The 144,179-nt window shown below is 43.3% G+C and overlaps 4 protein-coding genes and 1 pseudogene across 4 annotated transcripts; 3 read left to right on the forward strand and 2 right to left on the reverse strand.

Annotated features, from left to right (window-relative positions):
* Positions 1-35,287: 35,287 nt before the first annotated feature.
* Positions 35,288-55,182, reverse strand: cd109 (CD109 molecule). The gene is made up of 33 exons (XM_064990363.1): positions 55,169-55,182; positions 54,834-55,009; positions 54,598-54,626; positions 54,045-54,284; positions 53,772-53,897; positions 53,295-53,334; positions 51,811-51,892; positions 51,508-51,601; positions 51,221-51,359; positions 50,977-51,086; positions 50,315-50,593; positions 50,052-50,153; positions 49,743-49,805; positions 49,445-49,621; positions 49,099-49,251; positions 47,586-47,663; positions 47,391-47,460; positions 47,175-47,292; positions 46,874-47,006; positions 45,956-46,069; positions 44,468-44,686; positions 44,098-44,239; positions 43,210-43,386; positions 43,041-43,122; positions 42,723-42,951; positions 42,446-42,617; positions 40,471-40,661; positions 39,422-39,577; positions 39,220-39,285; positions 38,367-38,500; positions 38,009-38,165; positions 35,925-36,027; positions 35,288-35,819 (listed from the first exon to the last, which is right to left on the reverse strand). The coding sequence occupies exons 1-33, from the start codon at positions 55,180-55,182 to the stop codon at positions 35,626-35,628; spliced, it is 4,359 nt and encodes a 1,452-aa protein (XP_064846435.1). The 3' UTR covers positions 35,288-35,625.
* A 649-nt stretch (positions 55,183-55,831) lies between these two features.
* Positions 55,832-57,560, forward strand: LOC135557423 (N-alpha-acetyltransferase 20-like). Its single transcript, XM_064990677.1, has 6 exons — positions 55,832-55,925; positions 56,296-56,320; positions 56,459-56,549; positions 56,663-56,798; positions 57,006-57,151; positions 57,230-57,560. Exons 1-6 carry the CDS (start codon positions 55,873-55,875, stop codon positions 57,313-57,315), a joined length of 537 nt encoding a protein of 178 aa, XP_064846749.1. The 5' UTR covers positions 55,832-55,872; the 3' UTR covers positions 57,316-57,560.
* A 63-nt stretch (positions 57,561-57,623) lies between these two features.
* LOC135557422 (crooked neck-like protein 1) lies at positions 57,624-63,670 on the reverse strand. The gene is made up of 14 exons (XM_064990676.1): positions 63,472-63,670; positions 62,933-63,085; positions 62,652-62,743; positions 62,368-62,526; positions 62,004-62,170; positions 61,026-61,204; positions 60,753-60,923; positions 60,432-60,623; positions 60,259-60,318; positions 60,075-60,155; positions 59,751-59,990; positions 59,478-59,579; positions 59,082-59,330; positions 57,624-58,351 (listed from the first exon to the last, which is right to left on the reverse strand). The coding sequence occupies exons 1-14, from the start codon at positions 63,517-63,519 to the stop codon at positions 57,800-57,802; spliced, it is 2,445 nt and encodes an 814-aa protein (XP_064846748.1). The 5' UTR covers positions 63,520-63,670; the 3' UTR covers positions 57,624-57,799.
* Positions 63,671-64,425: 755 nt separating this feature from the next.
* Positions 64,426-104,398, forward strand: LOC135557154 (cilia- and flagella-associated protein 61-like; annotated as a pseudogene).
* A 7,517-nt stretch (positions 104,399-111,915) lies between these two features.
* LOC135557424 (insulinoma-associated protein 1a-like) lies at positions 111,916-114,405 on the forward strand. The gene has a single exon (XM_064990678.1). The coding sequence runs from the start codon at positions 112,108-112,110 to the stop codon at positions 113,518-113,520; it is 1,413 nt and encodes a 470-aa protein (XP_064846750.1). The 5' UTR covers positions 111,916-112,107; the 3' UTR covers positions 113,521-114,405.
* The last annotated feature ends 29,774 nt before the right edge of the window (positions 114,406-144,179 follow it).

Here is a 144,179-nt window from a genome sequence, read left to right on the forward strand (position 1 = left end):
CTAGGTTTTGGCCTTTCTAGGGAGTTTTTCCTAGCCACCGTGCTTCTACACCTGCATTGCTTGCTGTTTGGGTTTTAGGCTGGGTTTCTGTACAGCACTTTGAGATATCAGCTGATGTACAAAGGGCTATATAAATACATTTGATTTGATTTGAAATCAAGCAACTTTTTAAGCTCTCTCTGACACTGCTGGTGATCCTTCAAAAACAGTAAATGCACTAAAGCGTACATATTCCTCTTCTTCCCTGCCTAAGCAAGTTCTGTCTGACTCTGGCATCATAAGAGAAGAATGGGACAAGTGATGCTTTAAATCATAATTTTTTCTCTGTGGGCTTTTTATTTGAGAGAAACAGTGCTTTAATTGACCTTGGTCAGTCCATCGACTGCTCTTCCCTCTGTCAGCCTCTAGCTGTCTCAACATTTTTTTTCTTCTTTTCAACAATTTACTATCTGTGATGTGCGAGATGCCTTGCTAAAGATTGTGGTAAAAAAAATAATAATATGCTTGTTCCAATTTTTCTGCAGCTCTCTGCCCCCCTGATTGCTAAATAATTAACCAACATGTCTAACCTGACAATTATATCTGGTACTATACCCAAGGTTTGTAATGTGTCCACGTACTCCCCCTTCACAAAGGTGGTGACCCTTGTGACCTAAATAATTATCGCACCATTTTATTCGAATCCTTGATTCATTCTAAATGTACATCAGTCGGGTTTTAGACCAAGTCATATAACTATCTCTGCTGCATCCCTAGTTATACATTGTGGTTAACTGTATGGATTAAAGGCAACATTGTGCTGTCCTCGTCATTGACCTGTCAAAGGCTTTCAATCCTGTTGATCACAATGCAAATTCAGAGGCCTTCCTCAATTGGCTTAGACCAGGCTGCATGTAACTGCATAAAAAAATGACTTGACATATATAACTGAATGTGTAACTACTGATGGTGTTAAATCAGGTTTCCTGGATATTACGAAAGGTGTCCTGCAAGGGTTGGTTCTTTGTCCTGTACTTTTTACTGTTTATATTAACAATATCGACTGGTCTGTAAAAAACTGAAACTTGCACTTTTATGCCGATGATACTGTTGTGTATGCTATAGCCCCCACAGTTGTCCAGGCTGCCTTCATTGTATTACAAACCTTATTGAATGCAGGTAAAACTAAGTATATGCACAAAAATGACTGATGATTTCAGCATATGTACTTTGGATGGTGTCCATATTGATCATGCTTACAAATTCCTGGGCAACTGGATAGATGGAAAGCTGTGTTTAAAAGGCATATTGATGAGTTAATTAAGAAGCTGAGAATAAAAGTGGGCTTCTTCTATAGAAATAGGTCCTGCTTCCCGCTAAATAGTAGAAAGCAGATTATTAAGTTGACGTTCCTATTGGTCCTACACTATGGCGACATCATCTACTATATGAACGCAGCTGCCATTGTATTAAAGCCGTTAGTTGCAGTTTATCATAGCGCACTGTGCTTTATTGCGGGCAACAATTTTTGTACTCACTGCATTCTCACTGCATCTCTGCATTCTCTATCAGAAAGTTGGTTGGCCGTCTTTGATGTCCCGTAGGTTTATACATTGCTATGTTTTCATTTATAATGCCCTTTTTACAAAAAAATCCCCCACTACCTAACATTTTTACAAAACTTTAGACATAGGAGTTACCACACCCGGTTTCAGGGATGGTTCAATCTAAAAGTTCCTTTGGTCTCTACTGAGTTAGGTAAATCAGCTTTTAGTTTTCTTGCACCTTATTTGTGAAACAATCTCCAAAATGTTCTTGAATGTGTTGTTCTGGTGCCTCGAGGTCCATTTAGAAAGCTGATTCAGGAACTTATTACTGATGAACGCGTTTGTGTTTCATGGCCGTGTTTTTCTTTCTGCTTGACATTTAAATTTATATTTTGATGTGTGTATTATCTGTCATTTACGTTATTCAGGGCTCATCTGTAAAAGAGACCTTGGTCTCAGCATGACTCCTTATTAAAACAAAGGTTCGTAAAAAAAAAAAAGAAGGTTTTAGTTGTGGTCAATTTGCAGTGTACAAATTATTATAATTATGTTCTGGCCCTGCAACCATCCGCTCCGACAAAAAACCCTGCATTACAATATGTGTCCCATTGGTAGACACTGCTATAAAACAGACAATGAGGATGCCCTTCATCACAGAGATGTGTTTGTTATTGTTACCTCAGAACGCTCCAGGTATGAATTGTGGGTAAGCCTCACTTACATATAGATAGATTGGCACGGTCTGATTTAAATAACACAGATGTTTTGAAAACCACAGACTCCCATTTTGGCAAACAAGTTCCTAAAGCTCCAAAAGTATCAGTGGGGTAACGCTCCGCTTTGGGCATCTGACAACTGTGTTTGATCGCACTGATGTTGTTACATCAGAGCAGATGGTGTGTGTGTGTGTGTGTGTGTGTGTGTGTGTGTGTGTGTGTGTGTGTGTGTGTGTGTGTGTGTGTGTGTGTGTGTGTGTGTGTGTGTGTGTGTGTGTGTGTGTGTGTGTGTGTGTGTGTGTGTGTGTGTGTGTGTGTGTGTGTGTGTGTGTGTGTGTGCGCGCGCGTCGGCCAGCAGGCGGGAGGTGTGTTTGGCTGAGATTCTCAGGGGCAGAGAGCAGTGACGCATTTGGAGCTTTAATTTTAAATACCAAAGGAAGCATTTCCCCATTAAGGGAAATAGTGAAAATTTTTAGACATCTGCATATCCCTGAAAGTATGTCAATGATTAACAATTTCCCTTTATATGACCACCACAACCCATCCATCCAAAATGCTTTTTCCATGAGGTTTCACATTGTGTGAAGTATTCCATCTTTCACACCCCCCCACCTTTTTCCAGTGACACTCTTTTCCATACAGGAAATTATCAAACAAAACAGGAGTTATTTTCACTAGGACAATCCTAGTTTATTTCTAGACCATTATAATAGAAAGGTATGGAACATGTCTGTAATTTCAAATATACAGCTATCCTCTGAAACCGATTGGAAAGAGATTTAGAATTACACACACACGTGCGCGCGCACGCACACACAAGACACTCAGATACATGTGACACTACGTTACAGACACACAGACAGCCTGGTGCCCAAGTTAAATCTGACGTCACTTCAGTAAATGTGCTTGCGCCAGGTTTTTAGCAGCATAGGTTCACTTCAGACTGCGATCACTGGCACTACAGGGGTATTGGGTGCATGTTGCTTGTTCTGATGGATGACCTCTTTGGAGATATTGTGTTTCCAGACGCGGTCGCCCTGAGGTGAAATGCGGTAGTGGAAAAAATGTCCTCCTCTCGTCTGTGTGCCTGTCAAAATGTTCTGCACTGTGGACCAAGAGAGTGGGGAGTAGTGTGGTCTAGGAAGTAAGACCGAGAGGGGAACAAAAACCCTTGAAGTTATATCATGTGAAAAAGCAATATTTAGCGGCTCGTTCGGACCCCCTTATCGGGACTGGAGCCTCAGCAGAGCTATACTGACACCTAGTGGTAGCTCTGGATGAGGGTCAGTAGATTGACAGAGACACAACTCAATCAGCCACCATGATGAGACGGTTCAAGCACATAAATCATCTCAGACACACTGCATGCTACTAGAGGGTTCGTGCATGTAGTATGACTGAGCTAAACTAAGAAAAAGGAATACGATCAGGTTTCATCTCACACTAGTCTTACGGCTTATACAGTGAGTGTACAAAACATTTGGAACACTTTCCATGACATAGACTGGCCAGGTGAATCCAGGTGAAAGCTATAATCCCTTATTGTTGTCACTTGTTAAATCCACTTCAAATCAGTGTAGCTGAAGGGGAGGAGACAGAAGGATTTTTAAGCCTTGAGACAATTGAGACATGGATTGTTCAAATCCCCGAGCTGACAAGGTACAAATCTGTCGTTCTGCCTCTGAATAGGCAGTTAACCCACTGTTCCTAGGCCGCCATTGAAAATAAGAATTTGTTCTTAACTAATTTGCCTAGTTAAAAAAAGGTCAAATTTAAAAAATGTTTAAAAAAAATGTGTATGTGTTCCATTCAGAGGGTGAATGGGCAAGACAAAAGATTTAAGTGGGGTAAAGTAGGACATGCCAGGCTTACCGATAAGAGTGGGTCAAGAACTGCAACTCTGCTAGGCTTTTCACCCTCAACAGTTTTCCATATGTGTCATGAATGGTCCACCACCTAAAGGACATACAACCAACTTGACACAACTGTGGGAAGCATTGGAGTAAAAACGTGCCAGCATCCCTGTGGAATCCTATCGGACTCCTGGAGAGTCCGTGACCTGACAAATTGAGGCTTTTCTGAGAGCAAAAGGGGGTACAACTCAATATTAGGAAGGTGTTCCTAATGTTTTGTACACTCAGTGTACATCTGTAATATGAATGGTTTAACAGAACAACTAACCAATTGTACTGTAATTCCAGCATACACACTGGGGGGGGGGGGGGGGGAAATGGTTTAATGGTCATTTTGTTGTTCTTTAATGACTAGTGTAATAAAGTTCATGAACTTTACTTCCAAACTTTCCCGGGTTCCTGATAAGACTTTGGGACACTAAAAATCAGTAGCCAATGAGATGTCTGACAGAGAAAATCCCAAATGCAATCAAACCCCGTGGAGAAATATTTTGCCCGGCAGATCACTGAAAGAGAGACACTGTGTGCTAAATGAAAAATTGGATATCTGATAACAATGGCAACCGAAATCCTTTCACAACAGTAGCAGGATAATTTCATTTGGATCTCCCAGTAACATTTTGAAGTCCAGTAACAATATACATCATTAGGTTATACTCATTAACTGGTCTCTGTCTACTTTTGCCACGTCTAGGAATAAAAATAACCACTTTTCTCATAGTTAAACGCACACTGTGTCCAACAGAAAAGTATATCAAATTCAAAGTATTTCTAGAGAAGTAAACAAATGATCCTTGGCAGATACGTTTTTTTTGTAGTTCATTTGACATATCCAGTCCCCATCCATTTGTGTGTGACCAAGCAGAACCGGTGACCTTTCTGACCTCTGAACTTAACAAAGAATTTCAGGCGTCAGGGTACAAATGAAACCATCAACTCTAATGGCTGAAGTTACACTCCTCTCTGGCATGTGTCTGTCTCTAATGACACCATTATCCGCAAGTTCATTCAAAGTGGACCATGTTTCAGTCTAGTCACCACTGTCTGTTTTCCCCCAGCATACTCCACATTCCTCAGGGTTTATCCACCAGCCCTGGTTCTCCTTCCTCTGTGTGTTCTGTTCTGCCACGTAGCTGAATCAGATAGTAGCTCTCTCCCAATAATCCCAACATATCATTTCGCTCACAATAATGCAGTTTCTGGAATTGCTCAAATAATTTCCCATATTTATTCATTCACTTTGTATGAATCATTTTCCACCACGAGTACAACACTTGCCTTATAAAATATACTGAACAAAAATATAAATACAAAATGAAACATTTTCTAAGATATTACTGAGTTACAGTTCAAATAAGGAAATCAGGCAATTTAAATTCATTCATTAGGCTCTAATCTATGGATTTCACATGACTGGTATTACAGATATGCATCTGTTGGTCACAGATACCTTAAAAAAAAGGTAAGGTCGTGGATCAGAAAACCAGTCAGTATCTGGTGTGACACCATTTGCCTCATGTAGTGCGACACATCTCCCTCGCATAGAGTTGATCAGGCTGTTGATTGTGGCCTGTGGAATGTTGTCCCACTCCTCTTCAATGGCTGTGCGAAGTTGCTGGATATTGGCTTGAACTGGAACACGCTGTCGTACACATCGATCCAGAGCATCCCAAATATGCTCAATATCTGGGGAGTGTGCAGGCTAAGGAAGAACTGGGACATTTTCAGCTTCCAGGAATTGTGTACAGATCCTTGCGACATGGGCATTATCATGCTGAAACATGAGGTGATGGCAGCGGATGAATGGCACCACAATGAGCATCATGATCTCGTCACGGTGTCTCTGTGCATTTAAATTGCCATTGATAAAATGCATTTGTTTGTTTTCCGTAGCTTATGTCTGCCCATACCATAACCCTACCGCCTCCATGGGGCACTCTGTTCACAACGTTGACATCAGCAAACCGCTTGCCCACACTACGTCATTACATGTGGTCTGCGGTTGTGAGGTCGGTTGGACGTACTGCCAAATTCTCTAAAACAGCTTTGGTGGACATTCCTGCAATCAGCATGCCAATTTCTCCCTCCAAACTTGAGACATCTGTGGCATTGTGTTGTGTCACAAAACTGCACATTTTAGAGTGGCTTTGTATTGTCCCCGGCACAAGGTGCAGCTGTGTAATGATCATGCTGTTTAAGCAGCTTCTCGATATGCCACACCTGTCAGGTGGATGGATTATGTTGGCCAAGGAAAAATCCTCACTAACAGGGATGTAAAGAAATTTGTGTAACAAATTTGAGAGAAATAAGCTTTTTGTGAGTACGGGCAATTTCTGGGATCTTTCTTTCAGCTCATGAAACATGGGACCAAAACATGTTGCGTTTATATTTTTGTTCAGTGTAGTTGGCCCTCTCATAATTGGGTCTTCTTTTGGGGGTTTTGAGAAACAGAACATCTGTGAGCCGGTCATGAATTGTGCTGAATTGTTAAACTCTTCCAAGCAGTCTCCTCCTCTGGTTTGACCCGAGCCTCAGGGTTCCCCACCTCCCGATGAGACTGCAGAACTGAGCCGATAGTTCTTGAAGGCTGTAGTACTTCAAACAGTTGCAGTTATGCATACCAGTATGCAATGATATGAACTGACAGACAAAGTATGTAAGTCTCTGTCAAGACACACACACACTCAGTCCTGTTGCTGACCAGAAGCACACATATTTCAACATGAAAAACTGTTTCTCATAAATTACAAAACATTCCGGGAGGACCTGTCTTCCCCTCTCAATCTTTCCTTTACATTGTATAATCTGTACAGTAAGACTGCAGGGCAAGAATTCCTCAGGTACAGACCTGACATACCCCTTAATCTACTCAGTCAGGCACACTTGAATCAAACCTTAACCTATACACAAACCTTAACCTATACATACTTTCAAACCTATACTTTCAAACCTTAACCTATACATGTCTTCTTTAACATCTGTCCAGACCACTGTTCAAATGCTATTTGAAATCATTTCAAATGCTTTAGCTGGGCTTGATTGATTGATTCATTGATGAACCAATAGAATAACCACACAACTATAAACCCTGCCCATCTGGCACAAGCGAACGTTTAAAGTACTTGAGAGATTTAACTTAGTATTTGAACCCAACTCTATTCCTTCCATGACACAAAATTAATCTGGCCCTCGAGGGGCGCGTTCACACTAACATTAGCCACTATAAAGATATAGCCTACTCATCATATAGATTTATTTTACGTTTTCCTAGCTGTGGGATGTGAAGTTATGTTTGTCAGAGACTTAAAAAAAATAGACATAGGAGCACATGGGTAACCATCATATTTGAGTTCTGTTTGGTTTCATACGTTCTGCATCCTTCCATTTGTTGTCCAGTCTCCCCATAGCCCCTCCCATTCCTGCCATAAAGCAGCCGTCATTGTCTGGAATTGAATGACTTCTGCACACTCAATGGGAATACTGAGTCTGGGATGAGGGATACATCTCCAGGCCAAGTTTCAGGAAAAAGACGCAATAAATGTATGAGCCTTTTCCGTGGATAAAGTTGTGCATGCTGAATAGGAAAGAGAAAGTAGAGACACTTCCATGGTCATAGACCACCTGCAGTCTCAGTCATTCCAGACCTCGTTGGAGAAAGCTTTACGCACTCTCACCGTGCCCCGCCTCTCACTGTGAAGGGGCTACGGCTGCTATCTGCCAGCACTATCAATCTTCTTTAATGTGCACAACGACAACAATGAGCTAACATGCTATATCCACGGCCATGTGAGCAGGCTTTAATTTGCCTCTGAAGTTTTAGCACACATCTGGGAGACATTTTGTTATGGTTTACATTTTGAAAAAACAAAATAGTTTGTTGCTAGCGCTAGAGCTAGGCTAATGATCCCAGTCTAGTCTAGATTCAGCCGAGGTGTATATACATTTCCCGGGTCGTTTACAGTCCAAAAGTTGTGGGAGTATATGGCAATGTAACCATGGTGATGTAGAATTGTAGGTATGCAAAAAAAAGAAAATCAGGACAGCTGGACACAACATGGTTGAACAGTTATACCAAGTTTGTGAACTTGCCTCGTATCCTTCTGTGTATCAGCCCACTACCAGTTGAGTTTAATACACTAAACGTGAGAAACTGTTACTGCTCAAACACGTAAATCAATCACAGCACGAAATAGGATTCCCTGTTTGCAAGACACTAGGTCCACTGAAGGCGTTTTATTAAACCCCAAAGAACCCATTCACCTAATTATCAAACACAAGGATGGGCAAGTTCACGGTAGTTAACCATCTAACATCCCTGGGGGAACTTGATCGCTAGTGTATCATGTGTAGATCTGTGATGACACTAAAGTTATAATGCGTGAGCTTTTAATGAGTGGAAAAGAGAATTGAGCAAAGTTTACTTCACTGGGTTGGAAAGTATTCCAAGCCCTCTGGCAATTGGTAAACCCGAAATGTACATGTAGTGATTAATACAGCTGGCATCCAACACTACAAGGCCCTCGGGTGATAAAAAGCCTACTTGTCGAGGGTTTGTGTGTACATGCATTTCACGTTTGTCTACCTGTCTAATCATATGATTGTGGGAGTATCGTTCTCATGTCATTTAAGTGTTTGGAACTCATTTGTTTACCAGTTATGTGGGAGGCATAACAAGCTGAATGAAAAAGGCTTTCCTGTATGCTGTAGGGAAAGGGAAGGCAGACTCCCATTACTGATTGTTTTATTCCATGAACACCCGAGTATCCTTTGAGCTGATGTCACGGCTGCATTTCACACGTAATAGAAACCCTTGGCATCCAGAGTGTGGTATGATATTATGGCAGATCTTTGGATACCAGAGATAAATACTCTGGGGTCATGAGTAGAGTAAGGAAACTAATTGTTTTTGCATGAATGTTGTAATATTACTCACTTTAAAAAATACTTTAATTTTACAACCTATGCCACTTAAAATGTTCATGAAAAGCAGATTTTGGAAGTGAATCATTTGAAGTCCTTCCAGACGAGGGATTTTAACAGCATCTTAGAAGGGCCTTATCAGTCCCATTCATTCATCGGATATTACCTCATCCCTTCCAAAGCTTCTCTAATAGGTCACTGTTCATTTACGAAGCGTTGCATTACATCAGGGCATGTAATGGCCTTGATCTAAAGGGGCAAGTATGACATTTAAACTGGAGCTTATGCTAAAATGAAATATTTGTACTGGATTACCAGCTGCTGAGGCTGCAAAAAGTGTCTGAAGGAATGACCACACTAGCTGTTTCCCCATCATGCCAGACACGAGGTCACATGTGTTGGCCCCTGCTGCTTCCATCTCTGATCATTTAATTTCATTGGACTACCCATTTAACTTAGTAGCTGTGTAGTTTTGTTGGTGATGACCAAAGAAAGAAGCATGATGGCACCGTAAACAAATGCTTATGCTGAGGTCACACACACACACACACACACACACACACACACACACCCTTCACCACCAAAAGCTGTTAGTGTCTCTCCCTTCTCCCAGACAAAAACACAAAGTATTTGCGACATCCGAACAGAACAGTGTGACTTTAAATCAAATCACAGATGAATCACTTCAGAATCACTGCCTCTTTTAATGTTCTGGTCAGTGTGTGGTGCTCACTCAGACAGCGTGGGAACACTATGTCTGCATCCCAAATGGCACCATTCCACTGACTAAAAACAATTATCCCACTCCCTGATCAGTGACAAGGCATGCTACTGCTGACAGCAGACATGAGGGATGACAGGCCGGGCCAGTGTTACAAGGGAATGATACAATGGGAATGATACAATTCCCTCCTTTTCCATTGTTTTGAAGGTCATTATGTGACAGGTCCTTCTGTCATCTTCTTCTTCTTTTTCTTTCACTTGACCTCCATGTTTCAAGTTCGACCTTGCTGTCCAGACTGTCCGAGCGTTGGATAGGTCAGCTGTAAAACCATGCTAGGTCACCACATCAGAGGACAGAGAGGAGTCCTTCACAGTGACAACATGATGTGTCGGCACACAAGTACAAGACATCATAGAGCATCCCATCTAGAGAAGAGTGCAAGGGAGGTCAGAGGTCAGGGACATCTGGTTAACGCTTTACATTTAACATTTTCATCATTTCGCAGATGCTCTTATACGGTTAGTACATTCATTTTAAGATAGCTAGGTGAGACAACCACATCTCAGCACCCTGTCAGTCAGTCAACTTCGGTACAACATACTTGAAGGATTTACAATCACACCTGTAAAGGGCAATGAAATCCGCGCCTTACTGGAAGCCCCGCCTTCCACAAGTGATAAGCGTGAGGCTCGGATTCATTCCTTCAATTATACTCTCTTCACCTCGGTGTGACCAGGAACGATTCACGCTACTAAAAACAAACAATTGGAACACGAGAATGTCTTACATTGCAACAGCTAAACTGTCCCTTAGTGCTTGAGTATGCTCAACCCCTGGACGCTGTGTGCTAAAGTTGAATGGTTCTCATGAGTTATTATTCAAATTGCTTGACTATAGCAATAAGTAAGATGGCTAATGCGACTGACACGACGAAGACTTACAAGCCAGGTTTGGGTTCACGACCATACCCCAATTAATTCAAATATACTCATGTTGTTCGCCCAGCATCGTTCTGGGTTAGGGTTTGGCCAGGGTAGTCCGTCATTGTAAATAAGAATTTGATCTTAAGAGAATTAACCAATAGTAAATAGTAACAATAATAGATAGTATTAATATAAATAATAACAGCACAATCTTATAAATGCATCCACATATTTAGAAAGTTCTAGCAAGGCTAGAAAATTTTGGGAAAAATGAAGAGAAAACAACCTAAATATATCACAAGACCAGTCCCATATCACAAGACATATTTCATGTAGTCCTTATTATATCCTGTTGTATTCCGACGAAAAAAAGAAGAAGGAAAAAGGAACATAGATTCTAATGGCCGCTAATGGCTGCAAGTAAACAAAGGAATACCTAAGTTTAACTTATAATCGACTCTGACACAACCATGGCACGATAGCCAAGAATACATGCAGTACTGACAATCCAGAGCATGTAAACCTGTAAAACAAACCCTCTCTCCAACCACACATTTTTAGTGTTTTATTCCAGGGTCTATCACCTTGGCTATTTTACACCTACAGGCGAATATCATTAGGATCAAGAATATAAAAGGTATCATAAATAGCTTATATAGAAATATACAGTTGAAGTCATAGGTTTAAATGCACTTAGGTTGGAGTCATAAAAACTTGTTTTTCAACCACTCCACAAATTTCTTGCTAACAAACTATAGTTTTGGCAAGTTGGTTAGGACATCTATTTTGTGCATGACACAAGTCATTTTTCCAACAATTGTTTCCAGACAGATTATTTCACTTGTAATTCACTGTATCACAATTCCAGTGGGTCAGAAGTTTACATACACTAAGTTGACTGTGCTTTTAAACAGCTTGGAAAATTCCAGAAAATGATGTCATGGCTTTAGAAGCTTCTGATAGGCTAATTAACGTAATTTGAGTCAATTGGGGGTGTACCTGTGGATGTATTTCAAGGCCTACCTTCAAGCTAAGTGCCTCTTTGCTTGACATCATGGGAAAATTAAAAGAAATCTGCCAAGACCTCAGAAAAAAAATTGTGGACCTCCACAAGTCTGGTTCATCCTTGGGAGCAATTTCCAAACGCCTGAATGTACCATGTTCATCTGTACAAACAATAGTAAACAAATATAAACTTCATGGGATCACGCAGCCATCATACCGCTCAGGAAGGAGACGCGTTCTGTCTCTTAGAGATGAACGTACTTTGATGAGAAAAGTGCAAATCAATTCCACAACAGCAAAGGACCTTGTGAAGATGCTGGAGGAAACAGGTACAAAAGTATCTATATCCACAGTAAAGGGAGTCTTATGTCGGCATAACCTGAAAGGCCGCTCAGCAAGGAGAAAGCCACTGATAAAAAAAAGTCCATAAAAAAGGCCAGACTATGGTTTGCAACTTCACATTTTGGGACAAAGATCGTACTTTTTGGAGAAATGTCCTTTGGTCTGATGAAACACAAATAGAACTGTTTGGCCACAATGACCATCTTTATGTTTGGAGGAAAAATGGGGAGGCTTGCAACCCGAGGTGACCATCCCAACCGTGAATCATGGGGGGGGCAGCATCATTTTGTGGGGGTGTTTTGCTGCATGAAGGACTGGTGCACTTCACAAAATAGATGGCATCATGAGGGAGGAAAATTATGTGGATATATTGAAGCAACCAGAGGTGTGGACTCGAGTCACATGACTTGGACTTAAATGTATTTGGCTAAGGTGTATGTAAACTTCCGACTTCAACTGTATAATATACCTCTCTGGCTTAGAGAAGTGCTTTCATAAGCCAGTTGTTGTGTTAGTTCTACCGTTAACTTTAATCAGTTTATCCCAGTGTTAACCAGGCCACCACACACTAATAGAGACAACAGCCCTGTTGACAATACCTAATCCATTTGCCGGTATGTATTGGAACAATAATCATTCTTTAATTTGTTTTATATTTAGATGTATTTGTTAAATGTAAAAGGGTAATGACACCAATAATTTTGGGATCGTGTAGGCCTATTCCAATAGAGAACCTAGCAGGTTCTTAATTCTAAAATCCTTTATCCTTACAATGAATCTATTCATATTTATTCAGTTTATCTTAAAAGCTAATCGTTCCGATTCACATCAGCGAAAAAGGGCCACACTATCTAACAGCTTTTAAGTCATAATATACCCGACCTCTACAATTAGGCCATATCATATCAAACAAAACAAAAACCAATTTTGGTATTTTCAATCTTCAAATTAAATAAATAAACAATCATGTTGGTCCATATAGTCCAACATTCCATTTTGCCTAAATAGAAAAAGGATAAGTTCATCATACCCTTTCTGCATTACCATGAGTCCAACCTTATTTTAAGTCCACATAGTCCACGGTTCAGTACTGCATGATTTTTGAATCCATATTTGTACTGTGTAATGCCGTGCAAATACGTATCGGGGACTACTTCAACAGGATGTAGTTATTACTCACAGCCACGTTGTAATCTTTGAGTCCTTGAACATTTGGTGGTTTACGTATTATTTATGGACCACTAGATGAGCATTCTGCTTCTCTGCTCGGAGCCTTTTGAAAGTGGGGTACAGGGCACGTCGTCTCTACACTATTTCATGGTGAAATTGTTCACTAATAGAGAATGGGGTGTTCTGCAAATAAGCACTTAGTTAGTGCCTCAAATTTTGCAACAATGAGATTGTACAACCAAAATTATATAATAAGCTGTTTTAGATGTGATCAATGTTCCCTCAAAACATGTCAGGTCTGCACAGTGCAAACTTTAATGTTTTGAAAATTCTGTGCAGCTTCCAGTGCGTTTACTGTAAACACTGAGGCTGTATCCGCTTTAAGTTACAGTTTTCACAGCGCCAAGTAAGCTACTATGGCTATTTGATCACAATGTAGGCCTACCAGGGTGGCCTCCCATTAAAAACAATGGAGAACTCACTAACTCGCAAAGGATATGAACAAATGTGCACACGTGGCTACATGCAGCTCTCGCTTTGATCTCAAAACAAAAGCATATTCTCAGGACCGCCTATGTTGTAAACACAGTCCAGTTCAAAGTGAATGGCACAAATCCATATTTGGCAATGGTCTATTTGCATATAGGCCTACTGGAGCTCTGATTTTTTCTGCCACACAGGTGTGTGTAGAGTACAGGCTGAGTCGTGCCTGTCAATGCAATAGAATCCTATTCCGATGTGTTTTGTCTACAACAAAATCTCTTGCATAGTTTGTTTTGTTTGGGTATGTTGCATTGAAAGTGGCTAATATTGTATTAATTCAATCCCAATTCCCACAGTAAGGGGAAACGTTGATAGTGTTAACTAAAGGGAAAAACTCTAAAAAGTTGAGTGATGTTCAATCTCGTACTTCTCTGCACTGTCTGAAATTTCTCCTGCCCGACAGTCCCAGGGGAGCTGCGTGCCCGCACATGCACGCACATTGGATGGGATCCTTGTGGAATGAAATATGATATAGCAGAATTCCAAAGTAAACACTGAACTCTGACAACTAGATCCTCACTCTGAAGACAAATCCCCTAAAAACATTGTTAGTGTAGATTTATGTTTCATCACCCTTTCAACATACTCAATCTATTCCTCTTGAATGAATGGTTGTTTTGTCACTATGCTAAAAGCCTACAGTAACTAAACCCCAAGCATTTACTTTCCAAAGGAAAGCAGAAACCCAGCCCCAAAGTTCGAATTGTGGTCTGTTATCTACAAGGTTCCCAAACTCTTTTCCCCATGGCCACCTTTTTCACATTTGAAATGGTTTATTTTGAGGAGGCTTGGAAAATGTTGTTGTTCTGAAGCTCATTTCCTGAAATTCCACGTAGTTTAACAAGACACATGACATCTTATAGACAGGCTATTTAATGTTGATAATAATACAATAAAGTCTCGACCTGATTTCACCCAATGTTATTCCGCTACCAAATATGTTAATTATTATAATAATTTCTATGAACCCTCAATTTAATTACACATATTCTCTTTTACAGAAGGTGAATAGATCAATTGATAGTGACATTGTATAAGATTCCCTCCCAGGTGTGGTGCCTCGCTTCCCTCTCTTGGCCCTCTCACCTCTGTGGATGGCCAGCTCCCGCTCAGCCCAATCAAAGCTCTTCTTTGTCCTGGTACCCCAATGGTGGAACAAGCTCCCTTAAATTTGTTTTGGACTCTGTGGGTGGCAAGAATTGTATATAATAATTTAAATGGAAAAACTCTAAGTGTTGAATCAAGTGTAGTTTTTTGTACCAGTTCATAAACCATGTGCCATGGAATTGGTACATCGAAAATCTCTTCCATTTATTTTGCAACTTGTATGGCGGAGCTGTCAACATATTTGTCCTCAAATGAAACTGGTATATTTTTCTATTTATGCCTTTTTGTATCTTTAATATACGGCAGGCAACAGGTGTTGTGCCTCGCTTCCATCCCAGGTGTTGTACCTCGCTTCCCTCCCAGGTGTTGTGCCTCGCTTCCCTCCCAGGTGTTGTACCTCGCTTCCCTCCCAGGTGTTGTGCCTCGCTTCCCTCCCAGGTGTTGTACCTCGCTTCCCTCCCAGGTGTTGTGCCTCACTTCCCTCCCAGGTGTTGTACCTCGCTTCCCTCCCAGGTGTTGTACCTCGCTTCGCTCCCAGGTGTTGTGCCTCGCTTCCCTCCCAGGTGTTGTGCCTCGCTTCCCTCCCAGGTGTTGTACCTCGCTTCCCTCCCAGGTGTTGTGCCTCGCTTCCCTCCCAGGTGTTGTACCTCGCTTCCCTCCCAGGTGTTGTGCCTCGCTTCCCTCCCAGGTGTTGTACCTTGTCTCCCCCGCTTCTCTGCACACTCCACTGGCTTCCAGCCAAATGTTTCATTCTGCTTCAAGACCATGGTTCTTGCCTACAGAGCAGCAACAGGAACTTCCCCACCCTACCTTCAGGCTATGCTCAAACCCTACACCCAAACTCGAGCACTCAGTTCTGCTACCTCTGGTCTCTTGGCCCTCTCACTTCTGTGGATGGCCAGCTCCCGCTCAGCCCAATCAAAGCTCTTCTTTGTCCTGGTACCCCAATGGTACTCCTGTGGACAGCAGAGTCCCTGCCAATCTTTACGTTCCCTTTCAGTCAGTCAACTTGGGTAAAACATATTATGGGGAAATATAATCACGCCCAAACCCAGCCCCAATGGATACTAAATGAAATGGCCGATGGCAGACCCCCCAGACCTGTCCCCGCCAGATGCGTCAGTTCATAAAAAAAACAATTTTTACATGGCTAAAATAGAAAGAATATAATATCTATTGTTTAAAGGAAACTCATTCTACAAATACAGATGAGGTTGGGTGGAAAAGGACTGGGGAGAGAAATATATTTTTGTCATGGGCAAAGAAACTCAAAGGGGGTGGTTATAATAATTTAAACCAATTTTGATCCGATTCTGCAAACTGTGCAAACAGATCCACAAGGAAGATGGATTATTTTAAATACGCTATTTGATAAAAACAGATATGGCTAATTTATCTATTTGGGCCAAATAACGATGATACACTCTTCTTTGAAAATATATATAATAATCTATTGAGCTCACAAGCAACAAATGATTCTATTATTATGGTGGGAGATGATAATACGGTTTTAAGTACCTCAATGGATCGTAAAGGAAATCACTCTACAAACTATCAACCCCAAGCACTAAAGGATATCTTGAAGATCATGGATACATTAGAACTAGAATCTTCAACATAGAAATAATACCGAAAATAATTGAATGTCAGTACAAATGATGGCGTCATCTATGATTCAACAAATTATATTTTGGAAGAGGAAGCTAAATATTTTAAGCATATGTTTTCTTTTCAGTCTCCTAAATTTCCACTGAATGATGTTAACTGTAACAATTTCTTTCCTAATAATAATGTAAAGTTAACAAATTTCCATAAAGACCCGTGTGAAGGCCAACTAACAGAAGAGAAACTTTTTGAGTCTGGAAAAATACCAGGGCTTGACGGTATACCAGTAGAGGTACAGTGGGGAGAACAAGTATTTGATATACTGCCGATTTTGCAGGTTTTCCTACTTACAAAGCATCAATTGTGAGAGACAGAATCTAAAACAAAAATCCAGAAAATCACATTGTATGATTTTTGTAATTAATTGGCATTTTCTTGATGACCATCTGGATGATCCAGAGGAGGAATGGGAGAAGGTCATGTGGTCTGATGAGACAAAAATAGAGCTTTTTGGTCTAAACCCCACTCGCCGTGTTTGGAGGAAGAAGAAGGATGAGTACAACCCCAAGAACACCCTCCCAACCGTGAAGCATGGAGGTGGAAACATCATTCTTTGGGGATACCTTTCTGCAAAGGGGACAGGACGACTGCACCGTATTGATGGGAGGATCTTGGCCAACAACCTCCTTCCCTCATTAAGAGCATTTAAAAAAAACTTTATTTAACTAGGCAAGTCAGTTAAGAACAAATTCTTATTTTCAATGACGGCCTAGGAACTGCCTGTTCAGGGGCAGAACAACAGATTTGTACCTCATCAGCTCGGTAATTTGAATTTGCAACCTTCTGGTTACTAGTCCAACGCTCTAACCACTAGGCTACCCTGCCACCCCATTGAGGATGGGTCGTGGCTGGGTCTTCCAGCATGACAACGACCCAAAATACACAGCCAGGGCAACTAAGGAGTTGCTCCGTAAGAAGCATCTCAAGGTCCTGGAGTGGCCTAGCCAGTCTCCAGACCTGAACCCAATAGAAAATCTTTGGAAGGAGCTGAAAGTCCATGAAAGTCCGTATTGCCCAGCGACAGCGACGAAACCTGAAGGATCTGGAGAAGGTCTGTATGGAGGAGTGGGCCAAAATCCCTGCTGCAGTGTGTGCAAGAACTACAGGAAACGTATGATCTCTGTAATTGCAAACAAAGGTTTCTGTACCAAATATTAAGTTCTGCTTTTCTAATGTATCAAATACTTATGTCATACAATAAAATGCAAATTAATTACTTAAAATTAATACAATGTGATTATCTGGATTGTTGTTTTCGATTCCGTCTCTCACAGTTGAAGTTTGCCTATGATAAAAATTACAGACCTCTACATGCTTTGTAAGTTGGAAAACCTGCAAAATCGGCAGTGTATCAAACACTTGTTCTCCCCACTGTATATCAGACCTATAGATCCATTATTAGCATGTTTTAATGGTTTTATTTACCTTTATTTAACAAGGCTCCTCAGTTAAGTACAAATTCCTATTTACAATGACAGCCTACCCTGGCCAAACCCGGACGGCACTGGGCCAATTGTGCACCGCCCTATGGGACTCGCAAATGGATTAATTACTCCTATACAAATGGTAGACTTTCAGGTACTCAACAAGAAGGCCTGATTTTATTACTACTACAACAGGACTCAGGATTTAAGTATAAAGATCCAGTCCATTTAAAAAACTGGAGGTCTCTAACACTTATCCAGGCGAAATGCATAGCACATAAAATTTAAAAGTTTTTGCCAGATATTGATCATCCTGATCAGACAGGTTTTTTACATGGATGATATATTGGAGATAATATATGACAATTACTTGAAACAATTGAACATTATGAAACATCAAAGATACCAGGCCTGGTATTCATAGCAGATTTTGAAAAGGTGTTTGATTAAGTATGACTAGAATCGATATATAAATGCCTGGATTACTTTAATTTTGGTGAATCTCTTATACAATGGGTTAAAGTTATGTACAGCAACCCCAGATGTAAAATAGTAGATAATGGCTACTTTTCAGAAAGTCTTGAGCTTTTAAGAGGAGTAAAACAAGGTTGTCCGTTGTCTCCATATCTATTTATTATGGTCATTGAAATGTTAGTTATTAAAATTAGATCCAACAAGAACATGAAGGAGTTCGAAATCCAGGGGATAAAAAAAAGTGTCAATGTATGCCAATGACTCTATTTTTGTCAGACAATATTACGTATTGGATCATTAAAAAAACACAGTGTTTACACAACCTTGTAGTTTACCAATCAAATGGGCAGAAGTAGGCATACTTGGTATTCACATCTAAAAATACATAAATTAACTTACCACAATCAATTTCAATAGAAAGTTGGCAAAAATAGACAATATTCAACAATCATGGAAAGGTAAATACTTGTCTATTTATGGAAAAATCACGTTGATCAACTCTTTGGTCCTATCACAGTTCACTTACACTGCTTACTAATGGCACTACCTAATCCAGTCAACTCGTTTTTTAAATCATATTTATTTATTTCACCTTTATTTAACCGGGTAGGCTAGTTGAGAACAAGTTCTCATTTACAACTGTGACCTGGCCAAGATAAAACATAGCAGTGTGAACAGACAACAACACAGAGTTACACATGGAGTAAACAATAAACAAGTCAATAATACCGTAAAAAAAACGAGTCTATATACATTGTGTGCAAAAGGCATGAGGAGGTAGGTGAATAATTACAATTTTGCAGATTAACACTGGAGTGATAAATGATCAGATGGTCATGTGCAGGTAGAGATAGTGTGCAAAAGAGCAGAAAAGTAAATAAATAAAAACAGTTTGGGGATGAGGTAGGTAAATTCGGTGGGCTATTTAGCGATGGACTATGTACAGCTGCAGCGATCAGTTAGCTGCTCAGATAGCAGATTTTTAAAGTTGGTGAGGGTGATAAAAGTTTTTGCAATTTGTTCCAGTCACAGGCAGCAGAGAACTGGAAGGAAAGGCGGCCAAATGGGGTGTTGGCTTTAGGGATGATCAGTGAGATACACTTGCTGGAGCGCGTGTTGCCATCGTGTTGCCATATGCGCAAACACTTATTTTATTTAGAATGCTAAGCCAGACACAATTAAACGTGCCTATTTATATAATGAATGTGAGTTTAGGGGGCTAAAATGATAAAATATTAAAGCTTTAAACCTCTCACTAAAAGCTTCACTCATACATAAGATATACTTAAACCCAAAATGGCTCTCCGGTAGATTATTAAGAAAGGCTCATCCTTTGTTCAAAAATGGCATATACAGATTACAACTTCTCATTTCCGACTAATTGAAAATTAAATTTTGTTTAAAGTATCGCCCTTACTTAAACAAGCCATACAAAGCTGGTTACAATTTCAGATTTATCCTTCAGAAAAGATAGAACAAATATTACAACAAATGTTGTGGTTATACTCAAATATACTGATTGATAAAAAAAACATACTTTAAGATTTAAAAAAAGGTATTATATTTATTAATGATATTATGAATAGAAACACAGTAGTTATGTCACGTTTGCAGCTAGCGAAAATATATGGGAATATCTGCTCAATCCAAATTTACAACCAACTGAGTGCAGCATTACCACAAAAAAATGGAGAAGGCAAGTAGAAAGGGGAAACGGTAGGGAACTTGTTTGCCTGCCGTATACAAAAAGGCATAAAAGGCATAAATAGAAAAATATACCAGTTTCATTTGAGGATAAAAATGTTGACAGCTCCGCCATACAGGTTGCAAAATAAATGTAAGAGATTTTCGATGTACCAATTCCATGGCACATGGTTTATGAACTGGTACAGAAAACCACACTTGATTCAACACTTAGAGTTTTTCCATTTAAATTATTCTATACAATTCTTGCCACCCACAGAATGCTATATATGTATGGGGCATAAACAATCTCAGCTCTAAATTTCGCTGCGAATAGACAGAATCAATAGAAAATGTATTCAGGTATTGCCCATGTAGCTTGTTTCTGGTCACAGGTTCAGGAATGGTTAAAAAATTATAAACTTAAAGTTAAGACATACACATAAAGTTAAGACGTCATTACAAAGTGTATTTTTTATTTGCATTTGGTTGCTGTCAACTAACGTGAATTGAACGTGAAATCAAAAAACATTTCACCATGTCATTAGATTTAGGTTCAAAGGTGAAAATAAATACTAAATTCCCTTTGATGACTTTTTACAAATCCAGTTAGTTTTCCACGTTGACTTAACGTTGTCATGTTTTTAGGTTTTGTTGAATTGATGAGGAAACGACATTGATTCAACCAGTTTTTACGTTAAAAAAAGATGTATAAGACCAGTGAGGGCCATTCAAGTTTCAGTCAAGATGAGTTACATTTGGTGAATTAAGATCTTGTGTTAATTTCTTCCAGGGATCATAATTCTATATGTCATCATCATTCTATGTGTCATCATGCATGGGAATTTATGTGTTCTTTTAGCCGAAACAGATGTATCATAGAGTTTGTCTGACTAGCATGTGGGATTGTTTAAACACATAACAATTCACAACGTAGCTTAATTGTACCATCCTTTCTCTGGTGTTGACCAAAAGATAATGGTCTATAAAATGGTTTGGATGGAGGATCCGTATCACCAGACAGATCGCTTCATGTGGAGCTCAGATGTTCGAAGTGAGCCATCAAACGGAAATTCCTCAGAGCACATAATTCTACAGGATCTGGCAACACCATGGTATGAGGCACCTTACGGACAGACGGACGGAGGGGAATCAAATGCTCAAATCTCCCTGGAAAAACATTCTGTCTGTATATGTGAGGATTCCAAACGCAACCCCATGTTAAAGTGGGCATTGGATGGCCAGAGCCCATGAAGTCATCACAAATCATACCCCACAAGAAAATGTGAATAGTAGCACTCACCGATCAGCTCTCACAGACACAGTGCATGCATGGATTAGTGTTAAGGACATATCATGATATGTAATACAGTAGTTATACCATGTACAGTGCATTCGGAAAGTATTCAGACCCCTTTACTTTTTCTACATTTTGTTAGGTTACAGCCTTATTCTAAAATGGATTAAATTGTTATTGTTCCTCATCAAGCTACACGCAATACCCCAATAATGACAATGCAAAAACAGGTTTTTAGACATTTTTGCGAATTTATTAAAAATAAAAAACAGAAATATCACATTTACATAAATATTCAGACCCTTTACTTAGTACTTTGTTAAAGCACCTTTGGCAGAAATGACTTGAATCTTCTTGGGTATGAAGCTACAAGCGTATCATACTAATTTCGGGGTCACAGATTTACTATGTTACGTGTACCCCACGTAACATTTCCATATGGTGTAAAGTACTTGGGGTTTTTGGGGTATTTGTACTTTACTATTTAGATTTTGGACTACTTTTACTTCACTACATTCCTTTAGAGAATATTGTAGTTTTTACTCCATACATTTTTCTTGACACCAAAAAGTACTCGTTACATTTGGAATGCTTAGCAGGGCTGGAATATGGTCCAATTCACACACTTATCAACAAAACATCCATGGTCATCCCTACTGCCCCTGATCTGGAGGACTCACTAAACACACACGCTTCATTTGTAAATTATGTCTGTATGTTTGAGCATGCCCCTGGCTATGTGTATATTAAAAAAAATGGTGCTGTCTGGTTTGGTTAATATATGGAATTTGAAATTATTTATACTTTGACTTTTACTTTTGATACTTAAGTATATTTCAAACCAAATACTTTTAGAGGTTTCCTGGGTGACTTTCCTGGGTGACTTTTACTTGAGACAGTTACTTGAGACCATTAAAAAAATGGTGCTGTCTGGTTTGGTTAATATATGGAATTTGAAATTATTTATACTTTGACTTTTACTTTTGATACTTAAGTATATTTCAAACCAAATACTTTTAGAGGTTTCCTGGGTGACTTTTACTTGAGACAGTTTCTATAAAGGTATCTTTACTTTTACTCAAGTATAACAATTGGGTACTTTTTCCACTATTGTCCATATCACAGTCTGGTTTACTATATGTTTTTATAAACTCAGCAAGAAAAGAAATGTCCTCTCGCTGTGTTTATTTTCTGCTGCTGTGTTTATTTTCAGCAAACTTAACATGTGTAAATATTTATATGAACATAATAAGATTCAACAACTGAGACATAAACTGAACAAGTCCCACAGACATGTGACAAACAGAAATGGAATAATGTGTCCCTGAACAAAGGGGGGGGGTCAAAATCAAAAGTAACAGTCAGTATCTGGTGTGGCCACCAGCTGCATTAAGTAATGCAGTGCATCTCCTCCTCATGGACTGCACAGGATTTGCCAGTTATTGCTGTGAGATGTTACCCCACTCTTCCACCAAGGCACCTGCAAGTTCCCAGACCTCTCTGGGGGGATTGGCCCTAGCCCTCACCCTCCGATCCAAAAGGCCCCAGACGTGCTCAATGGTATTGAGATACTGGCTCTTTGCTGGCCATGGCAGAACACTGAAATTCTTGTCTTGCAGGAAATCACACACAGAATGAGCAGTATGGGTGGTGGCATTGTCATGCTGGAGGGTCATGTCAGGATGAGCCTGCAGGAAGGGTACCACATGAGGGAGGAGGATGTCTTCCCTGTAATGTACAGCATTGAGATTGCCTGCAATGACAACAAGCTCAGTCTGATGATGCTGTGACACACTGCCCCAGACCATGACAGACCCTCCAGCTCCAAATTGATCCTGCTCCAGAGTACAGGCCTTGGTGTAATGCTCATTCCTTCAACGATAAACGCAAATCCGACCATCACCCCTTGTGAGACAAAACTGCGACTCATCAGTGAAGAGCACTTTTTGCCAGTCCTGTCTGGTCCAGCGATGGTGGGTTTGTGCCCATTGTTGCCAGTGATGTTTGGTGAGGACCTGCCTTACAACAGGCCTACAAGCCCTCAGTCCTACAAGCCCTTGTGCGTTCCTGGTGTAACTCGGGCAATTGTTGTTGCCATCTTGTACCTGTCCAGCAGGTGTGATGTTCGGATGTACCGATCCTGTGCAGGTGATGATACACGTGGTCTGCCACTGTCTCACTTTAGGGCTGTTTTTGGCGTCTCACAGTACGAACATTGCAATTTATTGCCCTGGCCACATCTGCAGTCCTCATGCCTCCTTGCAGCATGCCTAAGGCACGTTCACGCAGATGAGCAGGGACCTTGGGCATCTTTCTTTTGTTATTTTTTCAGAGTCAGCAGAAAGGCCTCTTTAGTGTCCTAAGTTTTCATAACTGTGACCTTAATTGTGTCTTAACGACAGTTCTACAGGTGCATGTTCATTAATTGTTTATGGTTCATTGAAAAAGCATGGGAAACAGTGTTTAAACCCTTTACAATGAAGATCTGTCAAGTTATTTGGCGTTTTACGAATTATCTTTGAAAGACAGGGTCCTGGAAAAGGGACGTTTCTTTTTTTGCTGAGTTTATAAAGCAGTTGCAGTATAACTGTGCCAATACAGGACCGTTAGAAAACTACATTGACTTCAGAAAGTATTCATACCCGTAGACTTATTCCACATTTTGATGTGTTACAGCCTGAATTCAAAATTGATTAAATATGTTTTTTTCTCACCCGTCTACACACAATACCCCATAATGACAAAGTGAAAACCCTTTTTAAGAAATGCAAGAAATTTCTTTAAAAGGAAAGACAGAAATATCTAATTTACATAAGTATTCACACTTCTGAGTAAATGCATGTTAGAATCATCTTTGGCAGTGGTTACACCTGTGAGTATTTCTGGATAAGTCTCTCAGATCTTTGCACACCTGGATTGTTCAATATTTTCCCATAATTATTTTCAAAATTATTCAAGCTCTGTCTAATAGTTTGTTGATCAATGCTGGACAACCATTTTCAAGTCTTGCCATAGAATTTCAAGGAGATTTAAGTCAAAGCTGTAAGTTGGCTACTCAGTAACATTCACTGTCTTCTTGGTCAGAGTAGATTTGATCTGCTGAAAGGTGAATTAATCTCTCAGTGTCTGGTGGAAAGCAGACTGAACCAGATTTTCCTCTTGGATTTTGTCTGTGCTTAGCTTCATTACATTTTTTTTATCTTGAAAATCTCCCCAGTCCTTAATAACGATTACAAGCATACCCATAACATGATGCAGCCACCACTATGCTTGAAAATGGTACTCATACAATAACACTTTGTATTCAGGATAAAAGTGAATTGCTTTGCCACATGTTTTGCAGTATTACTTCAGTGCCTTATTGCAAACAGGATGCACGTTTTGGAATATTTGCATTCTATACATGCTTTCTTCTTTTCACTCTGTCATTTAGGTTAGTATTGTGGAGTAACTACAATGTTGTTGATCCATTCTCAGTTTTCTCCAATCAGAGCCATTAAACTCTGTAACTGTTTTAAAGTCACCATTGGCCTCATGGTAAAATCCCTGATTGGTTTCCTTCCTCTCCGGCAACTGAGTTAGAAACGATGCCTGTATTTTTTTATTGACTGGGTGTATTGATTCACATACAGACTGACTTAAAAAGGTCAGTAGACTTTACACATAAATCTCACTTGAAAGGTTGATTTATTTAAATAAATGCAAAACATGTCTGAAATATCCTTGTTGCTGACATGGAGCCTTGCATTTTATCCTCTCTATCCATATTCATGTCATCAGCAACATTTACATCAGTCGGTGCTGGCTGCAAAGCCAAACTGTATGGAGCTTGAGTGTGCTTTTAATTTCGGATAGCTCTTTACTATGTCCCTGGAAAAAGGGAGGATTCTAATCTATGTGCTTTCAAGGATTACATATTTGTTGAATCCTCGACAGTATCAAGCAATGGGGAAAGAATGCATATGGTGAGGAGCAAAGGCGGCAATACTTGACCACTGACTGAGGGGTATGTTCTCCACATACATATATATACATACATGTAATATTAGTTTGTCTCCCTCGCTCACATTTTTATTATATTTTTCCGTCTTTAAAGTTGAGGATATGCCAAACAGTTTGAGCCAGAAACTGGGGAAATTTACAACAGTGTGATTGATACCACATTGTGGAAGAAGGGCCCATATTCATCGGGATTTGGAGCCATATATCCCTTCAGAACTGTTCGTCAAGCTTACATTGTTCAAATGCGACTATTCTAGATTTGAGGGTAAAGACACGGTGGCTAAACCATTAAATTAATGTCATTAGATGATACAGAGTTCTGACATAAAGCAGTTTTTAATTACAATTATAAACAACATGGACTTACCTATACTCCTTATACTGTCTCCTATGACTTAAACATGAACATAAGCACTTATCAATTTAATAGCAGTTTAATAACAGTTCATCATCATATTGACCTTATAAAGCTACCCTAGCAGCTTTCTTAATGAAAATATCTGCATCAAAGAGGAAGAGGATTTGTACATTCACACAAAAAACATTTTCCCCTATAGTGCAGCAGATCTGCCTGTTCGTCGGTAACCTTCTTTATGGCTTACAATGTAAAAGTATGGGCAGTCCACGTGTCTTCTGGGCCAGAGAATGGCGTCGTCCCAAATAGCACCCTATTCCCTATGTGGTGAACTCCTTTTGACCAGGGCCCATGAGGATCTGGGCAAAAGCAGTGCACTATGTAGGGGGTAGGGTGACATTTGGGACCGAGCCTATATGATACTACCCACCCTGCACGAATGGGGCATCCGGAAAAATCTCTTCCCTGGGGTCCTGCTCTCCACCCTAAGCCCTAGCTTCCAGCCAGCTCTGCAGCAGTGGAAAATGTTGCTTCTGGAAGTCTACATAATCTGGCATCATACCACTGAGGCGTTAAATAAGTGATTCTATCCAGCTCTGCAGCTTTAAAGTGAGAGCCCTCCACAAGGACAAATGTGTTGCCATTACAGTTTTAGGAAATTGTTGAGATGTCTTTATTCGAATGTTGGATGAAGATTTGATGTTATGATGCATTCACCCAGAAAGACTGAAGACTGATACTTTTGAGTATGGCTATTGTTTTTGTCATGCACAAGGTGAAGGAAGCAACGCTGTGTGAATCAGGCATGACCACAACCGTCATGTTTTCCATACATTAGTCCCATTCACATGTGCAGTGGCGACACGTGCCACCGAAGATTAATGCAGTGGCCTGTTTCTCATTATCCTAAATTGGTGATTGTGTTAAGGAAAATGTAGGGCAGCTGTCTAAATTTGTACGAGTAAGCTCATGTTGGGCTTGGGCAAAATAAATGAAAGCTCTTCTGCTAATAAGAGAGCCGGGCTGAAGCGGCAACTTCCCAGCAGCTTCCCTTGCCTGGCAGCATCTAAGAACCTAACAGTTAGCTAAGGCTTTTGAAAGCTCTAAAGCCGTTTTCAATGACTTTAAGCTGGAGCCTCTCGTTTTACCTTTGGTCATCTTTGGCCAACCCATGAAGAATTGCCCCCCACCACCACCAACACTACTACTACCACCCAGCCCCTAGCAACATAGCTAAGCTCCTTTCCCAAATCTCTCCTTTGAACTCAGTTTTCCCCAAATGAGAAACACTCACACTCCAAGGGACCATAAACGGGCCTCTCCTCCTAGCATGTCGGAGAATGATTTACAACAGACGGCCTGCGGACACTGCCAATCATCCATTCCTTTGGCGTGTATGTAGAGAGAGGGCCATAGGCACTCCTGGGCCTGCCCTTTTGCCCTTTCGGTGGAGACAGGCAGGTTTTTTCCACAATATGTGGGTTTTTGACCCTGTTAAAGGTTTTCCATTCATAAATCATGACTCCAATACATACTTGCATCACTGACAGCCATAGTAGTTATCAATGAACTGTATTATTTCATGGGCATCTAAGGAATGGAATGGATATCTAGTTGTAGTACACAATAGTTACTCAGTTATATACTATATGCTATAAGTAGTCAGTAACTTGTGGCGGTAAAAAGTGATAGTGTTGTGCCGCGTTTACCAACAGTGCTCATTATCTTCAGAATGACCATTATCCCATATTTTCAAAGAGCAAAGGTTCCATGGTAATCACAGTGAATAAGTGTAACTGCCTACTAATGGTACTAAATTAACCCAATTTACTTAAATTGACTAAACTGAGAAAACCATCAGATCAGTTCTGGGCATGCCAAGTGAATCGCTGTCTTGACAGGTACTGTGATCCCCGTTGTAATCATAGCTGTTTCAAGCCTAGCGGCAGAAGAAAATAGACATTAGTTCCATCAACGCTTTAAGTAAAACGTGTTGTATAACTCCCACAACCTTGTCTCACATCACAACGTTCTCTTTGATCTCTCAGTGGTGTTCCCAGTAGTGTGGCTAGCCTAGTTGACTTGGTGTGCTTGGCCTGCGAAACCCTAGACTGAATTATGAGTTCGCTGGTGGGAAGAGGACCAGAGGACTTTCCATGACTCCCCGGGATGAGATGAGCGAGTCCTGCCAGATGCATGCATCATCATCACCACGTCTGGCGAGCCACACTAAGGTCATGTTTGGTTCTTTGTCAGAAACAAATGAGAGCTCCCCCATGGGCTTTTCCAAGGGATGGGATGACATAATGAGTTGGCTCTGGGCCAAATCAGGGTTATGTGGGGAGGGCATGTTTGCTTTTGATTCTTATGTAGACAGCAGTGGGACTTTGTGTTTGGGGGCTATCAGCTTAATCTAAAGATAATCATTACACAGCTGCAATTTTGGGCTCACAAGATGAAAGGAGGTATGTGAAGGGGATGAGTAGGCTTTTATAGTTTAAGGGAGTTTTAGAGAAATGTAATCAAAGTTCCATCACTTGTCCTGTGAAGCAATTTTGGAATATTAAGATAATGAGTCTTGGGTTATTACAGTAAAACATGTATGGCATTGATACTGTAAGGGTTACAGCGCCCCGAAAGCGATTTAGTGATACCTTTTTATAAATATCTATGAAAGCTAGCGCTCAACCTTTGCATTTATTTCCATGGCAACGGTTACATATGTGGTGGTGTTGCCTTTTATGATTAAGGGCAGGCAAAACAACTGAAAATATTTGTGACTCCAAGGTTGACTTAGTTGCAATTACATTCACCGTTTTAAGTAGCCTACCCACAATTGATCATGCATTAAAGCTCCCTCCAATTCAAATCTGTCAGAGCATTTCTGTATTAAGTGATTCTTGGTAGGTGTTGAATTTTTATTTATTTATGTCATCTGCATCCTCATGGTAACCCTTTTTTATAGGTGTTCTTTGAGGTCTTTCTTCATTCCTGGATATCATTAAATGGATGTGCCTCTAGTGAAGTTATTTGATTGTGACACATGCTCTTACCTAGACCTCCTATTGTGTTCTGTTGAACTGCGGTGTGTTACACATCGAGCCAAATACAACTAGCCAATTACAAACTGAATCCAAATGCCTTGGGTAGTGAGCTGTTTTACATACCCCCCAAAATCTGTTAGCTAATAGCATTTTCAAAGTTTAGTGTTCTTGGACCCTGGAACCTTGGAACCACATCCCATAAGCAATGTTTAGACGGGAACATTTTTGTAATGTTTCCCTTCCCTGATTTCATCAATGTAAACAGCACAAACACATGTCGACATGTGGTTGAGTAAATAGCTGCATCCACGACCACTCATGCTTGTTTCCATAAACGGCAACCTCAGCTTGATGCAGTAAGTGTCACTAGGGTAATGGTAATGTATTATTGGGAGACGCAACACAATTATGAAGAGCATGGCCATGGAAACCAATAATTGGAGGCTGGGGTCTCCCATAGTGACTGTAAGTTGTGTGTGGGATAATCAGGGGCCCCAGTGTTGGAACATGTCATCACAACAACAGTAGCTCAAACCTCTGGACAACCAAATCCACCTGGACATACCGGACAGTTTAATAATGATCCTCTAAGGATCAATTTGGATTTTCCTTTCCCTGACCTGCCTCTGCGGATGACCTCGAAGAGGCAGCTTGGGGTGTGCCGAGGGGCCACAGTGGCTTAGTGCTGTAACAGGATCCTGAGAGTCAATAGTCCTTGGAAGCCCCTGGGGTTATGGATTGACTTCTATGACCTGGGCCCCTGAGTCGAGCTGAGCTCAATACTAATGAATGTTATACATCACCTCCAGCCAGGACTGCTCTGCTCTCTCCAATGGTGGGAGGGACTTGTGTTGTAACGATGCTTTCACTCCGCAACCCAAATGGTACCCTACCCCTTATATAGTGCACTACTTTTGACCAGAGCCCTGGTTAAAAGCAGTGCCCTGTATTAGGAACAGGTTGCCATTTGGGACGCATCCTGTGTGTTACGTTACCAAACTGCCTCACTCCCATCCCCGGGGAAACCTTAATGATACATTTGTCTTTTATGGCTTCCATTATCCTAGTCAGCAAAATGAATGCTACATTCATACAATCACACTTGAGTCGTCGGCCATGTACGTATACATCCAGGCCTGGATCTCATCTGCTAGGCTCTGGGGTTTATGGAAAGCTGCGCTGCATATCTGCCTGGCCCAGTTCACTCCAGATTCCTGTAAACTGGGGCATGAAGAAGAAGCATCCCTTGTTCTGAGGAGCGCCTAGCTGACCAAGATTCACATGACAGTTTAGTATGAATAAAAGAATGGAACGAATTGAACGATAACACTTGCTGTTGCCAGGCAGTCGTTAAGTAGAATGAGAAAATAACTTCCTTGGTGCATTAACGAGCCTACCACATTTCCCCTGACCTTTAGTGAATCTAATTACTAGTATGTTTTAGTTGTGAGAATGATTTCAAACAGAGCAAGAGCAGTGTTTAATTGTCATGGTTACCCTTAGCCTGGTCCCAGATCTGCTTGTGCTGTTATGGCTGCTTTTACAAAGGCAGCCCAATTCTGATATTTTTTCCATTCATTGGTCTTTTGACCAATCACATCAGAGATTTTCACAGCAGATCTTTTTCAGAGCTAATCTGATTGGTCAAATGACCAATTACTGACAAAAGATGTTGTGTCAATGCATCCATGTCAACGTCGTCTCATCATGGCATGCCAAGGAGTGGCAAGGAGTAGCATGATGGCACAAACTGATAGCCAAGATCCTCTCACCCAAGGTCAGTCGTGTCACTTTTCACTGTAGATAGACATTATATGAATACACTTGTAATGTAAAATGGCCTGAGGATATCCACCCCAAGAGAACCTTAGCACACTGTGGATTTGTTGCTAGACATCATAGGTGTTTCTGTGTTATGTGCTACACTTCCACTGATTCCATATTTTCTTAATTATTGTGTTGCATGTGGTCTATGAGTCTCTGGCAGTGATCTCGGCCCATCTGCCTTCGATTAACAGGGACAGTCAAAAAGGCTCTCTTCTCACACAGTTTGACTTACACAGGCGATGTGTAAGCATCTATAAAAAGGTTCCTGTTGTTACCTTTTTTGACATGGAAAGTCATTTACTTTTTTCTTTCTCTCAAAACTTTGCCTTGAGCAAGTTTGCCATCTAGTGGTCAAATGGATGACTGTGATGGTCAGCACAGAGGGAAGAACATCCAGGATCCACAATGTATGAATGAAATCTGAGGGAGGGTTATTTGAACTCGTTTTCTCGTTGCCCCAGAAGAAGAGGTGTTGTGATTCTTGTCTCCCTCATCCATCACTAGTAAGACCAATCTTTCCCAATCTTTAGTCCCAGAGTAGCCCAATTGACACTGGTTTTGATTGCAACAACTGCTCTGACGATCAGTTATGTCGGATTGCCTACGAGATCAACTCAAATGGGATGGGTGTCCTTGGTAAATGAATTAGTGTGGCTTGAGCGAAAATGCTGGATGTCTTGTTGCAACCTTTGTCCTTTACCAACAAATGATCGTAACTGGATCTTGTTGGACAATTGGAGCCAGGTGGTTGCTGACAGTATCACATTATTTTCTTCTCTGAAATAACACTGAACCACAGAGTCATTTTGACATTCCTGCCTGTGTGTTGTTTGATGACCAAGGGAATGACCAATGTGGTCTGTGCTACATGTGTCGGTGGGGGTGGATAGATGTAGGCTATACAAGAGGGTCTGTTCTATTTAGAATGACTAACGATGAACCAGAACTTTGTGTTTGTGTAGAGTAAGATTCTCCACTGAGGAAATATTCAGCCTTTATTGTGTTTATATTCCCACAAGGTCTAGACACACGGTTTTCTGGCTGGGCGTGTTTATTTACAGGGACGTAACTTCCCTTGTTTTGGACCTCGTTGGAACCAGAGGTCAGTCTCTCATGACCAGATACACTAACAAGTAAACAACCCTTCCTCTTGTGTCCTTATTGCAGACATAAACCTCACTGTGTTATTCCATACTGAACAGTATTGCAATGTGTGCATGATAAAGCTGGAAAAAACAGGCAAGTTGTTATCAAAGCCAATGTAATTACTATGGTTACGTCCCAAATGATACCTTATTCACCATATAGTGCACTACTTTTCCCTGGTCAAAAGTAATGCACTAAATAGGTAATAGGGTGTCATTTGGAACAGAGCCTATGAAATAAAGTGCTGCATGCTCTAGTCAGTAACATATGGCCCAAAGTCCACAACACACCTCTGTAATTCACAGCTGCATTGAATATCCCTCTAACTGCCCTGCTTCCTGGTTTGGCTGCTCAGGACTCCCTGGTTGCCTTGGTCATTTCTGAAGGCATATCTCCTGAGCATGACATCCATCTCCGGTATCTCCGACTGAGTCCAATGTTGTTCTGTTAACAGTGGGAGATGACATTCAGACCTATTTCTACTGTTGATATACCCTGAAGCACCTCCTAACTACAGTGCATTCTGAAAGTATTCAGACTCATTCACTTTTCCCACATTTTGTTACCTGACAGCCTTATTCTGAAACGGATTAAATAAACATGTTGATCAATTTTAGAATACGGCTGTAACCTAACAAATTGTGGAAAAAATGAAGGGGTCGGAATACTTTCCGAAGGCACAGTATATAGGAAATAGGGTGCTATTTGGGACGCCCCCCTATCTGAGATCAGAGGCAGGCTGAGTGGCAGGAAGTGATTTTTGGACGGACCTAGTTGAGAGACGCACCCAAAGTAAAGCCCTGTCTGTGCCATTTGTTGCTGATCAGAGCCCAGGATATGTCCAGTTCAGACCCAGGCCTGCAAGGCCTCAGGTACCGGTAAGCAAAGACAGGGTTCCCCTCCTCTGGAAGAAGCAACACTTCGGCTCATTGACATTTACACATATACAGAACCTTGTGGCTTATTTGATTGTATAGTAGTTTGATGGTTCTTTAGATGATGGATGGATTACTCTCCATAGACAAACACTGGATGGACACCGATCTTTCTTTTGAGCTGACCATATTCATACCCATGCATCAACTCAACTACTTCTTGTTCTGTCCCAACGATTAGCCTACATCTGACCAATCAGAATAGAGTAAGTAAGGTAGAGCTAAGTAGTAACTAGGTAGATAATCCACAGAGATAAAAAAAAAGTAGCTAGACATATATTAAATTACCCTTACTATTCCAAAACAACAGATTCACCATATTTGAGAACTACAAACAGTGACTTAAAATAATCCTACATAATCAACAGGGTAGATGTATGTAAACTCTGCAGAGCTATGGGAATTAACAACATCCATCACACTTTCTGATTAATCAGCGTTACAATGCTGGTACTGAGTACAATATTGAAGAATCGTAACAAAATTATTCTACCAATATCTGCCATGGAAGTACACTACCAGCAAAGGAGTAGTATGTAGTGATAGAAGTGTTTCCCCTGCTGTCAGAAGGAATGCCAATAAATTAAAAACAGCAGTGTGAAACAGCATGCCAAGGACCAGAGGGCATCCATCGACCCAGAAAAAACTCAAAGGAACTACGAATATTACAAAGGATCCAGAACATGAGGTAAAAAATGACCTAATAGACTAACGTCATACACTACACTGGGCACAGGCGTCAATTCAACGTCTATTCCACGTTAATTAAAGCGTAATTTCCTAACAATGAGGTGGAAACAACGTTGATTCAACCAGTGTGTGCCCGGTGGGTTGGTTCCTTGACTTTGTTCGGTCAGGGCCAGCTCTCCAACCCCACTCATATTATTTTGTGCCGATGGAGAAAAAAAAATGTTATCACGTAACTCTCTTCTTCTCATTCTGCGTCCAGTGAGGGCAGTGTGATTGTTGTAATTCATCGTCATGGAGACAGCTTGTTGTATTCAAGAAAATATTTACCCGTTTTGAATGATATATTGTTTTCGTGCATTTGTGAGCGATGTTCTATCGATTTCCATTGTCATGTCATGTTTTCATGTGTATCTGAGCTATTCAAGCAGGCAGAAGTACAGTGAGCAAAACTTGTCATACCAGCTGTATTTCTGTCTGCTTAAACGGCTAGCTCAGATACACATGAAATGACGCCAGGAATCGACAGAACATCGCTCAGAGATGCACAAAACAATATAAAATGGGTCAATATTTTCTTTAAAGTGCAGTCAAAAGCGCGATTTCCTGTGTTTTATGTATATTTCCATACTATGAGATTGGAATAATTCTGTAACGATCCTGAGTTTATAAGTGCGGATATTGACTGCCTCACGAGCATGCTTTTGCGGCACAGTCGATAGTGCGCCAGATCTCGGGCTAGAAGGCCGAGGTGTTCGAGACCTGCTCCCTGCTGTTTCATTACAATACTGTGAAATTACGATAATGATGATAACGCCCTTTTTTAATGTAAGAGCTGTTTGAAGAGACTGCCTGAAATTTCAGCTTGTTTTGAATGTGTCGGGTTCTGGACCACCTGGCTACATCAACAGGTGGTATAAGTTAATAGGCCAATAACAAAGAGAGTTCACCCTCCTCTCTGCCAATAACAGCTAGTTTTCTGGTTACATATCCCTCCAATTAGGCTCCTCAAATTAGGCCCCTCGGTCACTCAGACCACTCCCAGACAGTCCGAGCAAAATTCTTGCTTGATAAATAGCTTTTTGCTGAAAAGCATTTTTTAAACTATTTTAATTTAAAACAATCACAGTAAGTGAGTAAAAAAAAGTGTTACCCAGAAATTATTTGATATTGAGATCAAAACAGCTGCATTGGATCATTAAACCTCCACTCTTTCTGCAATGGGTAATTCCCAGAGAGTAGGTCTGCATGAGAGGCTGGAGGTGTTGTGAACTATTTGTTGTCTGATCTGTTCTGCCGTTTCCAGTTGCCAGCCACTTGAGTATATACAGGTGTAGGATCTTAAATTGACCAGTTTGTCACAGCAGGAAAATAATCCTGCAGCAACAGGAAATGCGAATTATTGTGTGGATTATAATGAATGGATATTTTTGTAGGGGTTGATACATTTTTAGTTAGGGCAAATCAAGTCTGACATGTTTAAGTGGAAATTACAAACTTTAGAAGACTTTTTTAAACCTTGAACATACTAAACATTTTCATTTCCTACTGTGCAGGACATTTGCTGCAACAACAGGTTGATACAATTAAGATCCTACACCTGTATTACTAAAGTGCTCTCAGGTCAGTCAGTCTACTCTCAGAGAAGTGTGTCTTTCTCTTTATTCAACAGACTTGATATTACATTGTACACTTTCATACTCAACATATGAAGACATATCAGATTGTGACAGTCAGTCATTATATTAATTGTGAAATATTATATTGTACTTTTCATTAATGCCTTAAAAGTGATGAAGAATGAATTAAAATAAAGAAGAATTCAAATAGAAGAACAAGAAGAATTAAAATAACTGCATAATATGCCTGTAATTTTTATTTATCTGTTATTTTTACCAGGTAAGTCGACTGAGAACACATTCTTATTCACAGCAACGACCTGGGTAATGTTCTGTGCTCTGGTACCTCTATTTATATTTCACTTAAAAGTCCAATAAAAAATTCTAAACAGTATTTACAAACATTCCAGTGCATGACTTTGAGATGCCTAAGACAAAATATACTGCAGAGCGAGATTTAATAAAACCCTGATTGAAAAGAAAATACCTTGCACTTCCCCAACCTATTCAATAAAATCAGTTTCCACTTATTTATTATTAAACAACCTAAATGGTATAAAAGTCTATACAGATCTCTTTTACAAGCTGCAGGCCAGGAGGACAAGGAGAGAACAGGCAAGACTGGCCACATGGTGGCAATGGTGGGAGACAGATACACTGTTAGACACATAGGCCATCTGTCCTTTACACTGGCTGCAGTCTTCCCCACAGAATGAGCAGGCGTCCATGTCATGCCTCCAATAGGACTGGTATGTCCTCACCGTCTTCCTCCCTTGGTATGAGACAAGAAAGGAAACAATTAGTTTACAGGCACAAGTCCACCAAGTAATCTCATGCCTCATTTTGAATGTTTGTCGAAACTTAAGTCTTTTTTTACTGGGCTCGTAGTAATCATAGATGAGAACCGCTGCATCCTGGACGTTGGCAACCTTGAAGTCCATGACTAGAGGGATTTTCACACACATCTCCTCTGTCGTCACCTGAGAAATAAAACGAGAGTTGGTTTCCCTGCTGAACAGTGAACTTGAGGTCATGTAACGCAAGTTTTGACTTCTGACTAATGTTTCCAAGGCCTCCATTTCTATAATGAGTACCTATGACGACAATTGTGTACTCAAGAGTTTCAAGATCTATCTCAATGAGGGATATGTTTCCTCCTCGCCATTGTCTGAACGAGAGTGCCACAGGGTATATCCTATTGACGGTCTTGTTACATGAACCAGTAGACATGCCACACAGTACAGTAGTAGAAGACACACCTCACACCACACATAGACAAACAGTACCACACGGAGGGGAAGAGGTGGGGATATATACAGGGCATTTGGAAAGTACTCAGACCACTTCCCTTTTCCCACATTTTGTTACGTTACAGCTTTATTATAAAAATTGATTTTCTTTGTATTCCCCTCATCAATCTACACAGAGTACCTCATAATGACAAAGCAAAAAACAGTTTTTAGAAATTCTTCCAAATGTAGTAAAAATAAAAAATAAACAGAAATGCCTTATTTATGTATGTATTTCAGTATTCAGACCCTTTGCTGTGAGACTCTAAACTGAGATCAGGTGCATCCTGTTTCCATTGATCATCCTTGAGATGTTTCTACAACTTGATTGGAATCCACTTGTTGTAAATTCAATTGATTGGACATGATTTGGAAAGGCACACACCTGTCTATATAACGTCCCACAGTTGACAGTGCACGTCAGAGAAAAAACCATGCCAAGAGGTCGAAGAGCTCCGAGACAGGAGCTGTAGAGCTCCGAGACAGGATTGTAGAGCTCCGAGACAGGATTGTGTCGAGGCACAGATCTTGGGAAGGGTACCAAAAATTCTGCAACATTGAAGGTCCCCAAGAACACAGTGGCCTCCATCAATATTAAATGGAAGAAGTTTGGAACCACCAAGACTCTTCCTGGACTTGACGGCCCAGCCAAACTGAGCAATTGGGGGAGGTGACCAAAAACCCAATGGTCACTCTGACAGAGCTCCAGAGTTCCTCTGTGGAGATGGGAGAACCTTCCAGAAGGACAACCATCTCTGCAGCACTCCACCAATCAGGCCTTAATGTGGACAGACGGAAGCCACTCCTCAGTAAAAGGCACATGACAGCCCGATTGGAGTTTGCTAAAAGGCACCTAAAGGACTCTCAAACCATGAGAAACAAGATTCTCTGGTCTGATGAAACCAAGATTGAACTTTTCAGCCTGAATGCCAAGCACCACATCGGGAGGAAACCTGGCACCATCCCTACGGTGAAGCATGGTGGTGGCAGCATCATGCTGTGGGGATGTTTTTCAATGGCAGGGATTGGGAGACTAGTCATGATCGAGGGAAAGATGAACGGAGCAATGTACAGAGAGATTTTTGATGAAAACCTGCTCCAGAGCACTCAGGACCTCAGACTGGGGTGAAGGTTCACCTTCCAACAGTACAACGACCCTAAGTACACAGCCAAGGCAACGCAAGAGGGCCTTTGGGACAAGTCTCTGAATGTCCTTGAGTAGCCCAGCCAGAGCCCGGACTTGAACCCGATCGAACATGACTGGAGAGACCTGAAAATAGCTGTGCGGCGACACTCCCCATCCAACCTGACAGAGCTTGAGAGGATCTGCAGAGAAGAATGGGAGAATCTCCCCAAATACAGGTGTGCCAAGCTTGTAGCATCATACCAAAGAAGACAAGGCTGTAATCACTGCCAAATGTGCTTGAACAAAGTACTGAGTAAGGGTCAGAATACTTATGTTAACGTGATATTTATTTTTTATTTATTTAGCAAAAATGTATTTTTTTTTAAACAGCTTTTTTTTTGTCATTATGGGGTATTGGGTGTATGAGGGAGGAAAAAACAATTTAATACATTTTAGAATAAGGCGGTAGGTAACGTAACAAAATGTGGAAAAAGTAAAGGGGTCTGAATACTTTCCGAATTATATATATATAATAGTAACACTTACAGAGTCCAGGTAGAGGATGACTTTCCCCGGAGGCGTTTCCACTCTCCGAACCAGATCGTTGGTCTCGATGCCATCCTGAGCCAAGATGAAGCCACTGAGAAGGCCCACGTCTAGAATGGCCATGCCAGTCTGGTTAATGCCTTGGCCCTCCAACAGACTGGAAGAGAAAAATACATAAATAGCTGTCTCAAACGTGGCAGGTATTAAACCTTTAGTAGCGTACTGGCACGCCAGACCATGTGGTCCTTTCCAATATCTGTCTTATTTAACAGCAGGCGATTGAAAAACAGAGTTGTCTCTCTTGTTTTTCATTTTTAAGTTGTAAATGTGTGTTACCAAGCCAGACCCTAACCCTTACCTTGTGCAAATGTAAAGATGGATGTAGTACATGTTAGTGTCAAACAACTCTATGTGCAAATCAAAAGCCTCCTGTGCAGTGTCTCTCCATTTCCGTGACAACCCTCTGCTCTCTAAATTGTAAAACACATTAATCTAGAGCGAGAGAGAGAGAGAGAGAGAGAGAGAGAGAGAGACAGAAAGCGCGAGAGAGAGAGAGAGAGACAGAGAGAAACAAATCATTTGAGAGATATAAATAAAGGACAGGAAAAGCAAAACAATTTACAGGCAAGTTTCATTTCCATTGTTTAACTGACAGAGAGATTGTTTTCTTCAAAATGACTACGGGCTGATCTATTGCAGCCCGGTCACAGGGATGAAAACAGGTCAAGAAGACTGAGACGACAGGCCACTTTCCAGCAGGAGGCTCCACCATAAACTCCCTGGGACACAATCAGACAGTGTCAGCATGAAATAGTTGTACTCAATAACACGGCAAAGTGGACATTTTTACTATATATTTTGGTTATTTCTTATCCTTTTGATATGAGTTTAGTCATTGGTATGATGCAGGAGGCTGTGTAATCATTCACAGCAGATGAACGTTTTGTTTTCATGTGTTGTACCTTGATAATTATAATGTTCTAAGCACTGGCAACCTCTATGTCATGGGGTTCATGTGAATACTACAATAGCCCAGCAAGGGTGGCTTAGCTTTTGCCTGTAATGTCATGTAATCTCTTACTGACGCAACATTGCTCGGCATGGTGGGGTTACTATTATGATCATAAAACCAGGGTGACAGGTTTTCATTATTGAGATTGATGGAAATTGCTGGCAGACATGACATCAAGTACATTTAGGATTATCGGTACCTGAAACAGAGCGAATCCTTGGCCCTTGGCAGAAACCTTTAAGCGTACCTCTCTGCCTGTCTCGATCTGAAATGTAAATCACAGCAATCAGTTGCAACATCATCACTAAGGTGTCAGCAACCTGGAGAATCATGCGCTGCTTTGTTCTTTATCGGTAGACAGTTTTTAGATATTTATTTGAATGGGGATATTTTTATTTCACCTCTTGGCTTTGGTATAGCAAATAGTTGGTGTAGTTGATGTGGAAGCTGGCCACTGTGGTTGAGGGTGCTGTGTTGACTGTAATGTGGAGATTGATGAGTTGAGACCCACTGTAGGCTGCATACTCAGACAAGGCCTGCAGGGCTATCACTGTATCCTGAGGAGAGAAAGGGACAATAAAGCAGCTAGACTCCGGTTGAGTCCCAAATGGTACACTATTCCCTATATAGGGCACTACGTTTGAACAGGGCCCGAGAGCCCTGGTCAAAAATAGTGCATTATGAAGGGGAATAGGGTACCATTTTGGACAGCCCTAGACTTAATTTCCAAATGTGGAGGCAAGAAGAGGCCATTTTCAGAAATACCCTTTCAATAAATGAATGCCAATTCCCACAGAATGAAACCAATATCTGGTTTTTGCTTTGGATGTTGTTTGAGTGTCTGAGCACGAACTAGGCTGCTTACAATAACTTTTCTTTTAGCCCAGCCAGCCAAAGACAGTCTCCCTAACGATTTGACACAGACAGAGCAGCTGTTCCCTCTTCCCCATTGGTTATTATTATCCTCTCTCCAGCTCTACGGGTAGCTGCATGCCAGCTCAATATAGCCTGTTGATCCTTACTCCTATCTTCACTGTGTATCTCTTGTAAGCCCTTGGGCCCCTAATACCTTGTTATACCCTAACTCTGTCCGTGGTGGGACTTTGGGTAAAGTGGTCCATTTTATCACAACGTGCCTCACAGTACTTGAGGGACTTCATTTCAATCCCTGTGACTGACACAGAACAGGCTCCATAGACACTAAACTAGAGGATTGTTCTTTTGGGTTTTGTGAATGTTCCTTTTGGTTATATTCAGTGAAACTGGAATGCAGTATGTTCTGAGCCAACTTAACTGATCTGGACTCAGAGATTGACTCTTTAAATGTTTCTATTCTGACCAAGTCTAACAGATCTGGGTTTCGTCACTGACCCACAGTGACCCTTGAAATGCATATGTTCTGAACCAGCCTTGCTGATATGGGATCAGAGACTGACCCTTCCTTCCTTACCTGTGTGGAGCTGTATCCTCCCAAGTAATTCCTCTGCTGGCTGAGCCACTTCATGAGGCTGAAGCCCTCCTCCAGCCTGGATAGCTTGTGGAGGGAGAGCAGCAGGTAGGCAGCCATTTCGATGTCTGCGGAGCGCGGCTGCCATGACTCAGAAAGCCCTATGCCTGATGAACCCCAGGATGGAACACTGTCTGCAAACAGAGGAAGTAATGGTTGGAAACACAAATGAACTACATCAACATTTAGAAGACAAGGCTTGTACAGTTGAAGTCGGAAGTTTACAGACACTTAGGTTGGAGTCATTAAAACTCATTTTTCAACCACTCCACAAATTTCTTGTTAAGAAACTATAGTTTTGGCAAGTCGGTTAGGACATCTACTTTGTGCATGACACAATTCATTTTTCCAACAATTGTTTACAGACATATTATTTCACTTATAATTCACTGTATCACAATTCTAGTGGGTCAGAAGATTACATGCATAAAGTTGACTGTGCCTTTAAACAGCTTGGAAAATTCCAAAAAATGACGTCATGGCTTTAGAAGCTTCTGATAGGCTAATTGACATCATTTGAGTCAATTGGAGGTGTACCTGTGGATGTATTTCAAGGCCTACCTTCAAACTAAGTGCCTCTTTGCTTGACATCATGGGAAAATCAAAAGAAATCAGCCAAGACCTCATCCTTGGGAGCAATTTCCAAACGTCTGAAGTTACCACGTTCATCTGTACAAACAATAGTACTCAAGTATAAACCCCATGGGACCACGCAGCCATCATACCGCTCAGTAAGGAGACGCGTTCTATCTTCTAATCCCAGAACAACAGCAAAGGACCTTGTGAAGATGCTGAAGGAAACAGGTACAAAAGTATCTATATCCACAGTAAAACAAGTCCTATATCGGCATAACCTGAAACGCTGCACAGCAAGGAAGAAGCCACTGCTCCAAAACCGCAATAAAAAAGCCAGACAACGGTTTGCAACTGCACATGGGGACAAGGATCGTACTTTTTGGAGAAATGTCCTCTGGTCTGATGAGACAAAAATAGAACTGCTTGGCCATAATGACCATCGTTATGTTTGGAGGCAAAAGGGGGAGGCTTGCAAGCCGAAGAACACCATCCCAACCGTGAAGCACGGGGGTGACAGCATCATGTTGTGAGGGTGATTCGCTGCAGGAGTGACTGGTGCACTTCACAAAATAGATGGCATCATGAGGCAGGAAAATTATGTGGATATATTGAAGCAACGTTTCAAGACATCAGTCAAGAAGTTAAAGCTTGGTCACAAATGGGTCTTCCAAATGGACAATGACCCCAAGCATACTTCCAAAATTGTGGCAAAATGGCTTAAGGACAACAAAGTCAAGGTATTGGAGTGGCCATCACAAAGCCCTGACATCAATTCCACACAAAATCTGTGGACAGACCTGAAAAAGTGTGTGCGAGCAAGGAAGCCTACAAACCTGACTCAGTTACATCAGCTCTGCCAGGAGGAATGGGCCAAAGTTCACCCACCTTCTTGTTGGACGCTTGTGGGAGGCTATCCGAAATGTTTGACCCAAGTTAAACAATTTAAAGGCAATGCTACCAAATACTAATTGAGTGTATGTAAACTTCTGACCCACTGGGAATGGAAATAAAACCTGAAGTAAATCATTCTCTCTACTATTATTCTGACATTTCACATTCTTAAAATAAAGTGGTGATCCTAACTGACCAAAGACAGGGAATTTTTACTCTGATTAAATGTCAAAAACCGAGTTTAAATGTATTTGGCTAAGGTGTATGTAAACTTTCGAATTCAACTGTATATAGAATAACATACTATTAAACATGCAGAAATCAAGAAAGTTTCATCAAGAAATAACAATTGTGTGTTGTCTAAATTCCTCTTGATATGTTTTTAGATGTAACCAGCAGCTTAGTAAAAGAGGTGTCTCATCCATCCCCATCCAACTCCCCAAGTGTTTACCCTTCATCTCTGCTCGTCCCATCAACTGTGCCAGCGCTCGTTCTGCACTCTCGCTGTTGGCCAGGGTCAGAGCGTAGGTGGTCAGACACAGGCTGTAGTTACTGGAGATGCCTAACGCAAGCCTGGTCTCCAAAAACACCAGGGCCCCGGAAACCTGGCTCGCATACATGTTCTGAATAATAGAAACAGAGACAACGTCAACCACAGAGATTTATCAGGCTCAGATTTAACAAACCAAATAGTGTAGCACAGAATCTAATGGTAGCATGACTCCCACCTTGTAGATGTCATCCTCCAGTAGAGCCATGAGAACGTAGGCTGTGAGAGATACAGGGCCATCCAAACCTCCCTGGAGCTCAGTGTGAATGACCCGGCCGGGCTCCAAGAAGGCCCCATCATTCCCCTGCTGGGCCCCCAACCAGGCAGCAGTCCTGACCAGCACTCTGCCATCAATGGAGATGAAGGGCCTCGCCTGCAGGAAACACTTCAGTACGAACGCAGAGAGCCTTCAGAGAGAAAACATGGATACAGGGTTACTTGCAGGCAGGGAGGCAGGGCAGGGCAGGGCAGGCAACCACAAGCCATGTTTTCTCACCATGTGCTTCCAGAGTAGTCACTATCCCCAAAAGCACTGAAGGAACCGTCATCTCTCTGGTAGGACAGTTCACGTTCATAACCTACATGGATAAGGGACAAAAAGGTGTAACTATTCATCTTCATCATACAAATTTCCGCACTATGGCATGAGTTGGTATTATTAGCACCTTTCATCATGTAAGACGTGGCTTTAATCAAGGTATCGTGGTCAGCTTGTCCAGACGCGGTCAGATACTGGATGACATAGATGTTGGGAGCAAAGTGGATCATGTTCTGCTCCCCGCAACCAGAAGGCATCTGGATGAGGGACTCCAGGCCCGTGATGGACGGTCCAAGGATGTCACCTTCTCCACCAAGAAGGAAAATGAAGAAAAGATGACAGAAACCAGAGAGAAATCATGAGAAATTACATCTTGGTCTAACTCTCACAATGCATCCCCAGACTGAGACTGCTCATCCCAAAGAATTAGAACACTAATAATTGAATAAGATCTCTATGGCCTGTCAACATCCAAAGGAGCCCACGTGGTGACAACTTAACAAGTAAAAAAAAAAGGGCTTTCTTTTAATATGGTGACAAACAATTAGTCAAACAAGTAACAACCAGACTTGCTCTTCCCTGACATATTTACAAGATTTGCCACTTAAAACAGCAAGTATGTTTACCGGACAACAAACACAAGCATCCAAAGTAGGCTGCTAGACAGACAGGTTGACTAGAGTGACAGATGCAGCACTCTTTAGGATTCCATTCTCCGAAGGGTAAGAAAACACTCACACAGCTGCTGACCATAAAAAGAGAACGAAACGTTGCCAAACATGTCCTTATTTTCCACGGAAATCTATGATTCAACATGTTCAAGGCTTTGTCTTCGCTTGACATTCTTTCTCTGTGTTTTCAAAGAGTGTTTGCTTCAACGTTTTATAGGGGTAAAGTGGTGATAAAAAGGTCTAATATATTGTGACCGTGCTCGTTATAAGACCATCGAAAATGAGTTTTTGGTCACTAGCTTGTGACCGGAGTGGAAGAGGCCAAGCTGGATGTGTTTACGTACCGACTGCAGTCACTTGTGCTCGCTGACTGCCCTCCACAACATCTGCAGGGAAGGTAAACGCCACTTCCCTGGAAAGCCTTTTCTCTGACCCCACCAGCTCCAGAAACATGGTCTTCGAAAAAGACTGCTCAAGTCCTTCAGGCTACCAAAACAACATGGACGAAAGATTATTACGCACAAAGGAACAATAATATGCAATACAACCTGGGTGAGACTGAAAAGTCCTTTGAAGAAGTTTAACAAGAACGAGATTTGTGTGTTTGAGCTGAAATAACTAACACATTCATTTGATACTCCAATTAGGAGAAAAATGAATTGCTTTCGCTGACTTGTACGTTCATCAAAGTAAAGTGAAACTTGTGACCCGTACCTTGACCAGAACCATCCGGCGGACGGCGTCAGAGGCCACAGACGATTTGGCTTCGACTGAGATTGGGATCTCCCCCAGGGCCAGTAGCCTGATGGGAAATAGAACAGAGGTTCCATTCTGACTCCCCACAGACACAGTACGTGTACTGGCCATAGAGAGCTCCTCATTGTCCGGGAAGACAAACTCGAACGAGTCACTCTGGGAAACAATCACCATCACCTGGAAGTGGAGAATAAGAGCAAACAAAGAGAGAAAGGGAAGAAATGGAAGTCGCCCAGACCACATTACACGCTTCTCAAAAGACATGGAATGTATTTAGAGGTAAAACAAAACCCCCCAGATGTTTGTCCCGTAACAATATTACAGATTAGAACTATGATAAATGAATTGTCTTGGGTCCTGCTCCACATAGAGGGGAGTGATATTCCTGGGATAGGTTCCTGTTGGATTAACAGGTACAATGCTTTGTTACCTCTAGCATATAAACATCCAAACTGGTTCATTCTTGTTCTGGCTGCAACTCCATTACAGGATTCTATTTGTAATTGTAAACTGGGTTGTTCGAGCCCTGAATGTTGATTGGCTGAAAGCCGTGGTATAGCAGACCTTATACAACGGGTATGATAAAACCTTTATTTTTACTGCTCTAATTACATTGGTAACCAGTTCTAACAGCTATATGGCACCTTGGGTGTTTGTGGTATATTTCCAATAAACCATAGCTAAGGGCTGTATCCAGGCACTCCGTGTTGTGTCGTGCTTAAGAACAGCCCTTAGCCGTGGTATATTGGCCATATAACCACACCCCCTCGGGCCTTACTGCTTAAATATGTTATGATGAATGTGTCAAAAAAGGAAATAAATACTGTTCGATGTACTATAGTCAGTGGTGGGAAAAGTACCTAATTATCATACTTGAGTAAAAGTAAAGATACCTTAAAAGAAAATGACTCAAGTAAAAGTGAAAGTCACCCAGTAAAATACTACTTGAGTAAAAGTCTAAAAGTATTTGCTTTGAAATGTACTTAAGTATCAAAAGTAAAAGTCTAAATCATAAAATATTTGTTAAACCAGACAACTTTTTAATTTACGGATAGACAGGGGCACAGTTCAACACATAATTTACAAACGAAGCATTTGTGTTTAGTGAGTCTGACAGATCAGAGACAGCACGGATGACCAGGGATGTTCTCGTGATAAGTGCGTGAATTAGACCTTCAAAACGTTACTTTTGGGTGTCAGGGAAAATGTAAGGAATAAGGAAAGTACATTATTTTCTTTAGGAATGCAGTGGAGTAAAAGTAAAAGTTGTCAAAAATATAAATAGTAAAGTAAGGCACAGATACCCCAAAAACGACTTAAGTAGTTCTTTGAAGTATTTGTACTTAAGTACTTTACACCACTGACTGTAGTGAGAGATTCTCAATATCAAAGTGGCTATGCCAGAGACATCTGACAGGCACATTGATGCCAGACAGTGCAGCTCACCTCGAGATCCTGTTCGAGGTAGTTGAAGAGAGTGACCTCCACGACCAGCAGCTCTCCTCGGATGATGAAAGCAGGTAGATTCAAGGACAGAAAGAAGTCCTGGAACACTGTGAGCTGAAAACACAAGAGGGAGGGAGGGAGGGAGGGAGGGAGGGAGGGAGGAGGGAGGGAGGGAGGGAGGGAGGGAGGGAGGGAGGGAGGGAGGGAGGGAGGGAGGGAGGGAGAGGAGAGGAGAGGAGAGGAGAGGCAGAGGAGAGGAGAGGAGAGGAGAGGAGAGGAGAGGAGAGGAGAGAAAAGTATAGTAGAGTAGAGTAAAGTAGAGTAGAGTATTGCAGATGAAAGTAGAGAAGGGTAGAGTAAAGTATTGTAGATTTAAGTTGAGTAGAGAAGGGTATAGTAGAGTAACGTAGATGAAAGTAGAGTACAGTACAGTACAGTAGAGTATTGTAGATGAAAGTAGAGTAGAAAAGGGTAGAGTAAAGTAGAGTAAAGTAGAGTAGAATAGAGTAGATGAAGGTAGAGTAAAGTAGAGTAGAGTATTGTAGATTAAAGTAGAGTAGAGAAGGGTATATAGAAGAGTAGAGTGGATGAAAGTAGAGTAGAGTATCATAGATGAAAGTTGAGTAGAGAAGAGTAGAGTAGACAAAAGTAGAGTAGAGTAGAGTACCGGAGATGAAAGTAGAGTAGTGTAGTGTAGAGTAGAGTATTGTATAAGAAAGTAGAGTATCATAGAGTAAAGTAGAGTAGAGTAAAGTAGAGTAAGTCTATCTGGGAATGAACAATGACTTGTACGGCGCCAACAATGCAGATCAGGGCGTGTGTGAGGATATAGTACGGAAAAGTTGGTAAATAAATATTGCATCGGAGCTATTAGAGTGTACAGCTTTTCCTTTTCTTCTAAAGGGTATAGTACAGTACCTTTGCAGGGATCTCAATGATGCCTATGCCCAGATCAGCAGACATGACAAAGGCAGTGGCTACCCAGGTAGTAATGCTGTCTGGTAAAGTCAGAGGAAACTCAACTGTGGTAGAATCCCTGTGACCAAGATAATGAAATGCATGTCAGTAAAAGTAGGATTAATGCACATTTAATTCAAGTGTGTGTGTCTGTGAGTGTTTGTTTGTGAGTGTTTGTTTGTGTCTGTCTGGGTGTGTGTGGGTGTGTGTGTGTGTGTGTGTGTGTGCCAGCGTATTATGGACCATGGTTCCTGTCCATCACCCTGTGTTGGTGTCCAGCCACAGCCAGGTCTCAGGGAAGTCCCTGCGTTCCCGAGGCTCCTGCTCCTCCTGTTCCATATCATCCCCCTCATCTCCAAACAATTGGATTCCCTCCCCTGCTGTAGGGAACACGGGGGTCAATACAGCCAAGACAAATACTGCACACAGGCCTACTGGAATCACAATGTGCTTTGTGGGTCGTTATATCTGAGCTTACGAAATTGAGGTCTCAATTGCTCCCCCATCTTCTCCAACTTGGCATCTGTCAAAACCATGATGCCAGATGTCTGGGGATGTAGCAAACAATCACAAAGAGCATAAGAAACATGCACATTTTCCTAGGAATGTGATATACAGTATGTGTGATGGTGTTATGGCATCTGATATGCCTGTCAAGGTCACAGCTAGCCACCGTAAAGATGGAGTAGGGATCTCCCATTCTCATGTCGCCTGTCGTCTTTCTGCCGTACTCTGCCATCTCCTCCAGCACCTGAGAAAAAACACAATCATTCACTAAAGCCTCCTACTGTTACAACCTACACAGCACAACAAAACAGCCAAAGACAAAAATATAATGCATTGTTAAAACCTGTTTGGTCAGGTTCAAAACAGACAGTTCATAGTGACTTCGTTTACACTTTGATACTTGGGTGGGGGCAATAGAAAGTGATTCATAGGTGTACTTGCACGGGATATTATATCATGTAAAATGGCCTACCTGGATTAAATAAAGATGAAATAAATCAAATAAAAAAATATGTGTGGTGCACATTAAAGTCAGACGATGAAAAGCTGTAGGGAATCACAAAACAACGAAAAGCTCCCCCCTTTAGTACGCCCGCGGATCAATTTCAAAGTATTACCTGATCCATGAACTGTTGACAGGGGGGTGAGGGAGGACAGGAAATGAAAGGAGGGGAGGATAGAAGAGGGTTGAAACAACAATAAAAAAACTAAACAATATGGGTCTCAACTTACTGTTGAGAGTTAGAATAGTAGAATAAACCGGGTGCAATTTAGAAATGTGGTTGTGCATCACTAGCTTCTCTCATGTTCTGTCAGTTACTGACAGTCACTCAATTAACCATGTCAGCTAACAATATTTTGATTGGTGTGTTAGTCTATCCAGCTATCTAAACTTGTATTAAAGTTGGCCGAATACCAACCGTGCATGTGCCCAAGGCACCTGACCTCCAGTGGGCCCCCATTGATTTGGTTTGTCCTTCTCACTCAGATGTAATATTAACAGGCATAAGTCATGGCAAAGTGTGTAGAATTGCAAGACATTAGCTTAAAAACTGCAAAAATGTCTGTACCCCATGTCAAAATGAGTAGAATTGCATTAAATGTGTTATACAGTTGCAAAATGTGTAGATTTGCAGTAAACTGACTTTAAAACTGCAACATTTTCTCTCTGCCCCATGGCAAAATGTGTAGGATTGCAGGAAATTTGCAGGAAAAATATATCTCCACCTTCAAGGCGGCAGGTAGCCTAGTGGTTAGAGCGTTGGGCCAGTAACTGAAAGGTCGCTAGATCGAATCCCCGAGCTGACAAGGTAAAAATCCACTGTTCCTAGGCCGTCATTGTAAATAATAATTTGTTCTTAACTGATTTACCAAGTTAAATAAAAAGATGGGGGCCAGTAAAATGTTTTGACGAGATGTGTGGGTAAATTCAGATTTTTTTGTGACCCCCACCCCCAACAAAGTTGCCCATCCCTGTGTCATCACTGGTACTATCTAGTCCAAGGTCACAGAATGGATCGCACTCTTTTGTGAAACAAACAATGTCTTTCAAAAAACAAGAAGAACATACAGTATCTGCTTACATGCATTTTCCTTATATTACTGAAAATCTGTGGCAGTCAAGTTTACGCATGTTTTTAGGCAGTTCTTTTTCCTTTTACAACATTGGTCTTCCTCACCATGTCCTTGGTGATGTCATTGTGTGAGTCGGGCCAGCGTGTTGCCTTATCCACCACCAGGATCCCCACCAGTGAACCGGGCTCAGCAACAGACACCTTGAGAGACACCTCATCAGCAGGCCTGGCCCTGTCCTCACTCCAGCTCAGAGACACCTGCCAGAGAGAGGTCACACCACGATATACAGGGGCAGAATATCACAGTCAGGATCATGAATGACTACACTGCTAGGTTAACTGCTACTTATTCAGTTGAGAGATTTGATGAAGGGCGGCGGGGGTCTCAATCTGCACCTTGAACTGGCGCAGCACTACAAATGTTCAAAGTTAAACAGCGGGTGGCAACTACCTTGTTTTTTAGATTTTGGGCGATGGGAACATGCAGTGCATCGTTGAAGATCTCGCCATCTGAATGTACACAGTACACGACAATGCAGGCCAAGGGAGCCCAGGACTCCTGTGGGGTCAGGGTGAGGGAAGAAGAGCTGCCTCTTCCAGAAGACAGCACCTGTCCCCTGGACATCACCTGAAAACATGGGAAACAAGAGAAGAATGCTGGACCTTTGGATACTAACTGATGAGATTAACATGAATATCAATCTTTTAAGGTATCATTATATGACAGGTAAACTGCTTGAGGTACTTACCAGGTAGTGAAACTCTTTCAATGGGAAATTGCTCTGCAGTGTCAACTGGAGCGGGACATCAACCTTCAGAAAATCAAAGTTTGGTTTATCACTTAGAGTAAATATATCACGATGATCTCGCCATGTTGCTAGCATTTATGAAATGGTCCATTTTTAGCACAAGGTGCCCAAGCCTAAAGCATCTCACACATCTATGACATCTAGGGCCTCAGTCTCAGCATTACTTCCTTCAATCTCCTAGGAGGGACAAAGTCATTTGCTAACATGTATTTAATCACTAGATGTCTTAACCATCCCTGTGAGATTTACCTGTGGAGTTGAACGGGACTTCTGGATCTGCAGGTACGATTTACTGGGGGACTTGTAGCTGCTATAGACCTGTAGCATCTTATAGCCGTCCTTGAATGAAGCCTAAAAAATATGAAATATTATCACAAATGATCATATCTTTATTTTGACCACGTACTGCGGTACCTAACCCAGGTACATACAGTTCAATACAAAGAGAGATACTGTACATCGTTGGAAGTTGGCAGTGATTTTGAAACAGTCACTTTGAAATTGCCACTTACATCTACAGTGAGTGTTGCCACCTTATCTGAGAGCTGTATGTGAATGGGGATGACCCCATCTGCGGGTACAGGTAAAACCATCGTCTGGACTGGTATCTCATCTGGCATTGGAGGGAGGCCAGGACCAGTAGAGTTCAGCAGCACACGAGGCAGCATTAACCCCAAGTCGTCCAACTTCCAGCTCCATGGACTGTGCCTGTGCTGTGTTACGGAGATTGTAACAGTCTTCCCCTGATCCTCTCGAGTCAGGGGCCACTTGTTGTACGTGGATATTTTCAGCTGCAAGAACAAGGGGTTTGTAACTAAACGTGTTTCAGGACATGACATCCATACTCCAAAGATCATAATGACTTCTGATGTTTTCTGTGATGAGAATTGGAGTCGTACAGCATTCTGTAGGTCCTGGGTATGGCACCAACACTTATAGTAGTACGTTTGTTTCCACGGCATTGATATGAGGTAGTCTGAAACCATGATATGCCCTACTCATGCATCACTGATCGCTCTGCATGAAAACAGGTGCAATAATACAAAACGTGAAAAAGCTTATTTAACCTACTTTTGTCAGAGCTGCGCCGATATATTTGGTCATGGAAAGATGAACATTTATTTCCACACCCACGCAACTGAACAATACTCTATAGACTTGTAATTTTGCTTACCTCAGCGGTAAAGTTCAAAGAGGGCTTTATATAGCTGGGGTATCCACGGAAGGCAAGGTCATATCTACATTTAACCACACCCACCTCCATAGTGCTGTGATAGGTCAGTCCTTAAAAATCAACAGACAACAGATTCTATAGATCAGTAACAGTCGACTCTGAATGAGAGCGTCATTCTTCATTCTCAATAAGAAATGAGTGTACAGAATCTAACTTATATGGTTTGAAATAACTGTATGATTACCTGTCAAGGACTCTGTGACATAAACTATGATGGTAAGAAACTCATCGTTCTCATAATCCTCATACATGTTGTCTGCAGATCGTTTATACATGACCTGGTAGTCAGGCACATCAAAAGAGAACTCTGTCGAGCCGTAAATCTGTATAAAAATGACAAACAATTAATCATCTTTTAGAGATCTCCACTTCAGGTTTCATGAATGTCATTCAAATGCCAACAGGATCCCTTATGTGATTCATAAGACTAAAACTACAAATTACATTTGGGAGGGGGGGGGGCAAACTTACCTCTTTATAATCATCAGAACTTACACCGATGCCATGAAAACGATGCAAGTAGGTTATGTTCATGTGACCTCGTACAGGCTTCCCATACATGTATCTGTGAGAGAGAGTAGATTACAATCCCTCTTGCTGCAGTGGGACCTTCAAATGATCGGAACCAAATAGTTTTGATTGAATTTTCAGTGTTATACACCATTTCGTGCCCAGCCCATATGGGCTTATAAGACACTATTTCTTCAAGTATGTGTGCACAAAACACATAGCCTTGTTCAAACCATAAGGTAAAACGTTATCAAACTGATTTACTTAGCAGTGACCATGCCCCAGAGAGTATCATCACGATGAAGGACACTGGGAGCCTCTATCCACACCTCAAACCTGGGCAGCACTGAAACAAACACAAAGAACATTCATTGAAATCGATTACAATCACACACAAACCTCAGCAAAACCTTTCCAAATGTTTATTTTTATTCAAGATACACTACATGACCAAAAGTATGTGGAAACCTGCTCGTCGAAAATCTCATTCCAAAATCATGGGCATTGGTCCCCCCTTTGCTGCTATAACAGCCTCCACTCTTCTGGGAAGGCTTTCCACTAGATGTTGGAACATTGCTGGGGGGACTTGCTTCCATTCAGCCATAAGATCATTAGTGAGGTCGGGTACTGATGTTGGCCATTTAGGCCTGGCCCGCAGTTGGTATTCCAAATCATCCCAAGGGTGTTTGATTGGGTTAAGGTCAGGGCTCTGTGCAGGCCAGTCAAGTTCTTCCACACCAATTTCGACAAACCATTTCCGTATGGACCTAGCTTTGTGCATGAGGGCATTTTCATGCTGAAACAGGAAAGGGCCTTCCCCAAGGTAGGCATCCGCCAAACCCAGAATCATCTGTCGGACTGCCAGATGGTGAAGCGTGATTCATCACTCCCGAGAACGCATTTCCACTGCTCGAGTCCAATGTTGCTGAGCTTTAGTCCACTCCCGCCAACGCTTGGCATTGCGCATGGTGATCTTAGGCTTGTGTGCAGCTGCTTGGCCATGGTAACCCCTTTCATGAAGCTCCCGATGAATAGTTATTGTGCTGATGTTGCTTCCAGAGGCAGTTTGGAACTCGGTAGTGAGTCTTGCAACTGAGGACAGGCGATTTGTACACGTTAAGCGCTTCAGTACTCGGCGGTCCCGTTCTGTTAGCTTGTGTGGCCTACCACTTCACGGCAGCCGTTGTTGCACCTAACCATTTCCACTTCACAATTACAGCACTTACAGTTGACTGGGGCAGCTCTAGCAGGGCAGAAACTTGATGAACTGACTTGTTGGAAAGGTGGCATCCTATGACAGTGCCAGGTTGAAAGTCACTGAGCTCTTCAGTAAGGCCATTCTAATGCGAATGCTTGTCTATTGAGATGGCATGGCTGTGGGCTCGAATCAGCAACGGGTGTGGCTGAATTAGCCAAATCCACTAATTTGATGGGGTGACCACATACTTTTGTATATGTAGTGTATATTGAAGTACACAATAAGTAAATGCTATGTACCAATCTAAATGTACCTTATTGAATGTGTTTGGCTTATATAAATGGAAAATGTATAGCTTATTAGCTCTAGTTGAATGTCTGAGTAAATAGTTCAGCTTTAGTCATGTTCAAAATGAGAGAGCATCAGTGAGTATCCCCTGGTGGGTCATCTACCTTTGTTCTGAACAATATAGGGAGGAACCAGAATGTATGGAAAAGGTACAGGAGCCCTAAGTTTAACAATGATGTAACGTTGATGAAAGCGATCTTACCATAATGTTCCACGTTGAATTGGTTTTCACTCACAACTTCCTGCAAGACAGAGAGAAAATGTGAGAGGTGACCACATTTCAGCACAATGAACTATGTACTGCTCGTTTCTAGCCCTCCTACAGGAAGACTTTTAAAATGTCTGGACAGTTTCGTTGTAGTTATCTACTCTCCCTTGATTAAAACAACATGAGGGGGGCTGTCTTTGTGTAATAGTTCGCAGAAGACACGTTTCAGTGAAGACACATTTTTTAAATAACACTCATTTATTATGAGTATTTAGTGTCAATTATTCCTGAAGATTTGCAGACAAAAAACACATTCAAGCCCCAAGGCCATCTGTTAACGAGATGAAATATCGCCAAGATGAAATATATAGCCTGCATAACTCTGAAAAGCCTTAATAAAGCTATAATAACCACTCAATGTTTTGAGCAGCAAAACGTTAGCATAGTCCTTCAAATTTTAAGAGGACTTACATTGACAGAAGTCACAATGGTCCACTTGCCAAGGGATGGATTCTTAGACAGCTGAAACTCTTTGGACAGAACACCCAGAACACTGTCCAATGACAACCACTGCCGGATCATGTTTGCCTTAGGATCCTGGCTCACAGCGTCATAAAAGGGAATGAGAATGATCAACTGGCCATCATAGTTTCATATCTCAAGTTTCCATTCCATCCACCTGCTATCACTTCCACACTGAATGTTCATACAATACCCACTTGACATGGTAACAGTAACACACACCTTAATGATAATATCTATCTTGCCCTTATATGGCTTGCCATCTGGGTAAATGGACACTGCCCGGATCTTCACAACCTGCCCAGGCCTGTAGTTGGCCTTGTCTGTCTGAATAAACGTGGATGAGCTTTTGGGGTTAAAACGCAGGACCGTAGAGTTGGTGAACACCATATTGCCCATCCCGACATAGCCCTTGACCACCAACGTGTAGAGGTGGCGATAGCTCAGTTCACTGTTGGGGATCTGTAGGGGGGTAGCAGAATAGGTCAAAGGTCAAAGAGGGTCAGGAAGAAGAAGTATTCAAGTATTCTGACAGACACGAGTCAAAGCTAAGGTGTACTGTTATCTCAGACAATGGTGGACGGTGATATTTCGAACACGACTTACTTTGTCATGTTTGTGGTGGTTTATAATAACCCATCACTGCCACTATAACATGTAAATGTGTATCTTCATTCATACCATGTATAGATGATAGTTTTGGCATCTAATTGCTACTTTTATTTCATGAATTGTTTTTATATTGTATAAGCATTTCAGAAAAATACATTCTTACCGGTGAAAGAACCAGCAGCTCAGTCGAACCTGTATGAAGAAAATGGCATAAAGAAACAGGGATGTTTATCATCGACTGAGTCATAATCAATTGAGTTAAAGCACTGATAATCATACAACATAATTTTAGCGAAATGTCAAGTTTGCTGCTTGGCGTGTGAAACAAAATTCAAGCAAACATTTAGCGTATAAACAGTTATAGAGATATTAAAAGTTGAGTTTAAAATAATGTCTTACCTCCTTGAATTGTGGTTGTTTCTGTGACAACAGTATTATTACCATTAACAATCTCAGTAACGACTTGGACTTCCACCGCCTTGGTGAGGATAGTGACTGATAGTGTGAAGGGGACACCAGGTCCTAGGAACCTCGGAACAGAGATCAGGTATGAAGGGCTGGGGGCCATGCTGGGCCTGAAAGAAAAGAGGATAGAGAACTTTGAAAATAAGGGAGGCAATTTATTTATTTTTATCCTCTATAACAACAAATATAGAGGATCTTCGAAAACGAGCTTCGATAATGGTAAAAGTATAGGATTGCAAATACATTTGTCTAGAATACTTTTGAAGTACCATTTTTTCCCCATACCTTGGTGTGTTCTGGGCTCCACTGAAAACAACAAATAATCCAAGAAATCCCAACACTTGAAACCACTCCATTTGCATTAACAACACACCAAAGTGCATCACTGATCAATGGAACCAAGTCCTTTCAGTGACAGTCTTCACACATGTTCAAAAGTAACTCCACCTTCTCTGTCCCCAGAGAATACATATTATGCTCTCCACCAACCATATCAAAGGGAAAAAAACACATCACTTATAACCTTTCTTTCCTAAAACATGTTCTTGTTCAATCAATATTTTTATGTTTGGAAATTTGTAGTTCAGTTACTGCAATTAGATGCATGTCTTTTTTTCCTCGTAGGCTACTTACCCAGGTATTCGTTATTCATGGAGGAACAGCTAGCTACTGGTTTTTATATTGCCACCTAATGAATGCATTTTAATTGGATCGGACACTACTACAGTACCAAGCATAAGTCAGCCATCCATTTGCTTGTGAATTCACTATTGCAAAGTAATGTATTAATATCTCAACTTTCCCATACAAAACTTGATTAGATAGGTCACACACATCATCAAAATATCTTGTGTATTCTAGCCTGCTATTCCTCAGTCAAACGGAAGATGGCAGTAAATCAGTCAATGACACCTCCCTAACGATAGAGGGCATCGACGTTTTGGTCGACGCTAAAGTTGAATGGTCAGCGAAAATGACAACGTTACGAGCTTTTACGTGCGATGATTTGTTCAAGTTCAACAACATGTGAGTTCATTTCGATTTGTTTTTAATACTGTTGATAGGCTAACCTTCTAGCTACACAATACCTATGTTTTAGTGGACCATACCAATAGCATTTTGCTTGTTGGCTAGTTGCAAGTGTAGCTAGCTAGCCAGAAGCTAATTCTTTGGCCATACAGAGAGATGCATAGACGCTATCTTAATAAACGAGTCAACTCTGTTGCTATAAGATACAGTATTTGGAATGTATGGACAATAGCTCACTAGCTGGCTCTCTCTTTCAAAGGTGGCTAGCTAGGCATAAATACAGTAAACTGAAGTCTGCTGCCCCTCGTCGTCAGGGTCATTGCATTGAATGTATGAAACATCTCAAACTTTGTTTCTACCTTCACAGCAATCTGGATCCATTAACAGAGACTGTATCCTTTCACACGTACAAATTGAACCCCGGCATTGTAATAATATACCACCTGTCTATCTATGCATGGAAACCCCAGATAATGTAGGCTTTGTCTTGTTATATTAGAAGACAAGCAGTCCTTAACTTCCTTTTACAGTATGGAATCCCATTTTACCTACAGTACCTGGCCCACTGGCCTGAGTACTTCATTGTTGCAGAGGCCCCTGGTGGAGAATTGATGGGTTATAGTAAGTACATGTCATATGTACCATCCTATATGATGATTGCTTTAGAGAAATTGCAATAGCATACACTGTGGATGGCCTCCATCAAAATGACACTTCTGACTTTGTCCTTGCAGTCATGGGAAAGGCGGAGGGATCAGTGGCGCGAGAAGAGTGGCATGGGCACGTCACAGCTCTCTCAGTGGCCCCAGAGTTCAGACGACTGGGACTGGCAGCCAAGCTTATGGAGATGCTGGAGGAGATCTCAGAAAGGTGGGTCTGACTTTTACTAAGATCAGTGTAATTTAATATATATATATATATTTTTTACTGAAACCGGGGGGGGGGGAATACAAATGATAAACCCTTATTGTTTTCTGTTTCAAACCGTTTTGCTGTAGTGCACCTTACTGAACATGACCATGTTGTCTAGCATACTTCTTGGCTTATTCTAATCTATGTCATGTCTCACTGTTTTAGGAAGGGCGGGTTCTTTGTTGACCTGTTTGTTCGAGTCTCCAATCAAGTGGCGGTGAACATGTACAAACAGCTAGGCTACAGCGTTTACAGAACCGTGATAGAGTACTATTCTGCTAGCAACGGAGAACCGGATGAAGACGCCTATGGTAAGATGAACCCCTTCAAATCAATGTAAACATTACTGAAGCTCAATCATTTTGTTGACATGTGCTCACTCTTTGTAGATATGAGGAAAGCCTTGTCGAGCGACACAGAGAAGAAATCCATCGTTCCTATACCACATCCTGTCAGACCAGAAGATATAGAATAGACGGCGGAACACGGACACTTTTATATTTCTCTCGTCTGCATTGGTGAAGTGTGATTAGGACTAGGTTTGAGGGTGTGATGTGTGAAAGCTGACAGAATATCATTGTACATAATTTTGAACTATCCAACAGCTGGTCCTTTGTGAAACTAAGATTTTTTTTGCCAATGAGTCAGTCACTGTTTGGAGCTATATTGAATTGAAAGGACTCATTCAAATTCAATAAATGATCTACTTACTTGACTCACCCAGGGACCTGCTGCTTTGTCACAACAATCAATTATGGTTCATTTTCAAAAAAAAAAAAAAAATGGATATCAGTGTTTGTTTATTTACATTGTCATTGCACTACAGTAACTAAAACATGGAATAAGAATTCACAATAATAAAAGAGGTGTTTGTAAAAATAAAAATAGCAATAGAAATTACCTGATGAGGTACTCAACTTGTCCCTACTTGTCATGAGTAAAACATTTCCCCAGACAAGCTAATCATTCACTGAATCCTTTTTGCTCTTCCTGGGCTGTTTCTCACTGCCATCTTTGTCACGATCACTACCACCGCTGCCACTACTACTACTACTGCTGCTGCTGCTGCTGCTGCTGCTTTCATCAGAATCATCGCTGTCATCATATGTGCTCTCTTTGGAGTCTTTTTCAGGCACAGGCTCACTGACCATAGGATTTTCTGATGGTGATGCAGAGTCTTCGGACATTTCTTTGTCTTTACTCCTCTCCCCTCTTCCATTTTCTTCTCCATCACTCTCCACTCTTCTGTTATCTTCTTCCTCCATTTCTTTGTCTCTACTCCTCTCCCCTCTTCCATTTTCTTCTCCATCTTCTTCCTCCATTTCTTTGCCACTACCTCTATCCACTCCTCCGTTGTTTTCGTCTTCCTCATCTTCATCCTCCTCGTCGTCGTCTTCTTCTTGTTGCTGCCTCTTCCACATCTTGGCCATGGCGAGCAGCTTGAGGTTGGGCTGGTTGGCTGCATCCTCAGGGAAGATATAGTCGTAGTACTCCTCCCACCCTGCATCCGACTGTTGAATCAAAATGAAAAGTAAATTAGTGATCAATCGAACCACATCATGACAAACTTGCTGAGTACCTCCTCGACTCCAACTAACCGCTGACTCAATATGCGTCGATAATTCAAAAATGCAAATTCTTAAACCCTTTACTGCGTACCTATGTTTTTGCGTGCCTTTGCTGAAATCCATACTTTTTAATAAAATGTTAAATACAACCACTGACTGTTTCATCATTGCTGTTGCTCTAAGATGGCAACTTAGCATGGAAGGTTATCACTAGCTTCTATAGCCACAGTCATAAAACCCACCCATTTCTACAATTTCTTATTCAAATTTGATTTTAAAACTTAACCACACTGCTAACCTTGTGCCTAACCCAAATGAAAAGGCATATTTTTGTAGCCCAGGTTGTGACTGTGGTTATAGAAGCTAGTGGAAACCAGTGTGAATACACATGTGCCAATTGTATCTCAACAAGGAAACAGTCTGTCTGTATTTGATTAATGTTTAATTAAAAAGTATGGATTTCAGCAAACGAAGAAAAGCATGCAACAAGAGGACAAAACATAGGTACACGGTAAGGGTTTTAGAATGGACATTTTTTAAGTGTCGACGCATAACGAGTCAGAGATTTGAAAAACTATATTCTGCTCTCAACTCCGTGGAGGAGTTGAAGTACTCGGTAAGACAAACAAGGGTAATGAATTGGATTGGTATGACCAAAGGAAACGACACTTACCCCGTCCTCTGCTGTGAGCTTTCTCCTCTTCTTCACCTTCTCCGGCAGCAGTTTCTTTACCCTCTCCCTGGTCGTGTCCGAACCAAACTCCTGCTCAAACTCCTTCCACGACTCCAACAACATCAGACGCTCCTCTTTCTCCTCACAGCTTCTCAGGCCCTTGTTGCCCTCCTCAAAGATCCCCCTACACCTCTGCAGCCGGTCCGAGGTATCGATGGACAGCTCATACTGGGCATAGCTGATCCAGACCTGCAGGTAACATTTAGCTAAATTACACAATGAGCGAGTAAATGTTTGAGGAGTTGCTGCGCCACAGTGAGTGTTTGGCAGGTGAGTTGTAGCATGGGACTGTTGGTAGCAAGACGGTCACTTCAAGGTTAAAGGGACAGCTCTCACCTTTACGTGCTGTGTGCGCTGCAAAAGTCTCTGGTAGAGGCCCCTGGTGTTGTCAAACTCTTCCTGCTCAATTTCAAAGTCGATGTAGGACTTCCACAACACCTAAGATTAAAAAGGAAATGGAATATATTAAAGTAAAATACTGTTCAGAGGTACCTTCATTACTTTTCACGACAACACTTCTCACTTGAGGGGCGTCTTCAGACCTGTTAAACGACAGACAGTGGAACGTCAATACTGAGTAAATGCCCTGGGTGAGCGTTTGAGCCTGACCTCTGGCATGTCTAGTCGTGGCTGTCCGATGGCCAGCTCGAAGATGGCCCGGGCCCTCTCTGTGTCTCCTAGAATGGTCTCCAGCTCAGAGAACTTGATCCAGGTGGTGCAGTTCTCTGGGGCAAACTCCAGGTACTTCTCGTAGAGCTTTCTGCATCGGTCAAACTCTCGGAGCTGCAGCTCCAGCTCAATGTAGCCCTTGAACAGCTTGTTTTTTGGACATTTACCAATGGCTGTGCCCTGGGGGAGAGGAAGAAGCCCAAATTAGAGAGAAGTTTGATACAATGAAAAACATACATCTTCAGCAATCAGTAGGGACCTTACCAAGCCTCGCCTGGCAGCTTGAAGGTTCTTCTGGCGGATTTCAAACTGTCCGTAGAGTAGCCAAATCTTGGCAAATGTAAACTATGAGGAAGGATGCAAAGTAACAAATATGATAATTTGTTGATGATTCATGTTTATGTCCCATTTCAGAAAGGACATGCCACTGATTGCAAACGGCCAATACCTTTTTGTGAGGGATGAGATCCAGACATGCCTGGTACACCTGTCTTGTTCTCTCCGGGTCCTGCCAATTCAACAAAAATAAGCACTGAAATCCACAGCTTAGTGCACAATGTCACACATAGCAATGTGAGAATTATAGCCATTCCATAAAACACACAAAGGAAGCAGGCTTACCTTGACCTCCAGTTCTTCATATAAAGCATAGTTTATCCACAGGTAAATGTATCTTCTCCAGTGCCTCTTCTCCTGTATAGGAGGGATGTTGGCGATGGCTCTCTCATACACCTCTCTGGCAGTGTCAGGATCAGCATCACTCTCCACCAGGCGTAGGTAATCAAACCAAGCGTCGTAATTGTGTGGGCTTGCCTACACAGGAAACAAAACACAATCCAATGGAAAGCAATTAGAGGGATGAAATGTTGAACCATAATAGTGTTTTAATGGTTTATATGGAGTGAAATCGTTGCACATTTTTACAGGTTCAATTGAACGTACCTTGACTTCCTCCTCATACTGAAATCTCCGCTTGCTGACGATAACGTCCTCAATTCCCCTCCGGTCTCCAAACTTCTTCTCAAATACTGTGTAGAATTTGAAGAGCTCCTGAGCCTGATGCTTGGGGATTCTGTCCAAGGCGTATTTGTAGATGACTCGAACACGCTCAAACTAAGAGACAAAGGGGGAGAAAAGTTGTGTTGCGTTCTGTTGACCACAGTATAAATGTGTGGGAATAAAACTGACATGGTTCAAAGTGTCAGATTTAGATACCTCTTTCTGTTTCTCTTCAAATCTGGCAAAGGCCACAAAGAGGTTCTCGTTGACATGCTCCTCGCCAAAGAACTCCACTGATCTCTCAAACACCTTCCTCCCGTGGGCGATGTAGCCATGCTTCTCTTCAAAACGGGCATACTTGATCCAATTCTTCACGTCAGGGTGGACAATCACAAGTGCACTGGAGTTAAGGAGCTTTAAAAGAGACGCACTCTACAGGCAAGATGACAATATGAAGGTAATACCACTACAGTAGGTTGCTATGAATCATAAATGTAATATATTGCTAAACTGCTACAAGTCTCTGCGAGGTAAAGCCCCGCCTTATCTCAGCTCACTGGTTACCATAGCACCACCCACTCGTAGCACGCGCTCCAGTAGGTATATCTCCCTGGTCACCCCCAAAGCAAATTCCTCCTTTGGTCACCTTTCCTTCCAGTTCTCTGCTGCCAATGACTGGAACGAACTGCAAAAATCACTGAAGCTGGAGACTCATATCTCCCTCACCAGCTGTCGGAGCAGCTCACAGATCACTGCACCTGTACATAGCCCATCCATCTACCTCATCCCCATACTGTATTTATTTATTTATCTTGCTCCTTTACACCCCAGTATCTCTACTTGCACATCTACCATTCCAGTGTTTAATTGTTATATTGTAATTACTTCACCACCATGGCCTATTTATTGCCTTAACTCCCTTATCTTACCTCATTTGCACACACTGTATATATAGACTTTTTGTTTTATTTTTTTCTACTGTATTATTGACTATATGTTTTGTTTATTCCATGTGTAACTCTTTGTTGTTGCATGTGTTGAATTGCTATGCTTTATCTTGGGGTTCTCAACTAGCCTACCTGGTTTAATATAGGTGAGAAAGAAAACCAAACACCTGTCAATTAATGACACACTCTACAGCAACCACAACTCATAGTAAGTAAATGTTTCAAGCACTTCCCATAAAAAGGGTATATCTCTCATAGATGGAGCGGGCCTTGTCGACCTCCTTGTAGCGCAGCTCGAAGTTGATGTAGGAGTGCCAGGCTTGTTCCTCTGGTTCCCACTCTGTCCAGCGCTCAAACACCTGTCTGCAGCCAGCAATGTTGCCCAGCATCTCCTCCATGTAACTGTACTTGTACCTGAAACGGAGGGAAACAGAAAAAGAACAGATGAGCCGCAACAAGATTTTACCACCAATGTGCACATTCTGCATGCTTTAGTCATTATTCTGCAAGAGCCTGATTCATTGAGGATCAAAACACTAATGTGACCACATCAATCAGATATAGTTTTCTAAACAGATATCAACGGTTTAGGAGGTGAAGTTGTTCAGTACCAGAACTGGTTGACACGAGGCAAGATGGTGATGGCTCTGTCCCAAATGTTGCGGGCGTGGTTCACTTGCCGGTTCTTCATCTCCATCTCGGCATACTTCAGCCATAGAGCAATGTTCCGGTGGTCTACATCCAGAGCACGCTCGTAAATAGAACGAGCCCTGGGCGGGGGGGTTAGACAACAAGTATCTCAGTCAAAATTCATCTAACATTCACATCAGATTTCAAATAGGTATGGTTCACAATCATCACCTTCACAAAGTGAAATTGACAAGCATTAGCTTACCTCTGGACTTCTTTCAGGCTCTCCTCCCATTGTGCGTATTTTATCCAGTTGCTGATAACAGTACGATTCTTTCTGATGTTGTCTTCAAATCCCTATGAGAAGGAGAGTCCAATATGCATCTAAATTAGATCAATGTATTTACTGTATTCTTCACAGGATTTGCAGACAATCGGAAACGATGAAACTGGCAGGCTTGCAGACCAACAGAATATCAAGAGTAAAAGTGAAGTAACAGTAAACGTGAAGTGTAACCTGTGTGTCCACTGTCATAGGGGTCTTACCTTCCGCTTCTTCAACTTGTAATCGTTCAACTCTTCTTCATCAGTGATTTTCTGTTTGGGCGGCGGTGGCAAAAGCTCGAGCTCCCTCTCCTTTGCCTCTCTGAGCAACTGCTCAGCTGTGATTTGTACCTCTGCTGGAGCCTTGTTTTTCACCTACACAAAACAAATTAATACATGAATTTAAGAATGGGTGAAATTAATTGGAGATAATACTAGCTAGCTACATAGTACATGTTCCAAAAGGAAACAGTTCGAACTCGCTAGCTAATTACGTAACTAGCTAACTTCATCACATACACTGACTTGGGTCAGAGTATCTAGCTAACGTTAGTTACGTTAGCTTGCTAAATACAATAATTTGCAGTGCTTAGCTACCCTTTCATTCGTCGCAAGTAGCTAAAAGTAATTGAACTACATTTGTACCAAAACAAAGGACAAGTCTTGTTGTGGTTAGCTAGCTTGATACCTGGCTAGGCCCATATAGACATGGCTAGCCAATAACTTTCAAGTTCGCTAACTGTTTTTAAATGTTTTGTTACCTTAGCCACTTTCGGTATCCTCTGTTTCCCTGCTGCAGTGGATGCCATTTTGCTCGGTACTATGGCAGAGTCAATGAGAAACAACTGTTACAATTGAATCTATAAAACACAACGAACAGATAATAGTTTAGAATATTTTCACAGCGCCAGTGAGCTCCGCCATGACACCTTCAAAAACGTGCGTCAAACTTAACCTATGAACTGTAACCTTTCTTCACCCCAAGACGTCACTGGCGGTTGTTTCTATGCCTCCACACCACAACCCCATTAGCAACGTTCCTTTACTTTCTTCGTTCGTTTATTACAGGAGGACAAATATGTATTGACACTTTATGTTTCAATAATTAGCTAAACGTTAAAGAAGATACACCCTGATTTGCATCATTGATTTAAATTCTGAAGAATACATAGAGCTTGAAAAAGTTTCCATGATGCTAATTTTACAAGAATGCTGGAGTTGTCTTCAAACGTAAACACTTATTGATATTATACCCCATAGCTATTGAATTGTTAACTATTACAGAAATGCATTTGTTGTGTTTTGTTAAAATTCCCAAAGTGTACACCCTGTATCCTGTGCACGTGACCAATAAATTTTGATTTGATGATAATTTAGTTGGTTTGCTTCTCATTTGCTTTTCTCTCCCAAAATCAGAGAAAGATGACTACCATAACTTCCTCAGGTGGCAAAGTTAAGACTGTGACTGTGATGAGAACAGTGTCATTGGATGCACATGAGATCAATAGCCTGATCAGTTCTGCCACAGTACCAGTATTTGGAAGAGTAAACGTCATTCATCTACTGGGAGTATGCTTAACCTTACTCATGCCAAATGCATGCAACAGATATTGACACTTAAGGTGAGACAGATTTTTCGATACATCATTTGTTTACTTTTACCATATCAGAATGCCTGAACTTGCACGCGTCACTCCATTACATTAGCCACAATAATGTATCCTGGCCTCAATGTCTATGTTGGTATCCTCGGAGAGAAGGCTAATCTGGCGGTGAACCTGAACAATGCAAAGAATGAGGTGCTGGCCCATACTGCCTTCTCTGTTCACCCCATTGGAAACACTGTGGATCAAGCTCATGTGGATCACGCTTTCATCTCTTCTACGGCCTGGGTCTGGCCACAATACTTCGTCCACATCACAAGATAAGTGTTCTCTTGCCAAACATCGAGGGCAGTATCTCCTAGCATGGCGTATCCAACCTTGGACAGAGGCAACCTCTATGTCCCCACATGCGTCCTCCATTGCCTGGAGAAGCGGCATGCGGGCATAGGGTTGGCGATCATTATATAGTTATATACCTGTTCTCATTTCTGAAGGTTCGAATTATGGACGCCACTGTAATTCGACTCAAGTTGGGCTGGACTCTCAGTCCAGCCTCTCTCATGGTTAAACCAAGTGTTGCCCTAATCTCATCAGAGATGGCTCTCCTTCCTTCTCTTCTTCTTCGTCTTCTTCTCCCTCCTACTCCTCTTGCTCTCTGTCCATTGTTGGCATCCATTGTTCAAAACAGGTAATCTGACCTTTGACCTATTTACAGGCCTATACTACAGTAAAGCAGTGATTGGTTAGTGATCAGTTAAGCTAGTAGTGTTTGGAAATGTGAGGAGTGTGTGTGTGACCTGGTGAATAAGTTGGTTGATTGGTTGTGTTTGGAAAAGGAAAGCAAGTCACTTCCTGTTAGATTTTTGTGTTTTAGGTAGAGAATTGTGTGTAGTGTTTTGAGTCAAAGGCTGAGAAATAGCTTATGGTTTTGGATATTTGGTGTGTAGTTTAGCACTTAGAGTGAGAGGTTTCAAAAATCGTGTGAGATGAAAAGATTTTGTGTGTAAGCAGTTGGAAAAAACTGCAAATAAAGGTGAAATGTCCAACTAGTCAGGTCCTCATAGTCATTTTAACACCTATATTCTGTACCTTGCTTTACCTGCTTTATATGAAGGTGCCCTTTAGCAATAGATTTAAATTCTCAAATTTGATTTTGCAGTTCTCGGGTATGATAAATTCCTAAATTCCAAAAAGTAATTTATTGTTTATTTCAACACGTTCACACATTTTTCTATTCTAATTTTGGTGAGTGATGAGCGATCCTTGGGTTGCTCGTGGCGTTCAGCAAATTATTGAGGCTTCCGTTACAGGGTGGAGGATCATGACAACCTCGCACATCTTTACGGAGCAGACAAAGGTCCTCACAGGATCCTATGGACCTTACTTCCTGGCTGAGCTCATCGAGGCTCAGGATGAGGAGAATCATTCAGCTGTTTGTAAGGTTAGCTATGTTTAAAGTTGTGTTTCTTTGTTGTCATGAGAATATCTTTGTTTCTCCTTAATACAACTTCAGCCAAAACCACAGGCGAGAAGAAAAAAAACGTCAGCCCTTATGATTATTAAGCTTTAGATCAAGTCAGCCATGTTGTTGCTGACATTGTCTCAGTTTTTTGTTTTTTTTAATCTCTGGCATCAGTAATCTCTGATCCACTGTCAGAGCGGTAAAGGCCATTTAAAATGTAATTGCGGCGGTGCAGATGCTATTGCCTGGTTCACAGAAATCCTGCTGGGGTGCATTCCCCCAGGGACTTAGAAGATGGCAGATCTTTCCTCCCCTCCCTTCAACTCAAGCTGACATGTGTTCAAGGCAGCATATGGCAGATGAGAGTTGACACTCTGCCAAGACATGCTCTCACTAAACATATTGTGTTCAGACATCTAGCAACAAAAAACAAAAAAACGTCAGGATCTGTTCTCCGTTCAGAGAACAAACAGCACAACATTGCCCAAGAGGGTTGTACTATTCAGTCCTATCTTCCTCTTAGGAACATCGTACATTATTTACTTTCATTTGCACACCCCGTGGCACCATCAGTTTATAAAGGTCTAAGTTGGAAACCAATCATCTTTAATGAGGCCACAGCTCAAATGAAAGTTGTAGCCGAGAACAAAGTATTTGGTCAGCGTTGATAGTATGCACATGTATATTACTGGTGTTCAAACTCACAGAGGAAATATACTATCTATTTAATTACAAATGGAATTACAGTATAATGACTGTGTCGGTCTGTGCACTGTCTTCACAGAATGAGGGAACCACAGTGGGTTTCATCAGTGTGAGTGGTGACATCAACTTGAAGCTGCTCAAGGAGTGCTTTGAGCTTGGGCCCTTCAACCGTCTGTATAAGCCAAGCTCCAGGGAACACCAACACCACCAGAGCTTCAGGATTCAGAAGTGGCTCTGCAACCAAGAGTCTCAGAAACACCCAATGTTTTCTGTATTCAGTTAGTTGTCATCAATAAGAAGTTTGAAATTAGGTAAGTTCAGGGGAAGATCACAAGTATGATTTGATAACTAAATAATTCATTGACAAATTAATGACCTAGTCATTGACAGAAGGGTTACTATTTCGACAAATAAAGAGGAAAAACATTCCCATGAATCAAAGGTGATCACATTTAATATGTCTTTCTCCATTTTATGAATATGTGGAAACCTTTCATTTATCATGGCAGCCCTCCAGTGTGTATCAGTCTTGTGCTGTGTGAAGGAGAGAGAGGGATTGTTAGTTGGCTCCCGCTGGGTCGCTCTCTCTGTCGCCTTACTGCCCAGCTGTTCTGGAATATGGAAGCCAGTCACTCCCCACCGAGAATGAGCATGTAATTAATGAGTAAGGCGCTTAAAGTGACAGTAACTTGAAGGAGAGAAGTTGAGCCGAGACCAACGGGCATTGTACTGAGACGGGCAGCTTGCTTGGCCAGTTGTTCCATCGCTATGATCTCCATATTGGCTCTGATTAGAGCTTTGGCAGAAACACAGTTTCACTTCACTTCCCTCGTTCAACTACAGATCGGTGGACTTCCTGCCCAATATATTAAAACCTTTCCCTGTAAGTACACTCTATAAGGCTTATTACTAAACCCATGTATGACTGACATCCTATAGTGATTTCCTTATTATGGAGGGTCTTTGAACCTGAGGTTATGTGATAAGCATGAAGCCAATCTCCTTGCCTTATCCAGGACCTGCATCATCTCTGTGCCCAAGCTGCCCCCTGAGTTACCCCTCCTCCAGAGCTTCCTCAAGGTGGTACCACACCACACCAGCAGTCTGCCCCAGGAGCTCTACATCTTCCACTGCTCTGGTCTGCTTATAAGTGGGTGTAATATAAACATGTGATTGGGTACAAAGTGCATTGTCTTAGCATGCATCTAATTGTTTTTCTTAGGATCAAACCGAGATGGATGTTAATAGGGATTGAAGAGAGACATGCCCTAGATCAGTGATCACAAAATCTTTTCGGAGTCAAGATCACTTTCTGAGTCAAAATGCAAGGCGAGATCTACCGCTCAGATAAAAAAAAAAAAAACATGACTTATAAAATGTTAGCACATGCAACATTAACCAATTAAAAACAGTTCTGTAGCAATGAGGTTTGTGCAGTAGGCCATAGGCCCAATACAATATCACTACATTTGGCCATGATTTAATTGCCCTGCCAATGTTGTTCTAAGACCATTTTTATACTATATTGAAAAACATGTAGGTACATGATCACACTGGAAATAGATCATTTGTTGTATTACTTGTGAGGCACAGCTGAGTGAGCATGATAATGTGCTTTAAAAAAAACACTGAACTGGTGGCCAGTTAAAAAGGGAGGGAGCAGCGGTGAGGCTGCCTCTCAGTCGACTCACCATTCTTCCACTCTCCCTCCCTCCGCTGGCAGAAAGGGGACACAGTCTTCCAGCTGATGGTCGAAACTCAAGTCTCACTGCGTTATTTCCGCCTCATGTACTAATTCATGTTGTTACTCCCTATGATCAGAGAAAGCGAAATAATCCTCTATATTAAAAAGACACAAGCCGCCAATAATAACAACGCAAGCTTATCGGAAGACTTTGCGATACTCATTCATTGCAGCTGCCGTGCAGGTTGTAGCGTGAGTGGAAGTAGGGAGAACGCGCATTTAATGGTTTGTAAAACTGCTGAGTAACAACTTAAACATGAACTTACTCATCAAAACAGTAGCTCTTTGCTGTAATCGTTGAGTCTCTCGCTAGTCTTGATTTTAAAAGTTTTGAAATCTCACCGTATCAACTTTGCTGTGCGTTCAAGTTTTCTTTTTACTGTCTGTGGCTCGAGGAAACTGTGCAGACATGGTGATCTGAGCTATCTGATTGGCCAGCGGTAGACCTATAGCTGCACTTGGTTTGCTCTCTCGGCCTGCTGGGTAGGCGGGGTTCTACCTTCGGACATATGAAATGGTTCAAAATGGGAACACTGCCTTCCCGGCTCGAGGGCTGCTGAATCAAGTGCACCTACCGACAACAGCACAATTTTTTTTTTTTAAATAGGAATGTTTTTTTTACAAAAATGTTTGTTGATCGACTAGAAATGTCTTGGAGATCGACCAGTCGATCGCAATCGACCAATTTGTTGACCACTGCCCCAGAAGTCTCAGGACATTTGACATGAGGCTGGCAGTGTCTGCAGATAGGCCTGCTGTCTGTGACATGGTGAAGAGACTCGGTCTGCATGTGAGCCCTGCTGGAGGACCTGGACATGTTCTTCAAGGTCAACAGAGACATGGTCAGTCACAGACACACAGGGCATACAACTGCAAATAGGACAAAGGAGAGTACAATAACCACTAGTTCCATTTACCTTAGCTAGTCTCCGTTTATCAATCAATCACACAAAACTGTTCCAGTGATTACAATTATTATGTTGGAAGACTTGGAGTATCACTGATTGATTGATGGTTTTTTGCAAAGAACCAACTAATTACCATGTAAACCACATTACCAGTGGTGATTGACACCCCAGATGTCAAACATGATTATGGCAGAGCTCCAACACAGATAATTACTTTGGAAATTAAAATGGAACCACATGTATGTGTAATATCTCATCTCCCATCCTCTCTTTCTCTTGGTCTGTCTTCCAGGATGGAACACCCTTGCAGGTGTTTGTGGCCAAAGTTCCAAACCAACTAGTTGGGATTTTAATTATTAGAAATTAGGAAGCAATTTTTTCTTTTTTTATCTTCGCGAGACTGACTTCAATGGTATTTTGCTTTCATAGATTTAGTACTACTTAACATCTCTCTCTCTCGATATAGATGACGGTTTTGATGTCATGGTTGGCTCGGATGTAATCTACTTCAGCCACCACTGCTATGAGGAGTACAGCAAACGATGTCACTTTGCCCTCAACCCCATCTTCCAGCTCTACGCCAAACACTTCCCGAAGGAGGCGCTGCAGCTCACCCACAAATCTTGCCTCTACTACCCAGTCTACCCCTCCTACCACAGCCAGAGGGTGAGAGAAACAGCCTCGGGACCGTAAAGCTCACATTGAGTTACTCCTCAATGTGCTCATTCCAGAGTGTGTGCGTGCGTTCAGTACCAGATAGCGCCTGCCCAGCCACCAGCAGCTCTCTCCGGGGTTAAGGCAGCAGGTGCTGATATGAGACTGCCAGCTCCAGCTCTCTGGACTGTGAGAAGACATTTCCTCAGTGTGTAGAGGCCTCTTCCTCTTGCTAATTACCTTCTACAAACATGCACCAGATTGGGAGATGATGAGGTGTAAATAGAATTATGGAATTATGGAAAAGCTAATGGGAGAAGGAATCATCATTTGGGCAGTGGATGGTGGAGCATTGGGTTGGCCTGCCATGAAGGGGTTTCTTTCTATTCAAGAGCACGTTGAAGGGCGTGTAAATCGTGTAAACCAACGTGTTCATCTGAACTAATTATGTCTGCTTCCCAAATGGCACCCTATCCCTTTACAGACCTTTTATGGGTCCTGGTGAAAGGTAGTGCACTATATAGGGAAAAGGGTGGCATTTGGAATGCATCCTATATCACCTTAGACTTGGCACCTGTTAGTCACCACCCGCCCTTGCCTCCATCAATAGTATAGCTCATAGGTATCACCTCACCTGACCTTTGCCCCTTTTCTTCTCCCCTCAGAACTCCTGTGCCCATTACCTGACCTCTGTCCTGAACTGCATGGGCGCCCACGACGCCAGATTGTTTACCCTCTGGACGAGCTGGGCATCAACACACCAACCAAGCAGATCACCAAGGACCAGGTGGGCACAGCAGCAGCTGGTGAACATGTTTTAACATGCCAGGGAATGCAAATGTGAAATACCCCACTGTCTCCAGGTTAAAAGAATGAGCGGGAGAGAGATGATATGACAGAGCTAGAGTAGGGAGAAAGACAGGAAGCATCTTTAGTGTGAGTAATTTACATGCCCACAAGAGGGCGCTGCTTTAAAATTGATGGATTCCCCACTTAGCATGGAGTGTTTATAACTGATATTTGTGTCAAACAGTAAAATATTGTGAAGGATAATATGATTTTATGTGACTGATAATTATTCAATCAAGAGTAAGGCGTGCCAAGTACAAACAGCATTGCAGTTTTGAACATTGCATATAATGAGTTGTCGAGCTGTTTCAGTGGTATTGTATATGCACAGCCTTTCTTTAATAGTCTTTCCAACCCAACCTTCGCAGGTTATTTTTAAAGGGCTTTATATTTATATAGATGAGGGCAGCAGATGGTTGCTGTGACAGACGGTTGGGAGTGTTTGCCTCTGCTGTTTTAACTAGGTAAAGCAGCATAGTCCACTTATCACACTGTCATAAACCAGTGTCTGCCGCACCTGGGCTACATCTCAATAGTTGTAACTATCTTCCTCTCCTTGTGTCCTTTTTCCTCCATGGTCATTGATCTGGCTGGACAGAACAGGTGGAAGCAAAATAGTCTAAAGTAAACCTAACCAGTCTGTTCACCTATAAAAGGTAGGTCATGGAGAAAACAAAAGGAGACAAGGGAAGGAAGCCATTTCAGACTAACAAAACCCTGGACCTGTCCTTATCCGCATAATGAAACACTTCTGTTGGATTATGCTGCAAATGCAATGTTATTCTAAGTCAGAACTTTCTACGGTAACACTTTCACCATTTGACTTTTTGCTAATCACAGCACGTTCTGCTCTCACATCAGTCTATATTCTCAACCTTTTGTCAAATATAATATCAATGGAGCTTTAGTTCACAGCATGTTCTGAACCATAAAATGGGAGCAGCACAGTTATGCAACATGTTGCTGTGCTTTTTTAACCTGAGATCGATCACAGATTTAAATCGGAGACTAATTCTTCCTATATGTGTCACGTCTATCACGCATCACTCCCCTCGCCCTCAGTGCATTTGCAGATACACCTGCGTTCGCCCATTCCAGCCCATCCAATTTAAAAGCTCCATTTAGTAACACGGCAACCGTCATATCCAGGCTGCCATGCAGATAAGAGGAGAGCAGAGCGCTGCCTCGCAGCTTTGTCTGTCTGGGTGCATCGCAAATGCCACCCTATTCCCCATACTTTTGACCAGAGCTCTGTGGGCCCTGGTCAAAAGTAGTGCACTGTGGGAATCGGGTGCCATTTAGGACGCAGGCTCTGCTTTGTGATGTAAGCCTGGTGTCTAGCACAGATGTATTAATCAGATTTAAAGCACCTGTTCCCTCTCTATCAATAAGGGATCATATTACACAGTGCCATGGTCACAGCACCCGGCCATTATGTTAGAGAAAAGGTTAGGCAGCATCTACACAGGGATAGGAAATAGGGACAGCTGCACCTGCCCCACGCTATACCTACCTGCACATGACAAATCACAAAGCAGACTTGCCCTGTGTTGTTTGACGGTCTGGAGTATTTCAGGTGATTCTTTTTGAGGGTGTTCTTGACAAATGCTAAATAAAGATGTCAATAGCTGAACTGACAATGCTCCTTGCACTTTAATTACATAGGTTTGATAACATTTGCTCATTTTCACATGAAGAGTTTGCATTTACGTTTTGTTGACGTGTTCTTTTAGAAAACGGAAGTAACATAACTATTACTCAAAGGTTCATTCCACACCCGTTCCCACTTCCTTTGTGGTGTGCTGCCATTTTCCATCCAACAAGGTGTGCAGGGAAACCAATCTAGCTCATTCTGAATGCTCAAAGACCAGTTAGCGCTCTAAGATCACTGTGTGGTTAGTAGTGGTCCATGGAAGAATTTGGAGAAATGGACAATTCTGTTGATAACACAATGTTCTCTGCAACCATTCTCACTCCGTACCTTGTGTTGAATGCTCTGACTTTTGGACATTTATTTTCAACAGAGTCAGTACCCATAATAAATGTGTTAGTATTTAAGTAGGAGCGCTGGCACTTAAGTTTCACTCAGTGCTTCCAGTAGCGCCATCATAATACTAAGAAATGTCCATATTGTTTGGTATAAACACTGCTAAAATAATAATAGAATGTTTGAGTTGAAAGCTGGTACTCTCTTTTAGGTAGTTTAGTGCTCAAATCGCTGCAGAATGCTGTGGTAGCCATGCTGGTTAAGTGTGCCTTGAATTCTAAATAAATCAGACAGTGTCACCAGCAAAGCACCCCCACACCATCACACCTCCTCCTCCATGCTTCACTGTGGGACCACACATGCAGAAATCATCCGTTCACCTTATCTGTGTTCACCTTGTCATCCATTCACCTTATTTGGCTCCAAGCGGTTGGAACCAAAAACCTCAAATTTAGACTAATCAGACCAAGGGACAGATTTCCACCGGTCTAATGTCCATTGCTCGTGTTTCTTGGCCCAAGCAAGTCTCTTCTTATTATTGGTGTCCTTTAGTAGTGGTTTCTTTGCAGCAATTCGACCATGAAGGCCTGATTCACGTAGTCTCATCTGAACAGTTGATGTTGCGATGGGTCTGTTACTTGAACTTTGTGAAGCATTTATTTGGTCTGCAATCTGAGGTGCAGTTAACTCTAATGAACTTGTCCTCTGCAGCAGTGGTAACTGGGTCTTCCTTTCCTGTGAAGGTTCTCATGAGAGCCAGTTTCATCATAGCGCTTGATGGTTTTTGCGTCTAAACCTGAAGAAACGTTCAAAGTTCTTGACATTTTTCAGATTGACTGACCTTCATGTCTTAAAGTAATGGTGGACTGTTGTTTGTCTTTGCTTATTTGAGTTGTTCTTGCTATAATATGGACTTGGTCTTTTACCAAATAGGGCTATCTTCTGTACTCTGTATCTTCTGTATTCTAGAAAATAGTAAAAATAAAGAAAAACCCTTGAAGGAGTAGGTGTGTCCCAACTTTTGACTGGTACTGTATATTGGTTAAAAATACTAGAGTGACTGAAATATTAACATTTTAGGAGAGACATTTTTTGAAGTAATCATCAAATGAATATTTTACTTTTACGGACACTCTCTGCCACGTCGCCTCAGGCAACATATGCACTCAACCACATCAACTGAAAACTAACCATGGAACCAAAAGTCACCATCATTGTGGTAGTGGGGTCATCAGACACTGGCTTGACCTTTTTTGAAGTATTGAGAAATTGTATACAAGCATTCGTGTGTGTTTTGGTCCAGTTGAGCGGTGCTTAGATTTGAACACATCTCTGAAGGGCACAACCGCCAGATTCTAGGATTTAATACAGAACATTAATCTGCCTTCCTGGGCAAATGCAAAATCTGCATGGGAGCAAGACATGGGTGCCAAGCTGCCCGATGACATATGGCAACATAGTATTGAGCGTACTCACACCTCATCATTTTGCACAAGGCTCATTCAGTTCAACGTTTTGCACCGTCTCCATTCTCAAATGACAGACTGGCAAACATATATCCAAATGTTGACCTCAAGTGTTTGAGATACCACCAGAGTCCAGCGACTGTGGGACAGATGTTTTGGTCGTGCCAGTCTTTGAGTGGCTTCTGGGACCCCATTTTTTTTTTGCCATTCTCACACATGTAACAAAACTATTAGCCCCAACCCATTCAATACTATTTTTGGAGTACTTCCCCTAGATCAGGGCAAAGCCTCCCTCCTTTATGCAGTGGGTTAAGGAGGTGATGTCATCCCTGCCTCTGGAGAAGGCTAGGTACACTGTGCATGGGTCCCCATTCATACAGTATGTGGAAAGCCTGTCTTTTACATAGTGTAACTTGTATATTTTAGTAAGCGGCCATGTCTGATCTAGTGGCCATATATTGTGCTGATAAATTTCAACTATAATTACAATAACGTTTTTTGTATTTTATATAATTTTTTCCCATTGTTTTGTCTTGTTACATTTTCTGTGATATATTTGTATGACACCTTGGTGGAGGGATGGGTGGGTGGATGGGAGGGTGGATGGGAGGGAAAGGTGGGTGGTTGGGGAATAAGGGGTTGGGGTTATTGTACGGTTTTTCTTTTCTTTTCTCATATCTGAAAATCGATAAATAAAATGCATTTAAAAAAAAAGAAATGTGTGTTTTAGAGGAGGCTCAATGACATCCAGATGATTGTAATTAGTGGGGAGTGACTGGTCGGTATTAGAGCAGCAGCTTGTGCTGCTTTATCAGCAGTGATTAGTAGAAATATGAGTGGAGAGGATAATAGGTATACCCACCCAGAGCAACATGTGTGAACACACTATCATCCCCTTTCCCACCAAGGCAATGTATACAACCAGCTTACTATTGGTATTACTCTGAATTCATGGTAACCTTCAAATAAACGTCAATTCAACACCTTTTGTTATTACCGTCTTTTTTGCATTGTCATAAATAAGCTTTTTTTTTTTTTACTCTTCTTAATCTATCTGCGCGTGCAGTGTGTGCAGATTCTTGCCTCTCACAGTCTTGATGCTTTGTCGATTGGATAAATGAGGCTTTATAGTTTTAGGCTTGGATGAAAGCCTGAACACACACACACACACGCACACGCACACACACACACACACACACACACGACAACCCTCCATGACCACGAGTAAAAACACTTGTCTAAAGTGTATGTCAACAGCATTCACTTGCAGAAAGAGTTCTCCAGCATTTGTCTTTTATTCCAGGAATCCAATCTCTGGAAATGTCACCAGACCTTTGATCGGTTAGAAAGTGGAGGCGCTGCTATGTTTGCACTCATCCCATCTTTGAGATTAACTGTTCCTCCAAACAATTTGACGTTTAGGCCTGCTCATTCACCATGAGCCGATAACTGCCAGGCAACCAGGTCATTGTGTGTGGATGTGAAAGCAGCGCGGAGGGAGGGCGTGTGCATAACGCAGGGAGGGGGTTGGCAGGCAGGAGCGGCGGAGCGATGGGCACACAGCTGCCTGGGGCTGGCATTCAGGAGGGCCGAGCGCTGGCCCTTTAATTAGCCACTCCACTGTTCTCCTGTCAGGGATCTTCTGCAGCGATCTGTGTTTGCTGTCACTAATGACTTGACTAATGAGGCAGTTAGTGTCCACTAAAATAATGGCGAGGCTCTGCTAGCAGTGGGCCTGGGTGAGTGATGGATCAGCTTGGGCCCTGCTGGGCCCCCTTATCAGGCCAACCCAAACGGCTGGCCTCCAGCTTTCCATCCCCCTCCATGCAGCCCACCCCCCTCCTCCATTACTCAGTGCGACAGGGTCAGAGTTGGGGGGGGGGGCAGGCAGATAAAGAGGTGATGGGACTGCTCTGCCTCTCTGCCTGGTGGTCAGTGGGGTGGGGGGAGTGGGGCGCCGGGGTCACAGCGGTCGTCTGTCAGCGTCTGATAACAGACAGACAGAAAGCCAGGAGCTGGTGATTTGGTCGTGTCCAGAGCCCAATCACAGGCCTTAATGCCTCAGTGCTGGGAGTTAAACCCACCTTTTGGCTCAGATTAACATGGAAAATTGGAGCGATTATTCTCTGTTCACCAGAAAAAGTAATGTTATGACTGTAACTACTGTTCCCTGAAGAAAGGAAACAATGTACAACATACTATGGGGGAGTCGCAATCTCGCAACTTCGGTTGAAGGATCTACAATCACGCCTGTCAAGGCCAATGAAAAATGCGCCTCGCTGGAAGCCCCGCCTTCCACAGGTGATAAGCGTGAGGCTCGGATTCATTCCTTCCTTCAATTAAATACCGCTCTTCACCGAGCTCAGGAACGGGCAGTGCTGGGCCGAAGATATGTTGTACCTTGTTTCCCTCCTTCAGGAAACAGTAGTTATAGTCATAACTTTACGTTCCCTTTCAGTCAGTCAACTTGGGTAAAACATACTATGGGGAAATATAATCACGCCCAAACCCAACCCCAATGGATACTAAATGAAATGGCCGATGTCAGACCCCCCAGACTTGTCCCGGCCAGATGCGGCGGTCTGGGTATTGTGCACACGAATGCTGCCTAGTGACTTTCCCCTGTCCCAGCCATAAGCACACTGTGGGCTACACAGGGAGTGTCAGGACCCGGTTTTGAACCTGGGTCTCCGGAGTGAGAAACAGTCACTTAACCAACTGAGCCACGAATAGACAGCAGAACCCAGAAGATGAGGCAGACACAGCAGTACTTAAGACGGTGTATTTAATAAAGAAAAAATCCTAAAAAACAAAAAAATGGCAAATCCAAAAGGTGGTAGGAAAAAACACAAAAAGACCTCAAAAGAAACTCACCAAAAATAAACAAAAACAAAAAAACAGAATACCACAAGAACTTCACCCGGAATCGACAAGAGCACACAGAACACTAGGGCAGGGTGCTAACATACAAACACAGAGCACAGAACTGAGGGAAACAAAGGGTTTAAATACAATCAGGGGAAACGAGACACAGGTGCAAATAATAATGGGGATCAAGGGAAAAACATAGGGACAAAAAGCACAATGGGGACATCTACTGACAAAAACCCGGAACAACCCTGGCCAAATCCTGACAGAATCCCCCCCTAGGAATGGCTCCTGACGTTCCTACCAGCTCTCTCAGGGTGGAGGGCCCTGAACTGACGAATGAGGTCAGGGTCCAGGATGTCTTTGGCAGGAACCCAGGAGCGCTCCTCAGGACCGTAGCCTTCCCAGTCCACCAGATACTGCCAGGACCGCTGCACCCGGCGGGAATCCAGTATCCGGTGGACGGTATAAGCCGGCTGGCCTCCAATGACACGAGGCGGAGGGGGAGGTCTGTCTGCCGGGACAAGGGGAGAAAAAACAACAGGTTTTAACAATGACACATGAAATGTGGGATTAATCTTAAGGGATCTGGGTAAGTGTAGGCGATAAGAAACTGGGTTAACTCTCCTGGCAACCTTGAAGGGACCGATGTATTTTTGGGACAGCTTGCGAGACTCCACCCGTAGAGGTAAGTCTCTTGTGGAAAGCCAGACTCTCTGGCCGGGGCGCAGGGTAGGCCCGGGACGGCGACGTCTGTTGGCTTGTTGTTGATACCTCTGTGAGGAACGCATCAGATTAAGACGGGTCTTCCTCCACATAAGCCGACAGCGTCTGACGAACCTCAAGGCTGAAGGCACTCTGACTTCTGCCTCCTGGTCCGGGAACAATGGAGGAGCATAGCCAAACTGACACTCGTGCGGGGACATACCAGTGGAGGAGGAGCGCAAGGTGTTGTGCGCGTATTCGGCCCAAACAATAAAGGATGACCATGTGGACGGGTTGTCACGAGTCATACATCGGAGGGTGGTTTCCAGCTCTTGATTCATCCTCTCTGTTTGGCCGTTGGACTCCGGATGGTACCCTGAAGATAGACTGGCAGAAGCCCCCATGAGTTGGCAGAAGGCCTTCCAAAACCTTGAGGCGAACTGGGGACCTCTGTCAGAAACCACATCTTGAGGAATGCCGAAGACTCGGAACACATGATTAATTACCAACTCAGCCGTTTCCTTGGCAGAAGGTAACTTAGTCAGAGGGACGAACCTGGCCGCCTTTGAAAACCTGTCGATTATGACTAGGATAGTAGTATTGCCATGGGATGGAGGAAGTCCAGTAATAAAGTCCAATGAGATATGGGACCAGGGTCTGTGGGGAACAGGTAAAGGGTGAAGGAGTCCTTGAGGGCGGAGGTGAGAAGATTTGCCCTGGCAGCACACGGGGCAGGCATTGACAAAAGTGGCAACGTCTTCTCTTATGGTAGGCCACCAGAACTTACGCTGGATGAACTCCAAGGTGCGACCTACGCCCGGATGACAGGTGAGGCGAGAGGAGTGCCCCCACAGAAGGACCTGAGTCCTCACTGCCTTGGGGACAAACAACCGATTGGCAGGGCCTCCTTTAGGGTCCGGTTCGCTAGCTTGAGCACGTCTCACGGTATCCTCAACTTGCCACGAGATCGGAGCCACAATCTTAGCAGCAGGAAGGACAGGCATGTCCGTGTCATCTCGAATGGCAGGAGCGTAGACTCGGGACAGGGCATCCGGTTTGAGATTCTTCGACCCGGGCCGATAGGTGAGGATAAACTGGAATCGATTGAAGAAAAGAGACCATCTAGCTTGTCTAGAGTTCAACCGCTTCGCCTGCTGGATATACTCCAGATTTTTGTGGTCCGTAAGCACTTGAAACGGGTGAGAAGCCCCCTCGAGCCAGTGTCTCCATTCCTTCAATGCCATCTTAACCGCTAGGAGTTCACGATCCCCCACATCGTAGTTCCTCTCAGTCGGGGTAAGCCGGTGTGAGAAGAAAGCGCACGGATGAAGCTTCTTGTCTTCACCCCTCTGAGACAGGACAGCTCCAACACCAACCTCTGATGCGTCTACCTCCACCACAAATGGTTCATCCGTAGTCGGTAGTATCAGGATGGGAGCAGAGAGGACGCGCTGCTTGAGTCCTTGGAAGGCCGTCTCAGCTTCTCTTCCCCACAAAAACCTTGCATTGCCACCTTTGGTTAAAGCTGAGAGAGGAGCTGCCACCAAACTGAAGTTCTTGATGAACTTGCGGTAAAAGTTTGTGAAGCCCAGGAAACGCTGAACATCCTTAACGGATTTGGGGGTGGGCCAATCCGCTACCGCCCCTACCTTCCTAGGGTCCATTTGGACTCGACCGGGTTCCACTACAAATCCCAGGAATTGTACTCGGGATGAATGGAATTCACATTTTTCCGGCTTAACGTACAGATGGCTGTCCAGGAGGCGTTTGAGTACTTGTCTGACATGCTTAGTGTGTTCTTGAAGGGAGCTCGAAAAGATGAGGATGTCATCCAAGTAAACGAACACAAATATGTTAAGCACATCCCTAAGCATATCGTTTATGAGCGCTTGGAACACCGCTGGGGCGTTGGTCAGGCCGAAGGGCATCACCAAGTATTCATAGTGACCAGTAGGCGTGTTGAAAGCGGTCTTCCACTCGTCACCAGGTCTGATCCGCACAAGATGGTTTGCGTTCCGCAGGTCAAGCTTAGTGAAAACAACTGCTTCCTGGAGCAGCTCGAAGGCTGTGGCCATAAGGGGTAGCGGGTAACGGTTACGGACGGTTATGTCATTGAGTCCCCGGTAGTCGATGCAAGGACGTAATCCACCGTCTTTCTTGGCCACAAAGAAAAACCCTGCTCCCGCCGGGGAGGTGGATGGACGCATGAGGCCTGCTTCCAGAGCGTCCTTGATGTAGGTATCCATAGCAGCTCGTTCGGGTGGAGATAGGGAAAAGATCCGACCCCTGGGGGGCAAGTGCCCGGAAACAGGTCGATGGGACAATCGTAAGGTCTATGGGGTGGTAGCATGGTGGCCCTCTGTTTGCTAAACACCAGTTTGAGGTCATGGTAACACTCGGGAACTCGGGTCAGGTCGATGGATTCTAAAGACTCGGGAGTAGAACTCGGGAATTCTGGAAAATACAAGTAGCTTGGCACGTAGGACCCCACTGCTTGATAGTGCCCACAGACCAGTCGATGTGAGGGTTATGGCTGTGAAGCCAGGGGTATCCAAGGACGAGAGGGAACTCGGAACAGGAGATCAAATGAAAGTTCATCAATTCCTGGTGTTGTGAAACTGAAAGTCTCAAGGAGGTAGTGACATGAGTGACAAGTCCAGATCCCAAAGGGCTTCCATCCAATGTAGTAACCCTTATGGGGTCACTTAGAGGTTCAGAGGGAACGCCATTCTCCTTCGCCCAGACACCATCCATGAAGTTACCTGCGGCTCCAGAGTCTACCAAGGCTTGAAGGTGAAGCTTGTGGTTGTCCCAGGAGAGGGTGACTGGAATGAGCAGACGGGAGTTGGACGGATGGGAGGAGGTTATGTTTCCCGTTACAGTTCCCCCGGTCTGTACGGGACAGAGCGTTTCCCTGGAGCCCGGGACACGTGGAACGGAAATGGCCCGGTTTGCCGCAATATAGACAGCGTCGCTCCCTCATCCGGCGGTCTCTCTCAGCCTGGGAGATGCGTCCAATCTGCATGGGTTCCGGTGGAGCCAGCGATGATAAAGGTGGGGACTCGGAGCTGGGACTGATAGGAGCTAGAGGTCTACGGTTGAGTTCTCTCTCTCTCAGACGCTGGTCAATGCGTGAGGCCAACTTGATCAGGGACTCGAGATTGTCCGGTGGTTCCCGAGTGGCCAGTTCATCTTGGATAGTGTCGGAAAGGCCTTTCAGAAAGCACACCGTGAGCGCCTCGTTGTTCCAGCCACTCGCTGCTGCCACCGTGCGGAACTGGATGGCATAGTCCGTCACGCTGCGCCAACCTTGATGGAGAGTCAGGAGCTGTTTGGCTGAGTCAGAACCACTGCTTGGGCCTTGAAACACTCGTTTGAATTCCTCAGCAAAGGCAGAGTAGCTGGCACAGCAGGAACTATGGGCATCCCACACAGCAGTAGCCCAGGCCAGGGCTTTTTCCGACAGCAGGGTGATGATATATGCGATCTTAGACCGGTCGGTGGGAAACGACGAGGGTTGCAGCTCAAAGGAGAGAGAACATTGAGTGAGAAAGCCTTTACAAGCACTTGGATCACCTGAGAACCGTTGGGGAGGTGGAAGACGAGGTTCAGCCAGGGGGTTAACTGCCATGGGTACGTGAACCTGAGGTACTGGGACGGAAACTGTTGCCGGGGTAAGTCGATCAGATATTTGCTTAATGGAAGTCAGCATCTCCGACAGAAGATGAGAATGTCTAGCCATTAAGGCCTCTTGCTGAACCAGGGCGGCTTCGTGGCGTTGGACAGTCTCCTGGTGGTGGGACAGCGTGGCAAAAGGTCCTGGGAACTGGCTGCCTCTGGGTTCATTTTTGGCTCTGTGTTTCTGTCAGGACCCGGTTTCGAACCTGGGTCTCCGGAGTGAGAAACAGTCACTTAACCAACTGAGCCACGAATAGACAGCAGAACCCAGAAGATGAGGCAGACACAGCAGTACTTAAGACGGTGTATTTAATAAAGAAAAAATCCTAAAAAACAAAAAAATGGCAAATCCAAAAGGTGGTAGGAAAAAACACAAAAAGACCTCAAAAGAAACTCACCAAAAATAAACAAAAACAAAAAAACAGAATACCACAAGAACTTCACCCGGAATCGACAAGAGCACACAGAACACTAGGGCAGGGTGCTAACATACAAATACAGAGCACAGAACTGAGGGAAACAAAGGGTTTAAATACAATCAGGGGAAACGAGACACAGGTGCAAATAATAATGGGGATCAAGGGAAAAACATAGGGACAAAAAGCACAATGGGGACATCTACTGACAAAAACCCGGAACAACCCTGGCCAAATCCTGACAGGGAGCATTGACATCCAATGTATGCGGATCTCAGCACTATACACGTTGGCTACTACAGTGACTGAAATGACTGCAACACTCAGCAAATAGCTGCAGTTAGTTTCAGAGTGGGTGGCAAGGAACAAGTTGGCCCTAAATATTTCTAAAACTAAAAGCATTGCATTTGGAACAAAAACACTCACTAAACCCTAAACCTCAACTAAATCTTGTAATAAATCAAATGTGTAAATTGAGCATGTTGAGATGACTAAACTGCTTGGAGTAACCCTAGATTGTAAGCTATCATGGTCGAAACATATTGATGCAGTAGTAGCTAAGATGGGGAGAAGTCTGTCTATCAACAAGGCAGGTCCTACAGACCCTAGTTTTGTCGCACCTTGACTACTGTTCAGTCGTGTGGTCAGGTGCCACAAAAAAGGATTTAGGAAAATTGCAATTGGCTCAGAACAGGGCAGCACGGCTGGCCCTTGGATGTACACACAGAGCTAATATTAATGATATGCATGTCAATCTCTCCTGGCTGAAAGTGGAATAGAGATTGACTTCATCACTACTATTTATGAGATGTATTGACTTGTTGAATGCACCGAACTGTCTGTCTAAACTACTGGCACACAGCTCGAACACCCATGCATATCCCACAAGAGGTCTCTTCACAGTCCTCAAGTTCATAACAGACTTTGGGATGCACACAGTACTACATAGAGCCATGACTACATGGAACTCTATTCCACATCAAGTAACTGATGCCAGCAGTAAAATTAAATAAAAAATAAAAAAAACAGATTAAAAAAACACCTTTTGGAACAGCGGGGACTGTGAAGCATCACAAACATAGGCACAGACACATGCATACACACACATGATAACATACATACATGGATTTAGTAATGTAGATATGTGGTAGTGGTGGAGTAGGGGGCTGAGGGCACAGAGTGTGTTGTGAAATCTGTGAATGTATTGTAATGTTTTTTGCTGGACCCCAGGAAGAGTAGCTGCTGCTTTGGCAGCAGCTAATGGGAATCCATAATAAATACAAATACAAACGACAGAAGTGTGTAGTGATGCCCAACTTGCCGCAGCACAAATATTTCCTCTAGTCAACCCTTTAAACAATGCGCAAGACACAGTGAGGCAATTCCCACATGACCTGCTGAGATAGTGGCCATGGACACTTTTAATGTTCAGAATGCCTGTCCCTGCTCCAAAAGCTCCTGTAGGGATATACGGCTGTCCCTCACCGCACACTGAAAAGGAACAAGTCTTTTCTCTTGGCACCAGAGCTCAAGCGCTTGCCACTTATACCCACACAGTCCTCTCATGGAGGGCGCCCTTGCAGACTGAATGGTAGTAATAACATTCAGAGGTAAACCTCTAGTCTTCAGATTGGCCTTCTCAGGTGCCAGGCCCATAGGAGCCAAATCTCCAGCCTGGGACAACAGGTGCGCCTGGGACAAAAGGTGCGCCTGGGACAACAGGTCCCTGTTGGGAGTTGCCACAGGTCCCCACCTAAAAGGTGAACGATCTCCACGAACCAAGGCTGCCTGGGCCAACGGGGAGCTACAACAATAGCTACAATTTAAAAAAAAAAGTTAAATCAGAAACACTGGCAGAAACGCCTAAAGGACGACACTGCACGTTTTCTCGCGTTGCGTAAAGGTCTACTTCAGTCTGCCGAAAATGTCCTATACCTAAGAGACCACCAGGGGGGCAGCCTCCACTCCTGAGAGAGTGTGTTCCACCTGGATAAAAGATCTGCAACCAAGTTGAAGCAACCGGGGACATGCGTCACCCAAACCGAGAGTATATGCGCACTGCTCCCATCAATAGGGAGCGAGCCAAGGTTCGGAGGGAGAGATCACTTTGCACCATACAACTAAGCCCACGGAAGCCCACTAACAATAGCAGAGGGTCCCAACCACTGGGTCACCCGAAGTGACCGACTTAGGCTGCAAGATGAGTCCAAGTGAGTGGCTAGCACTCAGAGCTGGAAGGGCCGCATCAACAATAGCCCCATGGGAGCGACTTCCATTGCAGAAGCCATCATTCCCAGTAGGTGTAGGCACTGGAGAAAACGCACTGAGTGACCCAGCCGAAATGTAGCCAAAATGAAGCTAAGCAGAGCCGGAGCCCGGACACCCTCCATTGGGATAGAAAAGCATGATACATGAGCGAGTCAACAGAATGCAGTGAGACTGTGCCAGAAAGCTCTTTTTCTGGTTTCCTATGAAGCCTAGAGACTGAATACAGGACAGTAGCATGGATGTGTGTAACGCTGCTTGCCGCCTCGATCCCCGTCGTCACTAGTCACTCTCAGCTGCTTGCTGAGGGCATGTACAGTACCAGTCAAAAGTTTGGACACACCTACTCATTCCGTGGTTTTTCTTTATTTGTACTATTTTCTACATTGTAGAATAATAGTGAAGACATCAAAACTATGAAATAACACATATGGAATTATGTAGAAACCAAAAAAGTGTCAAACAAATCAAAATATATTTTATATTTGAGATTCTTCAAAGTAGCCACCCTTTGCCTTGATGGCAGCTTTGCACACTATTGGCATTCTCTCAACCAGCTTCATGCAGTAGTCACCTGTAATGCATTTCAATTAATAACAGGTTGTTAAAAGTTAATTTGTGGAATTTCTTTCTTTCTTAATGCGTTTGAGCCAATCAGTTGTGTTGTGACAAGGTAGAGGTAAGATAGCCCTATTTGGTAAAATACTATTATGGCAAAAACAGCTCAAATAAGCAAAGAGAAAAGTTTTTTTAAAGTGGCTAGTGATACATTACATCAAGATGGCAAGATGCAGTAGATGGTATAGAGTACAGTATATGCATATAAGATGAGTAATGTAGGGTATGTAAACATATGAAGTGGCATTGTTTAAAGTGGCTAGTGATACATGTATTATATAATTGTTTCCATTATTAAAGTGGCTGGAGTTGAGTCAGTATGTTGGCAGCAGCCACTCAATGTCAGTGATGGCTGTTTAACAGTCTGATGGCCTTGAGATAAAAGCTGTTTTTCAGTCTCTCGGTGACATCGGGTGGTGTAGGTGTCCTGGAGGGCAGGTAGTTTGCCCCCGGTGATGCGTTGTGCATTCCTCACTACCCTCTGGAGAGCCTTACGGTTATGGGCGAAGCAGTTACTGTACCAGGTGGTGATACAGCCCGACAGGATGCTCTCGATTGTGCATCTGTAAAAGTTTGTGAGTGTTTTTGGTGACAAGCCAAATTTCTTCAGCCTCCTGAGGTTGAAGAGGCGCTGCTGCGCCTTCTTCACCACGATGCTGTCTGTGTGGTTGGACCATTTCAGTTTGTCCATGATGTGTACGCCGAGGAACTTAAAACGCCTCGCTGGAAGCCCCGCCTTCCACAGGTGATAAGCGTGAGGCTCGGATTCATTCCTTCCTTCAATTAAATACCGCTCTTCACCGAGCTCAGGAACGGGCAGTGCTGGGCCGAAGATATGTTGTACCTTGTTTCCCTCCTTCAGGAAACAGTAGTTATAGTCATAACTTTACGTTCCCTTTCAGTCAGTCAACTTGGGTAAAACATACTATGGGGAAATATAATCACGCCCAAACCCAACCCCAATGGATACTAAATGAAATGGCCGATGTCAGACCCCCCAGACTTGTCCCGGCCAGATGCGGCGGTCTGGGTATTGTGCACACGAATGCTGCCTAGTGACTTTCCCCTGTCCCAGCCATAAGCACACTGTGGGCTACACAGGGAGTGTCAGGACCCGGTTTTGAACCTGGGTCTCCGGAGTGAGAAACAGTCACTTAACCAACTGAGCCACGAATAGACAGCAGAACCCAGAAGATGAGGCAGACACAGCAGTACTTAAGACGGTGTATTTAATAAAGAAAAAATCCTAAAAAACAAAAAAATGGCAAATCCAAAAGGTGGTAGGAAAAAACACAAAAAGACCTCAAAAGAAACTCACCAAAAATAAACAAAAACAAAAAAACAGAATACCACAAGAACTTCACCCGGAATCGACAAGAGCACACAGAACACTAGGGCAGGGTGCTAACATACAAACACAGAGCACAGAACTGAGGGAAACAAAGGGTTTAAATACAATCAGGGGAAACGAGACACAGGTGCAAATAATAATGGGGATCAAGGGAAAAACATAGGGACAAAAAGCACAATGGGGACATCTACTGACAAAAACCCGGAACAACCCTGGCCAAATCCTGACAGAATCCCCCCCTAGGAATGGCTCCTGACGTTCCTACCAGCTCTCTCAGGGTGGAGGGCCCTGAACTGACGAATGAGGTCAGGGTCCAGGATGTCTTTGGCAGGAACCCAGGAGCGCTCCTCAGGACCGTAGCCTTCCCAGTCCACCAGATACTGCCAGGACCGCTGCACCCGGCGGGAATCCAGTATCCGGTGGACGGTATATAAGCGGCTGGCCTCCAATGACACGAGGCGGAGGGGAGGTCTGTCTGCCGGGACAAGGGGAAAAAACAACAGGTTTTAACAATGACACATGAAATGTGGGATTAATCTTAAGGGATCTGGGTAAGTGTAGGCGATAAGAAACTGGGTTAACTCTCCTGGCAACCTTGAAGGGACCGATGTATTTTTGGGACAGCTTGCGAGACTCCACCCGTAGAGGTAAGTCTCTTGTGGAAAGCCAGACTCTCTGGCCGGGGCGCAGGGTAGGCCCGGGACGGCGACGTCTGTTGGCTTGTTGTTGATACCTCTGTGAGGAACGCATCAGATTAAGACGGGTCTTCCTCCACATAAGCCGACAGCGTCTGACGAACCTCAAGGCTGAAGGCACTCTGACTTCTGCCTCCTGGTCCGGGAACAATGGAGGAGCATAGCCAAACTGACACTCGTGCGGGGACATACCAGTGGAGGAGGAGCGCAAGGTGTTGTGCGCGTATTCGGCCCAAACAATAAAGGATGACCATGTGGACGGGTTGTCACGAGTCATACATCGGAGGGTGGTTTCCAGCTCTTGATTCATCCTCTCTGTTTGGCCGTTGGACTCCGGATGGTACCCTGAAGATAGACTGGCAGAAGCCCCCATGAGTTGGCAGAAGGCCTTCCAAAACCTTGAGGCGAACTGGGGACCTCTGTCAGAAACCACATCTTGAGGAATGCCGAAGACTCGGAACACATGATTAATTACCAACTCAGCCGTTTCCTTGGCAGAAGGTAACTTAGTCAGAGGGACGAACCTGGCCGCCTTTGAAAACCTGTCGATTATGACTAGGATAGTAGTATTGCCATGGGATGGAGGAAGTCCAGTAATAAAGTCCAATGAGATATGGGACCAGGGTCTGTGGGGAACAGGTAAAGGGTGAAGGAGTCCTTGAGGGCGGAGGTGAGAAGATTTGCCCTGGCAGCACACGGGGCAGGCATTGACAAAAGTGGCAACGTCTTCTCTTATGGTAGGCCACCAGAACTTACGCTGGATGAACTCCAAGGTGCGACCTACGCCCGGATGACAGGTGAGGCGAGAGGAGTGCCCCCACAGAAGGACCTGAGTCCTCACTGCCTTGGGGACAAACAACCGATTGGCAGGGCCTCCTTTAGGGTCCGGTTCGCTAGCTTGAGCACGTCTCACGGTATCCTCAACTTGCCACGAGATCGGAGCCACAATCTTAGCAGCAGGAAGGACAGGCATGTCCGTGTCATCTCGAATGGCAGGAGCGTAGACTCGGGACAGGGCATCCGGTTTGAGATTCTTCGACCCGGGCCGATAGGTGAGGATAAACTGGAATCGATTGAAGAAAAGAGACCATCTAGCTTGTCTAGAGTTCAACCGCTTCGCCTGCTGGATATACTCCAGATTTTTCTTGGCCACAAAGAAAAACCCTGCTCCCGCCGGGGAGGTGGATGGACGCATGAGGCCTGCTTCCAGAGCGTCCTTGATGTAGGTATCCATAGCAGCTCGTTCGGGTGGAGATAGGGAAAAGATCCGACCCCTGGGGGGGCAAGTGCCCGGAAACAGGTCGATGGGACAATCGTAAGGTCTATGGGGTGGTAGCATGGTGGCCCTCTGTTTGCTAAACACCAGTTTGAGGTCATGGTAACACTCGGGAACTCGGGTCAGGTCGATGGATTCTAAAGACTCGGGAGTAGAACTCGGGAATTCTGGAAAATACAAGTAGCTTGGCACGTAGGACCCCACTGCTTGATAGTGCCCACAGACCAGTCGATGTGAGGGTTATGGCTGTGAAGCCAGGGGTATCCAAGGACGAGAGGGAACTCGGAACAGGAGATCAAATGAAAGTTCATCAATTCCTGGTGTTGTGAAACTGAAAGTCTCAAGGAGGTAGTGACATGAGTGACAAGTCCAGATCCCAAAGGGCTTCCATCCAATGTAGTAACCCTTATGGGGTCACTTAGAGGTTCAGAGGGAACGCCATTCTCCTTCGCCCAGACACCATCCATGAAGTTACCTGCGGCTCCAGAGTCTACCAAGGCTTGAAGGTGAAGCTTGTGGTTGTCCCAGGAGAGGGTGACTGGAATGAGCAGACGGGAGTTGGACGGATGGGAGGAGGTTATGTTTCCCGTTACAGTTCCCCCGGTCTGTACGGGACAGAGCGTTTCCCTGGAGCCCGGGACACGTGGAACGGAAATGGCCCGGTTTGCCGCAATATAGACAGCGTCGCTCCCTCATCCGGCGGTCTCTCTCAGCCTGGGAGATGCGTCCAATCTGCATGGGTTCCGGTGGAGCCAGCGATGATAAAGGTGGGGACTCGGAGCTGGGACTGATAGGAGCTAGAGGTCTACGGTTGAGTTCTCTCTCTCTCAGACGCTGGTCAATGCGTGAGGCCAACTTGATCAGGGACTCGAGATTGTCCGGTGGTTCCCGAGTGGCCAGTTCATCTTGGATAGTGTCGGAAAGGCCTTTCAGAAAGCACACCGTGAGCGCCTCGTTGTTCCAGCCACTCGCTGCTGCCACCGTGCGGAACTGGATGGCATAGTCCGTCACGCTGCGCCAACCTTGATGGAGAGTCAGGAGCTGTTTGGCTGAGTCAGAACCACTGCTTGGGCCTTGAAACACTCGTTTGAATTCCTCAGCAAAGGCAGAGTAGCTGGCACAGCAGGAACTATGGGCATCCCACACAGCAGTAGCCCAGGCCAGGGCTTTTTCCGACAGCAGGGTGATGATATATGCGATCTTAGACCGGTCGGTGGGAAACGACGAGGGTTGCAGCTCAAAGGAGAGAGAACATTGAGTGAGAAAGCCTTTACAAGCACTTGGATCACCTGAGAACCGTTGGGGAGGTGGAAGACGAGGTTCAGCCAGGGGTTAACTGCCATGGGTACGTGAACCTGAGGTACTGGGACGGAAACTGTTGCCGGGGTAAGTCGATCAGATATTTGCTTAATGGAAGTCAGCATCTCCGACAGAAGATGAGAATGTCTAGCCATTAAGGCCTCTTGCTGAACCAGGGCGGCTTCGTGGCGTTGGACAGTCTCCTGGTGGTGGGACAGCGTGGCAAAAAGGTCCTGGGAACTGGCTGCCTCTGGGTTCATTTTTGGCTCTGTGTTTCTGTCAGGACCCGGTTTCGAACCTGGGTCTCCGGAGTGAGAAACAGTCACTTAACCAACTGAGCCACGAATAGACAGCAGAACCCAGAAGATGAGGCAGACACAGCAGTACTTAAGACGGTGTATTTAATAAAGAAAAAATCCTAAAAAACAAAAAAATGGCAAATCCAAAAGGTGGTAGGAAAAAACACAAAAAGACCTCAAAAGAAACTCACCAAAAATAAACAAAAACAAAAAAACAGAATACCACAAGAACTTCACCCGGAATCGACAAGAGCACACAGAACACTAGGGCAGGGTGCTAACATACAAATACAGAGCACAGAACTGAGGGAAACAAAGGGTTTAAATACAATCAGGGGAAACGAGACACAGGTGCAAATAATAATGGGGATCAAGGGAAAAACATAGGGACAAAAAGCACAATGGGGACATCTACTGACAAAAACCCGGAACAACCCTGGCCAAATCCTGACAGGGAGCATTGACATCCAATGTATGCGGATCTCAGCACTATACACGTTGGCTACTACAGTGACTGAAATGACTGCAACACTCAGCAAATAGCTGCAGTTAGTTTCAGAGTGGGTGGCAAGGAACAAGTTGGCCCTAAATATTTCTAAAACTAAAAGCATTGCATTTGGAACAAAAAACACTCACTAAACCCTAAACCTCAACTAAATCTTGTAATAAATCAAATGTGTAAATTGAGCATGTTGAGATGACTAAACTGCTTGGAGTAACCCTAGATTGTAAGCTATCATGGTCGAAACATATTGATGCAGTAGTAGCTAAGATGGGGAGAAGTCTGTCTATCAACAAGGCAGGTCCTACAGACCCTAGTTTTGTCGCACCTTGACTACTGTTCAGTCGTGTGGTCAGGTGCCACAAAAAAGGATTTAGGAAAATTGCAATTGGCTCAGAACAGGGCAGCACGGCTGGCCCTTGGATGTACACACAGAGCTAATATTAATGATATGCATGTCAATCTCTCCTGGCTGAAAGTGGAATAGAGATTGACTTCATCACTACTATTTATGAGATGTATTGACTTGTTGAATGCACCGAACTGTCTGTCTAAACTACTGGCACACAGCTCGAACACCCATGCATATCCCACAAGAGGTCTCTTCACAGTCCTCAAGTTCATAACAGACTTTGGGATGCACACAGTACTACATAGAGCCATGACTACATGGAACTCTATTCCACATCAAGTAACTGATGCCAGCAGTAAAATTAAATAAAAAATAAAAAAAACAGATTAAAAAAACACCTTTTGGAACAGCGGGGACTGTGAAGCATCACAAACATAGGCACAGACACATGCATACACACACATGATAACATACATACATGGATTTAGTAATGTAGATATGTGGTAGTGGTGGAGTAGGGGGCTGAGGGCACAGAGTGTGTTGTGAAATCTGTGAATGTATTGTAATGTTTTTTGCTGGACCCCAGGAAGAGTAGCTGCTGCTTTGGCAGCAGCTAATGGGAATCCATAATAAATACAAATACAAACGACAGAAGTGTGTAGTGATGCCCAACTTGCCGCAGCACAAATATTTCCTCTAGTCAACCCTTTAAACAATGCGCAAGACACAGTGAGGCAATTCCCACATGACCTGCTGAGATAGTGGCCATGGACACTTTTAATGTTCAGAATGCCTGTCCCTGCTCCAAAAGCTCCTGTAGGGATATACGGCTGTCCCTCACCGCACACTGAAAAGGAACAAGTCTTTTCTCTTGGCACCAGAGCTCAAGCGCTTGCCACTTATACCCACACAGTCCTCTCATGGAGGGCGCCCTTGCAGACTGAATGGTAGTAATAACATTCAGAGGTAAACCTCTAGTCTTCAGATTGGCCTTCTCAGGTGCCAGGCCCATAGGAGCCAAATCTCCAGCCTGGGACAACAGGTGCGCCTGGGACAAAAGGTGCGCCTGGGACAACAGGTCCCTGTTGGGAGTTGCCACAGGTCCCCACCTAAAAGGTGAACGATCTCCACGAACCAAGGCTGCCTGGGCCAACGGGGAGCTACAACAATAGCTACAATTTTAAAAAAAAAGTTAAATCAGAAACACTGGCAGAAACGCCTAAAGGACGACACTGCACGTTTTCTCGCGTTGCGTAAAGGTCTACTTCAGTCTGCCGAAAATGTCCTATACCTAAGAGACCACCAGGGGGCAGCCTCCACTCCTGAGAGAGTGTGTTCCACCTGGATAAAAGATCTGCAACCAAGTTGAAGCAACCGGGGACATGCGTCACCCAAACCGAGAGTATATGCGCACTGCTCCCATCAATAGGGAGCGAGCCAAGGTTCGGAGGGAGAGATCACTTTGCACCATACAACTAAGCCCACGGAAGCCCACTAACAATAGCAGAGGGTCCCAACCACTGGGTCACCCGAAGTGACCGACTTAGGCTGCAAGATGAGTCCAAGTGAGTGGCTAGCACTCAGAGCTGGAAGGGCCGCATCAACAATAGCCCCATGGGAGCGACTTCCATTGCAGAAGCCATCATTCCCAGTAGGTGTAGGCACTGGAGAAAACGCACTGAGTGACCCAGCCGAAATGTAGCCAAAATGAAGCTAAGCAGAGCCGGAGCCCGGACACCCTCCATTGGGATAGAAAAGCATGATACATGAGCGAGTCAACAGAATGCAGTGAGACTGTGCCAGAAAGCTCTTTTTCTGGTTTCCTATGAAGCCTAGAGACTGAATACAGGACAGTAGCATGGATGTGTGTAACGCTGCTTGCCGCCTCGATCCCCGTCGTCACTAGTCACTCTCAGCTGCTTGCTGAGGGCATGTACAGTACCAGTCAAAAGTTTGGACACACCTACTCATTCCGTGGTTTTTCTTTATTTGTACTATTTTCTACATTGTAGAATAATAGTGAAGACATCAAAACTATGAAATAACACATATGGAATTATGTAGAAACCAAAAAAGTGTCAAACAAATCAAAATATATTTTATATTTGAGATTCTTCAAAGTAGCCACCCTTTGCCTTGATGGCAGCTTTGCACACTATTGGCATTCTCTCAACCAGCTTCATGCAGTAGTCACCTGTAATGCATTTCAATTAATAACAGGTTGTTAAAAGTTAATTTGTGGAATTTCTTTCTTTCTTAATGCGTTTGAGCCAATCAGTTGTGTTGTGACAAGGTAGAGGTAAGATAGCCCTATTTGGTAAAATACTATTATGGCAAAAACAGCTCAAATAAGCAAAGAGAAAAGTTTTTTAAAGTGGCTAGTGATACATTACATCAAGATGGCAAGATGCAGTAGATGGTATAGAGTACAGTATATGCATATAAGATGAGTAATGTAGGGTATGTAAACATATGAAGTGGCATTGTTTAAAGTGGCTAGTGATACATGTATTATATAATTGTTTCCATTATTAAAGTGGCTGGAGTTGAGTCAGTATGTTGGCAGCAGCCACTCAATGTCAGTGATGGCTGTTTAACAGTCTGATGGCCTTGAGATAAAAGCTGTTTTTCAGTCTCTCGGTGACATCGGGTGGTGTAGGTGTCCTGGAGGGCAGGTAGTTTGCCCCCGGTGATGCGTTGTGCATTCCTCACTACCCTCTGGAGAGCCTTACGGTTATGGGCGAAGCAGTTACTGTACCAGGTGGTGATACAGCCCGACAGGATGCTCTCGATTGTGCATCTGTAAAAGTTTGTGAGTGTTTTTGGTGACAAGCCAAATTTCTTCAGCCTCCTGAGGTTGAAGAGGCGCTGCTGCGCCTTCTTCACCACGATGCTGTCTGTGTGGTTGGACCATTTCAGTTTGTCCATGATGTGTACGCCGAGGAACTTAAAACGTTCTACCCTCTCCACTACTGTCCCATCGATGTGGATAGTGGGGTGCTCCCTCTGCTGTTTCATGAAGTCCACGATCATCTCCTTTGTTTTGTTGACGTTGAGTGTGAGGTTCCTGACACCACACTCCGAGGGCCCTCACCTCCTCCCTGTAGGCCGTCTCGTCGTTGTTGGTAATCAAGCCTACCACTGTATTGTCGTCTGCAAACTTGATGATTGAGTTGGAGGCGTGCATGGCCACGCAGTCGTGGGTGAACAGGGAGTACAGGAGAGGGCTGAGAATGCACCCTTGTGGGGCCCCAGTGTTGAGGATCAGCGGGGTGGAGATGTTGTTACCTACCCTCACCACCTGGAGGCGGCCCGTCAGGAAGTCCAGGACCCAGTTGCACAGGGCGGGGGCGAGACCCAGGGTGAGTGCTACGGGGCGGTAGTCATTTAGCTCAGTTACCTTACCTTTCTTGGCAACATGAACAATGGTTGAAGCATGTGGGGACAGCAGACTGTGATAAGGATTGATTGAATATGTCCGTAAACACAAGCCAGCTGGTCTGCGCATGCTCTGAGTACGCAGCTGGGGATGCCGTCTGGGCCTGCAGCCTTGCGAGGGTTGACACATTTAAATGTTTTGCTCACGTCGGCTGCAGTGAAGAAGAGCATGCAGGTTTTGGTAGCGGGCAGTGTCAGTGGAACTGTATTGTCCTCAAAGCAAGCAAAGAAGTTGTTTAGTCTGTCTGGGAGCAAGACATCCTGGTCCGCATTGGGGCTGGTTTTCCTTTTAGAGTCCGTGATTGACTGTAGACCCTGCCACATACCTCTTGTATCTGAGTCGTTGAATTGTGACTCTACTTTGTCTCTATACTGACGCTTAGCTTGTTTGATTGCCTTGCGGAGGGAATAGCTACACTGTTTGTATTCGGTCATGTTTCCGGTCACCTTAACCCAACTGAGATGGTTTGGGATGAGTTGGAATGCAGAGTGAAGAAAAAGCAGCCAACAAGTGCTCAGAATATGTGGGAACTCCTTCAAGACTTTTGGAAAAGCATTCCAGGTGAAGCTGGTTGCTAGAATGCCAAGAGTGTGCAAAGCTTTCATCAAGGCAAAGGGTTGCTACTTTGAATAATCTCAAATGATTTGTTTCACACGTTTTTGGTTCATACATGATTCCATGTGTTATTTCATGGATTTGATGTCTTCACTATTGTTCTACAATGTAAAAAATTGTAAATTAAAGGAAAAACCCTGGAATGAGTAGGTGTGTCCAAACTTTTGACTGGTACTGTAGGTCTAGAATGGGGCCCAATGTTCCGTCCATTTTCGGAACCAGGAAACACTGGCTGTACCAGCATCCTGGATCTTCGACATAGGAACCACACGTGTTGCCTGTTTCTGGAGACAGGAGAATATTTACTAACTCAAAACGGGCGCTGAGGCCTCAAGAATAGTCAACGTGATGACGCTGCAGAAGTGTGAGAGACACACAATAAATTGTAGCCTGTACCCTCGCATCACTGTTCACATGATCAATGGTGACACTGCACATGCGCGCCACTGGACGGAGCAGACAGCGAGCCTCCCAATGTCATCTGAATGGACAGGACACCACTTTGTGGCCTGGGAGAGATTGGTTCTTCTTCCATTTCCACCACTCTTGACAACCATCAAACTCACATGTTGAAGACAACACTTTTGACACCCGTGAACACTGTGGAACTTCGAGGTTGTTAAAATTGTGCCAAGGTTAACCTAAAGCCCGGCCTACTCTGGGTACAAGGGCTTCGGTGATCAGTGATGTCCCCGATTGGCAGTACTGTCACAATGAGCCTCACTCGTTTTAGGTGGTGAGGTGCATTCTGGTAACCAGCTGGCTCCCAGCACTGGGCGATTTCGAGGTTCATATGAATCCCAGAGACTGTGTGTTGGATAATAGCATTGTCATGTCCAACCCTGCTTGTTCCCTCGACTTCGCTACCAACCACCTACAGGGCCCATAACCTGTATCACTAGACACCTCATAGGGAATAGTGAGCTACAGGCAGGAATCAGCAATGAATCCCAATAATGCCCCCTCCCCATAGGGAGCGAATCCCCCAACTTATTACTCCCACGCTGGGGAGATTGATTAAACACTTTGAACCCCGTGAACAGCATGGGACGCGGGGTACGAGAGGAGCATTAAACATAGACAAGCTTCCAACATGCGTTGTGTTTCCGTGAGATTGTATAGCCCTGCATGAACCCCGGCTCCCTTGTGGACACAGAGGACTCCGGCAATGGCTGATGTAGCACCCAGTTTGACATAACAAAATGTGGGGGAACTGTCATCACAGCTTTGTTTTTTTGTGGAGCAGCGCAGATTCCTCATCGGAGGAACATGCAAGCCCTGCTCTCTCTACTTTCTCAAACTCCAGGAATTGAAAATAGGAATGGGGTTGCCATATTCCCAGGGGAACGCTAGTAAGTTTCATTCAGTGGGAGTTATGCATGCTTGCAGATGTTATTTTTGATTTATTTTATTAAAAAAATATATATTTCACCTTCATTTAACCAGGTAAACCAAGATAAAGCAAAGCAGTGCGACAAAAACAACATCACACATAAACAAACGCACCGTCAATAACACAATAAAAAAATATATGTACAGTGTGTGCAAATGTAGAAGAGTAGGGAGGTAACGTAATAAATAGGCCACAGAGGTGAAATAATTACAATTTAGCATTAACACTGGAGTGATAGATGTGCAGATGATGATGTGCAAGTAGAGATACTGGGGTGCAAAATAGCAAGAGGGTAAGTAATAATATGGGGATGAGGTAGTCGGGTGTGCCATTTTCAGATGGGCTGTGTACAGGTACAGTGATCAGTAAGCTGCTCAGACAGCTGATGCTTAAAGTTAAAGAGTGAGATTTTTGCAATTCGTTCCAGTCATTGGCAGCAGAGAACTGGAACCATCTCTGCGTCCCGCAACTCGGACGAGGTACGTGCATGCGGGAGAGGACGTCACTACCGGAAACACAAAGCCCCCTAAAGAATGTTACACTGTTGTGAAGAGAACCTGTGCCACGGATTAGTAAGGGAACATTGCCAGCCGTCCCCTAGTCTTGCACACAAACTGATTTGAGCGAGGGCAGCCTGAGCATGCACCGAGCCATACAAGACAATCAACGTGAGTATCTTTGAATTGATTGGGACATGGTTGTTAATCATCCCCAGTTTACAATTGGCTCATTCATCCCCCCCTAATCTCCCCTGTAACGATTCCCCAGGTCCTTTCTGTAAATGAGAATTTGTTCTCAGTCACCTTACCTCGTAAAATAAGGGTTAAATACAGATAAAAAAACAAACCCGGCGTGTTAGCTTTCGTCGTTTCAGGTACGTTAGCCATCTTACTTATTGCTATAGCCAGGCCAATCAATTACAAAGAATAACTAATTGTTCGTTATTAGGAGACTTTTGAGAAGCATACAAACTTCAGCACACAACTTCCAGTGGCTGAGCACGCCAACTAAGGGACAATTTAGTTGGCGCAACGTAAAACAGTCTCGTGTTCCAAATGCTTGTTTTAGTAGTGTGCACACTGAGGTGTAATTAAAGTAATGAATCCGAGCCTCACTGTTCTCACCTGTGGAAGGCGGGGCTCACAGCGAGGTGAGGAATTCCTTGACCTTTGGCGGGCGTGACTGTAGATCCTTCAACCGAAGCCGCAAGAGTGCGAACATAGTATGTGGTACTGAAGTTGACTGACTGAAAAGGAACACACTGGATTAGGCTACCATTGTGAACAAAGACCATGGTTGAGTTATTTATTCTACACGTCAAACCGAGTGTTAAAATCTATTGACATTAAAGGGTCGTAATAAGTATTGCGTTGGCACGTCTGTTTGTGTTGCATGAAAAGGTGTTTCCCCCCCCCCCACTTCATTCACAAATGTACAACTTAGACCAGATCACTTTCCCTCCCAGAGACAGGCAGCAGACTTGCAGGCGATCTAAAGCTTGACATGACATGGCTCAGCCCAGTGTACATCTCCTTTTCACTCAGCACCATTGAGGCTTTCTCTGTTGTATCACCAATAGGGATAATGTCCATTTGGCACCGAACAAAGGAGGACATTTACATCACAAGAGACCTTTTACACTCCTGATAGTAAACACATAAGAGGAACACTACAAGCTGGGGACAAAAGCAGACTAAACAAAGGAAGGGCTTTTACTACGAGGCTTAGAAAATAAAGGATTTTTAATGTATACCGATGGAGATGAAATGCAATAAGGGCATTAGATGGAGGCATTCAGTTGCATCTGCGCCCTCTCACTCAGCTCTCAGAGAATAACAACACACTGCAGATAGAGCCTTAGCTCATATCTCTGTGATTCCCTCTGTTCTTCCTGAACCAATGTACTGCATGTCTAGTATTTCGATTTTTCCACTACTACAAAATGGAACAGGAACTCTGAGACAACTGTTGCCGAAATACACCCATTTGTTCATCAGGGCTAGACCATTTGTGTTAAGGTGTGATGAGGTCATCATCTCTCAGAAAATACACATTCTCGTATTCACTGGACATTGTTAATCTATCTATGCATTATTCCTAGGCTGGCTGAAGGCCACTGAGTTGTCAGAAGCAAGGTCATCTTCCCAGAAATCGTTGTGTTTCTTCCCTGCTCAAGGCCCACACCTGCAGGTTCAATAACATGACTCTGATCTCCACGCAAGGCTTCCCGGGCTACTACACCAATGAAAAGATGAGATTCCTGTCCACAAGATAGATACCTGCAGCTTACCTTACTGTCCTTCAAGGTCTACCTGGAAGACTGTCGTCATCAATGTCAATGGAAATCAGAGCTTGGGAATCGTTTTGATCTCATGGACACAGAAATGGCCTGTATAATACCCAGACGCCTGTCAAACACACCTTTCAGAAGGCTCTATAAAAGCTTTTAACATAATTCTTTGCTGCATAATGAACATCTGAACATGAACATCTGTTGTAGACTGTGCCAAGCTGACTAACTCCACTCGCCCTGTCCACTACCCACAGCCATGGCTACTGTGACAGGGACAATACCCATCTGTCTCTCAGCACCTGGATCAAAGTGGTGACGGGCAAGATGGTGGGCATCGACAGGGCAGTCAAGCACGTGCTGGTGTCTGGGGTCAGGAAGGTGCCCTATGATCACCTCATCTTCTATACAGGCCAGCAGTACCAGGTTAGAGGGAAATATGACACACAGGTCTACTACAGGGGTGACCATTTTTTTTGCCTCGGAAGCCGCATTCGGTCTTCAGCGAGGTCCGCAATGATAATTTCCTCGCTGTCAAAATTTGCAAAATAATATGCTCCCTGACTGTTTATATTTCATTTAGGGGATTATTAGTGAGCTGAACACTGTCAAGAAACTGTTCTGATTTGGTTTAAGTTATTTTAAAGTATTTTAAGTTTGAATTGGACCTCCTCGCGCCGGCCGGATGTTTGACACTTCTGGTCTACTATGTAATAGTGTCAGGTGAAAAGCACGCTGTGCTCCATTTAAAAAAAAAAACGCAATAGTAAATCTTAGCGCTGGTGGTAGCGTTATAGGGTTCAGGGGTGTGTCAGAAATATTTTTGCTATTTTCACAACCGTACAGTAATGATGAGCGCAATAGCTGGCGGTGGCGCAAAAGGACTAGATTTTGATGAATAAGTTGTGGGTGTGTCAAGGCTTGGCCCCTGACTGGCCAATCAGAACGTGCTCCATGGCTAAATATGTGGTTGCTTCAAGTTGTGTATTTACCCTTTTATATGTATTCCATTGTCATCAATTCCAATTGAAATGCTAGTCCGTTATAGCCTAGTTCGTTAAATAACCTTCCCCGTATTTGATCATGTTGAACATGTCTGTAGTCCACATTGATCTAATTGCATTGCTTCAATATGGAAATACATTGTTAAACATAGGCTATAGCATTCACACTGCCGTAGGGGCTAGGCCTACTGTAAACTGCCGCCTGGACATGGGACATGGCAAAAGTAGTCAATCATCAAGATTAAATGATCTAAACTACTGACGAAACAAGAACTTGCTTTAAATAGGCTATGTCTGAATACAGTTACAGGCACCGCAATTGCTCTCCGTGGGCGTGTAACACAGACAAGGCAACTAAGACTACGGAGGGTTTTACGCACATCCCATCTATTCAGAAGCTGGATTGAATATCCAATATAAAGACACATGGGAATGTCCACTTTCCATTACACTGCTGGCAAATGTGATGTTTTTATAAACCTCGTGGAACCATCTGACAGATCGGATTTGCACTTCTCCAGAAATAGCAGACGAAATTGCATTGCATTCGAGTAATGCACATTCTTACTTTAGACGGGTTGGCAGAAGGCCAACTGAACCGTCAGATAACTAGCAGCAACGACAAGAAGCTGTCATGTGGGGAATCGTAGGTGGCTCGTTTCTGCGCGGTTGTATCGTGTTATTGATATCATTGACTTGTTTTGAGGTGTTTCTGACTCTTGTCATGTCAACGCTAATATGGCAGAAATGAGCTATCTAGAAAAACTAACAACTTAAATGATGTATTGGAGAGGCAACAAGTGGTCATGGTGCAAATGTATTTCTGTTTTCAATAAACGTTTGGAGACAAAATAGTTTACGTGACGGTCAACAGTCCAAGCCAACCCCGCCTGATAGTTGAGCATGCTCCGGTTTTGTTACTAAACAACCAACCCGTCTATAAACCCATGGGCAGTGAATCTTTATAATAAGTGTTTTTTAATCAAATTAGATGAAAAACAAATCTGTTTTTCAAACAAACAACAACATCTCTAAATAGGATTGGGTCAGAAGCACGATATCATATACCGCTTCTCTCGCGGCACTGTAGGCCTACATTTCTGCTATACATTCACATGTCTATATCGAAATACGAGCTCCTGTCAATTGTATCATTGCCTATGTGTGAGGCAGATTCTCAAAAAAGTCTGCCGTTGATGTGGCATTATAGGTTGAATAGTTTGGAGGAGCTTGTCTTTGGTAATCAGACGAGGGGCACTCTCTGAAAATGGGGATGGATAGCCTACTCCAACAAGCAAAAGGCAGTTACGTGAATTGTGAATAATAAAAAAGGTGAAAAATGTCCTATAGGTAGTGCAAGTCATTTCGACATAATCATCATCATTTCTTAACGCCCTGATGCTGTACTGATGACATACTGTGCTTTTTCTTTTTACGTGCACAATGTTGAATGATTGCTGTGAGGATTTCTAGATTCATCCCTGCTAGGTTCCCTGTCCCGCTGGTGTGGACATAAGCCAACTTCCTCCCGACAGCCAGCTCCTAGCCCCTCCGTAGATAGACCACTTCACCCTCAACAACCACCTACATTCTACCAGTGGCTGCTGATGAACTTTGTAAAGCTGGAGGGTATGAATGTAGCCTGGGTACCAGTCTGTTTGTGCAAACATTCCAGTCCTTGCCACTCCTTGTCATGCCAAGCAAATGTTGAGGAGTGGCACAAACAGACTAGTAACCAGGCTAGCTCCTGAGAGTATTCAGACCCCTTGACTTTTTCCACAGTTTGTTACGTTACGGTCTTATACTAAAATGGATTAAATAAAAAATGGTCCTCTTCGATCTACACACAATCTACCCATAATGAAAAAGTAAAAACAGGTTTTTATACATTTTTAGGTCAAAGAAATTGTCCGTAGAGCTCAGAGACAGGATTGTGTAGAGACATTTCTGCAGCATTGAAGGTCCCCCAAGAACACAGTGGCCTCCATCATTCTGAAATGGAAGAAGTTTGGGCCCACCAAGACTCTTCCTAGATCTGGCCACCTGGCCAAACTGAGCAATCAGGGGAGAAGGGCCTTGGTCAGGGAGGTGACCAAGAACTAATGGTCACTCTGACAAAGCTCCAGAGTTCATCTGTGGAGATGGGAGAACCTTCCAGAAGGACAACCATCTCTGCAGCACTCCACCAATCAGGCCTTTCTGTTAGAGTGGCCAGACGGAAGCCACTCCTCAGTAAAAGGCACATGACAGCCCGCTTGGAGTTTTTCAAAAGACACCTAAAGGACTCTCAGACCATGAGAAACAAGATTCTCTGGTCTGATGAAACCAAAATGTAACTCTTTGGCCTGAATGCCAAGCGTCATGTCTGGAGGAAACCTGGCACCATCCCTACGGTGAAGCATAGTGGTGACAGCATCATGCTGTGGGGTTGTTTTTTCAGCGGCAGGGATGGTGAGACTAGTCAGGATTGAGGGAAAGATGAACGGAGCAAAGTACAGAGAGACTCTTGATGAAAACCTGCTCCAGAGTGCTCAAAACCTCAGACTAGGGCGAAGGTTCACCTTCCAACAGGACAACGACCCTAAGCACACAGCCAAGACAATGCAAGAGGGGCCTCGGGACAAGTCTCTGAATGTCCTTGAGTGGCCCAGCCAGAGCTTGGACTTGAACCCGGTCGAACATCTCTGGAGAGACCTTAAAATAGCTGTGCAGCGACGCTCCCCATCCAACCTGACAGAGCTTGAGAGGATCTGCAGAGAAGAATGGGAGAAACTTCTCTAATACAGGTGTACCTAGCTTGTCGCGTCATACCCAAGAAGACTCGAGGCTGTAATCACTGCCATAGGTGCTTCAACATAACACTGAGTAAAGGGTCTGACTACATATGTAAATGTTCTATTTCAGTGTTTTTACTTTTAATATATTTGCTAAAACCTGTTTTTGCTTTGTCATTATGGAGTATTGTGTGTAGATTGATGAGGAAAAGAAACAATGTAATCCATTTTAGAATAAGGCTGTAACGTAACAAAATGTGTAAAAAGTCAAGCCGTCTGAATACTTTCCGAATTCACTGTATGTACTCTATGTAGGAAGTGCTAAAGGCATGATAACCCCCTTACATTAATTCCCACTGATGTGCCATTATTCAATAGGATATGAATAATAACGGTAATTAGTGAGAAGGGGGAAATCTTTCATCTCTCTCAACCAGGTCTGCCTCCTCCATCTCTCTCCATTTACAGGGTGACATTAATTTCTGAGAGGCTGTGTCCCAAATGGTAATATATTCCTTATATAGTGCACTACTTTTGATCAGAGCCTGTGGGTCCTGGTCAAAAGTAGTGCACTATAAAGGGAATAGGGTGCCATTTGGAACGTAGCCGGAGAAAAGGTTTTCTGTTTTCTGCTGATGAAAAGACTGATGTCATTAAGTGGAATTAATCTTTTTCCTCTGAAGGAATATGAGATGTGCAGTGATCCAGATTAAGCCTATTATATTCACTAATTAGGGGATCTGTTCATTATGGAGGATATCATTACAAAATGCAAATTACTGTTACTATGAATTGAATGTTATAGACAGAATGAAAATGTTTTGGAAATGGCTGTATTTTATTTGTTCCTTATTCCCTCTCAAAAAAAATGAAAGGAATGGAAGAATAAGAAAGAGAAAGGAGGAATAATAATGAATAGAAATCATAGAAATATAGCATGCATTTAATGTGCAGTATTGTACTATGCAGTGGCTTTGCTGTAGCTATCCACTTCAGCACCATGGACAGGGCCACAGAAAATAACTGGAAAACAGTGAGGGCCTTCAATAAACTGCTTTCTGTTTCTACAAAACTAATTTTAAATAAATTACTTTATTCAGGCACAAGCTCTAATCAACTGGGACGCAACCATTGTTGTTCCTCCCATTTAGGATAATACGCCCAAGGGTAGGAATGCCTACCTCGAGCAGAAAGCTGTCACTTCCGAAGCCTGTGCATCAAAGAACCCATTCACTGAGTCTAAACTCATTTAGATCCTCCTTTTGCTGTCATTATTAGCATAATTGTGTTTTCATCACCAAGGCATGTCTTACATACAGAGGCTGAGCTGTAAGAATTCAGAGGTCACAGGGATAGCTGCTCTCATCTCACCCTGACAAGGGGAAGATTAGGCAGTATTTGTTTGGTTGCCTTGCCCCCTTGTTGCCAAGTGACCTGATCTTCCCCATCCACGTAGCGTCTGAGTAATTTGGTTGGCTGTGATAGATTTCAATCAATCCTCTTTTTGTGATTGTAAATTGCATCAAGCTCACTATTCATTCAATCACTGTTCTTTGTTTGAATGTCTAGTTTCTATGTTGGCGCGACAGGTAATACCATCATCACAGCAACACCATCGATGTGTACACCTGTGTGAGGATTCTGTTAAACCTGGGTGTTGAAGGCTTTCGTATCCACTTGCCCACTGATGAAGGCTCTAGCTGCAGCCCCAGCTCCTGCTTCAGTAACCACACGGTGGAGAAGACCTTGGAGAAGTGGGGTCCATGTTCACCACGACTGCTTTCTGGCCAAATGACGGACAGCGTCCTGAGTCAATCACCTTTGTGTCCTTCACCAGTGACAGTCAACCTCTCAGGCTGGAGTGCTCTTTAAGTTCAACACAACAGCTCTGAGAGAAAAGAGGGGCTCTAACTAGGGTGCAGTAACCTTATACTTGATTCAGTGAATTGTTGAAGAGAGCTCTAAAATGGATTGTACAAAAGTGGTTTTGTGGTCTTTTTTCTCCAAAGTGCTTCAATCATTGTTGTTTTCTTATTGTCCATTTTCATTGTCGATTTCATCCTCTTATGAGCAGTGTAAAATAGCTGGTAGAAAAGGGTTTTGATAAAAATTTAGTAAAACTGTTCACATCCTTGATTTCTTGTGGGTTTTCATGAACCTCTCCTCCAATGGGGTGGACTACGATGCCTTTAAGTCCAACAACAATGCCAGTCTGGTGTACGATGGTCGACTGGTCATAGACACCACCTTCCATACCAGCGACTCCACCATCCGTGCTGTTGGGCTGTGGTAGTTTCCCCGGCACTACCACTCAGACCAGTGGTCACACTCCAGATTCAACTCCAGGGAGGTGGACCAGGAGCTGGCTGCTATTCTGCTGCCCTTCTTCGACCTCACCCTGGAACTGGCCATCAACCCTCCAGCCGACCTGGACCGCCTCATCACCAACTACACTCAGGCCAAGATTTAAGGCCTGCTGCCGTCCAACAAGTGCCTTATGATGCTTATCCATTAAATCACAGATTGGGCACATGTTGGACAGTACATCAGATTGGACAAACAGCAGCCTCTGGCAAGACACGGGGCGGGGGACTATGCATTTATGTAAACAACAGCTGGTGCACGATATCTAAGGGAGTCTCAAGGTTTTGCTCGCATGAGGTAGAGTATCTCATGATAAGCTGTAGACCACACTATCTACCTAGAGAGTTTTCAACTATATTTTTCGTAGCTGTCTACATACCACCACAATTTGATACTGACACTAAAACCGCACTCAATGAGCTGTATACCACCATGAGCAAACAGGAAAATGCTCATCCAGAAGCGGCGCTCCTAGTGGCCGGGGATTCTAATGCAGGGAAACTTAAATCAGTTTTACCTAATTTCTATACTATACTGGCTTCGACACTCGTCGGATGTGGCAGGGCCTGAAAACTATTACAGACTATAAAGGGAAGCACAGGTGAGAACTGCCCAATGAAATGAGCCTACCCGATGAGCTAAATAACTTCTATGCTCGCTTCGAGGCTAGTAACACTGAAACATGCATGAGAGCATCAGCTGTTCCGGATGACTGTGTGATCACGATCTCCGCAGCTGACGTAAGATCTATAAACAGGTCAACATTCACAAGACTGCAGGGCCTGACGGATTACCAGGACGTGTACTCTGAGCATGCACTGACCTACTGGCAAGTGTCTTCACTGACATTTTCAACCTCTCCCTGTCTGAGTTTGTAATACCAACATATTTCAAGCAGACCATAGTTCCTGTGCCCAAGAACACAAAGGTAACCTGCCTGTATGACTACCGACCCATAGCACTCATGTCTGTAGCCATGAAATGTTTTGACATCAACACCATTATTCCAGAAACCCTAGACCCACTCCAATTTGCATACCACACCAACAGATTCACAGATAATGCAATCTCTATTGCACTCCACACTGCCCTTTCACACCTGGACAAAAGGAACACCTATGTGAGAATGCTATTCATTGACAACAGCTAAGCTAAGGACCCTGGGACTAAACACCTCCCTCTGCAACTGGATCCTGGACTTCCTGACGGGCCACCCCCACATGGTAAGGGTAGGTAACGGCACATCCGCCATGCTGATCCTCAACACGGGGGCCCCTCAGGGGTGCATGCTCAGCCCCCTCCTGTACTCCATGTTCACTCATGACTGCACGGCCTGGCACGACTCCAACACCATCATTAAGTTTGCTGATGACACAACAGTGGTAGGCCTGATCACCGACAACAATGAGACAGCCTATAGGGAGGAGGTCAAAGACCTGACCGTGTGGTGCAAGGACAACAACCTCTCACTCAATGTGATCAAGACAAAGGAGATGATTGTGGACTACAGGAAAAGGAGGGCCGAGCACTCCCCCATTATCATCGACGGGGCTGTAGTGGAGCAGGTGGAGAGCTGTCCACATCACCAACAAACTAATATGGTCCAAGCACACCAAGACAGTCGTGAAAAGGGCACAACAAAACCTATTCCCCCTCAGGAGACTGAAAATATTTGTCATGGGTCCTCAGATCCTGAAAAGGTTCTACAGCTGCACCATCGAGAGCATCCTGATGGGTTGCATCACTGCCTGGTATGGCCACTGCTCGGCCTCTGACTGCAAGGCACTACTGAGGGTAGTGCGTACGACCCAGTACATCACGGGAGCCAAGCTTCCTGCCATCCAGGACCTCTATACCTGGCGGTGTCAGAGGAAGGCCCTAAAAATTATCAAAGACTCCAGCCACCCTAGTCATAGACTGTTCTCTCTGCTACCGCATGGCAAGTGGTACTGGAGCGCCAGGTCTAGGTCCAAGAGGCTCCTAAATAGCTTCTACCCCCAATCCATAAGACTCCTGAACAGCTAATAAAATGGCTACCCAGACTATTTGCTACTCTCTGTTTATTATCTATGCATTGTCACTTTAATAACTCTTCCTCCATGTACATATTACCTCAATTACCTCGACACCGGTGCCCCTGCACATTGACTCTGTACCGGTACCCCCTGTATATCGCCCCGCTATTGTTATTTACTGCTGCTCTTTAATAATTTGTTATTCTTATCTCTTACTTTTAAAAAAAGTTTTTTTCCTAAAACTGAATTGTTGGTTAAAGGGCTTGTAAAAGTAAGCATTTCACTGAAAGACATCTGATGTATTCGGCGCATGTCACGATTTGATTTGTCTTATATCATGGAACAGTTTGAGCGAAATATTAGAGACAGCCTAGACGCAAAATTGACTGAACATGAAATTGATTTCAATATGATTCAAAGAGCTGATATAGGCCCATGTAGCCCATGTATCTTTTAATAGAGTCATCTCAGTTTTCATTTGAAGAATCATTTTATCCTTCACTTGTTTTTGTAACAATTTCAAATACTTTAGCAACTTTGTATTTTTGTTATTGTAAGTTATCGGCAGTCACTGTCAGACGGATAGAATCAAGATGTTTAGGCTATGTTTAGAGGATATCTGTGACTAATGTGACGAGGAAGGGCAAAAGAAAACATCTAACGATGCTCTATGAATGGTCAAGATGAGCGTTTTAAGAGCCACGTTACTAACAAAGGCTATAGGAAATGCTTCAGCTACTAAAGATATACATCGTAAGAAGGTTCTAACAATTATCTTAATACTACAAAGGCTCTGGGATACGAGGCCCTGATTGAGTCATAATTCTGATTAGAACTAATTGTACTTTTTTTCTGTCACTGTGTTGATGTATTGAAAACCACACATTAGCACATTGTCTACCCTGTTATGCTACCTCAGTTCAGGAGACTGTAATCCACATTTTTATGCAATGTTCCATTGTTCCCTGGTAATGGAATCTCTGAGCTACTCAGATCTGTGTCATTATACTGTGTTTGATAATCAAACAACATTGACCTATTCTGCATTAGGTTAGTCACATGGTAAACAAGGTTATGTCAAGCAGTGTGATTACAATACAATCACTTCTCTTTTTTCGAATGAATGAAATCACTTTTTACATTTTTTTAGTGGTAGAAATTCAATATCATCACCAGGAATTTCACTGCTAATTCTAAAGCATTTTCTGTTCCGCAGTGGTAGTCATCCACACATACACAATTCTGTTCATTTGAAAATGCATACTGTAACTATTTATTGCTCATCAAGTTACTAAGTTCCAAGTTATTATTATTGTCAGTATTATTATTTGTTTTATTATTATTACTAATATTATTACAATTTGCTTTTGGGAATATTAAACTAATTAGGTACACTACATGACCATAAGTATGTGGACACCTGCTCGTCAAACATCTCATTCCAAAATCATGGGCATTAATATGGAGTTGGGCCCCCTTTGCTGCTATAACAACTTCCACTCTTCTAGGAAGGCTTTCCACTAGATGTTGGAACATTGCTGCTGGGACTTCCATTGAACCACTCAACCATTCCTGTATAGACCTCACTTTGTGCACGGGGGCATTGTCATGCTGAAACAGGGAAGGGCCTTCCCCAAACTGTTGCCACAAAGTTGGAAGCACAGAATCATCTAGAATGTCATTGTATGCTGTAGAGTTAAGATTTCCTTTCACTGGAATTAAGGGGCCTTGCCCAAACCATGAAAAACAGCCCCAGACCATTATTCCTCCTCCACCAAACTTTACAGTTGGTACTATGCATTCTGGTAGGTAGCGTTCTCCTGGCATTCGCCAAACCCAGATTTGTCCGTTGGATTTGTCCGTTGGTGAAGCGTCATCACTCCAGAGAATGCTCACTAGAAAGTGCATGGCTCAATAATTTTTTCCACATCGCTATGCATTTCTCTTTGTGACGTAATTCGACGGCTCCTTTTGCAAAGTAAGATCTATGATTTCTCTCTCAATTACTTTGATCATTGGAACATTTTAGTAAGAGATATGAAAAGGATAGGGATCATTTTTTGATGTTCTCATACAAGTTGTGCTGTTAACAGCAACACGGGAATCTATCTGATCCGTCCTATTGTCCCCAGGGCCGAGAGATGCTTAGAGACTGGCAACTACTTCCACCTGCACCTGAACCAGTATGACATGGTGGAGACCATCACTTGTTTGTCACTGAAGCCTCTCCCAGTGTCCATCTACATGTGTCTCTATGAAAAACATGAGCTGTTGCTCAACCACCTGTGTTCCCGGTATGATGAAGACCTGGTTCACGACCTCTACAGGTAGCTGCTGGGGATGTTTACATGACAGAGAGGAGAGGGAGGAAGTGGGGGTGTTCAGGTCACTGGAAAGATATAGTTACATTTCAAATGCTTACAGACAAGTATGGTATAGGGAGTCGTAAAGCAATGCTTGTCTTTATTAGTTGTATAAATCAGCCTCTTGAAGGAGGCAGCTCTCTCAGATATTATCCCCTGTCAGTGTTTCCTGTTTGGCTAGAATTTGAAGATCTGTGTGAGGGTGACCTCATTTCTGATGTTTCAACACAAGCGACCCCCAGATATAGGAGCCATTGTCCCTGGGTCTAATCTGTTTATGCAGGTCCATAATCTGCTTTTCTGCTCTATGGAGGAGACAATGGCTTAGCCACCCTGCAGTGGTCATAAGGCTCTGTAACACATATTAAATCTGGATTTTTCACTGGACCTTGTCATGGCTCTGAATAAGGTCGCTCTCAATGTCATTATTGGAGCTGACTGAACACATCATGAACCGGTAAAATAATTGATTGACCATGTTGCTGCTGCTGTTGTTGGGGGTTATTAGATGAAGCACTAAGTGTGTGTGTGTGTGTGTGTGTGTGTGTGTGTGTGTGTGTGTGTGTGTGTGTGTGTGTGTGTGTGTGTGTGTGTGTGTGTGTGTGTGTGTGTGTGTGTGTGTGTGTGTGTGTGTGTGTGTGTGTGTGTGTGTGTGTGTGTGTGTGTTTAGCTATATGATCTGGGTGCGTGCCTGTGTGCGTGCGTAGTTTTGTAGTTATTTAAAGGAGAAATGGTGCTTGGCAATATATCATGATCACTTTGCAGACTTTGAGCAGGAAATGGAATCAAGTGCAGGTTTGAATGTGGGATGTTTGTCGGTGGGATGGGTGGGTGTATAACACGAATGTTTAGCAACCCAAAGGTTGTGTGTTCAAATCACATCAAGGGCAACTATTTGGCATGCTAACCCTGACGCCTAACCTTAACCCTTATATAATGTCCACCTAGCCAACGTTAGCCAGAAAAAAAATGAATTTGTAACATGTCATACATATTGCAAATTGGTAACATATTGTAGTAATTGCAATTCGTAACATATCATACAAATCGTAATTAGTAACATACTGTATCATATGAAATGGATTATGGATATCCATAAATTAATAGATACCATATAAACATAACATTTCATACTAACTTGAGGGAGACAGATTTGCGTTTTCTATTTACATATACCCCAGAGAAAACAAAACAGAATCCTAAAATAAATATTCTCTTTAAGTAAAAAATTTTTTTTTTTTTTTAAAGTGACAAGGAATTGTCAAATTCAGTTTTCTCACAACAAGTCAACAGTTTTTTTTCCTTCTGAAATTCGCCTTGAATAGGCTAGGCCTACTCGAATTTGTGACTGGAAAGGTAATTGGAATGACTGATAAGGACCTGACCTAGGCCTGGAGATGAAAGTGTGATGGCGAGGAAGGGGGTTCTATATTCTACAGCTGTATGGTAATGTGCCTGAAATCTTCACTGCCTCTCTTTGCGCAGCACACGCCACCAAACAAATAGCCGCACACGCGCCTCAGTGTATTGGGTCGTTCACGCGTTTATCACATAGCTCGGTAAGATAAACGTTAATGGGGAGAACGAGAATATATTAATTTATAAAATGACACGGCTCAATGACACCCAATTAATTGTGTCGTATCTTGATTCGCCAGTTTTAATGTGAACAATTTTACAGAGGAAGGCAATGTAGACCTATAAACATTTTCCAAACACTTTTAAGAGTTTTTCCAATGAAATGTTGTTGTTTTTTGCATCATATGGGCCTAGGCTCATTACCCTTTTCCTAACTAATAGTAACCTATTTGATAGTTATGTTGTCGAAGGCCTACACTTAATACTCAAAGGAGCTTTTGCCTCGACATATCTGCTTTTTCTGAATTGATCATTAATCATTTCACGTAGCTCCATTACTTATTTAGGCCTATTATCAACGGGTGAGGTCTAGGCCATTCCAATAACCAATTCCATTGCATACAAAAAACAATATTGTTGGGTGAAATTCTGTCAACAGTGTGTCATCGAAATAGACACAAAAACACTTGCTAGACATGTGGTTTATGGCACAATGGAATTAAATCTTGTCGCATTAACCAAACTAGACAAATCTTCTCATTCATCGCGATGGTGGTGGGTAGCCTAAGCTATATTTTAGAGATAGGATATGATTTGACCCTGAAGGAATTGGGTTTGACTGTTTTAACGGAGAGATAATCATGGTTTGGCCCATTTAGAGACCGTCCGCTTTGTCCAAACTGCACTGATTACGCACAGCACGCGCCGACAGTATCTCTTGGCCAGATTGCTTTTGGGGCCCATTTTACCGTGCAATTTCCTTTTCAATCACAAGCGGTATAGGCCCACAGCTTGCACAAGCGCGGCCATTGTAATGCAAAACAGGAAACCCCTTTTGTTAATTATGTATGCGTAAAATGACTGCTTCATATGTCCAGAGTTCAACTGTCGTATCCAACACATGTCGCTATGAATGCCTTAAAATGTTTCTTTGTCGCTGCTTAATATATATATATATATATATATATATATATATATATATATATATATATATATATATATATATATATATATATATATATTTTTGCTTGTTTGGGATTTGTGTGTTTTTATGGGATAGCCTAATCTATACAACTTGTTTGAATATAGGTTGCCAATAAATCATTTGCCGAAACGATTTAGCCTCGAATAAGGTTGAATATGGATGCAATTGAAGCAGACTAAAACATGCCTCTCAACATTGTGTGTGCGCGTGTGTCTGCACGGAAGATAATAGTTTGAGTAGGGCCTACTAATAAACAACACCAACCCCAGAATCTTAGTCATTGTCCGTTAATCAGGCACCCCTACCCAATGTGGATTTTAGATTCTGATGGTTGTTGTGTAGTGACGGACGTCTCCTTTTTGGCAGATCAGAGCAGAGCCCCCCCCCCCCCCAAAAGGAGACACAAAGCCGAGGCACGTGTGCATTTCTATACAAACTCATCAGACCGTAAAAAAGGAGGGTCCCGGCGTGTGCCGTTAACGGGATAGGGAGGGGGGGGGGGGCAATCAGCACATAGTAATATAATACAAACTCAGGTACATCTGTTTAGAAATCTGCAAATCCTCCTACATTTCCACCCGAAACCAAGCCCACCTCTCCACCCTCTCCACCCACTCGCAAATCCATAGGGATGTTGGTTTCATCTGATTGGTTGGGGATGAGGCAACAAGGGGCGAGAACAATGTCATCATGTCTCCTTAAAAAGAGTGCAGCTATGTCGTGGTAAAAGCATCTCGGGAAGAGAACGAATCAATAACAGGGGACGGTGAAAATCAAAGTGTCCGATGTGTCTGCAATAATAACCTGAACCTGGATTTTATTTCAACATCATCTGTGGGTCCAAAGTGCCTTATTTGTTCCGTCCACCGCAAAAATGCCAAGGGGGTTTTTAGTGAAAAGGAACAAGAAAGCGAACCCTGTGTCTTACAGGGTGCGCTCTGACGAAGAGGAGCAGGGACAACAAATACACGCTTTACAGAGTCCAAAAGACGCACTACAGTCGGAGGCTCTCGCATCCTTCCCTGAGCGCGCAGCAGCAGCATCGGTGTTCTGCGAGGCATCAGCCACAGCAGCGGCACCCGGACATGACGCTAAACCCGTTCAGTTTGGGAACCCGGAGGCATTGTACCAGGCGCTCTACAGCCCCACCCGGCCCGTCAGTAAGGACCATGAACGGGCATATTTTGAGAGACGTTTAAATCTAGGCTCACCTGTGTCTGCTGAATCCTTTCCCACACCCGCAGCGCTTACCACTTTAGATAATCTCTTTGCCCCAGTGGACCTAAAAATCGGTACCAGTAACAGCAACCGGACCGGGACAACCACGAACCCAATCCCACCCGCTGTCACCGGGAATGGCACCAAAAGGCCTTCAAGCGACACCGAGCGTAAAAACAAGCCTCCATCCAAAAAAAACAAAGCTATCAGGAAACTACACTTCGAAGACGAGATGACCACATCACCCGTGCTTGGCCTCAAAATTAAAGAGGCGCCCGTCGACCAAAAACCCAGACCACAGCCGGCAGCAGGTGACAAACCCCTCGGTGAGTTCGTCTGTCAACTGTGCAGAGAAGCATATGGCAACCCGTTCGCGCTGGCCCAGCACAAGTGCTCCAGGATTGTGAGAGTTGAATACAGATGCCCTGAATGCGATAAGGTGTTCAGCTGCCCGGCGAACCTAGCCTCCCACAGGCGCTGGCACAAACCAAAGCCACAGAATACAGCGTCAACATCTGGTGCGCAAAATATTAAATCCCAGAGTGATAAGATGCCGGCGATTGATAAGCCTGTGTCTGAAGAAATAAAGCTCCAGAGCGAAAGAGACACACCCAGCCCCGGGCTGTCAGAGTCGGGATCAGTTGGATCAGAGGAGGGTCTCTATGATTGTCATCACTGTGGGAAAAAGTTTAAACGCCAGGCATACCTGAGAAAGCACATCCTATCTCAACATGCCACATCCTCCCACAACACCAGCAGCGAGGACCACGGTGCCTATCCATCATCCCAAAGCGAGGGAAAGCCCAGTGACCAAACTCCAAGCCACGCACCATTGAATCTGAGTTCCTCAGGGTGCCACCTGTGCCCTGTTTGTGGAGAGAACTTCCCCAACAGAGTCAACCAGGAAAGGCATATCCGTCTCCTCCACTCCTCGCAGGTCTACCCATGCAAATATTGCCCTGCCATGTTCTACAGTTCACCGGGACTTACACGGCACATCAACAAATGTCATCCTTCAGAAAACAGGCAGGTGATCCTCCTTCAGATGCCTGTGCGCCCAGCCTGTTAATCGCCCAGCCTGTTGAACCTGTGCCGTTACGCATGGAAGTCATGTGCGTGAGTTCGACTCCATCCTCAGCCTGTGCATTTAGTAAAGGGGGATTTTAAATCCTGTTTGGAGCTTGAATTCTATATTTTTCAGACTCATCTTAGTCGATCGAAAGAAAGTAAAGCATTAGACTGTTAACTTATTTTTCTAGTATCTCTGCACAAGTGCTTTTGCATTAGCTTCTAGACCTAAGAAAGGGATATCCTAGCTGTACCGTTGTCATAAAATTGCCTTTTAATTCACAGGCTGGAAATGTATCTATTAGCTTTATTATAGCTTGTGAATCTGTGGACATTCCATTTTAGCTTTGTCTCTGAACATAATACAATTTGAAAGGTTTTCCCTATCCATCAATGCCTTGGATTAGAGCTCTTGTACACACCTGCTGTAAAACTGCCTTAATTTATGTGTCGAATAATGATTGTTTTTAATGTCTTATTTATCCTTGGCCAGATATTGTATCATTACTGTTATTTGCATACTGTATTGCCAATATACTACAAGTAAACCATCATGATTTTTATTTATTTATTTATTGAATTTATCTTATGTAAATTATTGTTTTGTGTGATTTATGTGTGACGCAGTAATGAATTTCTTCATGCCATAGCAAAGTATCATTTTTACTTATTTATGTCAAGTTTACATAGATACCGAGAATGGTGTATGAGTGAAGTAGGCTACAATCTAATGACCATGAGCTTATAAAACATTCTCTTCAATGCTCTTAAATGCAATCATATTTTTTTCCCTCTGATTGTTTTTGTATCTATAAGCTCTTACCGCGTTTGTATGTTTCTGCAGTATTTGCTAAATGTCCAAATAATAAAAGCAAAAAAATCCATATTGTTTTGACTAACTTGGACTAATTTATGTTTTCTGACCTGAGCTTAGGTAGGACCTTGCAGCCATAGTGCTGGTGTCAACACCATATTGTAGTGCATGTCACTATTGTCCGTAAGTAAATGGACACAGCCTCGACTTGGCACTGCATGGTCAGTCAGTGAGGGAGTACAGGGCAGTTGCAGGTATTTAGCAGGTGGCAAGACAGACACTTGACTTGAGTTTGTTGAGGCTCCCCCTCACTACACTGACGTTGGGTCTCAGGCTATCGTCTTCACACAAGAGGCAGCCTCCATTAGCGACATCCCATCGCAGCCTAGCAGCACAGAGCAGAGCAACAGGAAGCAGAGATGGCACTAATGGGGGGGGAGGGGGGGGGGCTGTATGTTTATTCACTGCATCCCATCAGCACAGCAGAGGGTAGTTAGAGAGAGAGGTCACATACATGTTTTAGATATTATCAGACTTTTAATTATTATCCACATAACTATACAAGTACATTTCCTAAAGAAAATATGTGTGCTTGCTAGCTTGTCTTAAGGTATTTACGGTTGTGAAATAAGTTCTAGCAGTGGTAGTGACTACCGTAGTAATAGTAGTGACGTTTTATAGTTGAACAAGTAGGTTGATGGAAAGATTGATTGATTGCTTGATTGACTGATAGATAGCATGCCCGGAACATGTGAAAGTTGGTTTGGTGTCTCTAGCTTGAATGGTTTAAGTGTTACTTTAACTGTGGGTTATTCTTTTATGCTAATGTTAATAGTTGTAATTGCTCTAGTTTAGAACATGTTAAAGTTGTTTTAATGTTTGAAGCTGAAATGGTTCAAGAGTAGTAGCATTTAAAATGTCTACCACGGTCTTCTTGTGGTTGGCATCAAGGTTATTATAGCAAACTAAAGCTGAAATTAAAACTAACACTAATCATGAAAAAACTATGTAGTAAACTGAAAAATAAACAAAAAACAAACCTGCTTGAAAAACTAAAACTATATTAAACTATTGTCCTTGACTCCAAAACAAACTCAAATCTGGGGGGTAAATGTGGCCAGGAAATAGCAATGTTTCAAATAGGCCTAGTTTGTGAATCACTATCACTGGCTTACCGGAAAACATTTTCTAGGTAACTAACTTGATTCTTCTTGCATGTACCACTAAAGTTAAAAAGCATTGGATTGGTGTAAAAATGGGCGAGAGAGATTTTCCTTACGCCATATTGTCTTTGCACCAGTCTCTGCACTATTCCTTTTCAACCCAAGTCACATTGAGATTGGGTATGTTCCTGACGCATGCCAGATCTTTCAATGCCTGGATAGGTATTTTACATATCAGCTAACCACATCATATGTTATAGCAATCTGGTGCCAAACTGCACATCAGATGACATAGCATGCAACCATTGGTTGATGCATGCAACGTCTGAGCAAAAGAACATTACCATTATAATTTAAACCTAACCTATGACCTGACCTATGACCTGACCCATCACCTTATGTATTACTGCCTCCTCATTGCAAGAAGTGACATCCCGAAAAACACACAAAAGACACAAATTGCTTCTAGCCTCCCAGTTATGATTTCTGTCCCTAACACTACAACTAAAACTGACAACAAATAATATATATTTTATATTTTTTATTTATTTATACAACTGAAACTAAATAAAACTAGCAAATCAGGTCTGAAAACGAACTGAAAGTAAACAGAATTTCAAATAAAACGAATAGAAATTAAACCAAATATAAAATCCAAAAACTATAATAACCTTGCTTGGCATTGAATCTCTGAAGTTGTATGCTAATTTATGCAAATAACAATTAGTAATAGTTTATAGAAGTGTTAGAGAATGTGAGCAGGGATGTTTTAAAATCTTGTAGCTTAATTGGCAGGGGCATTTTGAATAGCTACCACTGTATTCCCATGGTTCTCAATCAAACCCATGTTCATTTATGCAAATGTCAAATGGTTTTATTTTAAAAAGGATACATAGTATAACAATTCTGAATCCAAGCACACTAAGTTGAGTCAGTCTGCACATTTCAACTTTGGTTTGGAGTTGATTGCTTAAAACAGAGGGAATAGGTCTATAGTCTTTTCTTTTTCTACCATTTAAGTATGGCTGTAGTATAACAATTATCAACGTATCACTTTTCAGAAAGCACATTAATAATCATGCAATGACATTGTATTTGGCTTAGTGATACTGAGTAGTGTTTTAAAAAAGAAAATAAGGGGACCTTTTTAACATTGCAACTAAGGGGGTAAGAAAATGGCCCCCTGGCTCAGTGTGTCTTAGTAGCTGAGCACGTCTGTACAGCTCACACTACGCTTCACACCTGGGCTGCACCTGGTTCTCCATGGCAACCAGATCACTGGAGGAGTAAAAAGGTGTGATGGCTGGGCCAGCCACACCCTCACACAGTACCTGCTGCCTGTGATAGAGGCCTACATGCTGTCAATCACACATATGGTCATTGCCACTGGGAGTGGCATGGGTCAGGAACTTAAGGCATGGCCCTATTATGGTTGTTTCTAACCTCAGCTTATAAAATGATTGGACAAAAATAACTTAAGCTGGATGATGAAAACAGAAAATGTATACATTAAGATCAGGCACCACATTATAATAAGGATTTTTTTTTTAAATGAATCATGTCACAATCAACTTTTACCAGCTGAATGTAGACACAGATATAATCAGTATTAACATTTTTCTGCATTTTTTATGATAGGATATGCAAATCAGTTTATATTGAATGAAATATGTACATATTTGCATATACAGTTGGCCTAAAAAATACATGCTAAGACATATACGTAAAATGCATTGTGGGAAGAAAATTTGGTCTAGAATAATAAATTGACAACATATGAACAATTCCCTCTAAGTTTGGAGAGTATTTCCAAGGATGCAGTGTTGAATGATAGCCACACAAACTTTGATGAATGACGATGCTTCCGAAGCTGAGAATAATGAGTTGACATGTGGGAAGAGTCTCACTTTCGGGAAGTGGCAGTTAAAGACATGTATACTGAATTTAGCAATAGCCAAATGCCTATTCTGACCCAATCACCATCGCTTCAAAGTAATTTCCTACATGTCGTCCAGTTTGCAACATTCTCTATGAAATGGACCATTATGAGTGAATCACTGAGCTTTGAAATTATGGATACCAGTCAAAGGTTTGGACACCTACTCATTCAAGGGTTTTGCTTTATTTTTACATTGTAGCATAATAGCGAAGACATCAAAACTATGAAATAACACATATGGAATCATGTAGTAACCAAAAAAGTGTTAAACAAATCAAAATATATTTTATATTTGAGATTCTTCAAAGTAGCCACCCTTTGCCTTGATGACAGCATTACACACACTTGGCATTCTCTCAATTCCATATGTGTTATTTCATAGTTTTGATGTCTTCACTATTATTCTGTAATGTAGGAAACAAGAAGAGGGGCGTGGTAAAACGTCACATAATCATGCTGAAAATTCACAAACGCCCTGCGGTGACCACAAAGTATGTCCTCACTAATCACAACACATTCCTTCAGTTCCCCCTGAACCCCAAACCCCACTCCTCACACAGCGACGGCCTGGCCAACAGCCTGCACCCCCCCCCCATCCACACACCTCCTCCCACTGGGTCTGACAGACAGACAGGTGTAGGGCAGGCAGCTGGGGAGCGGGCCAAAGATAAGAGCTCCAGATAAAGCCTTTCACGCAAACATTACAGACCGCTGCTGCACTATAATAGAGCTGTCTGTCGCAGTCTACATCTACACAGAAGAAGAAAAAAACCTTTGGGGAAAGATAAAAACCGTAGCATTTACAAATAGTCACACGTCTACTATTCAAATATGACAGCTAATCTGATCTCCATTGAAGGAGAGAGGAGTGAGACTTTGTTAATATAACAGGGACATGGAGTATATGTATCCTGGTACTACTGACTCTGTAATTAAGGAAGGGTTAAGTGTCACAGAGCTGAAACCCCAGTCTTGTTTACAATTGCATTGTGTGTTGTCTTTAAGTGTGCATTGCAGAGGCTTCAGAGTCAGCATCCCAAGGCAATTCTACTCCTCTCTGGTCCTGTTCAAATACACCTTTATTTTCTCCTGTGAGCTGACTCGATATCTCACATGAAAGCAACACAGAGTTATTTAATCTAGCTGATGTAATCAGACATCCATCGCGGTGTAATGCGGTTAGCCAGACCTGGGGAGTAGTGTTACATGGTTGGATCTGTTACTGTGTGTGAGGGCATACGTGTGTGTGTGTTTTAACCTAACGCACACGCGCGCGCGCGCGCACACACACACACACACACACACACACACACACACACACACACACACACACACACACACACACACACACACACACACACGGCGGTGGAAGTTACACCTGCCCTTTGCTTGTCAGCCACACCCCCAATTTCCTTTCCTCTCTTTTCGATTCACATCCTCCATCTACTTATCGGCTCCATCCCTCCTGAAAAAAAGGAAAAGTGAACAGACAGTCTTTCAGCTTAGTCCACAGCAGAGTGCAGCACAGCGCGTGCCTCTTATCTTCACCGTTCTAAGAAAAAGACAAAAGAAGAAAAGTAAACACACTCTCATCCACTCCCCCCGGCTGCCCATGGCAAGTCAAACAAACCTCCAGGCATTTTCCAGTACGGCAGGTGTTGGTGTCAGGTCCAGGCAACCCCAAGGAGAGTCAACACACACACACACACACACACACACACACACACACACACACACACACACACACACACACACACAAAAAAAAAAATCGTTATGACTACAACTGCATTGTTTGTTTTTGGGGGCTGGTAATCCGTGTGTCATTAATAGTCTGCATCCTTTTTTTTCACATTTTAATATTTCAATTTCCATCATGAAAAATGTCTTGTAACGTTTCAAGTGTTCTGTATTCTTTTTATGTCATGCATTATGTGTTACGTTTTTTAAATGAGTGTTTTGTAATTATTAGTATTGTAAATTCGGCATTTCTTCAGTTTAAAAAACTCAAACTCAGCATCTGACCCTGTCAAATGACATTATATATGCGGTGGCAAAATTGGGGTGAGCTGTTGTAACTTCTCAGGGTCTATGCGCTGTTCTGTGTTGAATTGTGATGAACTGCATTTCATAGAGTCCGACGCCTGTTATATGTCTGCACCCCAACACAAGGCCATTGTTGTCTGTTAATGTTGCTTGTATAAAAACAACTACTACCACCTCCCTCTATATGAGTGACATGCAACCATCTCCCCTGTGAGTTCTTCCCTAACTGTAAATCAGAGACAGGTCTCCCTGCAGCTGCTTCTATTACAGATTTACTATTGTACCTTAAATAGTCTGCCTAGATCTTTGAATCGACTTTTCCACAACATATAGAACAGCTGTTATAAGGGGTTCCTTTTTTGTTGCTGTTTCGATAATGCACGTATCTCTACATTATTACTTGTCCACAGTTTTATAAGGTGAGTTGTGAGAGCTTGCCCCTGCCTATATGACTCAAGCATGTCATTTGGATGTTACAGAGAGTGGCACATCAACCACAGGAAAATGAAGACAGCATAAAGGAGCTCCCGAAACTTGAATGACTGTTGCTGCTAAAGAATTAAGTCCAAATTCCACTCTTACATAATAATTGTTCCTAGCCGAGCTACAGATCCCTGACACAGCTCAAGGCTGTTGGAGTCTAGTCCTGCAGATGGCCACTGATCCTTTTTGTGGCGTTCAGGATACAGGTGGCTCTGATACCCATCTTTCTCTGTGGGACGAGCAAGGCTCAAACAATAAGCTCCAATCCCCCTGTTGACCTGACACACTCTCAAAGTGAAAGACTCATTATTTCAACCAAGAGACCAGAGAGGAGGGAACGGTCTGTTTGGATCCTAATGATAAGAGAGATAGGCCTCCAGACAATTGTTGTGACACTGTCATCAGGTGATGTGAAGGTATACTGTCTCAAACCGTCACGACTTTGAAGTATTTTATAGTTTTAAATATCTCCATATATTTTTTAAAAATCACGACATCCTCCCCTAACCACCGTTCAACCCCACAATCTCAAGTGCATCGCCCGCATTTATTTGTACATGCACATGAGTCTGTAGCTTACATGTTAACAGCTTGCTTGTTTAGAGCGAGACACAGTCTAAAGCTGGCACATGTCTACTTGGTGATTCCTGAAAACACCGCGACACATTTCTCTGTTGTGTTCCTCCAAGCAGACGGCTTTTGTGCAGGGGACAGCTGATTCCAACCCCAGCACACACAAAAGACCCCGGACATCCTCCACACATGCCCCACACAATGCCCCGGCCCTAATGCTTGTAAATCTATTCACACATCCAGAGGCCAAGATAATAACAAGCTATTCAGAATGAATTTCCAATAAGGCAGGAGAGGCCTCTCACATTAGAGCCTGATTATGTTGCAGACGTGGTCCTGTTTTATGGAGGGATGAGAGATACAAATCCTCCATTTACGATCAATGCAGATACATGTGTATTCTTAGACTAACCAATGGCTGGGTGATCGTCCTGATGGCCAATAGGGGCTTGACTACAAAGGAATCCTACCTGAATTGAAGACGCAGAGATAACATCCATGAAACACATAGGCAACACATACCGTAACTAAGCTAAACAAACTGACACACACACACAAACACACACACACACACACACACACACACACACACACACACACACACACACACACACACACACACACACACACACACACACACACACACACACACACACACACACACACACACACACACACACACACACACACACACAGGGTACACACACAACCTTGCATAATACAACTGAATACTACAGATTTTTGGTAATCTCTCTTTATTTTCCTCTTTCTCTCCCTCTGTCCCTGTGCTGTTCAGTATTCCAGTTCATGAAAGGTCGATAGAGGTTAGAGAAGTGTTTCTCATTGCCTCTCCAGGAAGCAGGGGCATAATTATGCAAATAGCCCTGGCTCCCCTCTGTTCCTGCCAGTCTGCTGTTCTGGCCTGCCCTCTGCTCTGTGAGCCTGTGCAGATGATCCCCTGACATGCACACACACTAATAAACACACACACACACACACACACACAAATTTGGCACGTGCACACACACTTACAGAAACAAATGTGTCATATCATATGATAAAGCACCTAAGTGTACAAAGACTGATTTTATTAGTGGTTGATTGAATCTGTTCAAATTCAATAACTCAATAACAAATAGCTTTTATGGCATTGATGTACGTTTTTGGTCATGTGATGTGAGTGTACGTGGGGAATGTAAGCAGGTGACTGACAATGTCCAATGTCTGGATGGTGACAGTGTGGAATGGACCAGACCAAAGCAGAACAAAGACCATGTATGCGTACCAAATGGCATGCTATTCCCTATTATGTGCACTACGTTTGACCAGGCCCTGATTGAAAGTAGTGCACTATATAGGAAATAGGGTGCATTTGGGACATAGCACACATTATAAAGTGTTACATTTTAGTATAGAATTTCGTTGTAAACTCTACTATACTGTAGAATATTATACTACACTGTAGTGTCCCCCGATCATGTGTAGTGCTACTATAGCATGTTGTAGTATACTGTAGAATACTATAGTAAATACTACAGTGTACTGCAGTCCACAAAAACACTGCAGTAAACACTACAGTAAGGCCCGCAAAAACACTACAGTAAATACTACAGTAATGTCAGCAAAAACACTACAGTAAATACTACAGTAATGTCAGCAAAATACTGCAGTAAATACTACAGTAATGTCCGCAAAAACACTATCAAATCAAAATCAAATCAAATTTTATTTGTCACATACACATGGTTAGCAGATGTTAATGTGAGTGTAGCGAAATGCTTGTGCTTCTAGTTCCGACAATGCAGTAATAACCAACAAGTATTCTTACTAAGTAATGTCAGCAAAAACACTGCAGTAAACACTACAGTAAGGTCCTCAAAAACACTACAGTAAATACTACAGTAATGTCAGCAAAACACTGCAGTAAACACTACAGTAAGGTCCTCAAAAACACTACAGTAAACACTACAGTAAGGTCCGCAAAAACACTACAGTAAATACTACAGTAATGTCAGCAAAAACACTACAGTAAACACTACAGTAATGTCAGCAAAAACACTGCAGTAAACACTACAGTAAGGTCCGCAAAAACACTACAGTAAATACTACAGTAATGTCAGCAAAAACACTAAAGTAAACACTACAGTAATGTCAGCAAAAACACTACAGTAAACACTACAGTAATGTCAGCAAAAACACTACAGTAAACACTACAGTAATGTCAGCAAAAACACTACAGTAAATACTACAGTAATGTCAGCAAAAACACTACAGTAAACACTACAGTAAGGTCCACAAAAACACTACAGTAATTACTATAGTATATACTGTACTACAGTATTTAATTTGCATATACCCTGCTCATTCCCCTCCCCCATATCCCAATTTGTGCCACCCATAAGCGAGGAACCTACATGCCAAGTATAGACCATATACTGTGTTCACTACAGGTTATAGTTAACATTGAACTATCTGTTCAGGGCTACCCATGGCTGTAACCAGTGGCAATTTTAGCATGTACTGTAAGTCTTGGTGGGGCATGCATGCCAGCAAAGCCACGACACAACAAAACACTAAACAATACATTAATTGCACTATAACTGTGACAAACTGTGCCCACACAATGTTAGGGCCTTCATAAAGCTGTCCCAACAGCAGAGTCCCTACACTTTACCACTGCTACACCTGCCTATCAGCAGAGCCTTGTCTGGCAGCGAAACAAACATTAAAAACATAGCTGAAATGGCTGACTTGCTTAAACAAATGTGGTTTCTACTGACAATTGAGATGTACAAACTATGGCATAAGGGGACAACAAGCGGATCAGAGGCAATCTGTAGTTTCGATGAAGACATTAATGAGCAAGCTTGGACAGACATAGACAATGTAACTATTTGTTCAGCACTTTTGAAATGTACAGCGACAGAAATCTAAAACAGGCTATAGGCTACATGTGCACCACCAAGTCAGAACAGTAGGTGAAATTATGAGGGGAAAAGTGTCCAAATTATTAGGATGGGCTGCTAACAGCTTACTACAAGGCTAATCTGAAAACAAGACTCCCTAAATTTTATCAGCATATCGATTGCGCAACCAGGGGCGGAAAAACCTTGGATCACTGTTACTCTAACTTCCGCGACGCATATAAGGCCCTGCCCCGCCCCCCTTTCGGAAAAGCTGACCACGACTCCATTTTGCTGATACCTGCCTACAGACAAAAGCTAAAAAAAGAAGCTCCCACGCTGAGGTCTGTCCAACGCTGGTCCGACCAAGCTGACTCCACACTCCAAGACTGCTTCCATCACGTGGACTGGGACATGTTTCGTATTGCGTCAAATAACAACTTTGACGAATACGCTGATTCGGTGTGCGAGTTCATTAGAACGTGCGTTGAAGATGTCGTTCCCATAGCAACGATTAAAACATTCCCTAACCAGAAACCTTGGATTGATGGCAGCATTCGCGTGAAACTGAAAGCACGAACCACTGCTTTCAATCAGGGCAAGGTGTCTGGTAACATGACTGAATACAAACAATGCAGCTATTCCCTCCGTAAGGCTATCAAACAAGCTAAGCGTCAGTACAGAGACAAAGTAGAATCCCAATTCAACGGCTCAGACACAAGAGGCATGTGGCAGGGTCTACAGTCAATCACGGACTACAGGAAGAAATCCAGCCCAGTCACGGACCAGGATGTCTTGCTCCCAGGCAGACTAAATAACTTTTTTGCCCGCTTTGAGGTCAATACAGTGCCACTGACACTGCCTGCAACGGAAAAATGCGGTCTCTCCTTCACTGCAGCCGAGGTGGGTAAAACATTTAAACGTGTTAACCCTCGCAAGGCTGCAGGCCCAGACGGCATCCCCAGCCGCGCCCTCAGAGCATGCGCAGACCAGCTGGCTGGTGTGTTTACGGACATATTCAACCAATCCCTATATCAGTCTGCTGTTCCCACATGCTTCAAGAGGGCCACCATTGTTCCTGTTCCCAAGAAAGCTAAGGTAACTGAGCTAAACGACTACCGCCCCGTAGCACTCACTTCCGTCATCATGAAGTGCTTTGAGAGACTAGTCAAGGACCATATCACCTCCACCCTACCTGTCACCCTAGACCCACTCCAATTTGCTTACCGCTCAAATAGGTCCACAGACGATACAATCTCAACCACACTGCACACTGCCCTAACCCATCTGGACTAGAGGAATACCTATGTGAGAATGCTGTTCATCGACTACAGCTCGGCATTCAACACCATAGTACCCTCCAAGCTCGTCATCAAGCTCGAGACCCTGGGTCTCGACCCCGCCCTGTGCAACTGGGTACTGGACTTCCTGACGGGCCGCCCCCAGGTGGTGAGGGTAGGTAACAACATCTCCTCCCCGCTGATCCTCAACACTGGGGCCCCACAAGGGTGCGTTCTGAGCCCTCTCCTGTACTCCCTGTTCACCCATGACTGCATGGCCACGCACGCCTCCAACTCAATCATCAAGTTTGCGGACGACACAACAGTGGTAGGCTTGATTACCAACAACGACGAGACGGCCTACAGGGAGGAGGTGAGGGCCCTCGGAGTGTGGTGTCAGGAAAATAACCTCACACTCAACGTCAACAAAACTAAGGAGATGATTGTGGACTTCAGGAAACAGCAGAGGGAACACCCCCTATCCACATCGATGGAACAGTAGTGGAGAGAGTAGCAAGTTTTAAGTTCCTCGGCATACACATCACAGACAAACTGAATTGGTCCACTCACACAGACAGCATCGTGAAGAAGGCGCAGCAGCGCCTCTTCAACCTCAGGAGGCTGAAGAAATTCGGCTTGTCACCAAAAGCACTCACAAACTTCTACAGATGCACAATCGAGAGCATCCTGGCGGGCTGTATCACCGCCTGGTACGGCAACTGCTCCGCCCACAACCGTAAGGCTCTCCAGAGGGTAGTGAGGTCTGCACAACGCATCACCGGGGCAAACTACCTGCCCTCCAGGACACCTACACCACCCGATGTTACAAGAAGGCCATAAAGATCATCAAGGACATCAACCACCCGAGCCACTGCCTGTTCACCCCGCTATCATCCAGAAGGCGAGGTCAGTACAGGTGCATCAAAGCTGGGACCGAGAGACTGAAAAACAGCTTCTATCTCAAGGCCATCAGACTGTTAAACAGCCACCACTAACATTGAGTGGCTGCTGCCAACACACTGACACTGACTCAACTCCAGCCACTTTAATAATGGGAATTGATGGGAAATGATGTAAATATATCACTAGCCACTTTAAACAATGCTACCTTATATAATGTTACTTACCCTACATTATTCATCTCATATGCATACGTATATCCTGTACTCTATATCATCGACTGCATCCTTATGTAATACATGTATCACTAGCCACTTTAACTATGCCACTTTGTTTACATACTCATCTCATATTGTACTCGATACCATCTACTGCATCTTGCCTATGCTGCTCTGTACCATCACTCATTCATATATCCTTATGTACATATTCTTTATCCCCTTACACTGTGTATAAGACAGTAGTTTAGGAATTGTTAGTTAGATTACTTGTTGGTTATTACTGCATTGTCGGAACTAGAAGCACAAGCATTTCGCTACACTCGCATTAACATCTGCTAACCATGTGTATGTGACAAATAAATTTGATTTGATTTGATTTGATACACAACATACACCCAGTATTACTTTCTTAACCACAGACAGTGTACATATCTCCCAGGCATATTACATCATTTATGCAGCAGCATACAAGACATTTTCGGACTCACCTTGTTGTGCTGTGCTCACTTGAACAGGAAGGTGGCGCGGCGGTCCTTCATGGGAAAATGTTGTCATCAAAAGTCTGGCATTCTCCGGATTTATGGTGCTTTCAAGACAACTGGGAACTCTGGAAAAAAACAAGGTTGATAACATTAGTGATCTTCAGGTCAGAGCTCTAGAAAGAGGCCCGAGTTATATACTTGCAATTCCGAATTGGATGACCGTTTAAAACATATTTTTCCAGTCAGGGCATGTTTTTTCAGAGTTCCCAGTTGTCTTGAACTCACTGAAGTCAGATTTCCCAGTTCCCAGTTGTCTTGAACTCACTGAAGTCATATTTCCCAGTTCCCAGTTGTCTTGAACTCACTGAAGTCAGATTTCCCAGTTCCCAGTTGTCTTGAACTCACTGAAGTCAGATTTCCCAGTTCCCAGTTGTCTTGAACTCACTGAAGTCAGATTTCCCAGTTCCCAGTTGTCTTGAACTCACTGAAGTCAGATTTCCCAGTTCCCAGTTGTCTTGAACTCACTGAAGTCAGATTTCCCAGTTCCCAGTTGTCTTGAACTCACTGAAGTCAGATTTCCCAGTTCCCAGTTGTCTTGAACTCACTGAAGTCAGATTTCCCAGTTCCCAGTTGTCTTGAACTCACTGAAGTCAGATTTCCCAGTTCCCAGTTGTCTTGAACTCACTGAAGTCAGATTTCCCAGTTCCCAGTTGTCTCGAACTCACTGAAGTCAGATTTCCCAGTTCCCAGTTGTCTCGAACTCACTGAAGTCAGATTTCCCAGTTCCCAGTTGTCTCGAACTCACTGAAGTCAGATTTCCCAGTTCCCAGTTGTCTCGAACTCACTGAAGTCAGATTTCCCAGTTCCCAGTTGTCTGGAACTCACTGAAGTCAGATTTCCCAGTTCCCAGTTGTCTCGAATTCACTGAAGTCAGATTTCCCAGTTCCCAGTTGTCTCGAACTCACTGAAGTCAGATTTCCCAGTTCCCAGTTGTCTTGAACTCACTGAAGTCAGATTTCCCAGTTCCCAGTTGTCTTGAACTCACTGAAGTCAGATTTCCCAGTTCCCAGTTGTCTTGAACTCACTGAAGTCAGATTTCCCAGTTCCCAGTTGTCTTGAACTCACTGAAGTCAGATTTCCCAGTTCCCAGTTGTCTTGAACTCACTGAAGTCAGATTTCCCAGTTCCCAGTTGTCTTGAACTCACTGAAGTCAGATTTCCCAGTTCCCAGTTGTCTTGAACTCACTGAAGTCAGATTTCCCAGTTCCCAGTTGTCTTGAGCGCGGCAGAAGACATGCTGGATTGACAGCATAGACAATGTTGACCCTTTTAAGCTTGGAAAAGAGAACTTTAAACCCAGACTTGGTACCACACCCCCACTCCACTGAATAGCAGGCTAGTGATTGCTTTGCAATGCTTGCAGTTAGCCTCTGTTTCCTTCCAAACCACTCATTGTTGAATTTGCGATTTCCAACTTGTGTGATGTTTATGTACAATGGCCGATGAGCACCGACACGTTTTATCTATGATTTCTCTTCATTATTTCTCTTCACATGATAAGGAGTAAAAAGGATTTGCCAGTAGATTGTCGACGTGATTCATGATGATGACTGCTAGCTTGCTAGCTAAGATTTTGAAAGTATGATGTTGACATGTCTAATCAAAGCTACTGTAGATTTAATATGATTGGATGTCATTTTATCCGTTGCCAATGATCTTGAGCCTTCTTGGATGAGAACTTTTAATATAACTCTATGGTAGCACCCAAGGGGCTTGAATTTTCGAGCTCTACCCATAGATTACGCGGTGACGTGGTGTCCCCATCAGTGACAGAACACTGAGCCAATCACGGCGCAACTAGAGAACATTACCAACCTACACTCGCTGGCTGCCCCTCCACTACAGAAAACACTGAGCTAAGCTGAAAGACCTGCATTTGGGAGCTGCCTTACTCAATAAAGCAAAAAAGAGACCAATTATTAAGACTATTGTTTGCAAATTGATACATGACACATATTAAAAACAGGTTAGTGGCCATAACTACATATGAGGACCCTGAGGTCCATTTGATGTCCATTAAAATAACATAAAATTGATCAAGTCCAGTTGAGGACTTGTGAGGCGTCTGTTTCTCAAACTAGACACTCTAATGTACTTCTCCTCCTGCTCAGTTGTGTACCGGGGCCTCCCACTCCTCTTTCTATTCTGGGAAACAACTCAAACTGTTGTTTGAGTTTTCCAACAACAGTTTTCAGCTGTGCTAACATAATTGCAAAAGGGTTTTCTAAAGATCAATTAGCTTTTTAAAATTATAAACTTGGATTAGCTAACAACGTGCCATTGGAACACAGGAGTGATGGTTGCTGTTAATGGGCCTCTGTACGTCTATGTAGATATTCCATAAAAATCAGCCATTTCCAGCTACAATAGTAATTTACAACATTAAACAATGTCTACACTGAATTTCTGATCCATTTGATGTTATTTTGATGGACAAAAATGTTGCTTTTCTTTAAAAAGCAAGGACATTTCTAAGTGACCTCAAACTTTTGAACAGTTGTGTATATACTTGTTTTTTTACTACAGTATTTATACTATAGTAAACTGTAAATACTACAGTATACTACATCCATGTCTACAACACTACAGTAAAGTCCACAAAAACACTACAGTGAATATTATAGTATTTCTACCGTAGTATATTTTAGTATTTTTTTTATGTGGGACCCCATGAAGGGTCTGATGATGTTATGCATACAGCCAGACGGACAGGGGGGGCGGGCATCGACACCATGAGGGGACCAGCTGGGCACCCCATGCCACAGGCTGACACCAGACCCAGTTCAGCCAAGAGTCATTTCTCTCTATAAACAGTAAATTAATGCATTTGTACATTTTATCATTGTAAAATTGTTGTTGTATATTGTTGATGTTGGTTGTTCAGAATTTGCTTTCTTGAAAAAATTGTGCAATATTATTATTCATTGAACAAAACAGATTGTGAACAGTCAGATCTAGTAGAATCCTTATATTTCCTCCTTTAAAAGACAAGCTCTAATCCAACTGATATGACCGCAAACAGGATTTGATAGACCTTGCCCTCATTGACTCTGATGTTCTGAACCACCTCAGTGTTCTATTCATATAGCTGTGTTCATCACAACAGCAGAGTGACCTGTGACTGTAGCCGTGACCTTTCTGACAGAGATAGCTGTTAATCACCACAGAGCAGCGAACCCAGTTAAACACTCCCTCTCCGCTGTGTTCCTCACACAGCTCCGATTCTAACAGCCACGGTCTGTCTGCTCTCGCTGCAGTGTGCATTTGGTTCCCTCCACTTGTCCTTGTCTCATTCAGACACTGAACTCCTGATGACTCGGGCTAATGAATAGCCTGCCGGGCTGCAGGGGAGAATAGAGAGGCCCTTCACCTCCTCCTTCTCCTCCTCTTCTTCCAGAGGGGACCCTCCATGCCCTTCGGGGCTCTGCCTATTCTTGTCCTGGGCTGGGGTTGGGCGGGGAGGTGGTGGGGTGGGGTGGTGAGGCTGCCGGGCCGGACGGTTGCCAAGGTCCCTGTGTGTGACTCCTTGCTTAAGTCTGGCACGTGCCGGCGCAGCAGGCCTGGCCCAAGGCATAACGAATCGCTGAAAGAGGTTGCTGCAACTCTGAGCCAAGGAGCACCTGAGCCTGGGGTCTGGACTGCCACAGAGGGGGCCACAGAGGGAGCCACAAAGGGTGTCACAGAGGGGGCCCTTCGGTCTGTCAGATCAAGATGGTCCACTAGAGAACAAGCGTTTCACAGTCTACTTCCAGAATGACCTTCCTGCTGCTTAAGAGAATCCCTCAAGTGCATGACACTACTGTCCGAGGCTAACTTGTCACCTGCACAGTGCACACTTTGCGTTTGTAAGAAATGGCAAAAGTAAAGTAAATGGTTTTTGGTACAAAAGGTACAAACAGTGTGGTTTGTTCATAAGCAATACTAAAGGAGCAAAAGATAGCTCTACACACTTCATTGTCTGGTTATCATTATATGAAATACAGGACGGATTTAAAAAGCACTAAGTGGCAATACTGAACAATAGAGTTGAAAGCACCTGCGGAGAGGCTTTTTATCCTGAGGGTTTTGTACAGGGCTCAGTGGTTTCATAATCTGGCCACTCTGGATTTCACCGGGTGAATTAGGACACCAAAAGAGCATCACAGGTTTAGCTGCCATGGCAACCAGGGCCATATCACAACAGCAGGTTTTCTGCAAAATATTTCCTGATGAAATTAAATGGTCTTCATTCTAAAAATGAACTGCGTTTTTGCACATTATTTGTAATTTGATATTGTAAGCTATGAGGCAATGAGAAGATTCAGTTCAACAACAGAAGTTGAATCTTATCTTTGACAAGCAGCCTGCCTATCCATTACCTGGAGTAAGGAGGACACCGGTAAACCTGTTAATCACACTCCCTTGGGCAAATATTGATCCCGGACAGACACATGCTTTCAAGTCACATCAGATGAAATATGAAACAAACATCAAATCACTCTGGTTGGAGTTATCAACACTGGGTCCTCTCTTCAGACCTGTGGTCGTAGGACACCATATCCTAACTGTCCTGTCTGAAAAACCCTACTCTGGGCGGATGCCGGACGGACCACAAAAGGTACCACTCAGCAATTAGAGATGGACCTCCCCTGTCACGGCCAGACAATGAAAGGGTTCAGTAATTGAAACATTACGGCACCCCATTGTTGTAGCCCGAGGGGCAGGGCTCTTTGGTGACTGCAGGGGGCTGTTTGGTGCAGACCACAATCAATAAAGGTCAGTGGAGGGGGTCTGGAATCTCCATAAACTGACAGAGGTTGTCAAAGGCCCGGGATGGTGGCAGCTGATGCTTTTTAAAGAGATGCTGACGGCTCAACCCCCTTTAGCCCCACAGTGGGACGACTGTTTTCATTGCCTAATGGAGTCACTGAGTGTGGACCCCATGTAGCAGGACAGACATTCTGTCTTTCTACTCAGAATATAGAATATAGAATTATAAAAGGAGTCATTCTTGATTGCTAACACAGTTCACTCAAGGCTACTTCTTTTGTATTCAGGTTTTGAAGGCCCTCAAGATTCATCCTTGGTCATTTTAGATTTCTTTCCAGGAAATTTCTGCAAATTCCCTCACTACCTTAGTATACCTCAATGTTGTCCTCAGTCGATGTGCAATTCGAATAAAATCCAATATCATTCGTCACATGCTTCGTAAACAACAGGTGTAGACTAACAGTGAAATGATTACTCACGGCCCCTTCCAAACAATGCAGAGAGAAAGAAAATAGAGGAATAATATGAATAATAAGAAATACACAATGAGTACAAAAATGACAAACAGGAAACCATTTATTTCTGTAAGAAGCAGTTCATTCCTTGAATGGCAGAAATGAGAAACTCCCCTGAAGGCAGAGGGGTTGGGGCTCGGGACAGAGGCTGCTCACACTCAACCATCTCTTGAGCTACGGTTGGTTAATTAACCCCCGTCAATCGCATTGACCTTCCCTGCGACGCGCTCAAGAGGCCCACGACCACGCCGACCCTCCCCGAGAGGGATAATTGGCTTATAAAAGTGCAGCCAATCATAGACAGGGGCCAGAGACAGTAGCTAGCTAGCTATCGGCACATCGACACAGACTGTGCCCCAAATAGCACCCTATTCCCTATATAGTGCACTACTTTTGACCATGGGCCCTGGTCAGAAGTAGTGCACTATATAAGGAATAGGGTGCCATTTGGGGGTGCAGCCACAGTCAGCCATAGAGCACACTTGCCCTTCTTCCTGAGAGAAACCTCTGAATGTCATTAAGGAGGCTGAAAGCATCCAATTAACCTCATCAGCTCCCGGCTACTAACGAGGTGCTAAAAGGGACTTGGGTAACGAGGCAAAGCCTGAGTCAGCCCGCCGCCATGGAGAGTACTGGAGACAGCCAGGCGAGGAGAGAAAAGCGTAATCCAATTTCATCGCCATTACCCAAATAAGTGAGCTGATTACATTTTCATATGCGTTTTGGGATGTGCTGTAAAGCGAGATGAGACTTGATCACTGCTGAAAAACAGTTTCGGCACGAGTTGCATCATTAGCGTGATTCCTGTGTAGTGTAAACAAAACACAATCCATTTTTGATGATCATATCCCAAATAATTGCAATGCACGGACAAAGGGCGGAAAAGATGTGAGAAATAGTCCCACTGAAAATGAATATCGTTATCAACCTTTCCTCCCTCTGCAGCACGCTTAGACTACATAATGAAATGCTAAAACCACCAAGCTACCAAAACCACCCAAAACCAGAATACGTCCCAAATGACACAGTATGTCCTACATAGTGCACTTCTTTTGACCAGAACCATATGGACCCATGTCAAAAGTAGTGCACTATTAAGGGAATCGGGTGACATTTGGTAAGCACACCCAGGTTTGATTGGTCTGTTCAGCACTGACCCTGCCTGTACACGCCAAGGCCCATGCGTCTCGTTAGCTGGCTTGTTCCCTGGGTGTGGCCGGCAGTGAGACACCACATGCTGGGCAAGCAGGAAGAGGGAGTGCCTGACAAGCAAGCACCTCCCTGCGGTACAACCAAATCTGCTTCTCAAATGGCACCCTACTCCCTAGCGTACTACTTTTGACCAGGGCACATAGGGTTCTGATTAAAATGAGTGCACTATTTAGGTTATAGGGTGCCATTTGGGATGTGACCTGAATAACAGCACAGAACAACACCTCTCTATTGCCAGAGAAGTGTAGCTCGATCAGTAGGGACTGAGGGAGAGAAGGCACAGGCTTTGAGTCTTAGCGTAACCACCTCCCAGAGGTTTAACAGCCCAATACAACAGCCCAACAGTTCTTCCAAGGTGTGTCTGCTGCTACACCAGTCATCTAATGATTACATGCGAGACCTGTGGTGACTAGCTAATTGAGCCTCGGGGACATTCTCTCACTCTACATCAGCATTCACTCTCTTACTAACGCTTATGTTTAACGGCATGCCGTTTCAAATGACAGCTTCGAACATTCAGATTGTCAAATGACTATTTATTCCCATTGTCTGTATTCACATTTGATAATGCTGTCTAATCATGTCAATTACTATCTGAGAGCTGCTACCTGAAGTAAAACGTACAGGGTACAGTATATCTGTTTCCTTCTGTTTGTGCTATAAAGTTATGTTCCGCACGTCATGGAGTCATGGCTGCAGACCACATTTCGGGTGACAGACAGAACCGAAGATCAAGGTCCTTGAAGAGTGCTGTGACCAACCAACCCTCTGTCCTCTCTTGGATGGCCTGGTGGTGGTGGTGGTGGGTATGATGCCATCTCAACTTGGCACTGCCTAAGAGAGATAACCAGGGGGAATCGCCCATGTGTGTCACACAGATGGCCCACCCGGCTCCCTCCGTCCGGTGGCCAGGCCAGTCCAGGCTAGTCTGCCCTGGTCTCTGCTAGCCTCAATGGAGGTCCATGCCATGAGATGCCAATGTGCCCCCCTTGCCATCCTTGGTCCTGGCACGGGGCAACACTAACTCCCCTCACTCATCTCATCTGACTGGTTTCGTAAATAAATAACAACAACAAATAGCAACAAGAGAGGCGACACCCGGCAGACCCTGTCTGCCATATGGGACCTGCTAGTTTCAGGAACCACACGATGATACACAGACCCCAGATGGCGACACAGTGCCCTGTCTCACTTTGCGGGACTATCAAAGGGCCGCTGTGGCTGTGTATTCAAATTAGCCTCCCAATATTACAAAGCCTTTCCTTTCAACTTCCATTCAATTGTTGACTGCTGATGCGGGCTCAGATGTGTAAAACACAATGGCCAACAATTAACCAAGCCGCCCTTAGTAAAAAGGGTTGAATTAAGGAGAAAGTTCTCAGAAGATAGTCGGTTGGTGGATGACTCATTGTACACTAGGCTTTGAAGACGTCCCTGGTGGCTGGTGCTGGGTTGGTTTAACATTAAAAGCCTGACTGTCTTAGTACCTTGTTCATGGGTAGAAGCAGTGGTTTGATCTCTACTGCATTAGTGCTAAGCCTTTGTTCTCCTGAGGACTGTCAAATGGACTGACAGACCACTTCCTGAAACATTTCGAGTGAGTTCCAAATGGCACCCTGTTCCATATGTGCACTACTTTTAACCAGGGGCTCTGGTAAAAAAATGTGTGCACTATATATGGAATAGAGTGCCACTTGGAATACAACCTTCACCTTTGATACAACCTTATCACAGCTGACCAAGGTTATTATAGTAAAACAGTGGTGTAAAGTAAATCAGTCAAAATACTTTAAAGTACTACTTAAGTCGTTTTTTGGGGTATCTGTACTTAACATGTAATGTTGGGTGTCAGGGAAAATGTATGGAGTAAAAAGTACATTATTTTCTTTAGGAATGTAGTAAAGTAAAGTGCTTAGCAGGACAGGAAAATGGTCAAATTCACACACTTATCAAGAGAACACGTGGTCATCCCTACTGCCTCTGATCTGTCTGGCGGACTCACTAAACACAAATGCATCGTTTGTAAATGATGTCCGAGTGTTGGACTGTACCCCTGGCTATCCGTACATTTTAAAAAACAAGAAAATGGTGCCATCTGCTTTGCAGATTAATTTGAAAATAACGAATTTGAAATGATTTACACTTTTACTTTTGGTACTTAAGCATATGTGAGCAATTACATTTACATTTGATACTTAAGTATAATTAAAACCAAATATCTTTCTACTTTTACTGAAGTAGTATTTTACTGGGTAATTTTCACTTTCACTTGAGTAACTTTCTCTTAAGGTATCTATACTTTTACTCAAGCATAACAATTGGGTACTTTTTCCACTGTAGTAAACTTAAACTACAATGAAAGCGAATAATTTAAAAACTATTTTGTAAACTGAAATAAAACAATTATCAAACCTGTTTGAAGGTATTGTCTTTTACTCCAAAACTAACTAAAATAGAAACCATATGAATTATGTTCCGTGTTCATTTTTTACCTCTAAACTTTTGGCAAAAATCACATGGTGTTTTCAAGGTTTTTTTGTCTTGTGGAGTTTTCAAGCTTCTGAATCTGGCAGGTAAATGCTGCCAGGAGACAAACCCTTTATAATTTAGGATTTTTCCTTAATATTACCATTTAATTACTTATGTGAACATGAACATTAGTTAAAGCTATTTTGATTTGATTGGCTTCTAAAGAATTGGCTCTTAATAATATTGTAATTCTCTTAATAATAATACTCTTAATAATATTGTAATTCTCTTAATAATAATACTCTTAATAATATTATTATCTAGGATTTCATGAGTATTCTTCTGGAATGAGATCAGCAGGATACCTGAGCTCATCTACAGTCTCCAGTAATTGCCCTGTTCTCATTCCTCTGAGAGAGAGAGATAGAGAATGGTGGCTCTGTGGGCTTGTTACCACAGCAGAGGGTACATGAGGGAGGCCAGTCTGCTGCTGTGAAAGCTGAGGACAGCTCCCAGAACACAACACATAGCAGCTCACTCTACCTTCTCAGAGCGGTGTTGCACTCTGTGGACCCTACCTACTTCAGTATTCTGCACAGCACTGTTGCGACAGGCAGTCTTAGATTGTACTCTGCACAATAAGGAAACCAAACAAATCAAGTAAGGTTTACAATATCAGCACCATTATCATCAGAATGCAGACTAGTCAGTACGATCCATTTTAAACAAAACTCACACCACAATGCACACCATCATTTACTCCACTCCAATACCTTGACTTTGTTGTCCTATGCTGCCACCTCCGTGCTTCACGGTTGGGATGGTGTTCTTCGGCTTGCAAGCCTCCTCGTTCTTCCTCCAAACATAGTGATGGTCACTATGGTGAAACAGTTATAGTTTTGTTTCATCAGACCAGAGGACACTTCTCCAAAAAGTACGATCTTTGTCCCTATATGCAGTTGCAAACCGTGGTCTGGTATTTCTATGGCGGTTTTACTGTGTATATAGATACTTGTGTACCTGTTTCCTCCAGCATCTTCACAAGGTCCTTTGCTGTTGTTCTGGGATTGATTTTCACTTTTTGCACCAAAGTACGTTCATCTCTATGAGACAGAGTGCGTCTCCTTCCTGAGCGGTATGACGGCTGCGTGATCCCATGGTGTTTATACTTGCATACTATTGTTTGTACAGATAAACGTGGTACATTCAGGTGTTTGGAAATTGCTCCCAAGGATGAACCAGACTTGTTTCTTTTGATTTTCCCATGATGTCAAGCAAAGAGGCACTGAGTTTGAAGGTAGGCCTTGAAATACATCCACAGGTACACCTCCAATTGACTCAAATGATGTCCATTAGCATATCAGAAGCTTCTAAAGCCATGACATCATTTTCTGGAATTTTCCAAGCTGTTTAATGGCACAGTCAACTAAGTGTTTGTAAACTTCTGACCCGCTGGAATTGTGATACAGTGAATTATAAGTGAAATAATCTGTCTGTAAACAATTGTTGGAAAAATGACTTGTGTCATGCACAAAGTAGATGTCCTAACCAACTTTGTTAATAAGACATCTGTGGAGTGGTTGATAAACGAGTTTTAATGACTCCAACCTAAGTGCATGTAAACTTCCGACTTCAACTGTAGCTCATGACTATAGTCATCAGAGAAGAGTAGATGATGAATGGAAATGCCTGAGACAGTCCATTTCTAACAGGAGGTTCAGAGCACGACAAATGACAAGATCATGCAACCAACAGAAAGAGAGAAAACCATGGAACATGTCATGCTCCTCCAATGAAATTAAAACAAGAAGACCCATCATACCATCTGCTGTGGCACTGCTCACAGCCAGCCAGAAGGAACAAAACGGTCTATTATGTGACAGGGCAGACCACAATATTGCTGCACGCAAAGAGAAACTAAAGAAGATGGGAAGACGCTTTGTATGTTTAGTACAGAAACACATAGCAAAGTTCTGTAAAGTCAAAGTGTATCATGTGCAACATGTGGAAGCAGACATCACATTGCTGTGTGTACCGGTAAGAGGAGTGAGCTGCAACCCCTTACTGTTTCTGCAGATGCTGTTGTTTCCTCAGTTATTCCCCATTCAGTGAAGGTGATACCAGACGGACAGAACACTGTGTTGCTACAAACGGCATGGGCATGGGTAGAAGGCCCATCGGGCAGGAAGATAGCTCGTTGCTTACTAGATGGAGGCAGTCAGAGAAGCTTCGTACATAAAAACGTTGTGAAGGGCCTGAAGCTACCAGTAATCAGACAAGAGGCACTCACTCTTCACACATTTGGCTCCTCTGCTCAAGCAACGTCCCAACGCAACACAGCGAAAGTCGTCTTGGAGAATGTCTGGGACAAACAGCAGAGAGTTTAAATAGAGGCAAATGAAACCCCACAAGTGTGCCCAGCTGTGATGACAATTCCTGGCGAGCAGATTCAACATGAGCTCAATAGAAAAGGGACTGCAGCTCGCAGACTTTCCAGGAGATGTCAACGATCCTGAACTCTTGGACTAGTACTGACAGATAGTATCAGGCCGAGTGGAGCGACTGACGGAGACGCTGGTTGCTTTAGAGAGCACCTTTGGATGGTCGGTGCAGGGACCCGTGTCCATGTCAAGTGTCGCCGAGGCAACAGGCAGGCAACTAGTCTCCAAGCAACTTCATGCATTCTGGGAGCTTGAGTCTCTGGGTATCACAACCAAGAAAACACATAACCCAGAGGAAGAGGAGGCTCTACAGAGGTTTGAGAGAGCAACCACCGTCAAAGATGGACGATACCACGTGGAGTTGCAATGGAAGTGAGAAATGCTTAAAGTCCAAGACAACTATAGAGTCGCCAAGAAATGGTTTGAAGGTTTTGAAAAAAAGAACTGAAGAAGGATGTGACATTGTACCGCAGATACACAGGAGTAGTGGAGGACTACTTACAACCTGACGTGTCCAAGGACAGCGTATCAAGTGCCGACAACGTGAAATACCACTTACCTCTCTATGTAGTACTCTGAGAGGACAAGGTGACGACAAAACGGATTGATGCCACATCCCATTAAGATGGCTGTCCATCCCTCAATGTCTACTCACAGGACCGAACCTGATTGCGGATCTACTCAGCGTTCTGCGACTGTTCAGACTAAACGAGATCACATTCATTTCAGACATCAAGACCTTCCTGCAGATCTCTCTCGCAGAGAGAGACAGAGACGTCGTGAGATTCTTGTGGATCACAGGGGAGAAATTGAAGAGGAGCAGCACATGCTGAGGATAAAAAGTGGTATTTGAAGCTTCCCCAAGTCCATTCTTGCTCGCTGCTACATTCAGCAAGCACCTCACAACAAACAGCACATACATCACCGAAAACCGTGTTGGAGCTTGAACGGTACAGCAAACTAAAAAGACTGTTCAGCAAACTGAAAAGCCAATCCTCCTACAAACATAAAGATGTAAGGTGAGCTGACTGCTGTCGAACTGTTTGAGGTAGAAAAGTACTGGATCTAGGTAAGACAACAGCAGAGTTTCAGTCAGGAGATCAAACTACTGAAGGCAGGAAAAGGCCTAAACAATGACTGTAAAATCAGAGAACTGAAACCGTTCCTGGACGAACACGAACTACTCAGTGTCGGAGGAAGACAGCAACAGTCCAACTTCACATTCAGAGAGAAGCACCCATGGGTTCTGCCCAACAAGCACAGATACTCAGAAATGCTGATACAGTACCATCATGAGAAGGTGATGCATTCTGGAGTAAGAGACACTAGTACAAATCAGAGTGAGATACTGGATCATGTGTGCTAAGCAGCTCGTCAAGAGCAAAGTGGCAAGATGTATAGTCTGCAAGAGATTCAAGGCAAGGGCCGGACAGCAGGTCACTGCGCCTTTACCAAAAGACAAAATAACTGAATCCAAACCATTTAAAGTCACAGGTGTGGACTTTGCAGGACCGCTCTATGTGAAATAAAATGTTTCTGTGAAGAAGTCATACATTGAGCTGTTCACTTTTGCTGTAACCAGAGCAGTGCATTTGGAACTGCTCTCAGATCAGTCAACAGAGACATTCCTGTTAGCACTGAAAGGATTCATCTCAAGGAGAGGATTATGCAAGGTAATCTATTAGGACAACGCAAAAATGTTCAAGAGAGCTGGTCAGGACTTAAAAGAGCTGTGGGAGGCAATCAAAGTGCCCCAACACTTGGTGTTCTTCTCAGAAAGGGGCATCACCTGGAGGTTCATTACCGAGCGAGCAGCCTGGTGAGGCGGATTCTGGGAAAGACTCGTCAGGTCAGTGAAAACATGCCTGAGAAAGGTTCTTGGGAGAGCTTCGATTAACTTTGAAGAGATGTGCACAGTCCTGACAGAGGTTGAAGCTGTCCTAAATTCTAGGCCTCTGACCTACGTGTACAATGAAGTGGATGAACTACAACCCCTGACACCAGCACACTTCCTGGTGGGTAAAAGACTAACCTCTTTGCCACCCAAGCCATTTACAGCTGACACTCAGCACCCAATGCTCAACAAGGAGGAAGTGACAAGCGGATAGGAGTACAGGCAGAGACTTGTGACCAGCTTCTGGAACAGCTGGCGAAGAGCCTACTTGCTGGACCTATAGTCAACACACCGCTGTGACACGCCACAGCCAACCCCACTGAATGTGGGTGACGTTGCACTCATCGAAGATAACACACCCAGACAAACCGGGAAACTAGGGAAGATTGAGGAACTGCTTCAAGGCTGAGATGTCCTAGTTTAGGTCATGTTCAGTTCATATTAACTCAGGGACTTGAGGATGCCTATTCAGTTGATATACTGCTTAGAGATTTAGATGAACACAGTTGCTCATCGGGGGGAGGATGTTTACAGTTAATTCATTGACATGTATCTAAAAATGTTTTTCTTTTACAGTTATTTACATATTTTCAAGAGTGATTGTATTAGAATGCAATTGATGGCGATTGAGAGAATGTACATATTTCTGTCGTATTGGTTAGTATTGGATTACGCTATTGACTGCAAGTACCAGAATGCCTTGCGACAGGAAGTAAGAAAAAAACGAACGAGAATGCACAAATTATTACAAGTGATTATCCTGGCTTTCAATAGCAACTTTTTAGTATTACTTTTTATTGTTTATTATTAACAAGGATTATTACTAAAAAATATTCTTTCACCTTATAACCGACATCCCGAGTCATTACTTTGAAGATAGTTATTCTGTAGAGAGAGAAAGAGAGAGACAAGAGGGAGAGAAGGATAGAGAAAAAGGGAGAGAGAGAGCGAGAGCGAGAGAGCGAAAGAGAGAGAGAGAGAAAGAGAGCGCAGCTGTGTGTGAGAGAGAAAAATCATAAGATCATAACATGCATTTCCAGTATAATTGTCCATAGGTAGAGAGACTAGTAAGACAGAAGCCCCAGAGCTTTGTGGACCTTGAGCAGATGGAGGCAGATCTTCCCCTAATCACAGTGGCTGTACACCTAAGATTACTACCTCAAGATAAAATAAAAAGCACTCCTTCCAGGCTTCTTTCATTCGTTCTCTTTCGTTCCCTTTCTATCGTAGCCAATGGCAGAGAGGGAGGGGCCATAGGGCTAGGGAACTGGAAGAGAAAAGAAAATGGACTTCTGTGTGTTAGTAACAGCGTTTTTAATCCTAGCCCCAAGCCGTACTGTGCAGTCAAGCAACCTATTACATGGCAACAATTAAGAGGGCCGGAGCCCAGCACCTGGTCTCTCCCCATTTGTGGCCTTCAGTGGCAGCTGACTGTACACTGTCCCCTGCCAGGTGGTCCCACTTCAATCACATTAGCTAGTCACTCTAGGGTTAATAAATAGGCTGTCCCGGCCCAATCTGCCTGCCTGCCTGCCCACAGCCCCACAACTACACCCAGCCTTTCCACCCACAGCAGACACACTAGGTCGTTTTTATGGGTTCCGGAGACAATGCATTTTAAAACTCGTTAAAATTAAGATCCGCAGAGCTGGATAATTAAACTAGGGGACGGGGCTCCCTGGAATCTGAGGGGCTAATGCTTTTCGGGGGGCCCGGCCCGATCCGCTTAGCCAGTCTATTTGTACCGAGAGCAGAGGATCATAATAGACCTTTTCATAGACACACAAAACAGATGGAGGCCAATTGAAATGAGACAGCGAGGCACTGTACATATCTGCCTGGATGCGGACAATGTGGAGAGATGCACAAAAACAAGTGGGAGCATGTTTTTGCGCAGCGAACAATGACAACACAGAAAGAATTATGGACAAATCTGTCAGGATTCCAATCAATAGTCATTAGTAACCACACATTATATGACAAATGAAGACAAGCTAATGCATCTGGTTTCCCTTTTAGCATGCCATTTAGAACATACATTTTACAACCTGTACTGCCTGTTGTCGTTGCAGTTACATAGTGGTTGTTGGGGTTTTTGATGTTAGGTGTTGTGTGTTCATCAATGGAAAGGTTTTGGTCAAATCATTCAATATAAGGGTACACACGCAGATACAAATGTTCCGTTTGCTGGCGTGGGTTTGTAGAGGGCCAAGAAAACAACTTGTTTTATTCCCTAAATCAACCATCCTTTTTGTGTGATTCGTGAAGAAACGTATGCCATCCCCGTTGCAATGACATCATCAGTCAACATGAGCAGTAACCTTCATGTCATTATTTTGGCTTGTGTTTATTTTTTCCCCGCCTTAATTCATATTTTCACATATGTTCTTCCATTCCCTCCACAGGTGTAACTCATTCATGTTTCCCCATCTTTCAGAAGTGTCATTAAACACAACCCATCAAACACTGAAGGCTGGATTCCGGATCAAGGAGAGGATGAAAAGGAGGAAAGGGGGAATGCAGGAGGCTCACAATTTAATCTTCTTTATTCACTGATGTGAGGTGGTGGAGACGGTCTTCAATGACATCTAAAACCAATGTGCTAATACTAAAAGTTTGAGATGTCTTTTCTGTACACCAGGGTCAAAGGCTCTGGATCTGAATCAGCATCCCTGTCTAGGTACTGCGTCCCAAATGGCATCCTCATTCCCTATATAGGGCACCACTTTTGACCCATCGCCTATAAAAGTAGTGCACTAAATAGGGAAGAGGGTATCATTTGGGACGCAGTACCTAGACAGGGATGCTGATTCAGATCCAGAGCCTTTGAACTGTGTAAAGTGGCATAATGCGCTAACCCATCAATTATTAATTACTTCTGGTGCAAAATAAACAGAGCAGATGGATGACATCATCATTTTAACACGTGTTGTTGTAGCCGATGGAGGGGTGATATTGTGTGTTTGTCCCAAATGGATGCCTATTCCCTATGTAGTGCACTACTTTTGACTAGGGCTCTGTTGCAAAGTAGGGCACTATATAGGGAATGTGGTGCCATTTGGGACGCGGCGGTAAAGCAAGGTCACATCTCGCAGGGTTAACCTATAGGCAGGTCAACCGTGAGATTTTATGGAGTCACTGAGGTTAAACAGTATACACTCTCAGAGACGTGACATTTCGCTGGCATTCTCAACAGGGCTTCAGCTATACTGAAACCATACTGCAACACTCAGTGGAAGACAGGGATTTATTGACGGCAAGCCAAAGGGTCCTGGTCTGGTGACACGCTCCATAAACTGTGACATTATTACCCTAATAATCATTGTTGCACTTTTCATCACAGATGATAGATGCTTGCTCCCTATATAGGTTGCATTATTGCGTCAATGAGATCATTAATGTTGACCCTTTATACTGGGGGTAAATAGGATGTTTTCGCAGAGGCAACATAACAGGGAACATAAAGCAGTTCATTTCTCCTTTATTATAGCATTTCTACCTCCCTGGCTTGCTTCCCTGCCTGTGTTTATGAGTTCCTCAACCTGCCTCCCCTCGGGAACCTTTGTGTTCAGAGAATCTCCCTGGGGTATCGATGCGCATACACTGAGTGTACAAAACATTATGTTGAGAAGCACCCCCTTTTGCCCTCAGAACAGCCTCAATTCGTCTGGGCATGGGCGCTACAAGGTGTCGAAAGAGTTCCACAGGGACGCTGGCCCATGTTGACTCCAATACTCCCCACAGATGTGTCACGACTCTTAACGGTACACATACCTGTCTCAAATGTCTCAAGGCGTAAAAATCCTTCTTTAACTGGTCTCCTCCCCTTCGTCTACACTAAATTGGATTGTACAAGTGACAACAGAAAGGGATCCTAGCTTTACACCTGGATTCACCTGGTCAGTGGATGTCGTGGAAAGAGCACGCGCTCCTAATGTTTTGTGCACTCGGTGTAGGTCCCTTTGTTTGGGAGACTGGATTAGTGATGCTCTGGGTGACTCTGCATGACGGAGGGGCAGTTATGGAACTCTGCGACGGTTTGCATGAGGAGGTTCCAATTCCAAACCACATGCCATCCCAGGACTAGCAGACTGGAGCCCCCACTGTCATGGCTGTTAGGCGTGGACACACACACACACACACACACGCACGCACGCACGCACGCACGCACACACGCACACACACACACACACACACACACACACACACACACACACACACACACACACACACACACACACACACACACACACACACACACACACACCCGAGGAGGCCCAGGCTATGGGTTTCTAAAGTTACAGTATCTGTCCAAGCCAGGCCAGACTCAGGAGCAGCTGGTCAGTTAGCAGGCCACATCAGCGTCAGGCCGCTTGACTGGTAATGGGATTAGTTTAAGCCATGCAGTGGGGGAAAGCAGAATCAGGGAGACAGACAGGGGAGACAGACAGCGGGGACAGGGAGGGAGGGCAAATAGGGGTACTACAAACCCCCCATCCACCCATCCCTTTCCCCTTGTC

The sequence above is a fragment of the Oncorhynchus masou genome, chromosome 16 (assembly GCF_036934945.1).
Source record: "Oncorhynchus masou masou isolate Uvic2021 chromosome 16, UVic_Omas_1.1, whole genome shotgun sequence".
NCBI classification, from domain to species: Eukaryota; Metazoa; Chordata; class Actinopteri; order Salmoniformes; family Salmonidae; genus Oncorhynchus; species Oncorhynchus masou.

Excerpts from the sequence above, each read along its gene's own strand:
- cd109 (XM_064990363.1), bottom strand. Across the intron at positions 50,594-50,976 it reads CTTTGAACTTTACCGCTGAG|CTGAAAATATCCACGTACAA; the intron begins GTAAGCAAAATT and ends TTGTTCTTGCAG. Across the intron at positions 36,028-38,008 it reads TCATCCTCTACCTGGACTCT|GTGACGACAGAGGAGATGTG; the intron begins GTAAGTGTTACT and ends TTTATTTCTCAG.
- LOC135557423 (XM_064990677.1), top strand. The coding sequence starts at position 55,873 with ATGACAACGTTACGAGCTTTTACGTGCGATGATTTGTTCAAGTTCAAC. Across the intron at positions 56,321-56,458 it reads TGGATCCATTAACAGAGACT|TATGGAATCCCATTTTACCT; the intron begins GTATCCTTTCAC and ends TTCCTTTTACAG. Across the intron at positions 56,799-57,005 it reads CTGGAGGAGATCTCAGAAAG|GAAGGGCGGGTTCTTTGTTG; the intron begins GTGGGTCTGACT and ends TCACTGTTTTAG.
- LOC135557422 (XM_064990676.1), bottom strand. The coding sequence starts at position 63,519 with ATGGCATCCACTGCAGCAGGGAAACAGAGGATACCGAAAGTGGCTAAG. Across the intron at positions 60,924-61,025 it reads TTGAAGAGAAACAGAAAGAG|TTTGAGCGTGTTCGAGTCAT; the intron begins GTATCTAAATCT and ends TTTGTCTCTTAG. Across the intron at positions 60,156-60,258 it reads ATCTCATCCCTCACAAAAAG|TTTACATTTGCCAAGATTTG; the intron begins GTATTGGCCGTT and ends CCTTCCTCATAG.
- LOC135557424 (XM_064990678.1), top strand. The coding sequence starts at position 112,108 with ATGCCAAGGGGGTTTTTAGTGAAAAGGAACAAGAAAGCGAACCCTGTG.